The sequence below is a fragment of the Pelodiscus sinensis genome, chromosome 9 (assembly GCF_052426305.1).
Source record: "Pelodiscus sinensis isolate ZL-2025 chromosome 9, ASM5242630v1, whole genome shotgun sequence".
NCBI classification, from domain to species: Eukaryota; Metazoa; Chordata; order Testudines; family Trionychidae; genus Pelodiscus; species Pelodiscus sinensis.
Window position 1 is genome coordinate 48,697,376 of NC_143060.1, and position 131,361 is coordinate 48,828,736.

The following is a 131,361-nucleotide window of genomic DNA, read 5'->3' on the forward strand; positions in this document are numbered from 1 at the left end:
AGCAGCAGTCAAGATGGGGATCGGTCAGCAAGCAAACCCTTTGCCAACTGATCCCTTATGCCTCATGCAATGAGGTTTACAGGATCGGCCAGCAAAGGTTTTCCTTGACGACCGATCCCCATCTTGACTGCCGCTTTGTGCCGACAATCAGCTGAGCCAGCACAACGCAGTGGCCATTTTTATTCTAATGAAGTGGGGGATATTTAAATCTCCACTTCATTGACTATGTCAGTATGTCTAATTTACATGCCTCTGTCAGCAGAGCCATGTAGTCTAGACATACCCTACATGTCTGCTTTTAGCATTGATGTACTCCAAAATGAATATGCTTCTGTTTTCATTTTGTAGTAGGTTTTATATTTCTACAGGTAATATGGTGTATAAGGTTTATAAATATATCATTTTACACTACATGTGACTGGATTGATTGAATACATCATAGAACACACAAACTGGGCTAGGATAGATGTGCTCTATTTGATAAAAATGCTCTTATGACCCTAAAGGCATCCTAGAGTTTCAAAGAAAAAGTTCCTTTAGGACCAATGTTTTGTATAACACAATAATATCTACCTTATTTATCAGTTAGAATTGATACTATATACCTTTTTAATAAATCCTGATGAAAGATGCCACAGAATAGAATTTCCATCTGCATTTACACTGAGAAACCCCATGCTTTTCAAACTGAGAGATGAATGTTGATTGCCTGACAACTGTTACCATGTGAAGCCCTATTACAATGGACAGGAAAAGGGAAGAGCTCTAGAAAGCCTTAATAAAAGCCTAGTTGATGATATTTTATTCTTTCCTAGTTCTTATAACAGTTTTTAGCATTACATGTGCAATGTTATGAGATGACAAGGAGGTTTAGAAGCTATTAGTAGCTAGTCATCTTAATGTGTTAATCTTTGGATCAAATACAATTTCTGGCCTTTTAATTTTTTTACAATATCAAGCAACTACCATGTTTTATAATTTATTCCTATGCATTAATATTTTGATATAATAGTTCATTGAGACAATTTTTTTGTTTTAACAACTTAAAAGTACAGTAAAAGCTTTGTTATCCAGCACTTTAATCACAGAACTTTGTAAACCGGTATTGCCACCAGCCACAATACTGCCACATCTTCAGGTGTGCATGCTTGACTCCCACCTGTCCAGCCAGCTGTTATGGGGCTTCTGACAGCCAGCACTACCGGCTAACATCAGCAACAGGTGCCTTCTTCCCCCTCAGCCTTGCTTGAGCTGTTAGGAGTAGGATTTGCTGGTAGAAGGCAAGGGCAAAGCAATAAGCTTCGGTATCCAGCACATTCAATTAACCAGCAACCCCATGAGTGCTGGATAACAAAGCTTTTGCTGTAACAAGTGCGCTGAATACGTAAGTGTGTATCTAGCTTATCATAGAGCCCAGTTTCTATTTTTTATTATGCAACTGTGATGGGGTGCAGTCACAGAAGACCCCTTGGGGGGTGCCTCCCGGAGGGCTGGCAAAGCCACTGCCACTTACCTTCCTGGTCTTTGGGGCGTCTCATTGCCTGGTCCTGCTGGGTCAGCTCCTCTGGTCTCCCCCAGCCAAGTCCCCAAGCGGAGTTCAATGTTCCTCTCCCGCTTCCCCCCAAGAAGCAGTGCAGACACTCAATCTCTTTGGACATGTCTAAACTACATCTCTCTTTCGAAAGAGGGATGTAAATTAGACAGATCGAAATTGCAAATGAAGCCAGGATTTGAATTTCCTGTGCTTCATTTGCATAATGGCGGCCATGCAGACTTTCAAAAAAGGGATTTTCAGAAGTAAAACCGCCGTCTAGACGCGGGTCTTTAAAAAAACCCTTTTTCAAAAGATCCCGTACTCCTAAGAGGTTTTTTTTTTTTTAAAGAATCGCATCTAGATGGTGGTCTTACTTTCAAAAACCCCTTTTTCAAAAGTCTGCGCGGTTGCCATTATTCAAATGAAGTGCAGGAAATTCAAATCCCAGTTTCATTTGCAATTTCAATCTGTCTAATTTACATCTCTGTTACAAAAGAGAGATGTAGTCTAGACATGCCGTTCAGGTCCAAGGAAAGTGCAGTATAGGGCCAAGCTCTCTGGGATACCACTCCCCAAATGGTATCGGAACCCCAAAGGAATTACTTAAGTAAGCCCCCTTTAGTAATGAAAAGGGGGATGTGCACACTGACTGCCTCCCCCCACTCCAGGTAACATTTATTTACACAGGGCTTGATACAAAATAAAAGTGATTTTATTAAGTACAAGCAGTAGGGTTTAAGTGGCAATAAGTGAGAACAGGCAGAGCAAAGTAGATTACACACTCAAAATAACAAAAAAACACATAGCTAATTTTAACACTAAATCCTCAGTACAAACTTCTTCTTACAATCTCCTTACAAACTCATCCTAAAAGTGTTTCTTTTCCAGCAAGGCCTTCGGAACCAGGGCTTTTCCTTATCCTGGGGTCTTTGGTTCCTTACCTTGGGTGTGTCCAGCCAAAGACATAGATTGTAGCCTATCAAGTTACTTTCCTATCATGCTAATAATATATTTGTGTTAATTTAGATTAATTTGGTAATAGTTAAAAGCTATAACGCAAGAAATCGTCTAAAAGCTTCTCTCAGCATTCCCGTAGGCCAGGGGTTCTCAAAATTTGTGATACCACGACCCCCTAAAATGCTAAATGAATTAGTGTGACCCCCCTCCCTCACTGCCCTGGGTCGCTTCCTCCCCCCTTCTCACCAGACTCCTTGCCCTCCCGGGGTTCCTTCAAGGTGTTTGCAGTCCTCAACACCCTTCCCCCCCTGCAGGCTCCTTCCCCCCTCTCTTTCTCCTCTGTGCCTCTTTTCCACTCTGTGTCCCTTTAGTTCCTTCCCTCTCTCCTCTCCTCTCCTCCATCCTCCACTCCTCTCCCATGTCTCCTCTGACCCCCACATGCCCTTATTTACCTCCGGGTCCTCTGCCCCGACCCAATCCCCCAGACTGCTGCCTGAAGGACCCTGCCCTCTCCCAGCTGGGGAAGCGTTCGGTTGCCCAGCAACTGTGCCCTGGCTGGCCCCTCGCATGTCCGCTCCTGCACTAGCCTCACTCTCCCACTGCCTTTCCTCCTCCTGCAGTTCCTGGAGTCCTGTGGCCCTGGCCACTCTGTACAGCTTGCCGGCAGGCCTTCTACTGCCCTGCCGCTCTTTGCGGCCTGGGGGAGAGGGGTCGCAAGTGAAAAACTGAATTCAGCTGCGACTCCTCCCCCCCCCAGGGGTCATAACCCACAGTTTGAGAAACGTTGCCATAGGCCCTTTGTGTTAGCTTGACTGATGTCTGGGTTCAGGTGTAATACACTAGACCTTATGTCTGCCCAAGTTTGTGAAGACCTGCTAACACTAATACAGCAGCACTCAACTCCTTGGGGGAGGGCTTTGCCATTAACCCACCTGGGTACAGATCCGTGTCCTTTCCTATCTGGAGCCAAGACATGTTGATATATGAGAGTCTAGCAAGAGCCCAGAATTAGTGGTCCTGCAGTTTGTACCTGTCTGTGTGCATATGCTGCTTACCTTCCCTCACACAGACAACCACGTCTGTTGGTGCAGTTACTGACTAGATTGTGTGGCAGTCTAGATTCCATTAAGTGTAGGAGCAGCATGGGTGTAGTACAGCCCATCCCTAGGCTGTCTGGTGAGTCAGGTTTCCCTGCAGGCAGTGGTTCCTGCTCTAGGGCATAACAAGATGGTACAGCCTGTGAATGCACTTTCCAATGAGTGCCATGTCTGTATTACAATCTATTAGAGGGCAGGGTTGCACTTGAATGTAAGAACGTACATAAGCTCACAGTCCAGGTTAAGTAATATGGGTTATATTTTATCTTTTGTCCATGCTGCAACAGGCCATTTGCAAGATCAACAGAAGCAGAGGTTTGCAGACTTTCGTGGGTGAGAGATAGGGTATGTCTACACTACAGCGTTAATTCGAGTTATCTTAATTCAAAATAGTTATTTCAAATTAAGCTAAATCGAATTAACGCATCTACACACAAAATGCAGTTTGAATTAGCATTTTGCTAATTCAAAATACTGCAGCCACACTGACTGGACACAAATGCGGATTTAAGGCCAGCCAGAAACAGGTCAGACAGGGCATCAGGTCAGGAGTGTCTGTGTGTGGCTGTTCCCTGAGGCTATCTGAGGCTTGTGCTTAAAGGGACACCCCATGCCCCGGCCAGCCAGTTCTCAGGGGTCCCTGCTTGCTTGCCTGCCTCGCTGCGGGATAGCAAAGCATTTGTGTCTCGGAGTGCTTTGGTTGCCCTCACTCGAGACATCATAGCACTCTGCAACATGGAGATAGAGCTGCTCCTGGGCACTCTGGTGCATCTTGTAGATGCGTTGCAATCAGCCTGGCTGCACCTGCTGCAGGCTGCCATCCGGGACATCCATTGGGAGACTGTCAGCATCCAGGAAGCCCTGCGGGAGAGTGTCCACCCTGAGGAGTACTTAGAGCCTCCCTGGTCTGCCCCAGTGGGGTCTTGTGCCTCATTCCTCCCTCACGTCCTTCCACTTACCCCTCCCTAGCCCCCCTTCCTAATGTCAAATAAAATACATGTATTTTCATAAACACATACTCTTTTTATTTCACAAAACGGGGGGGGAGGGGAGATGGAGAATGAAACCCTGGTGAGACTTGGGAAAGGAGGCAGGAGATGGGAGGAGAGAGGGTGGGAGAGGGGAGGGGGACACCTGGGAGGAAGGACCTGGAAGGGGGAGGCAAGGGGAGAAAAGGGGAGGAGAAGCTCAGGGTTGGGGGTGTTGCCCACCCTCCTGTCACAGCACTGCGTGTGCGGGGGCATCGGCGTCCCCGGGGGGAAGTGGGTATGGCAGGTGGGGAGGGAGGAGCAGGGGAGGAGCAGGAGTGAGAGGAGGAGTGATAGCTGGGGTGGCCACGGGGGCTGCAGCAATCTCTGCACCAGGGTCTGCAGGTGATCCCATATGGCACAGCCCTGGGCAAGCAGCTCCCGCAAGCCATCCCGCCACAGCTTCAGGTCTTCCTCCACCCAACACTCCTGGCAGTGGACCTGCCTAACATATAGTGCCAGATGCTGCTGGTGGTACTCCTCCAGGTGGCAGGTCATCCTGCTGGCCCGGGTGCGGGAGGCTGTCCTGGGCGGGGTGGTGTGCCCTGCACTCGCAGCTGGTGTGGCTGTGGAGAAACCAGAGACATGCTCTGTTATCCCTGGGGACACAGTGGTTGAAAACCAGCCCCCCTCTGCAAGGCGAGGATGGCAGGTCTCCGCACCATCATGTCCTGCTGTACCCGGGAGTGTGAGCTGGCCCAGGACTGCACCCATGCCCCTGTGCTGTATATAGTGTGGGTGTGTATGGGGGAGGGGAGATGTACTCTGCCTCTGAATAGAGGAGGCTTCTGGAGGGAAAGCATTGTGCAGTGTCTCTCCCCGGGGTCAGGAGCATGTCATGTGCCTTCATACATACATGCGTGTGGGTAAGAGGCCAGGGCCCCTGTGTGGCAGGCAGCTGGGGCCACATGCCCCACCTGACGCGGCACATGCACAGGTTCCTGCATGATCCGTGGTCAGCAAGGCCCATGCTCGCAGTCCCTGGGCTCCCTCTCTCCCCTCACCCACCGCATAAGGCAGGGGTGTCCAAACTTTTTTCAAAGAGGGCCAGATTTGATGAAGTGAACATGTGTGAGGGCCGACCATTTTGCTTGACATTCTTTGAACCATTAAAATTAAACGCAAATTAACTATTTTATGCAAAGTTTATTGCAAACGGCATACTTTTCATTTCGTCACATGGATGCCAAATCTAAACAGGTGTTAAATCACTCTGCCTTTCATATCTGAAGGCCAGATGAAAAAAAAAATCCAGGAAGCTGAAATATATGTCAGGAACATTGTAAAGTACATTACATATTATTGGTAATAAAGGTTGTCTGTCAACTTTTAAGTTCAAAAAATATGAACAGGAACATAACACCAAGTATACATGTTGTGTCCAAATATATTTATAACTGATTTAGACCAACTGACATTAACTGAGATTTTACAATGTATTCATCTCAATACATATGGATTCGTTGGGGGCCATAAAAGATAGATATTGCCAAATTACCTGGGGGGCCGTTTTAAACCAGAACACGGGCCGCAATTGGCCTGCGGGCCGGACTTTGGACATGCCTGGCATAAGGGGACAGTGATGGCACTCACGTGTTGAGGCCTCCCCGGTGTCGGATGACATAGGCGACAGGCTTGCTGGCAGGGCTCTGGGGTGCACAGCACACTTCCTCCAGGCTCCTGGGACTCCTGACCATCGTCCTCCTCCTCCTCCTCTGTGCCCTGGTCAGGGCCCTTGGCCCCAGGGTCGATGACCACCTGGGGGGCATGGACCATCTGATTCCCCCAGGATGCGGTCCAGAGCATCAAAATATGGGAAGAGGTCTGGGTCTGCCCCTGGTTGGGAGCTGCCCACTCTGGCACAGGCCTGCTGCAGCTCTTTAATTTTAGTGCGCACATACTCCTGGTTGCGCACATAGCCTTTGGTGACCAGGGTGTCAGCCATTCGTCGGTAGATGGCCGTGTTCCTACATCCAGTGCAGAGATTATGGACGTTGGAGGCATCCCCACAAACCTCAATCAGGTCCATGATCTCCGCACTGGACCAGGATGGCGCCCACCTTTTCCGTCCCCTGGGAGCTGCTAGACTGGTCCCGGGGAGTGGTGGAGGGCTGGCTGGCACTGGATTGCTGACTCATGCTGGCACCTGGGTCAGGGGCAGCGTCTGCGGGCTCTGAGCTGATAGGCCTGCAGCTTGCACAGGCCCTGTGGCCGAAAAGACTCTGCCCCTTGAAGGGGTCCGGGGCTGGGAAGAGGGAGCTGTAGAGTTTTCCTGGTTTGGCCCAGAATGGCCATCAGAGGGAACTGGGAAGGGCTGGAGGCCAGCTAATTCAGACTAAGCGTCTACACAGCGCTTATTCCAAATTAGCTAATTAGAGTTTGGCATTACTCCTTGTCATGGCTGAGGATGTTAGGGAGATTCCCAAATCTGCACCGTCCTTTGTGGGTGATGAATCTGAGGAACTGTCCCGGATTGAAATGTCATTAGAGGAGGTTTTGGAACAAATAAAAAAACTTAATGTTAACAAAACTCCGGGACCGGATGGCATTCATCCAAGGGTTCTAAAAGAACTCAAATGGGAAACTGCTAAACTATTATCTGTGGTTTGTAACCTATCCTTTAAATGGGCTTCCGTACCTAATGGCTACATCTACACTGGCCCCGTTTCCGGAAGGGGCATGTTAATTTCAGAGATCGTAATAGGGAAAAGCGCTTTTTCCGGAGGATTGGGGCCAGTGTAGATGCTCTTTTCCGGCTTTTCTAAAAGCCGGAAAAAAGCGGCGGACATTTTTATTTAAATGCCGCGGGGGATATTTAAATCCCCCGCGGATTTCCCTATTACGATCTCTGAAATTAACATGCCCCTTCCGGAAACGGGGCCAGTGTAGACGAGCCCAATGACTGGACGGTAGCTAACATGACACCAATATTTTAAAAGGGTGCTAGAGGCGATCATGGCAATTACAGACCGATAAGTAAGACCGATAAGTCTAACTTCAGTCCCGGGCAAATTAGTCAAAACAATAGTAAAGAATAAAATTGTGAGGCATGTAGAAGAACATAATTTGTTGGACAAAAGTCAACATGGTTTCTGTAAAGGGAAATCATGTCTTACTAATCTATTAGAGTTCTTTGAAGGGGTTAACAAACATGCAGACAAGGGAGATCCAGTAGATATAGTATACTTAGATTTTCAGAAAACCTTTGACAAGGTCCCTCACCAAAGGCTCTTGTGTAAATTACATTGCCATGAGATAAGAGGGAAGGTCCTTTCATGGATGAGAACTGGTTAAAAGGCAGGAAACAAAGGGTAGGAATAAATGGTAAATTTTCAGAATGGAGAGGGGTAACTACTGGTGTCCCCAAGGGTCAGTCCTGGGGCCAATCCTGTTCAACATATTCATAAATGATCTGGAGAAAGGGGTAAGCAGTGAGGTGGTGAAGTTTGCGAATGATACCAAACTGTTTAGTATAGTCAAGACTGAAGCAGACTGTGAGGGACTCCAAAAAGATCTCACCAAACTGAGTGACTGGGCAACAAAATGGCAAATGAAATTTAATGTGGATAAGTGTAAAGTAATGTATATGAGGAAAAATAACCCCAACTATACGTACAGTATGATGGGGGCTAATTTGGCTATGACAAATCAGGAAAGGGATCTTGGAGTTATCGTGGCCAGTTCTCTGAAAACTTCCACACAGTGTGCAGCGGCGGTCAAAAAAGGCAAATAGGATGCTAGGAATTATTAAGAAAGGGATAGAAAATAAGACCCAGAATATCTTACTGCCCCTGTATAAAACTATGATACGCCCATATCTTGAATACTGTGTACAGATGTGGTCTCCTCGCCTCAGAAAAGATATTTTGGCCTTGGAAAGGGTTCAGAAAAGGGCAACTAAAATGATTAGGGGTTTGGAATGGGTCCCATATGAAGAGAGGTTAAAATGACTGGGACTTTTCAGTTTAGACAAGAGGATATGATAGAGGTATATAAAATCATGGGTGCTATGAAGAGGGTGAATAAAGAAAAGTTATTTATTAGTTCCCCTAATAGAAGAACTAGAGGACACCAATTGAATTTAATGGGTAGCAGGTTTAAAATTAATAAAAGAAAGTTCTTCTTCACACAGCGTGTAGTCAACCTATGGAACTACTTGCCAGAGGAGGCTGTGAAGGCTAGGACTATAAGAGAGTTTAAAGAGAAGCTAGAAAATTTCATGGAGGTTAGGGTCCATAAAAGGCTATTAGCCAGGGGATAGAAATGGTGTTCCTGGCCTCTGTTTGTCAGAGGCTGAAGAAAGATGGCAGGAAAAAAAAATCGCTTGATCATTGTCTTCGGTCCACCCTCTCTGGGGCACCTGGTGCTGGCCACTGTTGGCAGACAGGATACTGGGCTAGATGGACCTTTGGTCTGACCCAGTACGGCCGTTCTTATGAAGTTACCTGCTGGTTTCAGTTTGGTAGGGCTAAGTGTATTAAAGATGGCTTATTGTCATGCTTGCTGCACCTGTTCCAAAATACCACTCCTTCTCTTGAGGAGAAAAGCTAAATATGTACAGTAGGAGGAGTGGGGAAGGGTAGGAAGGCCTTCACATTTTATATCCCAATGGGCAATACCAAGGGCGATTGCAATGAAATGCCAATTACCTAAATCTAAGGGGCTGAGAGATGGCATAATACCCCACTAGCCATTGATATAATTGGACCTGTCAGCCAGGGATAATTGGTTTCTGGTTGACTGAATGAAGTAACAATGGCATCACCTCTCTGTTACCCTTTATTACTGGAAATGTGTTGTCTTATAATAGGGCCTCAATAAATAGTTCACTTCTGCAAAACCATTTGTGGGTTTCTTGGTGTGCAGTTCGGTGGGGTGCCCAGCTATGCTGAGGCTTTTGGAGAGCCAAAGATTGTACAGTTTTGTTTCCATTATTAGAAAATGACCTCTTTGATACTGGGAGTATTTTCTCATAAAGAGCTGAAATCCCCATTGTGTTTGTGCCTCCTCCTTTCTGCTCTGCACCCCCAATGCTAGTTACAGCTGCAGGGGGTAGCTACAACATATAGTTCTAATAAAACATCATGAAGGGACATTAGCCTCGGTTTGCCATGTACACACTCTTTCCCAACCTGTTTCCTAACTCACCATTCCAAGGAGGTAGTAGCAGAATGTGCTGGAGTAGGCACCTTACACAGGATGAGTTCTCTAGGAAGTGTGTCCTGACACAGTGTGTGTGTGTGTAGCACAATGAGAACTCAGCGGATACAAGAATCCAACCTGAGGACTGAGCTCAGCATTCATTACTCACCTTCACTTTTCAATGGTCTCTTGTGTAGATCTTTGAAAAGAAATGAATAATTATGGAGCGTCAGACCAGCATAACATGTGATAATGAAAAGGAAGAAGGTCTGAAGGGCATGTAAGCAAGCACAGGATTGCCACTGTTCCACACATGGAACTTCCATTGATGGCCAGGGGAGTTCTGAGTATTCACTAATGACAGGATTACCCCCAAATAAGCACCGCACACAGTATTAGTACAGTAATACAACACTGGGGTTTAATACAACACCAGCAGAGAGTCAGGCCTACAGAATTAGAGATTAATTGTTTACCTTGTCTAGTGACTGAATCTGTACAATGTACATTCGAGACACATACTGAAAAGACAGAGATGAGACTAGTTTCAGTTAGAGATATAAACGGGCACGCAGCAGGCAGTAACCAGCTGAATATATAGTTTAACCAGTTAACATTGTAAATGCTATTTTACATCCCTAGTTTGGTTTATTTTTCTGTAGGGGATTTTTACATTTTAAATTATACTTTCTGCTGTTTTTTATGGTCATTTTGGGGGCCATAACACTGGACTATTTCAACAGAAGAACGGCCTTAATAAAAAATATCATACACCAAGAGAAATCTACATCTATTGGGAGCGAGGGAGCAGAATACTGCTCAACTACCTCACTCTTTCCAGGCTCTTAGAATAGAAGAAAGTTTTTCTGAATGGAAATTAGCTGCTACACAAAGCACAGACAATTTATATAGGGTACATCTAGACTACATGCTTCTTTCAAAAAAGCTTCTTTCAAAAGAGATCGTCTAGACAGCCACAACTTTTTTCGAAAAAGCTATTTGCTTTTCCGAAAGAGAGCACCCAGGCAATCTGGATGCTTTCTTTTGAAATAGCCCAGTTTGCATTCAAGAACGCCTTTTTTCAAAAGAGCTCTTTTGAAAAAAGGTGTTCTTCCTCGTAAAATGAGGTTTACCGCTGTAGAAAAAAACACCGTATTCTTTCAATTTAATTTCAAAAGAACGCAGCAGCAGTCTAGATGCAGGTGACTTTTTTTTAAGAAAGAAACTTTCTTTCAAAAAACCCTGTAGTCTAGACATAGCCATAAAAAGAGGCCTGATATTTTCCAAGGGACTTTGTCAGGCTTTGATAAAGAGCAATAATGTCAAGGAGTAGGAAAAGTGTAGGAATCTTAAAACTATTGGCTAGAATCACTTAATGTCTGCAATGGCATGGGTACCAGCAGAAGAAAGTGTGTTTTCAGTGAGTCTGCAGTAGTGCAAAGCACCTGTAACTTCCTTTCTGACTGGAAGACTCCCTTGCTGGTCAGTGCAGCCTCAGGGGAGGACAGTTTCAGCTGAGGTTGTGCTTATTCAGCAAACAGCCAGGGCAGCCTCTGCCAGCTCTCTGAACTACTCTCTTTAGAAGAAATCCTGTGGGAGCACAAGCAGCAGTACTACTGTTAGTGCTCTCTTGATCACTTTGGGGGCTGAAATAGGCCAGGCTGGCGCTGAGAGAAAGAATCTGACCCTCATGTCTGCACACTGCTGTGGTTGTTGTGAAATAGGTGAGGCTTGGTCCACAGGGCGCACATGCCAGGAACTAACATTAGTATTCCAAACCTTCAGCTGATTAGTGACCCTCAAAGAACTGAATTGGAAGACCTAGGTTGCCTAGTTGAAATTGCATGTAGATAGCATTTTCCCCAGTAGGTTTAATTTAACACAGTTTGCTAGACAATTTGTTTAAGCCTCCAGCTTCAATTCTCTTTCTCTATGGCCTAGTTTAAAAGTTTTGTGTGAATGTGGGTATTAGAAATAGAAATCTTAGAAAAGATGACAATCCAAATTTCAGAGCTTTTTTCCTCACTCATTCCTCACTACTGAAAAGAAAGAATCATAAAACAAATGTACAAAAGAAAGTATGGGTCATTTAGAGACGTTAGGAGAAGCGTGACCATCAGAAGTTGTATATACTATGTATCTTCAAGATTTATAGGGATGAGAATACTTATATCAGATAAGATAGAAGCTATGGTTGAGGTGAAGACTCATCATCAGATGTGGACCTGGACTTTTATTCTAGTGGTTTGTCATAGGGGCACGTGAGCTGCTGGAGAAAATATTAGTTTTCCCACAAATTAATGAAACTTGCTATTAACTTTTAAAAGTTTCATGCTATTTTTGTGTAATTTTGCTTCTCTTAAATTATAGTTAGATCTTACGACTCTCTGAATTAGAGCCAGTCAGATTTTTTTTTAACTAGAGTCTACATGTGAAATTGTTGAACTGGCAGCACATATATAGAGTTGAAATCACCAACTCTAATAACCTTTTAATTTAGAGCAAAGCAGAAGCATTTCCCTGATTTTCTATCATTGCATATGCAGTATGTTTTATACACCTATTATTAAAATTCCAGAAGATTATGCATTTTACTGAACTGCTGTACTTTTAAGCCATGTAATATATTACAGGGCTCAAAGCTACAGTGCAATGGACTGAAGTTAAAGCTGGGGCAGGAAACCGGATAACTGGTGAACTAAGAGTAAGGCTAGTGGGTGTGTAATAGGGATGTTAATGGTAAATCAGGTTATGCTTAGCTAGGGGGTGCCTGGAGCAGCCCTCTGCCTGCTGTGGGCAGGAGGCTGTTCCAGCCCCGCAGGGCATGCTGCAAGTGGGGGTGTGTGACGGAGTTTCTGGGTGCGAACACCGTGCCCCTATCTCCCCGGGGGGGAGTTTAAAGGGGGTTCTGCGGACCCACCCGTCTCTCGACTGTCCCTGGTGTCCCTAGCCCAGTTTAATCGCGGTGCCAGTCAGTGGGTGCGATCACCCCCTCTGCCCTAGGTCGGGCAGAGGGGGGGTGCGGCGGACCCACCACCGTGGGAGTCCCTTCCCCCGTGATCCGGGGCAGGGCCCCCTTCGCCCCTCAGGGGCCTGTAATCGTCGGGGGGGGGGTTCAGGGCTGCGGCTCGGTCCTCGCCACGCCCCGTGAGAACGTCTCTAGTGCTCGAACACCTGCTTCGGGGTTGGGGTGAGCGGGGGACCCGGGCCCACCCTCACCTCCGGGTCCCAGCCCATAGCCCTAAGTGGAGTGCAGCACCTAACCGCTGTCCCCCACGGCAGACGGGGCTGGTGCCCGCAACTCGTCTGCCCACAGGCGCCAGAAGGGTCCCGCTCCGGGCTGCTTCCACTCCCCGCTGGTCGGCCCCCGCGGCCGAGCCGGTGCCAGTTCGCTTACCCCGCCGAAGACGTCGGGTCCGTCCCAAGGCAAGTCGCCAGCTGCTTGTGCCGTCTTTTCTCGCTGCCCGGGGTGCTGGATGTCGGGCACCCCTGAAAGCCAGGGTGACGGCTCCCTGTCCTTCCCCCTTCCGTGCGGGCCGCCACCGCCTTTGTAGGCGCCGGGGAATGATGCTGTAGGGGTAAGCCCCGCCTCCCCGGCGTCCTGCCCGCGGCCCCGCCCTGCGAGGCAAAGCGTGGTGCTCTGGTTGGGCGCGGCGTTGCGGCTTGAGCCCCCCTGCTTGTCCCGCGGCGCGTGCCTACCCACTTCCTCCGGCGGGTCTGGACTGTCCGCACGCCGCTCTGCCGGCTGCCGACCTCCGCGGCAGCCACCTTCCTGTGGGCCGTGGGGGGTCTCTCCCCCGCGGTCAGTGCAGACCCGGCCGGGTCTGTCACAGGGGGCACTCTAGCTCAGACAGGCAGATGTGATTTGTCGGGGAGCAACCCCCCACTCTATTTAATCAGTTCACTGGTTAAATTTGATATTTAACCAGTTAATGAACTAAACAGGATTTTACATCCCTAGTGTTTACAGAGTTCTTTGTGGCTGATACACAAATGCAAATATTGAGCTCCATGATGCAAAATAAAAACAAGTTGAACTTTATCTAACTGTAGTGATGCATTTTAGTTTGACCTCAGTAGCATTTTTTTGCCTAAAGTCTTCAAGAGTTGTATTGAGAGCTATATTAAGTTCAACTTCCACTTTCACTCTCGTTCATATCAATGCTTATCTGACATTAATCTCATTACTCTGTTTATTTTAGGATATATTTTGCTATTACTCATGAAGAGATGTTACCAGACTCGATGTCAAAAGGACTTATTTTTTATCAACAAATAACTGATTGTTCCTTAGTGTAGCAGAAGGCTTGGAGACCTGTTCCATGTACTTGCAGCTTGGCAGTGACAGATTATTCTCCTTTCATGATGATGATGTTAATAGTAATATGGCTGTAATGTTGATATATTATTGTGCTGTATATAGACCTGGTCAAACAATTTGTTTAAATAGTTTTTCAACTATTCAATGCAATATTGAAGTTTTGACTAAACAGTTTTTTGTTTGTGCAATGTTCCTGATTGCATAGAAAAATCAACATTTAATTGAAAAGTCAAACATTTTGCTATTGGAATGCCAGTATGGTGTTTCATTGAAGTTGTAGTACAGGTTCCACATGGGTTCATCTGGCTTTGTTGGCTGGGCTCCCTACGCAGACTGTATTTCTCACGATGTATGGGTGCCATCAGACTACTATGCTGTACCACAGTGGCTCACCAAGAGGGCAGAATGATGCAACACGGAAGATGTGTTGAACAGGGGGAGAGAGAGAGAGAGAGAGAGAGAGAGAGAGAATGTATTTTGCATGGACTGTCTCTTGATTCTAGATCTAGAGATAACTTTCAAAAGTCAAATAAATATCTGGTTGGCTGTATTACAGTAGTTTAAAAACAGATGTTTGTGACTATATTACTTTTTATTATACATAATGGACTTTGCAATACGCCTGACTGTGTGAATAGTGAAGATTTATGGCATACTCATATCATCTATTCATGTAGAATTTTTGCCTTGTGTTGCCTCCTCTTCTCCCATAAATGAAATCCTAGACAATCAAGCTGCTAAAGTACAATCTCAATCACTTTGGTCTACTGCCAGCATAGCTGACTAAATTGGTGACTCAGAGGGGAAGCTGTGTTAGTCTGGAATTTAAAAACTTAAGAGTGGTCCTGTAGCACCTTAGAGACTACCAAAAATATATATACATAGTATCATGAGCTTTCATGGGCACCCACTTTTTCAGATGAGTTAAACAAGAGGCACAGAGGGACAAATTTAAAGCAGAAAAAGAGGGGAGGGGGGAAGGAGGAAAACTCCCCCCTGTAAATTAAAGTGTCTGTCCTAAATGAGAATAATAGAGTGGGCTGTAAGTGTCCCATACTTAGCTTTTGATGTCATTTGGGTGTGGAATATAACAGCCCATCCAGGAAATGTCTTTGTTCAGTCCCTGGGTAAATGTGTCAAATTTGCATATGAAGGCCAGTTCCCAGTCTCTCTCTCTCTAATATGTTTCTCAAACATGAAGAAAAAATCTGCATAACTTGAAAGCTTGTATCTTTCAACAACATAGGTTGGTCCCATAAAAGATATTACCTCTCCCACCTTATGGAATCATAGAAGCATAGGGCCAAAAGAGACCTCACCTTGTCGCTCCAAAATCCTGGGACTGTCACAGCTATACCAACACTGCACACAAAGAAAATTAGATGTTTGCCTTTTGCACAAGCAAATCCACGATAAATAACTGATTATATTGTCATTCATTGGCCATTATTACATTTCAAGGCCAACATTAACAAATGGAAGAAAAGAACTGAGAAATATTTCAAGTATTATTTGAAAATTTAATCCTGTACTTTAAAAAATATAATCTTATTTCATGCAATATTAATCAGAGGCTAAACAAAAATAGAACCAAATATAAAAAAGAGAATTTAATCATTATAAATAGAAGGGTTTAAAATATGAAAATGCAAACAGAAAATAAAATAACATAATGGTTAACGAGAGGATATACTGCTGATGAATACAAATGATTTGCCTACCTTTTCCAGTAATTATTCCTGAAAAACCTATTTTTCTAACTATGACTGGTAGAAATAATTAAAATATCATTTACAAATCACATCCATAATTACAGAGAAAGGATCCTATGGAATAAAGCTCATTTTCATTCATGCGATGGTATTTTATGCAGCTTTCATAAATGCATGATTTGTAGTCTAGATCATTTTGTCTAGTTCTTTGTGGAATAGTGAAATGACAATTAACAGAACTATAGACGCTCTTGATATGCTGATAAATTGCACCCTCATGTGGCTATATGTTTTATAAAGGCTAGACAGTTATGTTCTTTGCTTTTTTGTCACTAGGAAAGTATTAAAACAATGGCGATTTCATTAATTTATTTTTACAAAGGGCTTTGAAACCCTAAGTGAAATGCACCATAAGGACAAAGAATTATTATGAGTGAAAGTATTTTAACTTTATCAGAAAGAACTTTCTCAACTTTTTTTTTCTTTAAAGCTGTGGTAAGGATCATACAAGTTTGCACTTATAGGCTATGTCTACACTGGCAGGTTCTTGTGCAAGAATGGCCATTATTGCGCAAGAACCCACAGAGCATCCGCACTGCCCTCCTGCTCTTGCGCAAGATTTACAACGGTGTCAGAAGACAGGGCTTCTTGTAAAAGAGCTATGCTCTTTTCTAACAAGTGTAAGTGTAACATGGCAGTGTGGATGCACTTCCGCAAGAAAGCCCTATGACTAAAATGGTCATCAGAGCTTTCTTGCGCAAGAGAGCGTCCACACTGCCATGGATGTTCTTGCGCAAGAACCCACCAGTGTAGACAGAACCACTGAGTATAAAATTAGAGGCCAAATTCTGTCTTTTGGATGCAAGTGACTTTTGTATAAACAAGAGTGCCACATGCATGTAATTCACTGTGGAAATGTGCCCATATACAGAGCATAACTTGAAACAGACATGTTAACTTGACATCTATAAATAAAGTTTTCATAGGACTCTCTTTTAGTAATATTTTTTGCATTGAAATTATACTTCTATCTGTTCCTGCTTCTCCAAAGTTATAGTCACACAATCTGTAATAGCTTTTCTTTTTTCAGTGCTTCATTTTTAATCTAAGCAGGTGTTAGGACTCAAGCAAACTTTTAACACTCATAATTGATGCAGCAAGCTAGATTTCCCCCAGATTATGAACTCTCAATCTTAGAGGCGCTGGGGCACATCCCTGCCACATAGGATGTCACGTTGTGTGTCAGCTGCTGCCATTTTTCGGCTCACTGGAATCAGTGGGATACACTGCTATCCTCATACTGCTTGCTTTGTAGTAGTACTGCACATGTAATTATCTAGATTGGCCCTCAACAGCTAATAGTCATCCAGGGAGCAACAGAGAAAGGCTGCCCCTGGGACTACAGATGGAGCAGGAACCAGAGCGAACCCAGACTTCACATTTTGGGGAGTCCTGCAGCAGCTGCCTCAACCTATGCTTGGGGCGGACAGCAGAGGATATTTTTGGTGCCTGGCAGCTGCAGGTGTTCTTCCTCTACCCCACCGCAGAGGCAGAGCTGGAATGATCTGGCAGCCTGTCCCATTTCCCATCTCGCTGTGCTCCACTGTGCGGAGGCAGCGATTACAGCATCTTGGCCGCGGGGTGTGCCACATTGCCGGGGTGAAGTAGAACGTGGCCAGCTAGGAGTTAAGAACTGGAATGGGGTGGCAGGTACAATCACTCTGGCTCCTGCAGTGAAAGCAAAACAAAAAGAAAAGAAAAAGCAGCACCAGGAAAAAATTCTGTCAAGGAAAAAAAAAGGAGACATCAAAGTTATTAAGCAAAAATGTTGCACCACTTCCTTCAGTTTAGGGCCACACACTAACCACCAATGCACCCACCCCTCCCCCGGAGCCAGGCCCCCCCAGTCTCCCCATCCCAATGCACTCACCCCTGCCTCAAACCCAGGCCCCTCTAGGGTCCCACCAGGGGCGGCCCGTCCATATAGGCGAACTAGGCAGTCGCTTAGAGCGCCAAGTTAAATGGGGTGTCAAATAGTGGCACAATATCTTCGAGGGGTTTTGAGGTGGGGCCGCCAATTGAATGGTTCGCCTAGGGCGCCAGTTGCTGGCAGCTAGTGTAGGACCGCCCCTGGGTCCCACCATCCCTGTGCACTCCCCCCCTCCTCCTGAGGCAGGAATCCCAAGCATTGGGAACCCCTCTCCACCACTTCAGAGCCAGGCAGGGAGGACCAATCTTACTTTTAAAATGGCTGCTCCTGCCCTGGCTTGCACTGTAGAGAGGGAGGCATCGCGTGGCCAGCTCCCAGTCTTTACTGGTCATGTGGGCCAGAGCAGCATGGGCTCCATTCCCACCTCAGCCTGACGCCCCCTCCCCCCAGCTTAGCACCCAGCAACTGCCCCTTTCTGCCCCCTTCGCTAGACTCTGCCGCGCTCCTCACTCCCGCCCGTACGCCCTGGCTCACAGTCACAGGCGCGCGGGGCGTGGCGGGAGCTGCTGCAGCCCCCAGGACGCCGCGGCGAGGGTCCGCTCGCGATGCTCTTTGTGACGTGCAGCCTTTGGCCCCGCAGGGGCAGCAGGCAAGGGGCGGGGCGAGGGCCGGAGGCTTGGTGCTGGCTAGGGAGCACGAGCCCCACAGCCAATCCGAACGCCGCACCCGAGGCCTGAGCAGGCTGGCTTCGCCCTGATCCCTGGGCGGGGCTCTCCCGCAAGGCGGGCAGCTAAGCGCAGCGCCCGAAGCACCACGTGCCTCAAGCCGCAGTGACGCATAAACGCCGCTCTCACTGCCAGCGCGTGCTCAGAAGGGCGACGTTAGCCCCGCCTCCCGGATGTTGCGTTTTTCTTCCTGAGAGCGAGGCTGCGTCTGACACAGGGGCGCCGGAACCCGGACATGGGGGGGAGGTGGCTCTGGTTGCGAGCGCAGCGGCGGAGGGGGAGCCCCGGGGAACGGCCGGCCCGGGGCAGGTGTGTGCGGGCGGCTTGGGGGCGTGGCGAACGCGTTTCACCCCCTGTAGCTGGGCTGTCACACTGCGTGGCGGCCGGGGGCGCCCGACAGCCGCTGCAGGGTGGGGAGACGGTTCCCTGCCATTGGGACCCTTCCCTTAGTCCTGGGCGGGAATATTGGGGCGTCCGGGCCCCGGAGCGGGAGGAAGGGCGCGCCAGTCCCTCCCTGGGGGCTGTGAGGGCCGCCTGTCCTTGGCGACCGTGCGTCTGTGGCCGCAGCCTGTCTCTTGGGGGTAGGGAGTCAAAAGACTCCAGCGGGCGAGGTTGCTCCCCTCATCCTGGGCCGAAGCAGGGAGGTGAGGGGCTGGGCATTTGACAAGTGGAGGCAAAATGATCTGCCACCCGAAATCTCACCCAGGCTGTCTGACGCTGCTCTGCTGCAGGAGCACAAAACTCCCTAGTGGGATGTTAGTCGGAGAATAGAGTATTGCCCTCACAGGTGTCGAGTTCAGTGACTTAAGTCAACTAGGGAGGAAGATTCTGACTAATCAATTAACCAGTTAAACATTAGGGTGACCTGACTTAGTAGAGTGCTGGGTGGGCTTGCCTCCAAGACTTGGTCCTCCCAACCCCTATGCTGGGGCTACCTCCAGCTCCTGCCTAGGGCTGGGGCTGTTGCTGGCTCCTGACTACCCTGGGACTGGGGCTAATACCAGCTTCTTCCTCCTCTTCCCGCATGCACACTGGGGCTGCCACAGTGCATGGGGGCCAGGCAGGGTTGGAAGAGCCGTCTGCCCACAGTCTCTGTGAGGCTACTCCTGGGTGCTGATTAACCGGTTACCCATGCATTTTCCCCACTACTAACATCTGTGTGGAAAGTGCTGTTAATCTTAATATTGGGTTTTAATATTTAATCTTGACATTGGGGTTTGTTTTTTAACAAGATTTCTGTTCTGAAAAGATTTTGGAAAGAGCAAAACTAATCTATGTAAGGATAATATCTTCCATCTGTCTCAGTGTATTTCACAAACTATAGCAGCACACTCTTCTGCATATTAAACAAATGTGCCACATTTCTTCTGTTTGTACACCTCAATGTTACACGATAAGCTAGAATGAGAAGAGCCTAGGTTTTAAGTATTTAGTAAACGCTTAAAGTATGCAAACCCAATTAAAAGTAAGTAGAAGTTGTGTATAGTGTTAGTAAGTAATTGAGCTACTGTTGGCGAGAGTGTAATTTTTATTAATATCTTTTGCAGATTGATCAGAATATTTTCATAATCTGTTGAAAATTTCAGAACTGAATTCTGGCTTCACCGTAAATCTTTTCAGTTGCTTATGAAGTTTCTGATATTAAAGCTGCACTACTGAAATGAAGAAAAGGAGAAAGCTCCCTGGAAATCTAAATGAGAAGATACATCTTAGCCATGAGAAAAATATTTCAGATGGGATTTTTGTAGTAGATTCTGACCAAGAACCTGCCACCAAATCTGCAGAAGTACCTGTTGTAGACCAGGTTGAATGTTCCCAAGAACTTCCTCCATCACCAGAAGAAAGGAAACTCTTAAGTTCGCTGCAGTATAATAAAAATCTACTTAAATATTTAAATGATGATAGACAGAAGCAACCATCTTTTTGTGACTTACTCATAATAGTAGAAGGAAAAGAATTTAATGCACATAAAGTTGTTGTAGCTGTTGGCAGTAGTTATTTTCATGCTTGTTTGAGCAAAAACCCAAGTACGGATGTTGTCACACTGGATCATGTAACTCCCTCTGTTTTTCAGCATTTGCTTGAATTTTTGTATACTTCTGAGTTTTTTGTGTATAAAAATGAAATCCCTTCAGTGTTGGAAGCAGCAAAATTTTTAGACATTATAGATGCAGTCAAACTGCTCAATAATGAAAATATCTCCAGCTTACAATCTGAAGTAGTAACTGAAAACCCAATACCAGCTGAAACTGTCAATGAATTGACTGGTAAACTATCAAATAGTAATCAGTGCACTTTTTGTAGTCGAAGCTTCTGTTACAAGAAATCCTTAGAAAACCACTTGGCAAAAGCACACAGATCCCTTCCACAGGAAAAAAACCATGGACTAAAAATGGTTGAGAGAGAAGACTTTTCTACCAGAAGATCTACAAGGAACCGTAAATGTCCAGCTAAGTTTGATAACAGTGATAATGAAAGCAGTGATGTATCTGACAGCAACTTAGATAAAGTCTCTTCTGAGAGAGAAACATCTGTTAAAAATGAATTTGAAGATAGTGGAAGTGAGTGCAATGCAGACGAAGAGGGTCAGGAAGAAGAAATATCAGATGAAGATTCTGAGACTGAAGAGCAAAGTAAAAAAGATGCTACTGAAGCGAGTCCTGAGCCAGTTGAGTCGGTAGGAAATATTCCTGAAGGCTTAGCTCCAATTATCATTCAGAGTAGTAGCAAAAAACTGTTGCAGTGTCCCAAGTGTGACAAAACATTTGATAGAACAGGTAAGAGCAATTAAAATTTAGTCTCCTTCACGGCATGATATTTTTAAGTGGAAAGAGTTTTCTGACTTTTATAGAAAATTAGTGTTTGTGTCTGCTAAAATTTAGTATTAAGTGCTAATTCATATAGATCTTGAAAATTATAAATTATCACTGTAGCACTAAAATTAGCAGTGAATTAAAAATGCTATTTTTTTAAAAAAAAATTTGCAAATGATAAATCTTTCTTTTCACTCAGTTTTGGTTCCAATGCTTAGTGTACTGAAGATGCTTGAAGAGAAAGTAGTAGTAACTTAGTAGAGTGTAAGGCATATTGAGATTTTTTTTTTTTTTTTTTTTTTTTTTACAAACATAGGCTTGACTTTCCGCTGAGCAGTCCAATTTTAGCAGATTAAGGTAGCTGATTTTTTTCTCTTGAGGTTATCGTATAGTAAAGGCTATAGTGTATATAAGCATTGTCTCTTCAGCAATATGTAAACATATTGAATGTGGTAATAGCACATTGCTAACTTAACTGTAAACAAGGGTTGCCAGATACTTTCACAAAAAAAACCAAATATGGCAGGGGAAAAAATTGGTTGAGCAACCAAAAAAAGGAGGGAAGACCAAACTTGTTGAGCCCCTCCTCTTCTCCCCCCGCCCCCAAAAAAGAGGTTGCTGTGCCTTTAAATTCCTGTGCTCCCTGCTCCCCCTGCCAGCTTCCCGGGATTGGGGCTGCAGGTGGAAGCCAGCTGTTGCCTTGCGTTGCTGGCTCTGATATAAACCCTGGTTTATTGGTTAACCATTTAAACGATTATACTTTTACATCCTGTGGTGCTGCCTTGGATTCATCCAGCTCCCTGGGTGAAGGGCAGCAGGCAGGAGCAAGTGTGTGCTGATTTCTGAGGAGCTGGCTGCTGCCCTGCCTTGCTATCCCTGTGTCAGAGGCAACACTGCGGGGCAGCAATCGGCTCCCTGGATGCGGATCTGGCAGGCAGCAGCTGGTGTGCCCCCAGAGCTGCCTGCTGCCCCATACTGCAAGTGTATATAGCTGTGTGACAACCGAGATTTTCAGTGGTTACATTGTTACACAATTACTTGTTTTTAACATCCTCAGTATGTGTGTACAAATGTAGTAACTATTTTAAAAGATGTTTTTACATGTCTGCATGTCAGAATAATACTAAACTCAATTCTAGATTTATACTAAGTCTGATGGAGATTTTAACTGGTCTTGCCATTAAGTTTAAATTTGGTTGATCTGAAAACATACACTTTCTTGTGTTGGTCTCTTTACATTTTTACTTACAAGTCATGATGCACTGAGATTTTATTATAAAATTTAATTTTTATATTGTTGAGGGATGTGATACATTAAGATTAGCCTTTACAAAGAGAGGTTAAGTCCTTTAATCACATATTGTATTCTGGCTTAGATGAGAGAAATGTTCCTTGAAGTATCAAGACATTGCTTCAGTCTGTACTCCAAGCTTTCCCACTATCTTTCTAAGCTGACGTTCAACTCTTACCTGTTTTTTCACACAAATGGTCCCACTGACCTCATAAATTGGGTGTTTTTTTTTTTTTTTTTTTTTTGTCATTGGTATTTTTCATTTCAACTGGAATAGTTAATGCATTTCTAGGCTTCAGAGGTGAAGTGCTGAGCCTCTTTGGCTGATTGTGGAAGTCACAGAGCTTATTAGAGCAGCGCCTGCTTCAGTCCCCACTCACCTCGTGTTCCTTGAAGCACTTCTGCTTTTGAAATGTAGCAAGAGCCCCACGGAACTCTTGCTACATTTCAAAGGCTGAAGCACTGCAGCTGGAACATGCTTGCCCCGTGTTCCCCATGGTGGCTCTTCTACCTTTTTAATATAAGAGCCGTGGGTGGCTCTTACTACTATTTAAAAGGCTGAGGTGTAGCAGGATAGTGAGCCCCCCACTTCCTCCTTACTGACTGACTAATCGACATTTAACATCCCTAGCATGTATGATCATTCTAAGTTAAACTAATATTTTATTTTGTAGGGAAGCTTGAGATCCATACCCGTGTGCACACAGGTGAGAAGCCATTCGAGTGTGATATTTGTCATCAGCGGTATTCCACAAAATCTAACCTGACAGTTCACAGAAAAAAACACAATAATGAAACAGAATTTCATAAGAAGGAGCACAAATGTCCATACTGTAATAAATTGCATGCAAGCAAAAAGACCCTAGCAAAACATGTGAAGAGGTAAGTATGAGCGGGATTGTCTGTTACACTTCTGCATAATGTATTTTCCGGCCCCAAAGCTTGTATAGCACTTTGAAAATAGAAAAAGTTTTATATAGATGCAACATAATAGGGTACTGTGTCAACATAGCTTTCTGCTATAAATTTTAACTACAGCTTGAACCTCTCTAATCCAGAAACATCTGTCATCCAGAATGACTTTAGTTACCTGGATGTCCACTTTTGATGGTTGTGGCCAAGTTTCCCATGGTTCCATAAAGTTTGTTTAAAGGCAGCAGTTGTAGCTCCCAGTGTTTTGTGCTGTTATTTAGCTCTAATTTACCCCTAAATGTCCTTTAACAGCACAGTGAGTAGTGGAAGTATTGGTAATGCTGCTAGACAATATTGACCTCCCGTGGTCCAGAAAATTCTCTCATTTGGAACTGGTCAGGTCTTAAGGGTTCTGGACTAGAGAGGTTCAACCTGTAGTTCAAGAAAGCTACTTATTGAAGTTGTTGCTCTCAGCAATTATCACTCTCACTTAAGGAAGAATATGAGTTTTTGTGGCAAGGTATAGCTGATGATATCTGGAGTCCTTTTGCTTCCACGGTCCAGTTCAGTGTGTTTTTAGGGCTCGGCTTAATGCAGGGACAGCAGTGGTTTGGTGGCATAGGTGTATCTAGTGAATGAAGACAGACAAATGTGAATACAAAGTTTGGGATCTACTAGTGAACATTTAATTCGTTTAACAGTGAAGTACTTTTATTTACCTACAGGCCTTAGCAGGAGGGCCTGTGAGGTCTGGGAGGGAGTTTGAGTAAAGGAGGCAGTTGTGACCTGGGGCATGAGATTGGGATACAGGGGTTTGGGTTCTGACCTAAGGCAGGAGGCGGTTGTGACCTAGGGCAGGGGGCTGAGATACAGTAGGGGGTGTAGAGATTTGGGTAGTGCCAAAGGGCAAGGAATTGGGGTGCAAGATCTGAAGGCGGCATGGGCTTAGGAGAGGGGCAGAGGGTTTGGCTTATGTGGGGTAGGGGGACAGGAGTGGGGGGGGGGGCAGAGGACTGAGGGGGAGAGGCAGGGACTCAGGTGCCAGAGGCAGGCTCGGGCCGGGAGACTTACCTGTGATATTCTCGGCCAGCAGCGTAGCATATTTCTCGGGCAGGAGCCTGCCCAGCCGCTGCACAGGCTGCAGAGCCTAAGGGGAGAGGGAATGGTGCTTCTCACACTGCCTGTTATTGAAACAGGCAGCTCCCATTGGCCAGAACCTGGCCAGTGGGATTGTAGTGGGTGTGGAAGCAGCCATGAAGTACCACTTCTCTCCGCCCTCGCCCCCCCCCCCCCCCACACCCGCCCTGGTTTATGAAACAAACAGCCCTGCATCCACTTTTCTGAGTGGGTGGAGAAAGCAGGGGAGACTGCCTGAGCTCCCTGTTACATCTGCATCCTGGATCTGGTGGCTTGACGGGGTGGATTTGGCTCGTGGAAGGTGTTTTGCCCAGTCTTGTTTTAAGATAATCCGTAGTGTAATTTAGCCTATGAACTAACGTGGGGGGGTATTGCAGGATTCCTTAGTCCATTTTTTATATGCTAGGCCTTCAAGAATCCAGTGTCATCAGTATACTGTTGACAGCTTTATCTGTCTTTTTGTTGGATTGGAATGACATGATTTGATGGCTTTAGCACTGTACAGCTAAATGTGATGCCTGCAATTTAGATACAAATGGTAGTATTAGAAGGTTGTATTTATTTGTAGGGGAAAAGGGAATAATGTGAACTAGGTCTATCTGTAAATTATATTTCTAGTTTCATTTTTGGTAGATAAAAATATATTTGAAGGTATACCTATATTTACTTGATCTTAATTTACATCTGGGTGGGCAAAATACGACCCAGATCTGGCCTGCCAAACTGCCCAGTCTGGCCTATAGACTGCCCGATCTAGGATCCCTAGTCACAGAGCAGCTTCATGCTGTTTTAAGTGACTGACTGCTCCCTGTGTGTGTGTCAGCTCCAGGTGCTGAGAGGAGAGGGGAGGCTTCATGGAAACTGTCCAATGGGAGCTGAGAGATTTTGCTGTGGGTGGGGGCAGTGCATGAAACCTTCCCTCCTCCGGTGTGCAGAGAGCCTGCTTCAAGGTCCTGCAGGGCTGCTGGCTTGGAGCCCTCTAGATAAGCGCCTCTGAGCCACAGTCTGCCTCTGGAACCCTAGCCCCTCCATCTACCCAACACTCTGCCCCAGGCCACCATTCAAACCCTCAGCAACACATCTCTCCTCCTCCTCCAAGTCACAGCTCCCTCCCAGACCATGCACATGTTTCTATATCCCTTCCCCAGGCTAGAATCCTCTTCTGCCCTTATAATTCCTCCGACTGCATCCCAAGGACCCTGCCCCAGATCACAACCCCCTCCTTTGACCCAAACTCCCTCTCAGATGCCACACCCCATCTTGCACCCTCAGTCCCCGACCCCGAACTCCCTTCTGCACCCAACCTCCATCCCAGACCCTGTCCCTTCTCCATAGGAAAGTGCAGCCCTTATCAAAATCTTGGCGTGGTCCCCCCCAGTCAAAAATTGCCTATCCCTGATTTATATGGTTGAATGCATATAACTTCAGAATTTGTCATCTCAAGCAATACATATTTCATATGTTGCATATTTGAACAAAGGCTATGAGAAAAATATTTGTTAAAAATGTGGAGCTAAGTAGACTTTGAAATGACAAGAGAACAGCATGCTAACACTGCTTACTATGCTGACAGTTGTTAATATAAATAACAAAGTAGCTACGAAACTTGTATCTTAACATTATTCATTTTCACTGATCTTTCCTCCTAGGTTTCATCCAGAGAATGTACAAGAATTTCTTTCACTTAAAAAGACAAAAAGTGAAGGCTGGAAATGTGATGTAAGCATTACTTTGATTTTTAGCAAAAAATCATACAACTTGTTTAGGTTCTCTTCTCTCCCCCCCCCCCCCCCCCCCCCCCCCCCCCGGGGGGGGGGGGATTTTTTTAAAGTTTATACAGAAATTACTTGTTTAATGATTTAATGAAAAATTTATTTTCATTGCACTCTTCATCGTGATGTCTCAAACTGTAAAGGATCATATTTGTGCTGATCACGTGGATATAAATATTATATTTTACTGTGTGCATAAGGCTTTCTGCCAGTATAGAAAGTACCAGATGTCATTTTACAAAATAGCTGTGGCTATTTGTATATTTGCATATATTTTATTTAAATGGGAGTTTGAATATTGTAACTAGCAAAAAGACAAAAATAAAGCCAATGCTGAGAAATTAGTGGAATATTTTATTTTTAGAAAGGGGAATAAAGAGAAAATTGGGAAATTATAGACCAGTCAATTAAACTTCCTTTTGGATCGATCCTGGAACAAGTTGTTAGCCCAGTTTGCAAGCACCTAGAGCAGGCACCCTATTGAATAGTTAATAGTTGATGCAAAATGCATTGACTATTTGATTAGTCAATTACTTTCAATTTAACATCCCTTAAATCTAAGTCTGGGTCCCCCATGGCTTTGATATGCGAGGGGAATGTGGGGAGTCTTTGTCTTTCTCTACATCAGTGAGAAGTTTTTGGGTTTTTTTTCTTCTTGTGTGTGTGTGGCCTGTGACTGATTTTTTTTTTTTTTTCCTGAGTCAGCAGCCCCCAACCCAAAAAATGTTCATCACCCCGACCTAGGATAAGAGGTCACAAGAATAGCCAGTCATTCCAGAAAAACCATACCAAGTCAACCTATTATAATGTTTGATAGGATTACTGACCTACTGGATAGGAGGAAATCTGTGGACATGATGTATCTTTATAGCCCTGCAGATTTGCAAATATCTACATATAATTTTTGCCCCTGCAGATACAAATTTTGTATCTGCGCAGGGCTCTATATCTTATTTTATTTTAGTAAGAGTTATGACACCATTTCAACTGATATTCATATGAACTAATGAAATGTTGGGTAGATGATGTTACCATAAGGAGGATACAAAACTAGTTGAAAGACTATACTCAGAATATTTATCATGATTGCCTGTCAAACAGGGAGACTGTATCTAGTGGAGTCCCACAGGGATTAGGAATGTAAATGGGTAACTAGATAATCGGCTACTCAGCAAGCATTTGCCCCTCCTACCTGTAACATGATGTGGTGAGCAGTTAACTGGTCAAACATATAGTTCAGCTTAGAAAAGAGGAGACTAAGGGTGGATATGATAGAGGTGTATAAAATTATGACTGGTGTGAAAAGTGAGCAAGGAAAAGTTTACTTATTCCCATAATATAAGAACTACAGGTCACCAAATGAAATTAACAAGCAGCAGGTTTAAAACAAACAAAAGGAAGTTTTTCTTTGCTGAGTGCACAGTCAACCTCTGGAACTCCTTTCCAGAAGATGGTGTGAAGACTAGGACTTTAACAGGATTCAAAAAAAGAGCTAGACTGATTCATAGACATTAGGTCTATCAATGGCTATTAGCCAGGATGGGTAGGAATGGTCTTCCTAATCTCGATTTGTCTAGAAATAGATGACATGAGAGAGATCACGTGAGATTATCTGTTGTGTTCCCTCCCTCTGGGGCATCTGGTATTGGCCACTGTACATTGACAGTATACTAGGCTAGGTGGACCTTTGGTCTGATCCAGTATGGCCATTCTTATATTCTTATTAAACGGTTAAAATTTTAAACACAGTTATACATGCCTAGCAGGGATAAGTTTTTAGTCTGGTACTGTTCAGTATTTTTTATAAATTACTTGGCTATTGGAATAAAGAGTGTGCCTAAGCTTTGCACATGAAAGCAGGTTAGGAAGAGTTGCAAGAATTAAAATTAAAAATGACTGAGAAATTGGAGCATTGTTCTGAAATCTACAAGATGCAGAAGTTCAATAAAGACAAGTACAAAGTACTATTTTTAGGGAAGAAAAAAAACAAATGCACAACTGCAAAATGGGGAATAATTAGCTATGCAGCAGTACTCCTGAAAAGGAGTCAGAGCGGATAGTAAACTACAAGTTGAATGAGAGTCAATGTGATGCAGTTTTAAAAAAGGCTAATATCTTTCCAGAGTGTCTTAACCGGAGTGTCCTATGTAAGACATACAAGGAAATTGTCCTGCTCAGTTCTGCATTGGTGAGACCTCTGCTGGAATACTGTGTCCAATTCTGAGCACCATACTTAAAGAAACATGTAGACAAATTAGAGAGCAACAAAAATGATAAAAGGTTTAAACAAATCTGATATATGAAGAAAGTTCTTTTTTTTTTTTAAATGGGCATATTTAGTCTTGAGAAAAGAAGACTGAGGGGGACCAGATAAGTATCAGGGATGTAAAATCCTCTTTAATATGTTAAACATAACTGGCTAACAGCTTAAATAGGGGGCAGGTGGGCTGTAACACCTATGGCGTGCTGGAGTAGCCTCCTGCCCTGGCCACTGGTTAACTAACTGGTAAGCATTGCTTGGTAAGGGTGATGCTTACCATGTACCTATTTACATCCCTAATAAATAGTCAGATAAGTTAAGGGCTGGTTATAAAGAGTATAGTGATCAGTTGTTCTCCATGTCAACTGGAGGCAGGACAAGAAGAACTTCTCATTTGTTTTATCACAATCCAACACTCCATATGCTGCCCATAATATAAATTTTTGGATATCTGCAGGGGAAAACAAAAAATGTAATTTAATATGGATGAAATCCTCCCGCCAAATACTTTCTCATTAGGCTCTATACTGATACCAAATGAACAATAATCAGATGCCAGTATAGGCTTTGAGTGCCCTAAAAGATTGTTCAGACCTCACAAATCTAATTCTAGATATAAAATCATAGGTTCCTTTTTTAGGCCTAGTAGGTATCAATAAAGAGTCTTTTTGACAATAAAGTGACAATTAGTAAGAGGGTTTTGACTGTGACTTTTTCTCCCTCCACTTCACTGCTGTCTCTACTTCTCTAGTGTCAGTGGAATCAGATTTTTTAATTTTCAAGTTGTGTTTTTACAAGAGGTGCTATATTTTAAGCAATCAAAATATTTATGCCAACAACACAGTGGTTGTACCTATACTAACTCTAACTTATGTCCAAAAGTTCATATCATCGCAAGCCATAACATGTTATCTTGCTAAGGCTTTAAGCAAGTATAGGCTTGGCTAGTAGTTGGATGGGAGACTCCTAGATGCTATAAGAAGCAGAAGTGTCTATTCTGTAGTTTTTGCTTTGAGTCTGTTATAACCCAGTGCATATCTTGGTGAGGGGCATTCTGTGAGAGGAGATATGTGATAGCTTTTAGATTAGATATACAGCTCTTTACAAATCCCATAGCAATAGCTAACTGTGAAACTTAAAAAAGAGAGCTTTGATTCTAATGGAAGCTGCTTGGAAAGCTTGATGAAGTAGATTTTATAAGTTCTATCTAAAAACCAAAAACCTTTGTGTTACTTAAAATTTCATTAACTTCTCTGTAGAGATGCACATTGGAAATATTGTTAGGAAAAACTTGGGAGCAGGAATGTGATTTTTATCTTGTATAACAGAACAAGAAAATGCGATGAAGTCCTGAAGTTGTGGCCTTGCTTGAAATAGCTCCTCCAGCCAATTGCACTAAATCATTCGGCTCCCTGATGTTGCTTGATTTGTACTAGCAGTCAGTGTTTGAACATAGGACTCTGTACATTTATGCTTTTTGGTTATGCAGTAATACTAGATAAATTCACAGACACACTTGAATACTAAAAATGGGAGCAGCACCAGTTATAAGTAGGCTTGAAAGGATTAGACCAGGGCAGGCAAAATACAGCCTGTGGTCTGGATCTGGTCTGTCATGATGCTCTGAGCCACCAGTGTCCTGCAGCCCAGTGGGAACCTCAGGCAGGCTTCCTTCCTGCTGCAGCCCCACATGCCGCTTAAAGTGGCCGGCTGCTGGAGCCAGTGTATGCAGCTGTATGGTGTGTCAACGGGGAAGGAGGGCTCCGCAAGCTGCTTGCACCTGCAAGCACAGCCCAGAAAATTCCCATTGGCCAGTTTCCATTTTGAGCAGTGTGTTGGGATGCAGCAGGCAGGAACCTAATTTAGGCTCCCAGAGGGCTGCTGGCCAGGAGCTGCCTAAGGTAAGTGCTTCCTGGCCAGAGTCTGCACCTGGTGCTCCACCCTTTCCTCCTTCCCTAGGCCACAATCCAAACCCCTGCAGCCCCTCCTGCATCTCAAACTCCAGGTTACAATAAATTTGTTCACTCAAACTCACTCCCAGATTCTATACATACTCCTGCATCCCAGTCCCCTACCCCGTGCTCCTTTCTGCACCCAGTCTGTCCCAGAGCCCATGCTCCTTCTGTTAATGTCATAGAGAAATACAGCCCTTGATTACTTACTAAATTCTTGGTGTGGTTCCCCCCAACAAAAATTATTGCTCGCCCCTGGATTAGACTATTGGTAAATGTTGATTTCACCATAGAATGCAAATGGAGAAAATATATTTCCTTTGATAATTGAAATTTACAGACCAGCAAAGTAAGACTTCTGTTGCACAATCCAATGACCTGGACCAAGGGTGTGCAGTAATTTGTGATGAAGGGTCCACTCCAAGATTTTTGTAAGTGGTCAAAGGCCACACTTTTCTATGACGGTAGTGAGGGATCTCGGATGGAGGTTGGATGCAGACAGGAGCTCGGGGTAGGGAACTGTGGTGTAGGAGAGAGAGGTAGGGGTCTAAGAGGTAGTTTGGGTGAAGGAGAGGGTTGTGATCTGGGGCAGGGGATTAGGGTCTGGGAGGCAGTATAGGTGCAAGAGAGGATATAGGGTCTGGGAGGGAGTTAGGGGTTTGGAGAGGGTGGAGACAAGCTTTGGTCAGGAGGCGCTTACCTAAGCATTTCCCATCCAGCTGCACTCAGGTAGCCCCCCTGCTCACCAGCAGCCCCAGACTACTGGCCAATGGGAGCTGAGAGATTGTGCTGCACTGCCCCCATTCCCTGCAAAATCTGTCAGCTCCCATTGGCCGTTTTCCAGCCAGTAGGAGCTCAGAGATGTTGCTGGCGGATGGGGGCAGTGTGCAAAACCTCTTCCCCTTTCCCCCCACCTTCTCCACAGCACAAAGAGCCACAGGGAACAGCCAGCTTCTTTGAGTGGTGCTGCTCCCTGTTGCATGGATAGGCCTTGGCCCGGATTAAAAAGCTTAAATAGCCATATTTTGCCTGCCTCGATCTAGACTTCTGAATTAGGTTTGTTACAAATGGACTAGCAAATACATATTAAAAATGTTGATTTAAGGATTTTTACTTAACTTATTTGATGTGTGATAGTGTCAGCTTGTATTGATGATTTATAAAACTGAGTTTCAGCATCTACTACACTTGAACCCCTTTAATCCAGTAACCCTGGGAAATAGAGTATGCTGGATTAAAAAATTTGTTGAGACAGAGACAAGGCTCCATGCCCTCCACTGCTATGGGAGTGGCAGGGAAAAACCTAAGGGAAAGTGCATCTCTGTGCTGCTGTTCCTCCAGCTGGAATGGAAGGAGGAGCAGGAGCACACATGGACGCTTCCTTCTCCCCCTGCTAGAGTTTGTACCATAGGTATTTCTGGATTATGAACACCCAGAGCATAGCAGTTCAGGTGCATCATTAAATAATTGTCTGACAGCCACCCATAATTTCCTATAATTGTGAAAATAAGTTGATAAAAATATAACTTCTTAATACCCATAATTTTGTGTAACTGTGAAAACTTGATAATTTAAATACTTAAAAGTAAACCTTTATTAGCTATTAACATATTCAAATATAAATTTAATTTTTTTCAAGTCTAAGTATAAGCAAGCTGAGTTTTTTTCATTTTCTCAACTACTGAGGTTTCTTGCCCTAGGATTTGAGTTGAGTTATTTGGATATCAATAAAGTGAAAATGAGCCTAAAAGTATAGTCTGTGGGGTTACACACACACACCTGCCCTCCTCCTCCCCCCCCCCCCCCACCAATGATTTGAGTGTCTTTTTTTTAAAGATGCTATAGAAAATTTTTAAAAATGTTTTGTTTGTTTCTGGCTAATGTTTGACCAAGTATTTTTGTCATTTTAGATTTGTAAGAAATCTTTTGCTCGAAGACCCCATTTGGAAGAACATATGATTCTTCACACTCAGGATAAACCCTTCAAGTGTACCTATTGTGATGAGCACTTTAAATCCCGGTTTGCAAGATTGAAGCATCAAGAAAAATTCCATCTTGGTATAAAACCTCTTTCTGACATGCAAACAATAGATTTGAAGTAGTACAGACTTCTTCCAATGAGCACCGAATTTGATATTTAACAGGAGCAAGGGAAAATATTTTATTTGATTTCTTAAGCTTTTGAAAGGTTTCAAAGAACAATAGCTTGGTTTATTTTATTTTATTTCATTAAACTGCAATAATATCTTAAAGGTATGAATCCAAATAACTATCATGTACAAAAGCCACATTTAGGCTAGCTGACTGGGAAATTCTGGTTATGGTTAAAAGCGTGGGTATGTTAATCACCTACAAAGTATATGTATTCACTTAATGATTGGTAGCCAGCACTATTACACAAATAATGGATAATCTTATGAGGGATAAATATTCCATCAGTATGGAAACTTTAATAAAACAAAATTCAAAATATAAGATTAATATAAAAGTCTATAGATATTCAAATTATTATGAACTGTTAAGTCTCTTGCACTAATTTTCTCATACCACAGCAACTGAGATGTAAGGGTATTCTTACACTTTGAGCTGCAGCTGTGATTCCCAACTTGGTGAAATACTTGCGCTAGATCTGATTAAGCTTTATAGATTAGAGGAAATAGTGTGTAGTCACAACAGCACAAAGGATAGGAGAGGCTAGCCACCTCAAATATATACCATCCAAGACCATAGCATATATTTGTGCCAGCTAGCACCTGCTGCAGCGATCAGAGCTAGTGTGGGTACATCTCTTTAAGCTAGGAATTGTTGTTAGATATGGTAAAGCAATTGCTATAACAGGCCCCTAATTTAGCAAAGCGATGTCATCTTCAATAAATTGGTCATTAAGTATGAAGTCTAATTAACATTGTGGGTTGTGAAATACTATATTTGTTAACTTCTTGGGCATGCTGAAGAGCTGTGGATTCTTCCAGGCTTTTCCTAGAAAGGAGAGATGGTGGTGGTAGCTTTGGTGGTCAGAATTTGGTTTTAGAAGAATCCAGATAGGTTCATGTCATATTACTGCTAAAATATGTCTTTGATAGCTATACATAAGTTCAGAGCATTAGACTATCAGACTTAAATTAGTTGATAGGCTGTAAAAAATTCAAATGTTTAAATTTTACATACTGAAGGAATGTGTAGTAATTATCAATAATTCATTAAACTGGCCTTTTCGTTTTGCAGCTTAAGGAATCTATCAGTGACCCACAATATACATGTTTGACTCAACATAATTACTCACAACTAATAGTAGTTCTGATTATTTCCTTTAGGCCCTTTCCCATGTGATATTTGCGGTCGTCAGTTCAATGACACTAGAAATCTAAAACGCCATATAGAATGTACTCATGGGGGAAAGAGAAAATGGGTGTGTTTTATATGTGGAAAATCAGTCAGAGAAAGGTAAGAAGGAATATTTCAATCATGGTCTGACATAATGTGAGATGTTGATAAGAAAGTAAATAAATTAACTGATTTTTATAAACTCAAAGCTAAGAGAAATAGTAAACCAGTGTATCAAAGAAATTGTATCTGATACAAACATACATTTATGATTTAAATATGAGAGTGGAGAGAGAAGGTGATTAACTGCAAAATACTAAATATAAAGTTTCTATTGAGGAAGTCTGTTGGCTGTATTGGAATTCACTACATCCTTTACTGTCTGTGTAACTGAGGAGGAAACAAGATTTTTTTTTTTCTGCAAAAAGTACATTGCTGAGAATAACAGGAAAAAGAGGAACAATATATTGGAGTGGCCAGGGAAAACTTGGAGAAGTTCTGGACTTCTTAAAATATACATCACCTGCTATTCCTGCCTACTTCAAAATTAAAAAAAAAAAAGTGAAGGATTTTAGAAAATTGTTTGGGGGGGGGGGGAGGAAACTCTCTTCCTTCTCTTCCTTTTCATTTCCTAAATGGAACAAAACTTAATCAAATAATAGCTTTTGCTCTTATTATTAGAGCCCTGCAGGGATGCAAAATTTGTATCCCCATCAATATCCGCAAAAATGAGTTGAGGATATCTGCTTTATATCCACAAATCTGCAGGATTCTAGATGCAAAATTTGTATGTGCAGCTATATCTACCGACATCAAAAGGATATCTGAAGATTTGCATAGCTCTAGTTATGGTCATATATCTTTACCTTGTATTTAGTGCCTGGAATGGCAGATACTAACTTTCAGTGCAGAGCACAAAATAAGTGCTTTGATATAGCTGGGGAAGTGGACACTCTCATAGAAAATGTATAAATCTGTACAAAAGTAGGATTTTTGTTCTTCAGGAGTTAATGCTTAACTGTGTGTATGAGAAACCTGATGAGAGTTCTGAAACAGACTTTCACATAGGTTCAGAACAGATGCTTTGTAAAGCTATCTTTATTTTTTAAACAGTGATTGAAACATCTTACACTAAATCTGACATTAATTTATATTTCAACCTCGTGTTAAAAGGTATTCTTCCTACAAAAGGAAAAAAGTAATAAAAATCCTTCTTCTGACATGACATAAATCAGATCAGATTTTAGTCATTGAGCCGGATATGTTCCAAATATTTTAAGAGATCATACATCGAAAATTTCTGAGCTTACATATGTTTTCCATGGATTTATTCCAAATAACTTAACAGCTCCCACTGAGTACTGTAGGAAGAGGATTTTGGCCCCAGTAGAAATAATTTTGTTATAGTTTTTATGCAGATAGAAGGGTTAAGCAGAATATAGTGTGTAACAGCAGTGTCTCTTAAAATTTATAAAACTGATAGGCACGTATATACTTAAATACAATGTACAAATATATCAACAAGCCAGTACATAAGATACAAGAGCACAGCACATTTTTTTCAATGTCCTGTAATTCATTTTTACTTTGTAACAAGCTGCTAGTAAAAATAAAACACAAAATCCTGTCCTAAAGTTTCAAAATAGTTAAATATGTGCACGGAAGTAAATATATTTGGAGTTACTGGTTTCAATAGCAGACTTAAAAACCACAGTACAACAAAATCTCTTATCTGGCATGTTGGGAGATTACAGGGTGCCGGTTAATTGAATATTATGGTTAACTGGGAGCTCAACTTTACCAATGAAATACCAATCTTCAAAGACTGCAATAAAATAAAGTATAAAATATTATACATGTACTTACCAATCTATTAGTGTTGCACTGAAGAGTGGTTGGTTTCTTGAACCACTTAACTTTACCCTGTATATGCTTTTCTTTTGTGTATACCTATGTAATTAAACATATATAAATTCAGAAATGAGGCACTACATATCACTGTGGGCAACGCATGGTGTACACCCAGATCACTAAAAATACACTTAACACTAAAACTATACTGAATGTAATTTCATTTCATTCAGAAGACACTTAAGGATCTTGCAGTACTTCAGAGTCATCATCAGCATCAGTTATCACTGTAAATGCAGATGATCCAGGAGATTGGGCTGAATCAGTTATGACCCTATGATATACCCTGGTAGATTTTATTTTCAGTAAATCCTAGATATTAGCTTCCTTATTTGTCTTCTGACACTTTCTATAAAAGCAAAGTGCAGAATATGCAGTTGCATAATATACTTGCCAGTATACTAGTCTTGGTTACTAGATTCAAGATTTGTATTGAGAGATGTCAGAAATACTGGTTAATTGAACTTTTGGGTTAATTTAGTGCTGGATAACAGAACTTTTACTGTCCTTCAAATATTTTTAGTTAAACTTAGTAATTCTAGATGTTACCAATAATAACTGAGAGGTTTCAGAGGTAGCCATGTTAGTGTGTTTCAGTGAAAACAAGGAGGCCAGAGATACCTTAAAGACTAACAATCTTGTTATGGCATAAGCTTTCAGGAGTTATAAATCTTTTGATTAGATGCAGGAAGGGAAAGAAAAAAAACAGATAGTAGGGGTACAGAGAGGGGAGTGTTGCATCAGAGCTAATTCAGTCAGGGTGGCTGTGGATAAGAAGGTGAGAGTACCTAAAGTGGAAAATTAATTATGGTAATGAACAAGCCATTCCCAATCTCTATTCTGACCCATTCCAATGCTGTCTGCTTGTGTGTCCAGGCTGTTTAAAATGTTCTCTCACTGTTTCTTGTATGTTACCATTCTTGATGTCTGCTTTGTGTCCACTTAATGGGAGTAGTAGTAATGCTGAGTTTCTAAAATATTTCTGGGTTTTTTTTTTTAAACCCAGGACAACTTTGAAAGAACATATGAGAATTCATAGTGGGGAGAAGCCTCATCTTTGTAGTATTTGTGGGCAGAGTTTTCGCCATGGAAGCTCCTACAGGTAATGAAGCAGATTTTGATTCTGTTTAAAGAGATTAAGCTACTACCTTCTTGATGGTGATCTAGATATCATCTTTGCCAACACACCTTGAAAAATTATATTGATAATGTTTGATTTGGGTTTTCAACACTAGTAAACAATTTTCCAAACTTTTTTAACATAAACATTTTTTGGGCATTTAGATTGATATTGATGTGTAAAAATCCTTTTTATTTTTAATTATCTAAATTTGGGGCTTTGATTCCTGGCAGCAAAATGTCTTTCTAAAAGGGAAGCCACAATAATAGTCATGCAGTCTTCCCCAGCAGTATGTTTTGGGTGTCCAAAGCAGTTGGCAGAGAAGTAAATCACTGGAATAGGGTAGGGGGTGGGACTAGGGAGGATGCAGCTGGTGGCTCCTCTGTGCTGGGCTCAGCTGCTAGACCCAGCTGGGTTGGGGAGGATGGGGTTTCCTCTCCCCCTGCACAGTATCCAGGGCCATGTCCAATGCACCCCCAGATTTCTCCCCTGACTATAGGAAGCTCTGTACACTTCCCCTCTCCCACAGCCCAACATGTTAAACTTCAACAGTGACATAAATTTCTCTGTGTTAATATAGACTTCATCTGCGTGTTCACCATAATGACAAGAGGTATGAATGTGAAGAATGTGGGAAAACATTTATTCGGCATGACCATCTAACAAAACACAAAAAAATACACTCAGGTAGGCAATATTTTTGGAAGTGTGATCAAAGTAGTTAAGAAAAAGTGAGTAGAAAAATAGTGCTTATGTAACCACTACCAGTCGGATTTGAACATGGGACCTCTGGAATTTAGTACAGGCGCCTCTACCTTCTGGTTCTCAGCTCATGCTGTAGAGGTCTCTTATTCTTATCTGTTACTGTGGTCTAGGTGCTACTGCAAGGGACAGTGAACGACACTAGGTGTGTGGGTTACACTTATACTTTTTTAAAGGTTTTTAATGAGTGTTGTGTAAGCCTATTACCAATGTTAGTCTATTGCTTTGTGTCCTAAGGTAGAGCTTGTTTATCTTTTTAATCACTTGCAAAGTTTAAGAGCCGAATGTTTCCTCTCTTAATAGAGAGCTGAGGGACAGTCAAATGGTGTAACTTTTTATTTATGAATTTGTTTAACGAGCAAATGTGATAAGAGGATTTTTTGAGTTAAGATTTCTTTTTTAATAGCAACTGTTTAAAACATTAATACCATAATACAAACAAAACTGTCATTCACACAATCTCTGTCCAAGTTTGCACCCCGATCACTTTAATGTAGAATACAAATATAGAGAAGTAACACTTAACTGTCTGAGTTTATAGAGTTCCCCATTGTGGATTGGTAATTGCGAAATCCTAAATATGGAGAGAATCAAATCTGAGAGAACCAAAGCAAATGGAAGAACACAAATGTTTTTAACCTTATTCTCCCCACCTGTTTTTCATCTTGAGGCAAATAGGAAGGGGATCATATCTGTAGAAAAAAGAAAGCTTGGAACCATTGGGATTCCTTTATTCCTCCAGCATAGGCTCCAAAGGGAATATAAGATTCCCCAGAGGGTGGAAATTACTTTCCAAAATAGTATGAAGATATGAAAGTGATCCAAGGACTAAACTTTTTGAGCCCTTGTTTGTATAAGACAGCTTATTATTTAGTGTTTGAAACTCTAACACCCACTATAAAACCAAGAAATCAGAACTTTTAAAGATTAAAAAAAAATCCCCTTTTCTACTATATTTGCCTCTTTTCCTCTAGAAAGTTACATATTTTGACTGTTCAAACTCACTCTACTTACATCAGAAGAAATATTCTGCTACTTTGTGAAAGATCTCAAGATGACTCAAAAGAAACTTCAAGACTTTTAAACATCATAAAAGATAAAAGGTAACTATTGAAAATTAGGGGAAAAAAAGATGAACATTTGGATGTAGCGCTATGTTCTTAAAACTGATTGTTGACCTGGTATTGCAAAAGAAAGGTGGCCAACATTTATTCCAAAACTAAGGCTTTTTCAAGGCTCTTGGAGCTTAGATTTTTAAAGGTGACATTTCAAGTCTTATGAAAGAGTGAACTTTCAGTCATTCTGTTGATTCTCCTCTTCATAACTCTGTGGGGTCAGGTACCCCAGCCATGAAGAATAGTTAGCATGTAGGAGGAAAAACAAGCCAGGGAATGAGGAACTAAAAAATGAAGTGATGGGTAAAAACATCATCTCTGCTTGGATCAACCCAAAATCATATAAACAATATGGGTGATATTATCCTTTAAGATATGGAAGAGCTTTTGGTTGCCTGGAACCTTTGTATTAAATATGGTTGTCTTTTTTTTTCTGAAACTTGAATTCTTAAACTTAATTTATATTTGTTGTTGTTTTCTTTTAAGGTGAAAAAGCACATCAGTGTGAGGAGTGTGGAAAGTGTTTTGGCCGCAGAGACCATCTAACTGTCCATTACAAAAGTGTTCATCTAGGCGAGAAAGTGTGGCAAAAGTAGGGTGTTTTTTAAGTTAAATGTGTAAATATTTCCATAGTGTAAATGAAGTTGGACACTTTCTTAAATTGCTATGATAACATATGAAGTGTTAGGGTTGTTTTTCTCTGTAATTCCATTATGCCAAGGTCTCTAGGTGTCCCTAAAGCCAGTGCTAAGACCTGTGTTTTGAAATGGCCACATGGAAATCATAGCCATCTTGGCAATCCAAACAAGACCTTTTTCATACCATAGGCTGAATAACTTTGCGCTTCAAAAGCGGTCCAGTTCAGTTCTTCTGTCAATCTGTAATGTGTTGGTAGCCTGTTGTTTCCTACAATTTAATCTAATTACCATCTACAGACTGGGCAAATGACTGAATGATGTGGAATCCATTTAATAGTCTCTGATCTCTCCCAAAGTCCTTATACTTGACAATGGAAAACCAGAACTAGATTTCAAGAGAAAGGCATTGTTTTCAATATTTGTTCATATTTTGAGTAATGGTCTAGAAATCTTAACTTACAGAAGTGCATAAAAGCAATTAAAATGTTTAGCTTTTATTTTTTTCAGTTCTTAAAGAACTGAAAGTTGCTTCAGTCAACACATTTCATTGTCACTTCTTTCATCTTGGGAGGAAAGGAACGTCGTAAACTAGTCTTATGGCTTGTTTGGCAGCATAACTTGCTGCCAAACTGAAGAACGATTTTTGGATGTTGGTCCAGGGTGCTGGAACAATTTTTTTTTTTTTTTTGTGCAAGCTGAACTTCTCTTAACCAGGACTCGCTGGTCCAGCAACATCCCTGGTCCAGAAGGACCACGGATGTTCAGGACCAGAGAGTCCTGCGGAGGGCTCATGGCTGGGAGCCCTGCAATGGAGGTGGAGCCCAGTCACAGGGCTACTCTGTGGCAACGAAACCAACAGCCCAGCAGCAGCAGGGCTGCTACCCGGGGGCAAAATTACTGCTCCATGGCAAAAGCGTCTAGGGAGGCAGTGGGGTCGGGAGCCGGCAGCGGGGCCGCCCTGCAACACAGCCAGTGCCTGGCAGCCCCATTACCATCCAGTGGTGTAGTTGCACGACAGGACCGGGAGGCAGCGGGACTAGTGGTGGAGCCAGGAATCCCGGAAGGGGGCTGCCCTGTGGCACAGCAAATAGCTTGGCAGCCCCACTACCGGTTAGCAGAGCTGCCTGGTAAAACCAGGAGGTATCAGGGCTGCCAGTAAGGCTGAACCCCAGGCAGGGCTGCTACCTGGCAGTACAGCTTCCCAACAAGGGAGATGCCTGGCAGTGGGGCTGTACATGTACCTGGGGGACTGCCACAGTAGGGCCAGGAGGTCTGTGTGCAGAGACACTGGGAACAGGGGTTGGCTGGGAGGCTGACAGGCAGGCCATGGCTGGGAGCACCGGTGGTGGGGGAAGATGTAGGGGACAGAAATGACCTTCCCTGATCTGGCAAAGTCCCTGAACCAGGACCAGTCATGTCCCGCGAGTGCTGGACCAGGGATGTCCAACCTGCAGCGAGGGTGATGAGAGCTGTTGAACCCAACTGGAGACACTGTATACAATAGAGAACACTTCGGCTGTGTCTACACTGGCACCCTTTTCCGTAAAAGGGATGCTAATGAGACACTTCGGAATTGCAAATTCCGCGGGGCATTTAACTATCCCCCGTGGCATTTCCATGAACATGGCTGCTGCTTTTTTCTGGCTCGGGGTTTTGCCGGAGAAAAGCGCCAGTCTAGACGGGATCTTGCAGAAAATAAGCCCTTTTCCAGAAGATCCCTTTTTCCTACTTGAAAAGGGCTTATTTTCCGCAAGATCCCGTCTAGACTGGCGCTTTTCTCCGGCAAAACCCTGAGCTGGAAAAAAGCGGCAGCCATGTTCATGCAAATGCCGCGGGGGATATTTAAATCCCCTGCGGAATTTGCAATTCCGAAGTGTCTCATTAGCATCCCTTTTACGGAAAAAGGTTCCAGTGTAGACACAGCCTTCAAGTCGGGGGGCGCTGCAACACCCCGTGCAACCTTAGTTCCAGCACCTATGTTTTGGAGAAGATTGCTCCCATCAGGACATATTTGGGTTTCAGTTATTCCCTCACACCCACACAAAGTACTAGACTATTCAGTTTGCAGTGAACAAAATGAAATAAACTAGATGGCCCTCTTGTTTTCTCCAGAGATGTTTTTTTTCTTTTTCTTTTTCTTTTTCTTTTTCTTTCTCTCTCTCTCTCTCTCTATATATATATATATCTATATCTATATATATATCTATATCTATATATATTAAAACTTTTCCTGCGGGATGACAGTGACATCATCCTGTAACTCTGCTTCCTCCCTCCCCCAAGCTTGAGCCCGACCTCGCTGTTTCCCCTTGCCATTTGGAGTTGCTATTTTAAACCAAGCCTCTACTCCCCTTTCTCAACCCCCACCCCAGAGGGTTTTCAGTGCCAAGAAACATGGCACAGTAGCCAGCAGACTCCACAGTCGGCAGGTGGGGAGGGGGAGAGGAGGTGGCAGAAAGGGTATGGTGCTCAGGACAGCAGCTCAAGGACAGGGGCTAGGAGCAGGGCTCCCAGCTGGTCTTATGTGCCAGCAGAGGGCTCTTGGCACAGCGGGTGAGGGAGAAGAGACTCAGGCTGGCATAGCATGGACGAGAGGGAGTAGGGGTCTGGGCTGGCTCCAGGGGAGAGGGAGAAGGGGCATGGGTTGGCATGGGGGGTGGAGAGAGAAAAGGAGCCTGGGTTGGTGCCGGTGGTGGGGAGAGGGAAGAAGAGGCTTGGGCTGGTGCAGCCGCAGCCCAGCTCTCAGGGTTACCTACCCCTGTGAGAAGGGAGTTAGCAAGTGAAGTGAGTGGGGGGCACAGCTCTCTAGTATATTGTAATATAAATGAGAAGGGAGACACAAAGAAATAATTTGACTCTTGTGCAGTTTGTGGAATCTTTAAAGGCTATGTACATATTTGAGACTGTAGAAAACCTGATCTTCTAAACCAGTTTACTTCTTTACAGATATAAAACAACATTTCATCAGTGTGATGTCTGCAAGAAAGTTGTTAAAGGGAAATCAAGTTTGGAAATGCATTTTAGGACACATTCAGGTAAAACTACAGGTTGCCCGGCCCATGGCTCAGCTGGACAGGGTGGGGATTCAGGAGCTGGCAGTGTCTCAGCTGGGCGGGGGGGGGGGGAGGGGGGGAGGGGAAAGGAAGCTTAGTGCAGGACTGGGAAGGGGGTTGGATCGGCAGCAGAGGGCCAGAAGTGACCTCCCCTGGTCTGGCAAAATTCTCATCTGGGACCAGTCAGGTCTGGAGGGTGCCGGATGAGGGAGGTCCTACTTTATTATTCTGTTACTGCCAAATTGGAGTAAAGCCAGATAACATTATCATAAGACTGATAGACTTCTAACTTTTCAGGCTTTATGACCCTTTAGGGCACAGGTGGGGAACCTTTTTTGGGTCGGGGCCACTGACCCCGAGACAAGTAGACTTTGTGTGCTCCAGCCCCACGGTGGGATGTTGGGGGTGGGAGTGCCAACACAGGCTCCCCAATGCTGGCAGGGGGGAAGGTCCCAAGCCTCAGGAGCTGGATCCAGACAAGCTGGGGGCTGCAGATTTCCCACCCCTGCTTAATGCAGAAGTAGCAAGATAGGATAAATTGAGTTCTGTATTGATTGTTGTATGTCATGCCTTGTTGAGTGTGAATACTGCTATGTGAATGTACTAATTGGTTCCTTCTTGACTTCCCTAAGCAAAGGAGCTCCTGGTTTAGCATATGTTCTAGTGACACTGTGTATTCTTACCGATTTTACTTCTGCCTTCCATACAGGCTGGAGATTTAGGGAATGCTTAATTTCAGTTTGTAAATCAGGTTGCAACATAGATACCCAGCAGAGTCTTAAAACACTCAGCTTTGTATTTTCCGCAAGAAAGTAATTGTTCACTAAAAAGATCCAAAACAAATGACAAATTTAGCTTCTTTAACAATAGTACAACAACTTGAATGTTATTTCCCTGTTAGGTTTTTGGGATTGTGAGTGGTTAACTGGTTGACCAGTAACCCTCACCTTTACTGGGTGATGCGTATAGTTTACGGTTAACTGGCAGATCCAGCCTGTCCCGAGAAGCCCCCGCTGTGCTTCTGGCGAGACCAAAGGGTGGGGAAGGGTGCAGGCCTGACTCGAATTAACTGGTATCCACACAAGGCTGGGAGCCGGTAGCCTGCTTTTCTCCCCTGAGCTGGAGCCCCCATTTACATTTAACCAGTTAACTAATTAAACAGGATTTTATATCCCTATTGGGAACCATGTTTTTATATAAAATATCCCCCCACATCCAATCATATCACTTCTACATAGTAATACTTGACTTTATATTTTAATCTATAAATGCTGACTCTTTTTCCTCTACAGGTGAGAAACCATATGAATGTCAAATTTGTAGTCAGTCCTTCAGAATTAAGAAGACATTAACAAAACACATGGTTATTCATTCAGAGGCTCGACCTTTTAACTGCCAGCATTGCAATGCAACATTTAAACGAAAAGACAAATTGAAATACCATATTGACCATGTGCATGGAACAAAGGCTGCAGAAGAAATAGTAACCACATCTGAGGAAAAAGTAATCTCCTTACCGGTACAATATAGCTCTGATGACAAACTTTTCCAAACTGATTCTAAACCATATATGGAGCAGCCTGAAGTTTATGAAACAGAAGCGAAGCCTATGCTACAGAATGTACCAACAGAAGTATGTGTGCCGGTAACACTGGTGCCAGTTCAAATGCGAGAACCTCAAGCTGATCTAATACAACATACCACTACTCTCTCACCCCAGTCTCATGGCATTCTTCCCCCACAGGCTCAGCAGCCAGATTATCAACGAGCAACAGATCTGGCATTTCTGGAAAAATATACTCTCACTCCCCAGCCTGCAAATATAGTTCATCCTGTCAGACCTGAGCAACTGTTGGATCCTAGAGACCAGTCTTACCTTGGAACTTTATTAGGGCTTGATACTGCTCCAGCTGTTACCAATATATCAAATAACGAACATTCATGATCAGGTTGTAACATTCCACCTAATTTACTAAGCCATTGGTCACCAGAAAGTCAATATGGCTATTGAGTTTTTTAGTTTATTTGGACTTCTAGTCTTCTGAACAATTTTGTGTAGTGCAAGGAAAAAAATTGATTTGTTTACATATATGACCATTAAGACTATTTTATGTATATTTATAGTGTTTCCTGTGGTTTTAAAGACTTTTAAATCATATAAAAGGTCTTTTGAAAATAGGTTCTCGAATATCATTTAAGAATACTAGCTGCAGCAAACATTAATCCCTTACCTGGCCATTAATGAAAATAACTGTTCACTTTCCAAATAAATGTTTCTGTGGGTAATGGAAAGCATACTAGAAGACTTAAGGTTATGGCCAATTCATTAAAGTCATGATTGGAAAGGAACATGAAATTAAACCTCTTAATACCTCACCTTAAATTAAAATTTAATGTAATCCTAGACAAACTTAGTAAAAAAAAATGTAATCATAATTCATATCTGTTTAGTGGAATTTGATTATAAACGATATTCGTGGTCTCTTAACCTTGGTTGTCTTCTAGAACATTTCCAACATTTGGGCCTTTAAAAGGTTGAGAAATTTCACCCTCAGGCAGTAATTAAAGATAGGAATAGTTCAATTGTTAAGGAGCACGGAGTCAAACCAAGCTGAAGCCCTTACAAATATACTGATTTCCACATTACTGCTGTGTAAAGTAATTGGGGGGAAAAAAACCTTTTCAGAAAATTAATGTATTTAAATTTATTAAGAGATTAATGAAATTGGCAATTATCAGTCTTCATTTGGCTTCTGGGAAGAATGTGGAAGGAAGTAATTTGCTTTTTCATGTTATGTGATATACATAATATATGTGACAAATAATTAAGAAGAAGAAAGGAGATTAGAACATGTAAGGGGTCTAACTATTCTTTTAGTGTTTCCTTACTGTTTTCTTAATGTAGAACCATATCTCATCCACTATCTAGAAATTTTAAATTAAATCCTGCAAATTCTCTTCTATGTAGACGTGTGCAAATCTATGGATCATTTTTGCGTATTATGGATTGGATGCACATACAAACTTTGTATTTATATAAGGCTCTACTTCTAACCTCATTCTCAAAACAATACTTTCATTTTTGTAGACTCAGTCTTACGCCAAAGGAAATACACAAGTATGATTCTATTATATCTTAGTTATGTCTCATTAGGAATTCTTTTTTAAATTAAACTTTCCCTGCATTCCTTAAAAATCTGGATCTCTCACTTATATTACTGTAAGTTATGTTTATCCAATTTCTAAATCGTGAAACTGGAAGTTCATTTGCTATGGTCAGTTACTGTTAAACGTTTTCATTTGGTAGGAGCATAAGTAATCTCTGAAAAAAATCATACTGTTACTACAAATTCTTAATGAACCTATCCTGTAAAATGTTAATTAACTTCGCATGAGGAATTTGAATGCTTTGCAGGACTGGGGCTAGAGCTGGGTGTCTGGTAATGTTGAAAAGCTTTTCAACTTGAGTCTCACCTAAGTGCACCAAAGATTTTCTATTTGCAGTTGCATTATAGTAGGATGCATAGAATTTAATGTATTATTTAAATAAGGACTTGTCCAAAGAAGCACAATAGAAGTCCTAGACATACAGATCTTTAAAATTCAGTACCTATAATAGAACTAAGAGTATGTTTAACTGTTTTGTGTTATATGTACAAAGCAAGATTAGAGATAAATACTTGGAGAATGTTCATACTGAGATGCTGTGCATATACGTCAAGTAAAAAGATGAGTACTAATTAATATACAAAAATATTCAAGCTATTGAATGCCACCTTCTAAAAAGACACTCTCAAGCACTGTACTCCCTGCTTGTCCTCTGAAAAAAATAAAGTTACGACCACCATGTTTACACCTCAATGGACAAAAATATAGTTGAATTTCAAATTTTCAAGTTGACAAGCACTGGATTATTTTACTCCTTTGAACATTGATAGTGTATGCAACACAAGTCAATGTGCTTTCCAACATTTATGTTCATATCTTTAAAGACTAGCTAACTGATAAACTAACATCAGTGCTGTGAGCACAGTTCTGAGACTGATAGTCTAACTGCATCATTTACTGACTCTTTGTCTGCAATGAGGAGAGGATTGCAATTAAATAGGTATACAAATATTTGTAGTTACGTTTTTTGTTTTTTTTAATTCGATCAGTCTGTAACACACTTAACATTATTTAAATGTTGAGATTGAATTTGGGGCATATATTACTTAGTGCTCTTTTAAGTCTGTTAGGATTGTGCCTATTTATACATGTACTGTTCACTTTAGTTGATTAATAATTAAATAAAACAAAGTCAATATTTTCAAAAGTGCCTAGTGACTTTGGGTGCTCAACTTGAGACACTTTAGAAGTGTTTAAGTTGAGTACCCCAAATCATTAATTCTCTTTAAAATGTTGGCCTAATAGTTCTTGAGTGCAGTTTTACAATTAGCCAGTTTGCCTCTTCACCATGTAGTCAGGCTCAATTATTTCCAGTGAAGGAAAAATAGTTCAGGCAGGAAAACTTACATAAAAGTGCTAGATTAAAATAGTTTGTTTTATATATGCTGGGTTTTGATTCTTATGGTGTATGGGTATAGTGAATTTGCATATGAGTTAAGTAAATCTCCATGGACTGGTACTTCATTGTGTAAGGAGGAATGGATGATCTTCAACCTGACAGAATAAAACGTCCGGGCCCCGAGAGAAGTATGAACCATCTTGACTGCATAGACCAGAACTCCTTTGGTCATGGTACTTTCGTATCAATAAACACATCTTTGTACCTATTTAACAAGAACATGTTCAGTAAGCATTGAAAGAGTTTTCAAAATTAAGGCTGTTTTAATTTGGTAGCATAGACTCAGCTCACCACTTAGAGCTGAAAGAGGAAGTGGATGTCTTTAAAAATGTCACTTTCTGATCGGTGCCAAAGGTTTTAAAGTTGTTTTTGTGGGTGGGGAAAAAAATTTTTTGGAGGAAAATTTGTGCTCTAAGTCTTTCTGTAAAATTTTCTTTATCTTACACGCTTGGCTGTAATTCTGTATAAATCACTGCATTTATATCTGTTTGAATATTGCATATCTTTCAAAAATTAACTTCCCTCATATTTACTTTGTCACTGGTTATTCCAGCATATCAAACCTTTCAATGGGTTTTGTATATATATTTTTAAGAAATCCTTCCTGATCATTGCTACTTTTTCTACAATACTATCAATTTCCCTGGCTGTCCTCATTCTGAACAGCAGCAGCAATAGTGTACACAACAATATAATCCCTTTAAACATAAAATAATTACCCTACTTTTAAATTTGCATAATTTTTAGAGACTAATCATGTCACACATACCCTTCAGAAATAAAGGTCTTAAAATGTAAAGAAAAGACACTGTAGTCATCATTCCTGGTGAGAAACATGTTGAGAACTGGATTTTCCAGGCAGGTCATTTGTTCCAGTATCCAAATCATAATGTTCCAGAGCAAGTCAACAGTCTCTTTAGAATGTGTTTGTTGGAGTTTAAAATTCATTATTTTTTCCCCTTTTAAAAATGGAACTTGCTTGTAAAGCAGACGTGAACTGTGAGAATCTAGTTGCTGGAGAAGGGAAAGGCAGGTACTTTGATAAAAACCATAACTATCCTTTCTATTTCATAACTTTTCTGATGCATTATAGGAGACTGTTTTCAAACTGACGTTCCCCATAACAAACCATGTTTTAAAACGTTAAACTTTTTTATATCAAAAGCAAAATAAAAATATAATGGCAATACTTTGCCACTGTTGTATGAAATACTGCGTTTTGAGTGTGAGCTGTATAGGTTGATATTTTAGGTGGAAGTCTTTTTAAGTACAACTTGCCATTTTTTAGTGAAATCTCTGCTCTAAAACATTGTGATTGTAGTCTGTATAATTGTCTGTGTAATTCTGTTCAATATTAAATATCTAAAATTCCTTTGTGATATTGCTTTCATTTCAACATTTCTTGCGGAGTGATTGTTGCTCTAGATTTGTACTGACTTTAACACCATGAAAATGCACTAATTCTGCATGGTTTTTAAAATTAAAAACAATGGAAGATAAACTTTTTTTAATTGTCAGATTTGTGACTGTCTCATGATCTTATTTTATTTTGTAAATTTAATTTACGAGACCCCTTAGTTTGATCTTGTCTCTGAATGTGATAAGTCTTTTAAAAAAAAAATCTTAAGACTTACCAAAACAATTTATAAATTGATGAAGTTGACAATTGCAAAAAATATATTCTCTACCTAGTAAAAACTAGTATGTTCTGATGGTATATTTTTCAGAATTGATAAGTATTCAAGAGTTCCTAAGACAAGTGGACGGATATGTTGAATACTTAGTATTTGACAAACAGTTTTGACTAGGAATTACTGAGTGCTTTTGGAGTGCACTTGGTTTAGATGTCTTAAGGGGAGCAGAGCTCATCTGATAATCTGGCTTCAAGTATAGGTTCCAAATATTTCTGCTTATCTAGTCTGTATTCTATAAACAAACTACATAGTAGCTCTGTTCTCATCTCTCTCCCTTCTCTCCCCCCCTCCCCATTAGCCTATTGTATAAGCCTAGCAGATATTAATCAATTTCTTTTGAAAGTTGAAATCAACAAAAACCTACCAGAGATATATAGAGCATTCTTAAAACTAAAATACCCACTCGAAGAACTTGAACCCCTTCCAGACAGACCCAAAGGAGAAAACAGAATTTCACTTGTCATCACCTACAGTCAACAACTTAAACCCCTCCAACACATTATCAAAAATCTACAACCTATCCTGGAAAATGACCCCTCACTCTCAGAGGCCTTGGGGGAGAGGCCAATTCTCTCTTACAGACAATCCCCTAACCTGAAACAACTTATTTCCGGTAACCATGCAACACAGCTACATCATAAGTATCCAGGAAATCACCCTTGCAATCAGCCCCGGTGCCAACTCTGCCCACACATCAACACAAGTGTTTTCATCACTGGACCCAATCATATCAGCCACCAAATCAGAGGCTCATTTAACTACACATCCAGTAATGTGATCTATGCCAGTAATGCCCCACTGCAATGTATGCTGGCCAAACTGGACAGTCTCTATGGGGAAGAATTAATAGACACAAATCAGATATCCAAAAAGGCAACACAAAAATGTGTTGGAGAACACTTTAATCTTCCTGGACTCTCTTTAATGGATCTCCAGGTCGCTGTTTTGTTTCAGACCAATTCCACAAGCCAAATACACAGAAAAGGATTGGACCTTAACCTCATTCATAAGTTTAATTTTTATGCTAATGGCTTGAAGTGGGATATTGGATGGCTGAACATTATCAACCAACCAACCAAGGTGCTTGATACTTGTATAGCATCTGGTGTTGATCATCTTTCTTTCCAGGTGCAAACTAATGGTTCTTATCAGCCTCCTGTAATTTTTAGTCTGTGAGATGCTGCTAGATTAATTGTTTTTCTTGTTACAGACAAACTTGGCTACCCCTTTGAACACCTGGCTCATGGGCTGCATTTGCCCCACTGCTTTGTTTCCTCTAGTCCATGTTGCAGGCCAGAAGCCTTGAGCCTTGACCCCTCTGCATGGCTCGAGCCTCAAGTGCTGTTTCTCCAGCATGACCCTATGGCCCCTAGGCAGAATGACATTCAGGCAAGTTCAATATGCTGCTACCACTCCCAGCACCGCCCCTGCAGCACCCATTGGGTGGAAATAGGTCCTGTGAGTATCACGTTTAACCAGTCAACCGATTAAATGTCAGGGCAGCATGCCCCTGCCTCAGACAAAACTGCTTTAGCCATCTCCATGGAGCAGCCTTGGTCTGTGGCATGCCGCTTGAGCCAGGCCCATCATGGACAGGGGCTGCGGTGGGCCCTGCAGAGCTGGAGCAGCTCCTTGCTTGTGTGTCCCCTCTACTAACCCGCCACAGTTAGGAAAGCCCTTTTCAGCAAAGTCAGCCATTAAGCATACTTGCCACACAGCCTTGCAGCAATACTGCTCCAACAGTAGACTTTACTCCAAACTGGCTCGCAACTGAGCAGTAGCCATTTGGAGTGGCCATCTTTCCCCAAAGCTTCTCTACTGAGAGAGCAGCTCTCATTCGGGTGTCCTTGTTCAGGGGCCAGTTCATTACAAAAGTCCAGGAAGGTTGCTTTATGCATCCTAAAGTTCTGGAGCTGCTGCTCTTCACCCCATACTTGCATGACAACCCTCAGAGTTGGTTTCCCTAACCCAAAAGCAATGAACCACTGAGTATATTGGATCTGCTATAGCTCAGTGATAGATCAATTCATCATCCTCTGAATCTGAGGAGTAATTGTCATTCGCTAGCAGGTTCATAATTAGGTATGCTGCAACACCATAAGGGCCAGAAGGCTGGAATCCATGTTTTCTTGCTGCAGTTACTCAAGTTGGTGCAAAAACCATGTCTGGGAAGAAAAGAGATGGCTGACAGGATGTTTTTCACATTCCCAACATGCCCAGCACTACGTTGCCCTTTCCTCGGGTTGAGTGAGTGAAGGTGATGCCAAGGCACTGAGATGCATACCCACAATACTTTAGTCTTCCTGTTGATGAGGGAGCTGCAGACCTGGCCTGAGTTGTCAACAATGGGTACCACAGAAAATCTGGTTTGGTGAGTTTTCAGTTTTGGTGACTTTTGCCTGTTGATAGTAGGGATGTTAGCTGTAGTTCCCACTAAGGTGTGCGCCTGCATGTCCACACACAAAGAATTCTTCCTCCACCCACCTCCTTTGGAGAGCTCCTCAGTAGAACTTATGTGGCAGGCAGCTGCTCCGGCGAGCAGGGCTTGCTGAGATGGTGTGGTGAGGGAACTGCCAGGACCTACCATAACTGTGTTGGGGGAGGAGAGGGGAGGCCTGCTACAGTGGCTGGGGCTGCCACATAGCAGGTGGGCAGGGTTCTGTCCTGGCAGCTGGGGCTGGGAATGGAACATGCCACATGGTGGGGGGAGGTGGGAACAGGGTCTGCTCTGGCAGCCATGACCAGGACATGCCACATGGCCAGGGGAGAGCAGGGTCTGCTTGGAAGGCTGGGAATGGAATCTACCGCATGGTGGGGCCAAGGGGTTTATGCTTTGGTGGCCAGAAATGTGTGTTAATAAATTAGGTGCTACGGTGGCACACATCCAGACCAGCACACATCAACTCAATATTGGTGCATAAGCCAAAACTCATTCTGCTCATGGTTGGAAAATCTTAGAGGGAACACTAATGTATTTGTGTATATGTATAACCACTGCATGTTTTAGCTTCCCACAGGCACTAGCTTCTCCCTCCTCCGCTTACTACCTCTGACAGAGGCAGCAAGGGAAGGGTGGGGGGCACGTGTAGTTGTTTGATAACCCTGGACTTTATTGGCTAATCCTGTTAATTGTGTAAAGGACTACATGCTAATATCCCTACTTGACAACACTTTCATTGCTAAAACTTGCAACTGCGGACATAGCCTCAGAATCTTCTTCGTCTGAGAGTAAGTTGAAAAGTAGCTCTGGTGCAATGCATGATGTCATAAGCACATTGAACACTGCATAGTGGAGAAGTCTGGAGTCCCTGATTTCTCAAGGCAGATGCTGGAGTGCACAGTAAGGACTGCCAGTTTAAAAAAGCCCAAAATAAGCTGGAAGCCTGGGAAGGGCTGTGAAGCAAAGACCTGGCTGAAGGGATGTTTTTCACATTCCCAAAAGGCATTGCTCTACATTGCACATTCCATAGCGCTTAGCATTTGAATCTGACTCCAGGCACTGTTGGATGTATACTCACAGGCTGTGTCTAGACTGGCCAGTTTTTACAGAAAAACTTGTCAGCTGTCTACACTGTCTACTTGAATTTCCACAAAAGCACTGATGATCTCATGTAAGATTGTCAGTGCTTCTTGCGGAAATACTATGCTGCTCCCGTTCGGGCAAAAGTCCTTTTGTGCAAAAGGGCCAGTGTAGACAGCTCAGATTTGTTTTCAGCAAAAAAGCCCTGATCGTAAAAATGGCGATCGGGGCTTTTTTGCAGAAAAGCGCATCTAGCTTGGCACAGACGCTTTTCTGCAAAAAGTACTTTTGCGGAAAAGCGTTCGTGCCAATCTAGACGCTCTGTTCCAAAAATGCTTGTAACGGAAAACTTTTCCATTAAAAGCATTTCCGGAAAATCATGGCAGTCTAGACATAGCCACCTTGCTTTGCTCTGTCAATGAGGATCTAACAATGTGGTCATGAGATATCGACAAAGTATGGCAGTGTAAATGTGATTTGATGACTTTTGCAAGTTGACATTACTTTTGTTGCCAAAACTTCCTGGTGTAGACATAAGATTAGTTATATAAATATGGTAATGTTTAGTGTAGAATCGTAAGCAGTGTTGTAGCTATATTGGCTATAGGATATTAGAGCGTAAAAATAGGTAAGGTAATATCTGTTATTGGAACCAACTTCTCTTCGTTATCTCCTTCCCTAAAAGAGCTAAAAAATCTTGCCTCACCCAGAAGTTGGTCTGCTCACCCCGGTTTTAATGTGCAATTGATAGCACACTTTACACCTTATTTCATAACATTAACAGATCTGTATTTTGATCAATGTACAACATAAGTGATGTTTATTAACTGGGAGGGGAGGGGCAGAGTGCAGCAGCAACCATCAATACATAAACTGTAGCTGTCAAGGCCAGTTATTTACATTTGATATGTCTATACAGTAGTGTTATTTTGGAATAACTGATGCTATTCTGAAATAACAAAATGCACCCCTACAGAGCAAACTATTATTTTGAAATAATGTTGAGATGGAGGACTTCTTATGCTGACTCTTGTAACCCTCATTTCAGGAGGAGCAAGGGAAGTGGAAGGAAGTGTACAGGCATCAAAAGCCAAATTAAGCTATTCCGACTTCAGCTGTGCAATTGACTGTGCTGAAGTCGCCTACCTTAATTGGATTTTTGCCCTGCTGTGTAGACATGCCCATCCCTAGTTGTCAATTTCACAGCTCCCTGCCAACCGGAGCCAGACAGGAGTTGGGTTTTCTTGCCGACCCAGTCTCAGCTAGGACGCTGTCTGGACGGTCCCCCTGCCCAGGCCGAGAAGCCTGAGGGAGGGGGTTCGGCGGCGCTGGGGGCCCCTCCACTGGCTGGACAGGAGCGCATGGCCGATCAGCCTCAGGCTGTGAGCAGCCCTGCCGGTAGCCGAGGCTGCCCGCCCGGGAAACACCCCGCCCCGCTAGCGCGTCCCTTACGGAGCGGACTCGGGCCGGTTCTCCCAAGACGCAAGGGGAACGCCCCGCCACTGGGGCCGAGGGGACTCTGCCCGGCTGCTCAGGCGAACTCGCCTGCAACCGCCGCTCTTGAGCTGCTGTTTAAATAACGCGCCGGGCTGCGATTGGTGCAGGAATTAGGGGTGGGCGCTGGGTGGCTGGGGAGCGCCGCTGATTGGCGGGCGAGCGGCCCGACGATTGGCTGGCCGGGGTGGCGCTAGGGATTGGCGGGGCGCTGGGTTTGAACTGGGGCGGGGCGGCCGGGCCGCTCAGTCCCGTGCTGTCTGTCTGGGCTCGCGGCGGGGGGACGGAGCCGATGGCTGCGGGGCTGCTGCACGGGGGGCCCGCCGCGGCCTGGGAGCTGAGCCCGGCGCCGGGCTCTGGACGGCGCAGGCGGCGCTGGGCTGAGCGGGACGAGGAGGACCCCGCGGTGCTGACTCTCACCCACTTCTCCCGCCCGCCCTTCGTCAGCTTCGGCAGCCTCCGGCCCGGCGCCTCCCGCACCCGCCTCCTGGCCGTGGACAACCCCAACCCCGAGGAGGCCGATGTGGCCGTCGAACGCTTCCCGGCTCCCTCCACGGGCTTCAGCTTGGAGCGCCGGCGCTTCCTCGTCCAGGTAGGGGCGGGGCGAGCCCGTGCGGCTCCCGGCTCCGCTCTCCGCGCTGAATGCCCCGATCACCGACCCCCAGCCCCCGCCCGGTGCCGTGTGGGGGCAGCCAGACCTCGCTGGGGGCACCCCCGCGTGACGTGCTGCCGCTGCCTGTAACGCGGTGGCCACTGGCCAGTCGGGATCTACCGTAGATCGTGGGGCCCCTGACGGGATCCTGACTGGCTTGGGGTGGAAGCTAACAAGTGCTGGCACTTCAGTCCCTTCCCCACCATGCTGCTCCTGCCCTCTGCCTCGGCGCTGCCCCCCAGGAGCCTCCTGCTGCTGTGTGTGGGAGGGAGACGAAGGGGGGCGCTGGTGTCAAGGTGTCCTTCCTCCTCCCACGGGAGTACCCTGTCTCTGCATCTCCACACACAGAGCAGAGGATGGAGGGAGCTTGACAAGGCAAATCTCTGTCCTTTTCATACCGGGTGTGTGTTTGTGTCTGTCATTCTCACAAACACACACGGTCCTTCACTCTCATCTCCCCACCCAACAGTACTTGGTGGTTGTTACTACTTTTACTGCTTACAAAGTATGTTGTTTTTGGTTTTCAATGGTCTGTGCATTTCATAGCTTTCATTTCTCTCTTATGCTTAAATGTAATTCTTTGAGTAGTGAGTTCTAAAATGCCTAACTACTTGTGGCTGGAGTCATTATCCTCCTGGTAACTGCTGCTCCTGGAAGTGGCTGGCATGTCGCTGTATCCCCTGAGAAAGGCAGAGCAGGGGAACCCTGGCCAGTAGATCCTGTGGGCTCAGTTCCTTTAGATGAGGGGCAGCACATGGCACCATGGAACCATTGCTGTACATGCCAGCTGCTTTCAGGAGTGGTGCAGGGCCAGAGCAGGAATAAGCCTGCCTTAACTCCACTGCTTCACCACCTGGAAGCTGTCTCAGTTAAACAGTGCCCAGCCAGAGCCCGCTTCCTGAACCCCTGTCCAGCCCTGAACCTATTCCTGAGGGTAGCTCATATAATATTTAGGGAGAATCTTCCTGGAATTCAGGCATTAGCTCAACAAATTTATTCCAATGCCCTGTACCATCCTAAAGCTGAGCTAATGGAATATGAGGACACAAGTCAATTGACAAATAATGAAGATGATTGGTCTATCTTCTCCAAATACAAAACTTGGATACTTGAGGTAAATGAGAATCAAATTACATAGAAAATCTAAATATGGCTTGTTTTAACTCTTGCTTATGTTCTGTTCATTATTTAGGATGCTTAACAATATTAGGGTATGTCTACACTGGAAAGTTTTGGAGAGTAAAGTACAGGTTGGACCTCCCTGGTCTGGCAGTCTTGGGGCATGACCCATCCTGAATGAAGAAATTTGCTGGATCAGGGAAGGTCCCCTGCCACCAGCCTCCCAGGACACTGCGTCTCCTTGTGCTGGCTCCGCTCTAGGCCCACTGACACTGGCTGGCTGGTATTCTCCAGGGATGGGACCCTCCCCCCAGCTACTACTGCCCTACTTCTCCCCTTCCCCGCCACGGCTAACATGCTTCTGGCATGCCTGGCCAGAGCTTCACAGGAACTGGGCTCTTGGCACTGGGGCTCTCTGGTCCAGGAACATCTGTAGTCCAGGAGGACCATAGGATATTATTGGACCAGAAAGTCCCGGATTTAGGGGGTTCAACCAGTATTGTTGACATGCAAAAGTTGCCAAAAAGAAAGTTGCCAAATCATTTTTCTACTACCATTTTCTGCCAACATATGGCCACACTGTTCTTTCTATCAATGGTGGAGTTAACAATGCAATGTGCACATGCATTGCACAGTGCCTGGCATCACCTTCAGTCGCTAAGCACTGTGGGAGTGCACAACATAGTGCAAGGCATTTTAGGAATGTTGAAAAATATCTCATCGGCCACCTCTTTGCTTCACAGCCCTCCTGAGGGTTATGGCTTACTTCCATGCCACTTAAAACTGACAGTCCTGACTGCACTCCAGCATCTGCTGTGAGAAATCTTGGATCACAGACTTCTCTTCAATGTGGTGTTCAATGGGACTAGTGCATCCTGCAGTCTACCAGAGCTACTTTTGAACTTACTCTGATATGGATAGCAGTATGAGTGACACTGATAGCAGTGACTTGGCATTGCATTTGGAAGGGATACTCCTCGATGGTGTCTGGACAGCAATAAGGAGCAGTTAAGCCGATGCCTCATGGTTGTTGAATGTTCCTTTGGCAGATTGAAAGGGAGATGGAGGCATCTTTAGGGCAGGCTGGACCTTATGGAGGATCATATAATAGCTGCATGCTGTTGCTTACATCATTTGTGTGTGAGTGAGGGTGAAGTGTTTGCCCATGGGTGGAGCACTGAGGCACCATGCCTTGGTGCATAGTTTGAACAGACAGACTCTTGGGCTGCCATCAACACCAGGGAAGCTCTGAGGAACCAATTCAATAGTAAGGGGGGTTGACACTTCTGTGTGTTGGGGTTGCTTCCCTGCCTTGACCCACTACTTACCTTATTTTCATGGGAATATCTTGCTCTGGATATGTTACAGGCATCCACAGGGACCAGAGCAATTCAAATGGGTTGTCACGCAAACTCATTGACCCCTTCATCAGCTTTGTATTTATTGATCCCTTTCAATCATGGTCACACACATTTGAATGATTGCTGGTAAGTGAGACAAGAGCTATTGGAAAACCTATCAATTGTGTTAACGGCCAGCTTTTAAAGTCACAGCTGCTATGGCAGAGAGAGGTGAAAAATCATTACTAGACAGTGAAAGGGAGTGTGTGGGCATAATGGGAGTGTTGCTGGGTAAAGAATTCTGGATGTGCTACCAGAGAGGCCTTTGGTTCTGTTTGCTCTGCATCTTAGGCACTTCAGCTTCTTGGTTTGCTTCTTCTGTGAGCTTTAGCATGTAACCAGTTGCTTCTGTTCTGGCTTTCATCTCCCTGGCCTGCCTTTCTTTTCCTTTTCTTTTCCTTTTTGTTTTCTCTTCCCCAGTGTACTGATCATGTTGCTGACACTTGCCTTTCTCTCCGAGATTCCCCACTACTCTGGCCTGCTAGGTAAGGGCCTCTAGTCTTCCCCTGACAAAGCACAGTGTTGAGATTGCATTGCTGTTCAGGGTGGTGGTAGACACTGAACCACTTCAACCCTGGGAGAATGGAGTTGTAGGGCACAGCATCTGGGAAATCAACCCCCAAAAGGGATCAAACCCCCAAATCAATCTTTGTTAAAAAGCTTTAAACAGGGAATGCTCATTTGGGTGAGTCCTCCTTATCAATGAAAGGAATATTCACACTGGTTGCTCTGGCAGAGGTAACAATTATTTATACCAGGTTCCATTGTAAATAAGTGTTTTTATTAAGCACAAACAGTAGGATTTCAATGGTTGCAAGTGAAAACAGATCCAAGTAAGTTACAAAATTAAAATGAAAACACATAGCTAGTTCAAATTCACCAAAAAACTTACTGCAAGCAGATTCTTACCCTAAAAGGCGTTCTTATTTCAGGCAAGCCTTCAAGTCAGAGATAATCTTTTACTCTGACTTGGGTCTCCAGATTTCTTTGTTCCTATGCCAGACGAACCAAAGACCTGATAACTTCTTGCTTAAATAGTCTTTCTTCTGGGGTGGGAGCCCTTTGTTCTCCATTTCCCCTTCCATGGAAAATTACCTATTCAAAATGGAATCCCAGCATCAGGTGGTATGGTCACATGTCTTCCTGGGTCCAACAACAACTTGGAATTAGAGGACAAATAAGACTGTTGACAAATCATCAAGTTGATTGCCCAGTCCTTAAGGGTTCCAGATCACCGTTGATGGGCCTCATTAGTACATGTAGAACTATAAACCAGGGGTGGGAAAACTTTTTTGGGTTGGGCCACTGACCCACAGAAAAATCAGTTGGGGGGGTGGGGAGGAGCACACAAGTGAGACGCACCAAAAACCAACATTGCCCTTGCACACCAGAGCCTAGATCAGTGGTCCCCGATGTGGTGCCAGCGGGCACCAAGGCACCCACCAGGCCATTTCAGTGTGCCCGCCAAGTGATCAGGGCTGGCCCTGCCCCCGGGTGCGCGGAGCATGGGCGGCCCCGCCCCTGGGTGCGCAGCGCATGGGTGGCCCTGCCTCATGGTCCACGGCGGAGGAGCGGTGCCAGCCCCGGGCGTGCGGCGCATGGGATGTTCCAGACTAGGGCGCCGTGGCGTATGGGTGCGCAGCGCAGGAGTGGTGCCGGCCCCAGGTGCATAGTGCGTGTGTGCATCCCTGCCCCCGTGCGCCCAGCGCATGAGCGGCCAGGCGCCCGGCAACCCCAAAAGGTTGAGGACCACTGGCCTAGATAGATTCAGGCTAGTATATTTTGTGTGTTCCAGCCCCACAGGAGGTTAGCAGTGGGAAGGGGGAGGGCTGGAATACTAACGTGGGCTCCCCGATGCTGAAGGGGAGCCCCACATCTTGGGGACCAGATTCAGGCAAGCTGGGGGCTGCATCCGGCCCTTGGGCCTTAGGTATCCCACCACTGCTATAAACAGTCAGCTACTTTATATTTCTAACTTTATGTACAAGAATGATAAGTGCACCATATTAATAACAGATCCAGTAGAGTGTAACATTCAAATTGATAGGTTTCATGAGGTATTTTGTCCACAGGATATCCAAGTTTTGCATACTTATATTCATAAGACAATTTCATAAAGCATGGGGGTGGGAGGAGAACCATCACAGACAGAGCCTGCGGCGTGTGGGGGGATGTTTACCGCCTTAAGGTCTGGTCTGGAAAAGTAACCATTAACAACAGAGTGACTGTACTGTTCCTGATAAAGATTGAAACATTGAACCAACATACACTTCTCTGAACAAAACTGGCCACTTTTCCTGTTACCCAGGATGCATGCAGATCTCTCCAAACATTTTGGTCCTGGTGAATTTAAAAAGGGAAGAGTGGGGAAGGACAGTTGGACACGGGGGCACAAGAAAGCACAGTCTGCTTTTGTGCAGGAGGTGTACATGGAAACAATCTGTAATAATCCTACACTTGTCCAGAGGTTGCCATTAATTCAGCTGACCTCTCCCTACTGAAGGTTAACCGGCAACCCAGGCCTTTGACCCTGGATGAGAAAGGGGAGGTGGAAGGTGGGCAGCCCAATTCTGTGCAGCCTTGGTTCTGGCAGCACAGATTGAAGAATGGTTTGGGAGAGTGTGTTGTACCACGGGGAAATGACAGGGAATTGTAATCAGAGAAAATTAATAAGTATTTCAGGAAAAGCTACAGCACCATGTCCCTGCAAGAATCTATTGATATTTCTGTGTAAATCAATGCTCTATTTGGACATGATGCCGCTCAGAGCAGGGCTTAAGCCAGCGCGCGCACGCAGTCACCCCGTGCTTCATCCCACCCTGCTCCAATAGAGCAACTTGCCTTGCATCTCTTCCCTTGCTTCATGTTCCACGCATAGCCACTTCTGTGACTCAGCCTGAGCCATGGGAACTGAGAACAGTTCCTGGCTGCCACCTGTACTGCGTGACCCCTCTGTGAACCCCTTCTCCTTGTCTGCTTTCACCTCTTCATCGAGAACTTCTGCCTTCAGGTTAAGTCCTGTTTCTGTTGATTCTGGGAAATATCCACCGGGTCCTTGCTAAGGATGTGAAATTGTTATGCCCGTACAAAGCACACGAGATCTTTTATAGGGGAGAAGGCAGCATGCCACGTTTGAGAATACAACAGTTAGCATATGCTTTTCACTCACCCACACCATGCACACAGTCCTGCCAGTCGATGTTATAGTTACCAGTCCAGAGTCTGGATCAATCTAGTGGCCAGCCAGATTGATTGCAGAGGGGAGCCGGGCTTTGTCGGTCGCGATCTGATGCTCGTGAAGTTGGTGGCAAGACCAACCCAAAGTCCCATGACAAAGGATCCTGTTCTTATAGTTCTTTTTCTCTGTTGAAGTCTATGGATTTTTCTGTCGTTTGTGACTGGTTACTCCTTAACTGGTGTTATCTTTTGATGTTGACATTCCAAAACACCTCTGAGAGGGTCATCCTGTCCTAGAATGAGTTAATCAATTGTCTTTAGGGGTGCCAGCCTCCACCTTAGGGTCATCAGTCTGCCCTTCCTTAATCATGGATGTGTGTTGATGGTTCTCGGCATTAATAAGTCTCATTAAATTTCTTCACTTCTTCCTCTCTTGACCATCTGGTTTTAATAATGGCCTTCACACCTTATCTTTTCTGATACATACTTTTTTTTTATTCACACAGTCTTTTGCAGAGACCTTCAAAGGTATACAATCAGCAGTGTTTTATATTGAGCAAAAAACCCCAAACATTGTAAATTAAACCTTACTAAATCTTGTAATCAAAACAGTTTAGGTTATGGCCCCGGCTTTCAACATTCCTCTAATCTCGCTAACATAGACACAATACAAGATCCTGTCTCTTACTTACTAAACCTTAAAACAAAGAAATGTATATTTAACTAAGGGGCCTAATGGTCTGTCCCTGCCTTAACATTAGTACAGATGCTGGCAGTCTGTAAAATGCGTTTCTACCAATGCCCCAGAGGGTCACAAAAAAGGGTGGCTGGAAGGATGAAATTGTCATACATTACTACATTATTAAACCTGAAATGCAAATATAAAGTCCCACTCCTACAATTGCATTTAATCAGCTAAATGTTGTATTTAACTGGTTAACTGCTTAAATGGGTTGGCAGGAGGCTGCTTCAGTCCAGCTGAGCTGGAGCAGCCCCACTGTGGCCAGGCTGCTTCACCTGGGCTGGATCACCCCTGCCTGTGGTATATCAGACTTGGAGCAGCCCTAGCTCACAGCAAGCTGTCTGGGCTAGAATGCCCCCTACCTGCACTGGGCTCCGCAGGGTTGGACCAGCCTCCTGTCTGTGGTGGGCAGTATGCTGATCCAGTTTCTGCTGGTGAACTGTCACCGGTAAGCATGACCCTCGTCTTTGCCGGTGGATGTGGGATCTCCTCCAAGAATTGCATCCAGCTCTTGATAAAATGGCCTGTCGGGTGGAGCACCAAGTGGCCGATTGGCATCCTTCACCTTATGGTACTTGCGGAGTTCCTTTATCTTTTCTCTGCATTGCTGGGTGTCTCACTCATAACCTTTCAGGGCTTGAGGAAATGTGGCCATGTATGTCCTAGTTCCTATGGGTCACTTGCAGTTGTATTGCATCAATTCTTCACCCGTCGCACAGATAAGATCCAAAAGCTCTGCAGTGTTCCAAGCATGGGAGAGTCTTGAGCAATAACCACCCTTGTTTTCCTGATATGTTATGAAGAGCACTCCACAGGAAATGGATTTTTTAAAGTTCTTGGGGCTTACAGGAGGGAGGGGTGCATTTCGGTCTACCTGTTTACCTAACCGCAGAGCAGCAGAGTTCAAAGTGCTGGCCAGAGTGGCTAATTGGGCATTGTGGTAAACATCCTGGAGGTCAATAAACTTGAGAAAAGCCTACCATAGTAAACACTGCATGATTGCAAGGACAGTAAGGGGAGGGGGAGGACAGAAGTCCCTCATGGAGGAGGAAGCTTTTTGTCCCAAAAACCGGGTTCTTTTTTGCAACAATTGTCCTGTTGTAATGTGAAAACTCACAGGGTTTCGTTGCCAAAAGGGATTTTTGGCGAAAAAACTTCCCAGTGTAGACAAGCACTTACTCTTGCATATCTTTAATTTTTCTTCTTGTTTACTGTGCTTATGCTCTCCTCTAGAGCTTTTCATAAATATATATAACACTACAGAACATAAATGTTAAAAAGCTCAGTACGTCAGAGTAGTATAATGAAATAGCTTTAGGTTTTTCTGTCAATGAATATTTCTTTCTTAACTCAGTTCTATCTCCTAACTTCACTATTGTATATTTTTCTACTTTCTCACCTGTCCTCTGCTATAACAACTGTAAACTCATCAAATAAATCAACATTTTAAAGTTGGATGTGTACATTGAGTCACACAAACCCATATTCATATACTCAGTGGCTGAAAGTGGAAACGTTCACATACCCTAACAGTTCTGTTTGCTGTGTTTTTTAAAATGATTGTTTTCTATTAAGAATAATTGCATTTCCTTACAATGTTTTTGTTTTTAATGCTTCATTCTCTCATAGTCTGGAGAAAGAATCTTTATTTCTATTACATGGACTCCATTAGAAGAAGGAAAAGTTCGAGAGCTGGTAACTTTTATTGTTAATGGCATTGTGAAGCATCAGGCTGTGTTGTTGGGTGATGTTGAGCAGCCTCTGAAGAAGAAGGTAAAAAATGTATTTTTAACAAACACTAATTTCTGTCTTATTTGTTGTTTGCTTGTAAACATCTGATACAGAGTCAGCAGCATGGGCATAGGGCAGGCGGCTCCCCAAGCATATTGGCTCTTGCTTGCCAGCTTTGCGTGACTCGATATGTGTGGGGAACCAGCTTGAAAGCTGACTTTCTGCATGTATCAGGGCCTACCTGCTCCCCTTCTTCTCTGCGCTGCTGCCTCTTTATAAGAGAAGCAGCATGGTAGCGGTGGGGAAGGCGGCTCTGCGGAATTCGTTGCTTGTGGGGATCTGGCTTTTAAGCTGACTCCCTTCAGCACCAGTTCCTGTCTGTTCCCCAACTGCTGCATCTGTGGAGGGCGGTGGGGAGGGGGAACAGGCGGCTCTGCAGGAACCAGCACATGTGGGGAGTCGGCTTAAAAGCCAGTTCCCCACGGGCGCTGTCTTCCACCTCCTGATCATTTTGATTAACCGATAAGACTAGGCTTTATGGCTAATTGTTTAAAAGACTGAACACTAAAAATGCAATCCCCCCCTCCCCAATTAAAAACTCTCAATAAATTGGTGGGTGATGCACAAAAATTGTGTTAATCAAGATAGATGTATATTAGGGCGGTGAAAGGTTAACTGGGTAACTGGTAAGCATCACCTTAAACGGACGATGTCGATCAGTTAACCAGTTAACTGTGGGGACTGGAACAGCTCTGTGCCTGCTATAGGCAGGGGGTTGCTCCAGACTTTTATGGGGGCCTGCCACGGTCAGCGGCTGCTCTCATCTGGAGCAGTTCCTGTCTGCGGTGTGTCCAGGCACCCTACGACGCTGGATCCTGATGCAGTCAGGCCAGATAATAGTTATTCAGTTAAACAGGATTTTACATCCCTAATGTATATTGTGTATATAAAAAATAAATAAAAGACTATATTGTCTGGAAGCACTCTTATCTGTTTTCATATGTTTGTTTTTGTGGTTTTTCAGAAGAGTCTTTGGAATGTTATTAAAAAGAAAAACACTTCAGGAGGATCAGTTTCTACTAGAGCTCAGAAAAAGCATTCAAATGTTAAAAATGTTAACAAAACCTTTAGTGTCAAAACAACAGATACCGCCAGAAGCCCACTCCAGTGTTGTGAAAATCTGGATATAATAGGAGATAGTGTGTCCCCAAAAAACAACTTGCTTATCATTTCAGAAAACAAACTGCCTATATCACCTATCAGTCCTGTATTGCAAGAACATCACAGTGCTATTTGCACACCACTTTCAATGAGAAGATCTACTACATACTCCGTTCTTGGAACAATGGTAAATGATGAATTATTGCAAGAAATACACTCCTGTAACACTCCTCATAATCCTAATGAGGAAATAAAATCCTCAAATATACAGAGGTCTCCTGGATTAGTACAAGCACACGGATCAAATACACGTTCACCTGTTTATGGTTCGGAATGGGCAGCTGAATTGCATTCTTCTTTAAGTCAAAGAAGAATTTTAAGTCCAGATTCTTTTATAAATGACAGTTATCAACTTAATATAGAAGTTGTAGCAGAGCAGGTTGCTCCAATATTGTCACCTGATCAATTTGTAAAAGACAACTTATCACCTACAGAATCAGTGTCTCAAGTCCATATATCTACTGCACCATCATCATTATCCTCCAGTGTGGAGGCTTGTGTAACAAAGAACTTGACATCCTCAAAATGGAAAGAAAATAAAAAAATACAGTTCATAAATGTATCTGTAGAAGGTGAGATTCCAAATGATGTCCTTGATGAGACACAAATAGTGAAATCTCAGTTACGTCATTGTACTGAACTTGAACAAAATGATCTTAGTTTTCCCTGCTCTGATAAGGATCTTCAGATTTGCAGTCGCTTCCAAAGAGAACAACCAAAAAAATGTCCTGTAGTTTCTGCTACTATCATCAAAAGTAAGGCTGCTCCTGCTGCTGAAAGAAAAGGAAGGGATGCAACCAAGCCAAAATCTAGAAAATGTCTTGATAATGCGATAAGTCAAAGTCTAAGTGTTGTTCCTAGACAATCAAAAGTGGAAATACTTCACAGCCTTCCAGTTATAGATCCCATCTCAGGTGAAACCAAATGTCACAAAGATAAAATACATACATCTTCCATTGGATCTGCTTCATACAATCGCAAGAGGAAGAGTGAGGTATACTTAGAAGATATTAAGGCTACAGTGACACAGTATGTAGAAGAAACAGAAACCAAGAGAATCCTTACATCTTGTGTTGACAATAAAATAAAAACTACTGCAAGACCACCAGTCTCTACGTACCTAAGCAGAGAGAAATTAAACCACAGAAAGAAAGCTGGTAAGCATTTTTATTTGTGTTCTTCAGCAAAAGAAAAATAACTTGTTTTCATATTTAGCCAAAAATGTTCTAAAAGGATTCCTAGAACTCTCAGCATTTCAGTACCACTTGCTGCAGCAGGTATGAAGATACAGAAGCACCTTCTCAAGCTGTCCGGTAGCAGTAAAGCATGGCTATAGAATACACTACCTGCATTCATTTAGTAGAAGCTTCTTAACTGGTATCTGGTAAATAGTCTTGTAATGTGCTGGAAAATGTGCCTTATTTAGTAATGTTGCTGGGGAATTGTTTCCTCTAAACTGTGCGGCTGGCTAATAAGCCCCATGCAGGGATGCCTCACATGAAGGTACTACAGACGGGGAGCGGGATCGCTTCCTTGGCTGCAGTAGCTCCCTGGTAGGTTTGGAGGAGCACACCTCCTCCCCAGCTGCTACAGCTAGGGTGAGAGCATCTCTTCAAAGTTCTGCTCCCCCCCCCCCGCTATCACCAGCCACGTGGATCTGCCGTAGCCAAGAGAAAGGTGCCCCATACCAAGTCTCACCTGAGCTGCTATAGCCATCATAATGGTTCCTCATCTGGCCGGGAGTTGCTGTGGTGAAAGAAGTGTGAGGGGAGCCCTGTCTCTGGGACGGGGGGAAGGAAGTTGGCTCCTGTACACAAAACCCCTCATCCCAATCCCAGATCCAACATGCTAGCTCTGTGCCCTCTCCCATACTCCAAACCTTCCAGCCCCACCCTGCAGCCAGCAGCCTAAGCCAGAGCCCTCATCCCCTCCCCCCACCCTAAGCCCACTTTGAAACCCTCAGTCTCACCCCACCACAGTTTGTCCATGTGCAGAATGAATTTTGTTGTGTGCATCAATATGGAGGTGATGTGTGTCACATCTCTGTGTTGGTACATATGATAAAGTTTTATGTTCATGTGCAAAACGATCATTAGAGGAAACACTGCTGGGTATGTACTCGATTTGTCTCCTGTGCTTTAGTGGAGCAAAGCCCTGGTTCTGAGCAGTTCATTTTAACAGGCAAGAAATTTGAGTCGAGATGGTGGATGAAGGGTATTTTAAAATGAGGAGAGTGAAAAGCAAGATAAGCTTTGGTGGGGCCGTGGAAAAACTAGCATAAAACGTGACATGCTGTCAATCCATAGAATACTAGAAATGGAAGAGACCTTGAGGGATTATCAAGTCCAGTCCCCTACACTCAGGGCAGAGTCAAGCACCATCTAAATCATCCTTGAGAGATGTTTATCTAACCTCTTCTTAAATGTCTCCAATGATGGAGATTCTACAACCCCTCTAGCCAACTTATTCCTGTGCTTAGTCACCCCTACAGGAAGTTTTTCATTATGTCCAATCTAAATCTCTCTTGTTGCAATGTAAGCCCATTGCTTCTTGTCCTATCATCAGACAAGAGAATCAGTTTTCTCCCTTGTAACACCCTTTTAGGTACCTGAGAGCTATCATGTCCCCTCTCAATCTTCTCTTTTCCAAACTAAAACAATTATTTCAGTTTTCCTTCTTAACTCATGATTAAAGGTCTAGGAAACATATTCTTGTTGCTCTTCTCAGGACCTTCTCCAATTTCTCCACATCTTTCCTGAAATGTGCCCTCCTCCCCACCAACAGAATACAATGTTCCAGTTGAGGCCTAATTGGTGCAGAGTAGAATAGAAGAATTATTTCTCATCTCTTGTTCACAACACTCCTGTTAATCCACCCTGGAATGTATGTATGTTTGTTTTGCAACAGTGTCACACTGACGACTCATTTTTAGCTTGTAACCCACTGTGACTCCTGGATTCTTTTTTGCTGTACTCCTTTCTAAATAGTCACTTCCCATTTTGTATGTGTGAAACTGATTGTTCCTTCCTAAGTGTAGTACTTCGCATCTGCCTGTGTTGAATTTCATCCTGTTTTTTCTCAGACTATTTCTCTAGTTTGTCCAGATCATTTTGAATTACCTCCCTATCCTCCAAAGCACTTGCAACCCTTGCAGCTTGATATCATCCACAAACTTTAGCATACTATCTATGCCATCATCTAAATCTTTGATGAAGATATTGAACAGAAACAGTCCCAAAAGTGATCCTTATAGAACCCCACTTGTGCCCTTTGAACATGACTGTGAATAATTGATAACTGCTCTCTGAGAATGGTTATTCAACCTATAGTAGCTCAATCTAGAAGATTGTATTTCCCTACACCATGTCTTTGCTCTGTGGAAGATCAACACTGCCACTATCAAACTTCCGGAGTTCAATTCAATAGAACTCAGAGGGCGCTCCCACTGGAGGCCAGTTCTCCTGCTCTTGTGAGAAGTAAGGAAAGTTGATGGGAACACTTGCTCATGTTGTCTTCCTGCGGGATGGCACTAAACTTGAATTAAGATAAACTGACTCCAGCTATGTGTTTTACGTAGCTGGAGTTGTATACCTTAAGCCTAGCTTCTGAGTGTAGTATAGATCTGGCCCTAGTTTATAAGAGGGTTGTGTGAGACTAGATCAAGTACTTAACTAAAGTCTAGTTATACCATATCTACTGCTTCCCCCCTCATCCACAGGGCTTGTTATCCTATCAAAGAAAGCTAATCGTTTTACACGATTTGTTCTTTAAAAATTCATGCTAATAGTTCTTTATCACCCTATTGTCTTCTAGATGTTTGCAGATGGATTCCTTAATTACTTGCTCCGTTATCTGTCCTGATACAGAAATTAAGCTGACTGATCTGTGGCTTCCTGGGTTGTCCTTATTTCCCTTTTTATACATGGTCACTATATTTGCCCTTTTCCAATCTTCTGGAAATTCTCACATCGTCCCTTAATTTTTCAGAGATGGCTAATGACTCATATACCTCCTCTATCAGATCCTTGAGTTATTCTAGGATGCATTTCATCATGTCCTGGTGACTTGAAGATGTTTAACTTCTCTAAGTAATTTTTAACTTGTTCTTTTCCTATTTTAACTTCTGAACCCACCGCCTTTTCTCCAGCATTTGCTATTTAGGCATCAAATCATCACCAAATTTCTTGGTGAAAACTGAAACACAGAAATCATTAAGCAACTCTGCCATTTCCAGATTTCTTGTTGTTGCTTTCCCGTCTAGAATGAACAATGACTTACCTGATTTTTGATCTTACATTGGATAGAAGCAAGACGATTTGTTTTCTTGTTACCCTTTATGTCTCCAGCTAGATTGAGCTCACTTTATGCCTTTGCATTTCTATTTTTGCCACTACATACTTGTTTGTATTCTTCCTTTGTACTTTGACCTACTTTTCACTTTTTATAGGACTCTTTTTATGTTAGATCATTCATGATCTCCTGGTTAAGACAGGGTGGCCTCTTGCCATCCTTCCTATCTTTTCTATGTAGTGGAATCATGTGTTTTTGCACCATTAATAAAGCCCCTTTGAAAAATGGCCAAATGTCTTCAATTGTTTTTCCTTAGTTTTGTGTCTCATGGGATCTTACTTACCAGCTTTCTGAGTTTGCTTAAGTATGCCTTCTTAAAATCTGTCTTGATTTTTTTTTTCTGTTCTCCCTTACACCATTCTTTAGAATCACTAACTCTCTCATTTCAAGATGATTTTAACCAAGGTGCCTTCCACTTTCAAATTCTCAGACCGTACCTTTCTATTTGTTAAAATCAATTCTAGAATATCCTACTCTGGGTAGATTTCTTCACCTTCTGAAATAAAAAATCATCTCCAATATATTCCAATACTTGTTGGATAATGTGTACCCTGCTGTTTATTTTCCCAACAGCTGTCTGGACAGTTGAAGTCCCTCATCACTACAACTCCTGTGCTCTTGATGACTTTTAGTTTTTTCAAAAAAGCCTCATCTACGTCTTCTTCCTGGTTAGATAGTCTGTATTAAACCCCTAGCATGCCATCACCTTTTGGTTTTTACCACTTTTAATCTTACCCAGAGCCTCTCGACAAGTCTGTCTCCTCCTATGTCTATCTCAACCTCAGTCCAAGAGTAAACATCTTTAATATATAAGGCAACACCTCCTCCCTTCCCCCTCCTTCCTACTCTTCCTGAGCAACTGTACCCTTCTATAACAGTATTTCAATTGTGTATTATCACAGAGACTTGATGGGATACAAACTGTATCATTATTGTGTTTAATTACTAGCATTTCAAATTCTTTCTGCTTGTTCCCAATACTTCTCACATGTATAGAAACAACTAAGATACTGATTTGATAATGCATTTCAAAACATTGAATAGTGTTCGAGACATTTAAGCAATGGCTCACAGATGTGAATGCATTTCTGATACGTGATATAGAATCATTAGCCTTGGTTCTGTGCTGCTGCTGGTGGACCTCTGTCTTCAGAGCTAGGTGCCTGGCTAACAGCCACTTTTTCTGGACTGACCACCTCTGAAAGCAGCCCAGAAGTAGGGATGGCAATACCGTGACCCCCTAAAATAGCCATGTGACCCACCTGAAACTGCCTTTTGGGTCAGGACCCCCAGTTTGAGGTCTCCACCATGAAATCTGTAGAGTATAGGGTAAAATCACACAAGACCACATATCACAGAGTAGAAACAGATTTCACAGTCCATGAAGCATTTTTCATGGCCAAGAATTGGACAGGTCTCTAGTTTTATCTCTGTTATCTCTTGTCTCAAAGGATGTTTGCCCTTGCCCTCATATGGTTATACAGATGTAACCGTTCAGAGGCAGCATAAAGGGGACACAGTTTGTCGCAGCCATAAATATAGTTAAATTTCAATAATGAAATGTAACTTGAAACACTTACACCCAATGTAACTTATTTGAAACCTGGCACTGTTCTGTTTGATCAATGTTTTCACCTAAATATTGAATGGTGCCTGGCTGTGGGTAAATGCCAGTGTTTTAAAATTTTGAACTTTGGAAATTAATACCGTTGTGCTGGGACCAGAATGTACAGTGGCCGTACTGGGTCAGACCAAAGGTGTCACAGACCAAAGGTGACAGAATGGCCGTACTGGGTCAGACCAAAGGTCCATCCAGCCCAGTGTCCTGTCTGCCAACAGTGGCCAATACCAGATGCCCCAGAGGAAGGGAACACAACAGGTAATCCTTGCGTGATCCCTCCCCTGTCACCCTCCTTTAGAGAAACAGGCTAGGGACACCATGCCTACCTGTCCTGGCTAATAGCCATTGATGGAACTTACCTCCATGAATCTATCTAGCTCTTCTTTGAACCCTGTGAAAGTCCTAGTCTTTATCCCATCCTCTGGTAGTGGTTGTCCATTAGGGTGTGTATCTTTTGAGAACAATTACAGGTCTTTTCTCAGTGTGGGGAGGAAGCATGGAATGCAGTAATATTTTTTGACAACTTATTTTATTTTATTGTTCTTTCACTCTTTTTATAGTTGCCACCAAAGCAATTCATCCACATTATTCTAGTATTCATTAGCTAGAAGATTGTATATAATAGGCTTACATCATAATTAGAGAATTAATGTTTTTCCATCAGAAATGACACTGAAATACTGTTTTTGACTTTTTCCTAAAACAATGAAAGACTTAAAGATAAAAACATACTGCTAATCAACTCTAGGCCAGCTGCTTATGGAATTTTCTATGTCCTATTATATCTCTACACAGATTGACAGGGTTGCTCAAGAATGAATTTATGGCTATAATCAGGGCTCGACAAACCGCGGAGAAATCCACTCGTCAGCCCTGCACTGCGCAAGTGCCAGACCTGCACTTCGCATGCGGCCACCACCAGTAAACGGGGTAACTGGCTGAAATCTACTCGCCACAGGCGAGTAGGTACATGGATTTGTCGAGCCCTGGCTATAATCCTTAACTGTATCTTGTTCGTGGTAGATCTAAGCTTCAGTGATAATTTAGCTTTTGTTGCTGACCTCTAATGTTTTGTTAACATTTTTAGGTTCTTTGTCTAAAACAACAAAGAAATCTGCTAAACCCATTGATGGTGTGGCACAATCTCAGCTGACCTTCGTAAAACCATTAAAAACAGGTATAGAAATTTTTGCTATCCACGAAGTGAGGAATTTTGTTGAATTGAATGTTGTAGTTGAACTGGGCAATTTTTTTGGCTAATAGTTTTTAATGAAAACTGAAGTTCTTGTTGACCCAAAACTGTTTGTGAATTAATGTAGACTGCCAGATAATTATGACTGAACCAAAATGTTTTGGGTAAAAGAAAATGAAACTCTTTGTTTCAACATTATTGAAACAGCTTTTGGGAAGATGTTGGAGCCGCACAATAGTGTGTGTGGGAGGGGGAGGTGAAGGTGGTGGTGGTGGTGATGTTGTCTCAGTGCAGTTGTGGGCCACACGCGATCCTAGAGGATAAGAAGCTGGAAAGCCATCAAATAGGTTGTTTCTGTTGCGTTTGCAGTTATGGCTGTGTTCCACATTCCCAACCAATGGACACAGTGGGCAGCAAGTCCCACAGCACCCATTGGGCAGGGAATGGTGAACCCAAGCTAATGGGAGATGTGGGAGGACATACTTGCGTACACAAGATAAACAACATGTCTAGTGGCACGCCAGAGGCTCGTCAGGGTTGCTAGTTGCTCACCACTGGCTAAGTCGTTTGGGTACTGACCTGGGATGCGGAAGACTCAGGTTTAGCTCCAAATTCTAAAGTAGGAACTTGAACCTGAGTCTCCTATATACCAGAACAGTACCCTGCTATGGGGTACTTTGAAATGAGTCTTTCTAAATCTCTCATATTGAGGCTGTTTTACTTGGTATAAAATATTAGTTTGACGCCAGGACTGGAACTTGATTCTCCCACATCCAGCTGAGGAGAGCATTCCACTAAGGAGGAGGGGAGAAGGACCAGGGCAGCTTTGGGCAGTAGTCAGGCAGGGAGACGAAGAGTGGGAGCAGGGATGTAAGTGACTAGTCAACTATCCAATAAATATAAGCTTATTGGATAGTCAAGTAGTGACCTGACTAGTCACTCTTTCTCTCCCCCGCCCCCCCCATTCTTCCCTCTGCTTCTACTGGAGGCAAAAGGGTAGGGGAAGCAGAAGCTAGTGCTGGGGAAGCTAGCTTTATATATACATCTCTGCGGGTGGTAGGGGAGACCGAGGTGTATTGGGGGACCAGGAGTGAGCCAGGAATCATCTGGTTCCCATCTCGCACCCAGTCCCAGACTAGAATGACGTAATTTTAATTTGATCTTCGTCCATGTAGATAATCTTTTTTTCCCCTTTTTTCCCTTTAAGTCATTCCTCGGCATCCAATGCCTTTTGCTGCTAAAAACATGTTCTATGATGAACGCTGGAAGGAAAAGCAGCAGCGAGGCTTTACCTGGTGGCTGAATTTTATACTTACGCCTGATGATTTTACTGTAAAAACAGAGAGTTCACAAGGTAAAATAGATAACTTGAAATAGTGCATTCCTGCTAAATCATAGGAATACTTCAATGTCAATATATAAAGCTAAACTTGCTCCATGAGTCTTTTGAATTAAAGTCATAGATGGGGAGTGAAACAGTTTAAAGCTAGTATCGTTTTAAGCTTTCATTACATTACATTACATAAGGTGTTTGTGTAACTTTTCCATAAGGGTAATTTTTATAGCGAGAGATTGCTGATCTTTTTTTTTTCCCTTTCATTTTTTTGGCCATGAGATTGGAATGAAAGGAAGTTCCATTTGCATCCCTGTTTTCAGAGCTGCTTTGATAATTTTAAAGCTAATATTTATTTAGGTTTCTGTTTAGGTAGAGGTGGCACTGAATGGTATTTTGTAGTTTATGTATTTCTCTGGGGTTTTTTTCATATTCTTTAACTGTGGCAGTGTGCTGTCTTCAAAAGTCTGACTTTCTCAAGAAGAGATGTATTGTTATATTACTATGTTGCCTGTCTATTTGTGTGCATTTAAACGAAAAATAAAATTATAGCAAAAATAGTGAATGCCTGTAGAATGGATACTAATTTACATTTGTCAGATTTATAGACATTTTTATTCTCTCTTTTCAATTAGTAAATGCAGCTGCTCTTCTTTTGGGATCAGAAAATCACCATAAAGCCAGTGTTCCTAGAGCACCAACAAAAGAAGAAATGTCCCTAAAAGCTTATACTGCTCGATGCAGGTTGAATAAACTACGACGAGTGGCTTGTCGTTTGTTTACCTCTGAAACAATGGTTAAAGCAATTAAGAAACTGGAGGTTGAGATTGAAACTAGACGTTTGCTAGTTCGGAAAGATAGGCATCTCTGGAAAGATATTGGTAAATATAAAATGTTATGTTTTAGTATTTTTGATAAAATAGAATTGAGAATTAACTATAGCAAGTAAAATAGAAAAACTCTTCTACCAATTGACATTGTAACAATGGAAAATGGTTTTAAAATATTGGTTGAATTTAATTTTTCATCATTTCTCATTAATTGCAGGAGAAAGACAGAAAGTTCTCAACTGGCTTTTATCTTACAACCCTTTGTGGCTACGCATTGGTCTAGAAGTAAGTAATGCTTTGCATGAATTTTCTATTGTTGTAAAGCCTGTGCCGAGAGTGGATCTCAAGTTCACTTGTGGCTGGCAGGCAGCTCTGATTTATTTATTAGAACAAAACAATTCCACATTTTCTTTGTAATTTATAGTTGTCTTGTTACAAAACAGGAAATTTACAAGTGATTTCCTTTGCAGAATACCGTGGAACTAGGCTCATGCTCCTTTGACTTTGCTCAAGTAACTTTACCCTTCAATAGCTAATAGGAAATTGATGCCTAGCACTTTCCTGCACTGCAGGCAGCTGTGCTGGTACTGGTTAGGGAGCTTCTGATGGAAGCAGAGGACAATTTCTAGACCCTGAAGAGCCAGTAGATCACATTAAGACTAATTTTAACTTTTCAGAAGCTTCAGGGGTTAGCCGAGTTAGTCTGTACGGGTATGTCTACACGTGCACCCTAGTTCGAACTAGGGATGCAAATGTAGGCATTCGAAATAGTCAATGAAGCGGGGATTTAAATATCCCGCGTTTCATTAGCATGATCTTGCCGGCGCGTTACTCCGATCAACAGCTGTTTCGAAAGTGAAAGTGTGTGCCAGGACATGTTAGTTCCATCCAAACCCCTTGGTTTGAACTGACTTTACTCCACATTTTTTGAGGAATAACGTTAGTTCGAGCCAAGGGGTTTGGTTCGAACTAACGTTTCCAGGCGCGCACTTTCACTTCCGAAACAGCTGTTGAGTGGAGTAATGCGCCGGCGAGCTCATGCTAATGAAGCGCAGGATATTTAAATCCCCGCTTCATTGACCATTTCGAATGCCTACATTTGCATCCCTAGTTCGAACTAGGGTGCAAGTGAAGATAAACCCTACAGGACAAATTTAAAAAACATCAAATGGTCTGGTAGCACTTTAAAGACTAACAAAATATGTAGATGGTATATGAGCTTTCGTGGGCACAGCCCACTTTATCTGAAGAAGTGGGTTGTGCCCATGAAAGCTCATGATACCATGTACATATTTTGTTATCTTTAAAGTGCTACCAGACCATTTCTTGTGGGTTTTTTTTTTTTTTTTTTTTAAGTTTTAACTTTTCAGATCGGATACATTTGGGGTACCTTCTGGATAAAACTAGGAATGAAACTTTATTCACTGTTTTGCAGATTGATCTATTTTTTAAAGAAATGGGCTCGTTACTAATTATTTTTGCTAGTGAGGAATTCTTAAATACTGTATTGCTCTTTATTTTGAATATATCCTAAAGAAATAAATGATATATTTGTGACAAATATTTAAATTTTAGAGTTTCCTTTATTTTTTGTTTTTTCTCTTTAGACTGTTTATGGAGAACTGATTGCTTTGGAGAGTAATAGTGATATTATGGGTTTGGCAATGTTTATTCTCAGTCGCCTGCTTTGGAATCCTGATATTGCAGCTGAATATAGACATCCCACAGTACCTCATCTTTATCGAGATGGTAATTCATTTATTATTAAAAAGCCCTTTATTTTCAAATTTTAACATCACACTCGTAAATAACATCTGTATGAACTTAATATTTTTAGGTCATGAAGAAGCTTTGTCTAAATTTACACTGAAAAAATTGCTACTGTTAGTTTGTTTTCTTGATCATGCCAAACGGTCTAGAATCATTGACCATGACCCTTGCCTCTTCTGCAAGGATGCAGAATTCAAGGTAAAGTATAATAGTCATTTCTTTTTAACAATGTTGTTTGATTGAACATGTGACATTGTATGCATGTAATATAAAGTTGCTTTTTCAATGCTAAGAGTTCCATACTGTTCACACTAGGGATGTTAGAGTGTAGATGTATACATGATTAATTGATGAGACTGGGCTTATTGGTTAATCATAATGACTGAATGCTTCGCCCACATCTTGATACCTCTGTATCAGTGCTAGCAAGGGGGAAGGAGGTGGGAGCCAGCTCCCGCAGAGCCTCCTGCTTCAGTCCCCTGCTGCCTCTGATAGAGAGGTAGTAGTACGGAGGGTCAAGGGGGCAGGCAGGAGCCAGCTTTAAAGCCAGCTCCTGTCTTTCCCCTACCCCCCAAGCGTACAAATGTGTGTGCACTGAATATTTCAGCAGATGCGTTTGTGTAAACGTGTATTTTAACAACCCTAATTCATACTTTACAAATCCTAAGGGTAAATCTTACAGCTAGTGACGTCCTGGAAGATTTATTAAGTGCATATAATCTACAGGGAGATCTCAAGAACCTTGTGTTACAAAGGTGCTTTCCTTCTTTTTGTAAGACTAAATTTTGCTCTGCCACAGCACTTGTCACCTGAAGTTAAACTTTTAAAATGCAAGAGTTCATTTAAGGGTTGTCCTACAATATTTATTGCCAGGAAAGCTAGGCTGCATGTCCCATCTGTCATGGCAGATGTTTGATTTGTAAATAGTGTCATTTATGTTGAACTAAAAACTATTTTTACTCTAGTCAGTTGAAGTCTTGGTATAAAAATTGCATGCACTGTTGAATGTGTTGTTACCTGGGGAACTGAGGTAAGCAATTGTTGTGGGAGCTAAAGCTAATGGCAATGACTAAGCCCATGGCCTAAAGCCGGGTGTCCCCCTCCCAGAAGCCAGATTCGGCCTGGTGTTACGTATCTGATCACCGTTGGATTGGGTAACCACAAATCAGGCTAGACCAATGTTTAGGGCCAAACCATATATTTTGAACAGTAGAACATACACCACCAACAACAGTGTAAACCCACCCTATCCCAGAAGAAAAGAAGATAGATAAGTCCCGGATACAACAAAGGGGAATATACTTTACAAATCAGAGGCAGATGGCGATTGATGCCTGCGACCTCCCACCCTGTGGCTAGTGTAAAGCATTAGGGGAGGACAGCAGGGGGTCCCTCGCTGACAGGGAAAGGTAGTCCAGTCGAACAGCCCTCCTGCAGGTGGATCTCTGCCTCCAGTGAGTCGGGTAGATTCCCTCTGGGATTGGTGCTTGGTAGCCCTTCGACTTCCAGTCCAATCCAGCGGGTAAGGATGATGGTAAATGAGTTCAAGTCCATGTGACAGAAGCCAGTAATCTGTAAGTGGGGCGTTCCCACACTCGCGAGGCTCTCTCTCCCACACTCGAACAAATCCTTATACCAGAACCCACAAACTAAAATGGATCACCACGGGAGACAAACAGACACTGACAGGACTTGGGACAGCAGACAGTGACTGACAGGCTACAATACAGATGGACAATGGCGAACCCGAACCCTTCCTTGGTCAGGGCTTATAAGCCCTTCAAGGCGGGAAAAGGGTGGTAAGGGTGGTGTGCAGCAAATGGTGCCGTGTGCAGCACTCCAGTAGGGAGGGGTGCACAGTTTCTGAGTGGTGTGCAGCTCATTTTAGTGCCTAGTGCACAGTTTTGGACTGAGTGCAAACGATAGTGCGGGGTGCACCGAGCAGGTGACTGTGTGCACTTAGGTTTTGGCGGGAAAAGGGTAACACAGGGAGAAGAAGGGAAACAAGATGGAATCTAAAGAGGCTCCATTTTGAACATAATAGCTTTAAATGTCTTTTCCCTGGCAACAGTGTCATGCACGAATAAATCAAATAAATTGTTTGAACTCATGAGCTGGTATGACTGATTAATGCATAGCAATTTGATAATATTTGTTGTCCACTGGAGAAGTTTTGAAAGCAGTCATTAGGAAAGCCGTTCTCTATATATCTATCAGCATTCAAACATTGTGGAAATGTCTTAAATGCCATGAAGTGATATTAAGTATTTAAGTGTCTTTTGTATTTTCTGCATAGTACTAAACGTCAAGTAACAAAGCTAAAGGCATTTGGGGAGAAGGGATCAAAATTGTTCACTTGTTCTTAGTTTTTGTACTTTATTTTTTCCTTAGAGTAGTAAAGATGTTCTACTGGCATTTTCACGAGACTTCCTGAGTGGTGAAGGTGACCTTTCCCGTCATCTTGGCTTCCTGGGATTATCTGTTAGTCATGTTCAGACACCTCTAGATGAATTTGACTTTGCTGTTACCAATCTAGCTGTAGACTTGCAGTGTGGCATTCGTCTTGTGTAAGTTGATACAGAATTACTCTCTCTCTATTTTTTTAATCCTTCTGTAAGCTGATCTAAAACACTTAATATGAAATTCCTTTCATTGTTAGGAGAACAGTGGAACTTCTCACAAAAAACTGGAGTCTCTCAAAGAAGCTAAGAGTTCCTGCAATAAGTCGACTTCAGAAGATGCATAATGTTGATATTGCCCTTCATGTTCTTAAAGAGCGTGGAATTCAGTTGAAAGATGAACGTGGTAAGAACAGAAAAGTAACATTAGAATAACTGTGCATTTGAAGAACGGGAATACATGTTGTAGTAAGTTTCTGTATTTTGATTTTTAGGTGCTTCAATCGAGTCTAAGGATATCGTGGACAGGCACAGAGAGCGAACTTTAGCACTGCTGTGGAAAATTGTCTTTGCTTTTCAGGTATAGCATAAAGTTGTGTGTAGTTGTGAAGATTTTTAAGAACAGTTACAAATGAGAGAAGATAATGCATGGCTTTTAATGAAGGGGAGTACCTTGGAAATCTTAGTCTGGATAAATTCTGACCTGGCTGGTGACCCATGGGAATGAACTTTTGTAGATTCTCATGGTTAAACATCATTGTGGTCTTGTATGGTAAAGTGCTTTACAACTACTAAGTACATTGATGACTCTAAATGGAAATACTATTCAGGACACCTTTTAATTTGGCTCTGTACACTTGTTTCTTTGTTAGAATATCTGGCCTAAGTACATCAGGTTAAGCAGCGAAGTGGTCAGATACTTTGGCCACAAACTGACTTCTAGGCACCCACTGAGGAGTTTTTAGAGCTACTAAAAATAGCTTAAATAGATGGGTATATTTAACACCACTTCCAAACCCTTAAAGAATGTTCCCTTTGGTGGGCAATCATAGGAAGTGAATCCCAGAATTATGGCTCTTCCACCTAATGTTCTCTGTCTTTGGGGTCAAATAGGGAAAAGCTGAAGAAATAAACATTTTTGGACTTAGTCTGGAGCAGCAATGGGCAACCTAGGCTAATGGGATGTGTGAATGGCCCTCCATCTCAGTGGTCCGCAAAATTGTTGTAACCAAAGTGGTCTCCAGGAATAGGGTAATCTTGCTAACTGCGTTTGTGCACCTAGAATTTGTAGGATGTGCCAATTGAACCGTTAGTAGCACTTTGATTGGATTCAGAGGGAGTGCATGGCTCGCAGCCATGCAAATGGGAGTTCTTATATGACTCTTCGTTGACCACTTGTTCTGAATTTTGATGTAATTTGGCTCTTTTGTTTGGAAGGATCGCTGATCCCCTGTTTATATAAAACAAGCAAGGGCTTGGGGCGGGGGGGGGGGACGACAAGGTCTTCCCATCTTTGCCTCGAAGCCCCAAATCTTTGGCACTATTGTGTAAAGCACAAGATCTACCTGGAGGCCCAGTATCTTCCAGGGTTGCAGAGCACATTGGCATTCTCTCTCAGCAGGACCTTCATGGTCCATAAATAGTTAGTCAGAATAGATGTGATACATTCAATCTTCTGCAGGTGGGAGACTCCTTTTCTAGACCTGTTTGCCAGGTAAGAGAACAAGAAGTGCAGGGACTTCTGTTCCTTTCAGAATCGTTGTCAGGGTTCCAACAGCAGACACATTTGCACTTCATGGGAGAGAGGGGGTGTATGGTGAAGACATTTGCGCTCCTTTGGGGGATGAACTCTACTGTATGCATTTCCCCCAGATCTCCTGCTACATTGTATCTTACTCAGAACCTGCAGGGACAAGGTGTACCTAATTCTACTGGCACAGATGTGGTTGTGCCAACATTGGTTCTCCACTCTTAACCTGGCAACGGAGGTGCTGATAGCCCTTCCCCTGTACCTAGACATCCTAACTCAACAACAGGGATGTCTCAGATGCCTGGACCTGCACTCGCTCCATCTCATGGCATGATTCAATCCGTTAGGCCAAGTGGAAGAGGTTTTTTAGCTGGTGTGCAGAATAGAATCTCTTCCCCAGGAGTGCACCCACCCCAGTGGTATTGGATTAACTGTTGCATTTATGAACACCAGGCTTAGCACACTCCTCTGTCAGGGTTCATCTAGCGGCATTATCCTCTTTTCACTCATGGTGCTCGTAACGTTCCCTTTTTGGTCATCGTATGGAAACCCTCTTTAGAAAAGGGTTGGATGGGTTGTATCCATATTCTTGCTTACCTGTGCCCACATGGAACAGGATTTTAGAACAATATCATTTTGAAGGTCCAAAATCTCCAGTTCCACTTCTTCTGTTCTTACTTGAATGAGACTCGCAATTGATGTAGCCATTTCTGTTACCTCTATTTGGGAAGTAAAAGGATTCACAAGAAAGGCAACTACAGGCTCAATGATGGTGAACTGTTGAAATCTCTTTTCAAATTGTTTGAATATGGATAACAAATGGTGATGGGTTAAAATCACTGTCACATACCATTTTCTTTATGCTTGGGAAATGTACGAGAGACTTTGTCTTCATATGTGACATCCACAAGATCAGTTTTGCTTTGAATGATTTTACAGAACTTATCATTTGAGCCACATGTTTGTCTTTTCCCTGCAACTCAAGATTTAAAATGTTCAATTTGTCAGTTATGTCAGCAAGAAAAGCCAAATCCACGAACCAGCTGGAGTCTTCTAGTTGCTCGAAGTTCTGATTTGTGGACTTCAGAAATTCTTTGATCTATTCAAGTAGGCTTAAAAACGAGCAAGAACTTTACCTTTGCTCAGCCATCGTACTTCTGCGTGCAAGATAAGATCAGATTGTTTATCATCAATATCTTCCAACAGGGCCTTAAAGTCAGTGTTGCAAAGGTTTCGCTCGAATTGAGTTAATTATTTTAATAACGACATTCATGACATGTTGAAAAGAAAGAACTTTGACACAAAGCTTTTTGGTGGTTAATGCAATGATAAGACATACATTTCGGGAAGGATTCATCCTTCTTGCAGAGTGCCGTGAATCCATTGGTGCTGCCCATCATTGCTGGTGCCCCATCAGTGGTGATTGCAGACAGCTTGTGTAGTGGCATACTAATTGATGTTGCATATGATTTGAATAAATTATAGATGTCCTCACCCTTTGTTCACCTTTCATAGGCAATACTTTTAGTAACTCTTCTTTTACGGTGAAGTCACTAAATACCATCCTTACCATAACTGCCAACTGCGCTGTAGCCGATATATCTATCAACTCATTGAACTGCAGTGAAAACCAGTCACATTTCCAAATCATCCTTTAGCTGAGTTTGCATGTTGCTTGAAATTACATGTATCTTCCTCATAACTGTGTTGTCTGATAACTGCAAGTCTTGTATTGCCGACAAAATCTCATGCTTGTTAGAAAATCCTTGAAACAGGCAATCAGCACCAGTCAAAAATGCTTCCTTCAACAATTTGCCATCTTGAAAGGATTTTTTCTTCTTTGCGAGCAGATGAGCAATTTTAAAGGAAGATTTAAAGGTGCCTTGATTTTTTTTTTGGGGGGGGGACGGACATTTGAGATGTGGTGTTCACATCCATTACAATACCCACCCTTCTTTCCCACTTTTGGTATAGCCGGGATGAAGGAATCAAGGGAGGGGTAGGATCAGCAGCACTATATATGCAATAATATAGTGGTGCTGCTCTAGGGGTCTCCACAACTGACCCTACAGGAGCTACGTGGTGGGCCCGGGAATGTCCAGTGCTCGTGAACGTCATGTGCATACATCTGATTGGAATGGACATAATACACATCAAAGAACACCAGTTACCTGAACAGGTAACTTTCTTTTTTTTCCTGCCTTTTCAACTCCCAGTCAAGTTTCTTAGCTTTAAGTGACTAAAACCAAACAAGGAAAATATTCTCTGTGTTCCTGCAGAGGAAGTCACTTCTGTGAAAATCTGGCTTAACGACCGAAGGAACACTGTTTCAAGGTGCCTGGCTAATGATTTCGACCAGTTCAGGGGAATGACTTTCACAACATCATCAGTAAACATGTACTTATTACATTATTTCTCTCCACTTCTGAAACTTATGTCTGGCATAAATGAGGAATGGTTTTGAGATGACTGTGCTGTTGTGGCAGTATCATTTTCAGAAGTTAGGCACCTACCTTTATATCTGGGATCCAGAATATTTGAAAGGCTGTACAATTAGAGGTTGATCCATTTGCTTCTTTATTGCCCGCAGTTTAACTTTCTGGTGAAGTATTTCTTTTGGCATTGCAGCTCATAGCGTCTTCTAAATTTTAACATGATTAGCAGCGCAGCAGCAGTTCCATTGAAGCTTATTTTATCATGGTTTTCTTCAGAATGTTTTGAACAATTTCGTAAGAACTGGCCTATTTCATAAAACAATCAACCACAGAATCCCATGAAACTTCTTGAGGGAGAATAAGTTTGGATCTTCCCGCTCTCTTCAGCGAAACGAAAGCATAATGGTAGTTGTTGAAGTCTCAAAATACTTCCATATTTTCTTTTATTTCTGCATAAGACATACTTAAGTCTTTTGGCTAAAAGATGTATTAAATGTGCACCACTGCCATATATTAAGGAACATTCTTCTGTTTCTTCTAAGTATCAATTCATTTTTGCCACATTTACAGTATTGTCTGACAAAGCTGTGCACGTCACAATTGAATTTTTGTTCACAGTTTATTGCAGCTTCCATTGCCACTTTTAAATATTGTTGTATGGGCATGTCCCAATGTGTCTGTCGGCTTCTGTAAGAGATGCAACCCATCTTCTATTGTCACACAGGCTCAAATAACTGGATCATTGTTTATATTGCTCCACCCATCAAAGCTTAAACTGTCAAATTTCCTTTTTGTGTTTCTTGCACATTTTTCCATTTCCTTTTCATACACTATTTAGCAATCTTCCACCAATGTCTTTTCTACTTGGTAGTTGACAAGATTGAGTCCTTATAAAGTTTTTGTTATTATAAAAGAGGAAAGGAGGATTTATGGAGTAAATGAATCAAGGAATCTTTTCATTTATGGTATCTTTCTTGTATTTGCTGGTCAATTACTACAAATCCATCCATGATGGTGGTTTTTGTGGGTGATTGAAATCTTTTGCTTGATACTGATACTTTGTTGTCTGTAATATGTTTAGTTGCAGCACTGCTGCTAAAAGTGCCAAAGGATGACTCTACAGTTGTTGTGGATAGACAGTCTTATTTTCTTATGCTTAAATGGAATCCTGAAACACAATTCAAAAATTCTTTTGAATAGTCGTTCTTCTCACTCAAATGAACCTGAATGGCAACTGGCAACTCTAGATTTCTCTTACTTTAGCTTTCTATACTATACATTTGGGGGTGTAGATTTTAAGACTTAGCTAAGTTAAACTTTTTTTGTTTTTGTTTTTTTTAGTAACAGCATCCAACATAGCAAACAGCTTGGGAATTTACTTGTTAAATTAGGCTGTGTCCAGACTCAGGGTTTTTTTCGGGAAAAGTAGCCTTTTTCCGAAAAAACTTCCCCTGCGTCCAGACTCAAGCCACGTTCTTTCGAAATTAAATCGAAAGAACGCGGCTTTTCTTTCGATGGCGGTAAACCTCATTTCACGAGGAAGAACGCCTTCTTTTGAAAGTTCCTCTTTCGAAAGAAGGCGTTCTTCAATGTAAATAGGGCTTCTTCGAAAGAGAGCATCCAGACTCACTGGATGCTTTCTTTTGAAAAAGCAAGCCGCTTTTTCGAAAGTTCAGCGTGCAGTCTAGACGCTCTCTTTCGAAAGAGGCTCTTTCGAAAGAGGTTTGCAGTCTAGACATAGCCTTAGACTCTTATACTGAAAGAAGAGAGTCTTGAAGACTGATGCATTACAAAGTTAATTTTTTTAAAGTTATTAAGCAATGGTCCACATTGTTCTTCAGACATCTTCCTCCACATCATTTTCTTCCAAAAAGCAGTTTTCCTAGTGATGTTTGATTCTCGCAATTAGGCTACACCTCTCCTTCCTGTACTTGACATGTTTTCCTTTTTTGTTCAGGAACAAATTTCTTCAAAATACTTTTAAATAGGGGCACATAAGCCATGATAGGTTTTTCTTTGGCAAATGTGTGTGGGAATTTGTGCAAGTACTGAATAATGACTTCCCCTTTTCTTTCCAGTCCACTCCACTATTCCTTTCTGCTCTGCCTCCATCCTTTCTTACATATTGTGTCTCTGTTTTAAGACAATATCTTAATTAACATCTCTGCCTTGGTTGGTCCATGTCCATCACCATATAAGCACAGAATACAATAGTCCTATCCAGCCTGCATCTTTCTTTGCGTGAGTGACTTTAGTCTGCTGAGAGACAAAAACTAAAAGCGCAGAACTTTCAAGAACCAAGAGTTGGTAAACTTAAAAAAACAACAAATGGTCTGGTAGCACTTTATCGAGTAACTCGGCTACCCCCTGAAGCTTCCAAGAGTTGGTAGTTAGGCTGGTCAGACTAGAGCTATTAATTCATGTTTATGAGACTGTAAGTGTGAGTTTAGCATTTTTGTGATTTTAATTGCAACTGTTATTTTTAAACCAGAGAAATTTAGTATGATTTTTTTGAAGTGTGTTTTTTTTAAATTAAAGGTTTTTATTTTAAAAAAATCTACTCTGCTCTCCCCACATCATCCCCTCTCTGTTTAACCACATCAAGTTTATAAGATCACTGTAAAGTGTGGTGGTGTTTTTTTTTTTTTAATGTCTTAACATTTTCTTTCCTTTATCAGGTGGAGGTTTCCCTTAATGTGGAGCAGTTGGAAGAAGAAATTTCTTATTTAAAGAATACACTCAATATTAAGACACAAATGGCTGCTCTAGCATCCTGCTCTAATCAAAGTAAAGTGAGAAAAAACAGCAGTACTTGGTCATCGGAACATCATTACAGTGAAAATGTTAAGCTGCTGATGGATTGGGTCAATGCTGTTTGTGGGTTTTACAATACTAAGGTAAGCAGTCCTTTCTTGTGTGCATGCATTTCCAGGATTTGTATATCTGCAAATACATTTTTTTGTAATGGAAAATGTTTATAATTCTATAAATCTTTCAAATCTAACTGTTCTGTCAAGTATATATTAATGCCAAGGTGGCTTGATGTATTTTATGGCAATTTAAATCAACAAGAAAAAATAATTGATTTAAAACAAGTTACTGACTGATACTACTTCACATATTCGTTGAAACAATGGTGCAAATCTGATCACTAAAACATGTTCACTTACAACTCAATATAATACTTAACTTAATTTTTATCTAAAAAATTAAACAAATCTATTTAGGAAATAGTACATTATATTCATTATCCATGTCAAACTACAGACGCAGCAGCAGTATATTAGGAATGAATGATAAGAACTAAATCACACAAACACAATAGCACTTAAATTTTAGATTTAGCTTAATAAAATATACTGTAAATTTGAGAGAGTTTGTCTGTTCGTTCAAGAACTCCTTCTAACCAGTAAGAGCTAGGTTGACCAAGCTTCCTCTTATCATAACTTAAAGCAACTTAAGGATTTGGTTGTGCTAGGGAAATGAGATGTGCCTGCAATGGGATTGCTTCTGATGAAACCATACAGAAATGAGACCGAATCACCGGGTAGGAGAAAGGGGCTGGTTGGTCTCCTTCTGCCCATATCAGGGACTGTTCCAGTCTTGAGCCTCCTATCCCCCAAGTGCCCATTAGTGAGGGTAGGTAGCTGAAACTCCTCTCCCCCTTTTCCCTCCCCCCTGAATCATACGGGGACATTGCTGGCTGTTCTTGAGGGAACCAGAGGAAAGTGCACACTTTGCTGCATTCCTTGCTCTGGCTGCAGAGCACAGGGGGGAGATGAACCTGGATCTGCCCCAGCTGGGGGACATTCACTCCTCCCCTGGTTGTGCCTGCTGGAGCTGCAGAGGCCATGGAGAGCCGCTTCTCACCTTGCCACAAGCAGCTGCATTGAGAGAGGGCTGGGGTAGTCCTCTCTACCTGGTGCGGCTTGCACACTGAATGCCACAACCCCAGCCCAACACAATGCTTTGTTTAAATCATTAAAATTTTTATTTTTCAAGAAACAAAAATTGAGTTAAGGTCTTGAGCAATGCTGGGTAAATCTTAATGGAGTATTGTATCCAGTTCTGGGCCCCCCACTACAGAAAGAATGTGGGCGCATTGGAGAGGGTCCAGTGGTGGGCAACCAAAATGATTAGGGGGCTGAAGCACATGACCTATGAGGCGAGGCTGAGGGATTTGGGCTTATTTAGTCTGCAGAAGAGAAAAATGAGGAGAGATTTGATAGCATCCTTCAACTTCCTGAAGGGAGGTTCCAAAGAGGATGGAGAGAGGCTGTTCTCAGTATTTCCAGATGGCAGAACAAGGAGCAATCATTTCAAGTTAGTGTGGGAGGTTTTGGTTGGATATTAGGAAAAACTATTTCACTAGGAGTGTAGTGAAGCACTGGAATGGGTTACCTAGGGAGGTGGTGGAATCTCCATTCCTCGAGGTTTTTAAGTCTCGGCTTGCCAAAGCCCTGGCTGGGTTGATTTAGTTGGGATTGGTCCTGCTTTGGGAAGGAGGCTGGTCTCTTGCAGCCGTATGAGTCTAAGAAATCTTCTAGTGTTGCTTAAATGTTTCACGTTTGCAATTATAGCTCTCTCCTGAGTTGCTGGCTGATGGTGTCCTTAACTTTTTTTTTTTAAAAAAAATTCAAATTATATTAACGTTAACAGACAAGTCCTCACAATACAAAATGTACCATTTCTTAAAACTTCTGCAGCTAGCTCTCCTCTTCCGCATTCCAACTATAATTTTGATTCATAGACTGAAACAGTTTTCCTGCTTTTTCAACTCCTAGTTGATTTCTTAGCTTTGAGTGAATAATGCCAAATGATGAAAATCTTCTCTGTGCCTGCAAAGGAAGCTTTTCCGGTGAAAAGTTGGCTTAGCAACTGAAGGAACTATTTCAAAGTGCCTGGTTTATAATTTCCACCAGTTCAAGGGAGTGACTTTATTCACATCATTGGTAAACATGTAGGTTGTCTCTAAACTACATCCCTTTATCAAAAATAAAACCCTTCTTCAAAAGAGCCTGTACTCAAAAAAAATGATGAGTACAGGTTCTTTTGAAAAAGAGTTTTATTTTCAATAGATCCCCGTCTAAATGGCCATTTTTCTTTTGAAAAGCCCCATTTCGGAAGAAAAAAATGCAGCTGCCATTATGCAAATGACGTGTGGGAAATTTAAATCCCGGTTTCATTTCAATTTTGATATGTCTAATTTGCATCCTCTTTCGATAAAGGGAAGTAGTTTAGATGTCCCTGTACTGATTAAATAGTTTTGCTCCAGCCCTGAAGGTGGGAGCCTTCCAGAGCAATTATGCCTTGCAGAATTGAGTGATTTTGAGATGCCTACTCCATGACAGCAGCAGCATCTTTAGAAGTTAGATATCTACCTTTTTATTTGGAGCTAAGAATTCTCACAAGAAAATGAGGTGGAGTGAAGTGTTTGATTCATTCACTTCTTTATTGCCTGCATTTTAACTTTTGGGTGAGGTATTTCTTTCATCAGTGTCATTTGAAGACCAAGTTAGTGAGGTGCAGGAACTGAATGCCTCACAGATGGTAGCACTATGGTCGGCCCTGTTATTGGGGGCACCTTCATCAATGGTGCCAATGACTGCAATGCCAATCATGATGGCATTACTAAGACAGCAGGGCTATGTACTTAGCAAAATGGAAACAGTTCTCCCTGGTGTCATCACATTGGTCTTTAGCCCCAGGTGACCTTCATATCTGTACTTAGTCTTAGATTACCACCTTCAGCTAAAGCAACAAGCGCTGGCACTCTCCTCCATAAGGGTTCATCTGACTGCCATTTCTGCATTTCACACATTACACCTGGACACTTAAGGAAAGCAAAATCTAAATTATTTAAGTTTTGGAGGCTTCAAATTCATTTCCCAGGCATTGCCATTTCTAACTCCCTAATCTCTGAACTTCATAAATTTCACCTTGTGTATCTTCTGTTTCTGTCTCAAGTGCAGCCATGCCTACAGCTATCCCTCAAACTATTTTTTTTAATACTGATAGATGTGGAATGTCATCCCTGATACTGTGTGTCACACAGTCAGCCTCCTTTTAAATGCCCTTTGGTCCCACTCCCTTCCACAATCATTCTTTAGCGATTTTAATTTATAAAAGAATGCTGGGTACTGATACCACCCAAGCAACTCCATAACATTTTGCACAATCCCTTTTCTATTCTATGTATTTTGCTTTCCTAATATTGCTTCTCTGTGTATTCTTGCTTTCAGGCAGTTAGTTTGTTCAAGATTTATGGGCTACAGGTGGGATCTTATTCTGAAAATATTTAGCATGTTTCTGACATGGGATAAGCATCAGTAACTTACTATGTTATAGAAGGTCCTTTCTAGGGTCCTTCATAGAATTCTAGTCTGTTTGGTAACTTGAACTATTTTACTTTGGTAGACATCCCTTTATATTTTAGAATTTCAGAAATGGAGAACCATAGCATAGACTCCGCAAATAAACATTACTTTCAGATACTTTGTGTTGCATATATTTAATTTCCCTTTGTATAGATTAAGACATGTGTAGCCACATTCCTGTCCAGATATGATTACATTTTTGATAAATTATACTAATTCGTGAGTGTGAAAAACTTCAAGAGTTCTATTTTTTTTTTAACCAGGTGGAAAACTTCACAGTATCTTTCTCAGATGGCAGAGTATTGTGCTATTTGATTCACCACTATCATCCATGTTATGTGCCTTTGGAAGCTGTATCCCAACGTACCACTCAAACAGTAGAATGTACAAAAGCTGGTACAGTAGCACTAAATTCTTCTTCTGAATCTGATACATCTCTGAATATATTGGATGGAACATTTGACCAAAGTGAGTCATTCTTTAATGTAACATTAAGTTAAAAATAATCTTCACCTGATTTAAAAAACATGATTATATTTTTCCTTCTGTTGTAAAGCTATAACTACCTCAGTCCTCTATAAGGAACTTCTGGAAAATGAAAAGAGAAATTTCCAGGTGATTAACACTGCTGTTTCTGACCTTGGTGGAATACCAGCTATGATTCATCATTCAGATATGTCAAATACAATTCCTGATGAGAAGGTGAAAGAGGTTTTTTTTATATTACATATAAACTGCCATAATTTCCTGGACAATTCCAATTCAGTGGTGTTTTTTTTGTGTGTGTTTCTTTAGGTTGTTATTACCTATGTGTCGTTTCTGTGTTCACGGCTTCTAGATCTTCGAAAAGAGACTCGAGCTGCTCGGCTAATTCAGTCAATTTGGAGGAAATACAGACTGAAAGCAAAGCTAAAACACCATCAGGTATTTTATTAAGGACCTCATGCTTTTGTTCAGTAGTAGTGATCGCTCTTTGTGGCATGGTGGGGGTATACCAAATAGTTTTCAGAGAGTGGTATTTGTAATTACTTTTTGAGGACTTGATACGTTACTAAAGCAAAATGGATCTTTTCATTCTCTTTAGAATGAGAAGTAGTCAATATAAAGACTAGTGCTCTGCAGGTTATATTTTCAGTCTTTTTCCCCAAGTCAGGGCTGAGGCAGGTTTATTTTTCTTCATGAAGAATGCCACACTTCTTATTTTAAATTGTAAAGAAGCAAAATGAATATAAAAATACCACACTTGAATTAGGTCTAATGCCACTGTGCAATATATAGGATTTAACACACAACTTCACAAAAGCATTTTGAGGGAGAGGGAGAGAGACTCTATAAGCTGGGTAAAGTCAAAGGTGCAGGATTTCACAATGCGTTGTTACTGCATGTGTAGCATAACATTTTTCTTTGAGTAGTGTCCCTATGGTTGCTCCACTGTAAACAACCTTGCTTCCCCATGGTACCCAAAGAACTTGGACAGCTGTGTCTGTTAGGCTGTCTCTCCTGTACCGCCTCTAGCATGATACACCAACAGCATGCCTCTTGGTTAGCTATACGCTGGGCCAAACAGATGATTTACTCCCCAATCCTGCCATAGACCACTCATGTTTCAGTACCAGCCTCAGTGCCACAAGCCACAAAGAGGGAAAAAAAGGTAAATTTCTCAAACAGAAACCATCTGGCCTACAATCTTCTCCCCAGGCCTCTGTTTAAATGTAGCTTTTGGCAGGTAGATCGAACCATGGACAATGCCCCCCAACTGACAGCTGACTATTGTTCCACACCAATTTAGTCACTGGTTGGCAGTGTTATGCATTGCCCAAAAAAGCATAACATCCACTTGATGGGTCCTAGAAATCCAAACTGGGTGTTCCATTCACTTTATCTCTATCCCCTACACAACATTTTTCATTGTCCTTCAGGAGGCATCCTTCCCATGAGTGTTTAGTATGATGAGGGAGATCGCCTCCTCCAGTTAAGAGCCATGAACTAGTATCTACCAGGCAAGGGGTTTTACGCTCGTTATTTCTTAAAACCCACAAGGAAGGGAAGATGGAGACCTATATTAGACCTCAGCACTCTCAGCCAATTTGTCAAGGCTCAAAAATTCAAAACGGTCACCTTATCAACAGTCATTCCAGAACTGGAACAGTGAGACTGGATTTCAGGCCTCAACTTCCAAGACTCCTATTTTTCATATCTTAATTGACTCTGGGACACGAATGCTGCCAATACTGATTGCTCCCTTTCAGGCTATCATTGGCCCCAAGAGTGTTTTCCAAGGTTTTTTGTGTGGTAGCCACTCATTTATGGTTTCTGGGGATAATGATTTATCCATTTACTTGGGTGATTGTCTCCTCAGAACCTGATCTCTCCACTATGATACATTTGTTTACTGAACAGAGCTACAGATCAACACCCAGAAGTCAACCTTGACCTCAGTGTGTTACCTCTTATCCTTAGTCATGATCATAGAAACATTCAAAGAAGCCCACCAATACCTGACATACTTTGCCTCCAACTGTTGGAGCAAGTGGCAGTGGGCATAGTAGTGATAGGCATCACAAAGGGATGTCTCCAAATGTGGTTCAGTTCAGTTTACAGGGTGAACAAGGGCAAGTTGGAGAAACCCTGTTACTGCCCCATCGGGCCCCCCCAGGATCAAAAACTCCTTAGACTGGTGGAAGGACCCAGGCAATATTATTATTATTTGTGTGTGTGTGTGTGTGTGTGTGTGTGTGTGTGTGTGTGTGTGTGTGTGTGCGCGCACGCGCGCAAAGGATCCCCTTGTCACAAACATGACTGTTATTCCTTACCACTCCATAGGGTGGCCTTCTTACACAATGCAGTTTGTCATTAATGGAGACATACTATCTGAGAGCTGTCAGCAATGCCGGCTTCCATTCCTCCCACTGATCACATGATCACACACAAACAGTCTAACAGGCAACATAGCCTCATCAATCAACAGGGGAAGAACCAGGTTGCCCTTGCACCAATTCCATAAGTTCTTCGCCTCTGCACATAGCATCTCCCACAATAGTACACTGTCTGTGGCTTAAATCCTGCGCGCACACAACTTGACAGTGGACAGTTTGAGTTGCAAATTCCAACATGACCATGGATGGGAAATACACCCAATAGTGTATTACAACTTAGTCAGATGATGGGCAACGCTGTCCACAGACCTTTTGACCACTTATCAAATGGGAAATGTGCATGGTATTGCTTGAGAGCAGGGATGGGATAGCACTCCCAGGATGATGCTCTCCTCCTCTCATGGGACAAGGAACTTCTCTATGCTTCCCTCCATTTCCCCTACTGTTGAAGGTCCTACTGAAAAGTAAAAAGGGATGGAGCCCGCTTTGTTCCACTTGTTCCTAGTTGGCCAAGACATACCCAGTACCCTTGTGTCACAGTTTGCAATATGCCTGCGAATCTCCCTCCCATCTCTGGGACATACTGTACATCCTAATTTGAGGATTCTCTGCCTCCAGGCATGGCTCCTGCTTGGCATCTAGAAAGGTCTTGTTCAAAGTAAGTACAAGAAACTCTATTACACAGTAGAAAGTCCTTCTCCATTGTATTCCCTCCAGAAATGACCACGGTTTCAGATTTGGTGCATGTCCCTGATAGATCTCCCTAATATCCATAATTATTCTACATCTGGATTATGCGTTGACCTTCACAAAGTCAGGATTATGATCTCTTTGGTCTATCTAGAACAGTGGTTCCCAACCTTTTCCAGATGGAGACCCATTTGGACAATTCAGGAATGATTGGTGACTCAAGTCAATTCAAAAACGGGGAGAAGAAGGGGCAGAGCCACCTGGGGAGACATTTGGTGACCCTTTTGAATTGTAAGGGCGACCCATATGTTGGGAAACCCTGATCTAAGAGCTAAAACAACATTTCACCATCTAGTAGAGGGGTAGTCAGTGCTGTCACACCCAACTGCTGAAAGGTTTCTCAAGGGCATAATAAACCTCTTACCTCAACCTTGACTTCTTAACCCCATTTGAGACCTAAATCTGGTACTGAAAGAGATGACTAAGCCTTCAGTTGAACCCAAGGCCACCTGTTCACTGACGTACCTATAATTGAAAATGGTCTTCCTGATTAGCAGTTACTTCAGCCAGAACACTTGGAGAGAGCAGTTCTAATGGCCATTTCCTGTTAACTGTATTTTTTTCTGGATGAGGTTACACTCAAGCTGCATCCAAAATGCATCCTTAAGGTAGCTTCAGTTCACGTGAATCAATTGACTTCCATTTCAAAATTTTTTTTGAGACACACCCAGACAACAGAGAGGCCATACTACATACCTTAGATGTCAGAACAGGCCTGACTATCTACCTGGCTAGGATGAAGGCTTACAGGAAGTTCGCATGGTTTTTCCTCCCCATTGCAGAATGAGCTAAGGGCCTAACAATATCATCCCAAAGGTTCTCTGTGGGTCTTGACCATCAGACCATGTTACTAAATTCACAATATGACTCTTCCAGGCCCTATTCATATGCAGTCCAGGCACTTGATCTCATCCATCGCCTTTTTCCACAATGTCCCTATCTCAGAGATCCATAGAATGGCAACATGGGTTAAAGTCCACACTTTCGAAAAACACTATCTGCTCACTGGTGACGCTTTCTTATGCCAGCTTAAGTTCCATAGAGATGTCATTCATCTGTAACTGATTCAGAATCACCCACAGTGGAGTGCATCTATAGGGATGCTCCTTGAAGTTACTCACCTTGTGCCGTTACAATGTTTTTTTGTGATGTGTGTCCTTAGAGTATTCTACATCTCAGCTTCCTCAACTACAAAAGTCTTGTTAATGACTCTGGTAGAGAAGGAACTAAGAGGAATTATCTCATGTGTTCTGACTAGTTCTGTGGTGCACCAACAGCAGAGACAGTATGTCTCCTAACAGGCACAGCTACCGGAGTTCTCTGAGCAGCAGAGTGGGGATATAAACACATGTTCAATGGTGTACCTATAGGGACATGCATCTCAGAGAACCATCGTTACTTCTCAAGTTAGGTAACTTCTACAAGGCCCTTAATATTGAAATTAAAAACCTAGAACTACTGTTGATAGTGAGAGCTAGAAAACCTGAAGACTGTGAATCAAGAGGGCAGATAGTTATTTCTAGAGATTTGTCAGAGGATGAGTTTCCCCAATAACAATCATCAACGTAGTTTTACTAATTAGTATTTATGTTAGTATTTACTAATTAGTGGGATCCCGTTTTGATGCTGAAAAGCGCATGAAGCTTATTTGAAAATTTTTGTTTTAGGGAGAAATAAATATTTTTACTCAAACTAAGATTCAGGCAAATGTGTATTCTAGTACATTTTACAATTGACACTCCCATGATATTGATATCATTTTTCTTCCAGAAAGGCTTTTTGTTTGGTTTTCCTCTTTTTGTTTTACTAAACTTTCCATGGAAATCACTCCTTACAGGAAAGAGACAAAGCTGCTCGGATTATTCAATCAGTTGTAATAAATTTCCTGTTTCGCCGGCGCACCCAGAAGAAAGTTAATGCAGCAATTTTAATTCAGAAACACTGGAGAAGACATTTAGCTGTGAGGAAAACTTTGAAATTAAAAAAGGAAAAACTGGAGGAAACTAAAAATGAATCAGCTACAGTCATCCAGGTACAACTAAGTTATCTGTATTTACCTAGCAATGAAGCCTTTTTAAAGGAGCATCTTTTTTTACTTAAAAGTTAAAGGAAAAGGTACATTCCAATGTCAAAGTTTTTGCTGGTGGAATCAGTGTTTTCTCTGCCCTCAGAAACTGCAGCCAAACTACCCAGAACTCGAGACTAGTTCCTTTTTGAAAGTGCCAAAGGGGGACACAGCTGGTATTTGCTATTGTTTGTAATGTTTTCCATTAGTGCACTAAAGGGTTTAAAATAGTGGTTCCTACATCACTGATCACATGGTGCTATTTTTTTTTTTTTCTTTTCCAGCTGGTAAATCAGCGGTAGGCAAACTTGTTGGCCTGAGGGTCACATCGGGGTTCAGAAACTGAATAGAAGACCAGGCGGGGAAGGATAGGGGAAGTTGTGCTTCTCCAAGCATCCTTGTGTGACCCAGCTCCCCGCCCCCTATTAACTCTCTGCCTCACTACCTCTTCGGGACTCTGCCTCCTATCCAAGCCACATCCCACACTTCCTGACTCCTGACCATGGTGCCTGGAGCATTGGGGCTGAGGTTGCAGGGAAATGGGGACAAAAGGAGAGGAGTCGGGGGCTATCCAGCTTCCTTATTTAGGGGCCTGACAGAAGGGTCTGTTGGTCTGGATGTAGCTTGCAGGCTGCAGTTTGCCCACCTCTGTGCTAAATAGTACTGAACCTGAAACATCTTTTTTTAGAAATATATTCTCTGTATAAGCAAGTGTCACGGGATGCTGCTTTTAATAGGAATGGAAGAAGTCCTCTACTGCCTCATTCCTGATTGTGCTAATACAGAAGATATTTTCTCTGTTCTGATGTGGGACATACTTTGAATCAGTAGGAGAAGGCCTTATTGTTGCTTTTAATTCAGAACTCTTATAAGTCAGAGTATATAAATACTTGGCACTGGGTCACGAGGGTTCTCTCCTGAACCCTTTACCATGCTGTGGTGCCAGGAAGGGACTCTTGCCTTGCACCGGCACTGGACCAACTGTAATTTGTGGTTTTTATTTAAGTGCTTTGTTCACAGATTTCCAATTCAGGTGTGTGTGCATTGTGTGTATGGACGTTGGAATTTTTTCTCCCTAACAGTCTGCAAAACAAGGGAGCCCTCTGGAGTGGTGCCAGTATATGGCACTGCATATATGACTCTGCTGATTTGTCCCTCCCTCAGTTCTTCCTTACTGTCCATGGCAATGTTGGCACATTGCCTGCTTGCTCCATAAGGGCGCCATACGCGAACTTTAATTCATTAATCGTTCTTTTGCATTGTTCTTGGTGTAGTTAAGGTGATAGGTAGATATTACCACCTGCTTCGGGTGTTGTGCTATGCCACAATCCCAGGGCTTCAAGGCTTGCAGTTCCTGCTGTAACCCTATGACCAGCAGTGATCTCCACAGCCTGTCTCCATTATCTGGGGGAAGCCCATCAGGCCAATCGCTGTAAAATCTGCAAGTCATTCAAGCAGCTTATGAAGAAAGAAAGGGACTCTTGCTTGTGACAGTTGTTGATGGCACCAGAACGGCTAGGCCCAAGTTCTTTGTTGCATAGCACTCCGGTGTGGGTATGTGATATGGTGCAGGCTAAGGACTGTTCCAAAGAGCCCCAGCACTGCAGCGAGAGACCCTGCCGTGGCACCATTCCAACTCCCCGGCCAAGAAGAGTGACAGGTGCTCCCATCTTAGGCTTGCTAAACCTGCTTCAGGTTGCAGAACCTTGAGGCGGAGGGAAGCATCTCCACTGACTGTGGTAGCTCAGGCGCTGTTGAGTCTGGTGCTGGGCAGGTCTCTACCCCCAACTGTGACGTGGTGGATCTGGTCAAGCTTTTGATGCCCAATAACTTTTAAAAGGCCAGTAACCTCATCAAACTTGTGGTATTGCAGCTGTGGTCAGAGGCATTGAGATCTCTGGCACTACCAAGGCACCCCACTTTGCAAGGCAAGCCCATGATCATGGTCCACACTTGCCATCTCCAGACTGACATCATATTCTGCACCAGTCTACTTCACCAAAGGCCCAGCACTGGTCTCCAACACAGGGTTCACACCAAGTGCACTCAGCGCTGGCTCAGGACACCTGTCTCTTCTTGACCCCTCGCCAGAAACCTTATCATGATGTGGTGCCAGAAAAGAACTCTTGCCTCGGACTGGACCCTGACCGCCCACCGACATCGAGGCAGTGACATCCCCTCTGCAGATGTGATGCTGGCACTGCTTGGGCTCAGAATCACAGCACTGCTCACCGGCACCAGCACCCCTTAGAAGCTGAGGTCACGTAGTGGACTTAGATCTATACATCACTCACCCAACATCAATCTCGTTCCTCTTTGGTTTGGTAACAACCTCCGGTGCAGGGCTCCTCAGCTCCTCCATAGTATTTGCTTTCAGCATTGTCTCTATCCAAAAGGGAGTCTGTTCATTCCAGAGGAACCAGATAAGTCTCCAGACACAGAGTGGACTGCCATATGTCATGGCAACCACAGTGGTCACCACCATTACAGTGGCCGTTCTGGACTCCTTGGTATACCATCAGTCCCAGGGAGCACCCTCCATGCCCTCTAGGTCAGATGTGTCTGGCCCACACCGCCCCAGGTTACCAGGGGGCTCCCTCCTTCACTGCCCCCCCCCCCCCGCCTCATTTTCCAAGCTGTCTAGTGCAGGTGACTTGCTCACAAAAATCCCCAACCACCTGCTCAGTCACCGATTCTCCCCGAATACAGACTTTTCTGGGCAATCGTTCAGGGGACATGCATGAGACAGGCCCAACTGATGGTCAGGGAGATCCTCTCACTCTGGTATCTTTCTCCGTGTCATCCTCAGAGGAGGTGGTGGCAAGAGAATTCACCTCGGGGTCGCCTCCTATCAGTCATAGGACTCACTTCAAGTGCACTATCAGTTTTCAGTGCTTTTCCTTGGCATCTTCCCAGTCTCTCGTGTGTTCACAAAGTGCATAGTGGTGCTGGCTGCATTTCTACACAAGAGGAGGAGGGTAGAGGTATATTCTTACCTCATCGATTGGCTACTAAGAGACTGCTCCAAAGAGCAAATAGTCGCATGTTCACCACATCAGAAGCACTTTCCAGAGTTTGGGAACTCTTTTCAACCTGGAGAAGTCCATGCTTGTCACACCCACCCCCAATAACAAAGTCCATAGGAGCAAGCCTCAACTACTTAACAGGTTAGATGTGTTGGATCTTGGGTGGGAGAACCCATCTAGTTAATTTCTGGATCCAAGGGATGTGGACTCCAGAGGATCCAAAGATCCACATAAATGTCAAAGAGCTCAAAGGAGTTTGGTTGGTCTGTGCAATCTTCCTGTCTCAGTTATTGTGCAAGGTGGTGGAAGGGCCTCACAGATAATGCGGCCTCCATGTTTTACATCAACTGATGGGCGGGGGGGAAGGCTCCTTTGCTCTATGCCAGGAAGTGCTTAATCTCTGGGACTTTTGCATTAGTTATGATGTGTTGTGAGCAAGACATGAAGTCATTCTTCCACTCTACTCTGCGCTGGTTAGCCCTCGGATGGAGTACTGTGTCCAGTTCTGGGCACTGCATTTCAAGAAAGATGTTGAGAAATTGGAGAGGGTCCAGAGAAGAGCAACAAGAATGATTAAAGGTCTAGAGAACGTGTCCTATGAAGGAAGGATGAAAGAATTGGGTTTGTTTAGTTTAGAAAAGAGAAGATTGAGGGGGGACATGATAGCAGTTTTCAGGTATCTAAAAGGGTGTCATAAGGAGGAGAGAAAAAACTTGTTCATCTTGGCCTCTGAGGATAGGACAAGAAGCAATGGGCTTAAACTACAGCAAGGGAGGTTTAGGTTGGACATTAGGAAAAAGTTCCTAGCTGTCAGGGTAGTCAAACACTGGAATAAATTGCCCAGGGAATCAGTCGGGTCTTGCATCAGATCAAATGAGACACAGCTCACATGATCCTGATTGAGCTGGCGTGGCTTCGTCAATGCTGGTTTGACATGATCATGGCACCCTACTCCCCCAGGACCCTCCTGTACCATCTGGACATGCTATTGCAGGATCACAGTTGACTTTGCGTCCCAGCTGAGCTATAGTCAACACAGCCTTGAACTTCTACTTTCTGCCATGGGTACTGCTTTGAGTGGAATAGTGGAATGGACATGAGCAAGCGCTTGAAGAAAAGACTGTTACCTTTTTGTAACTGGTATTTGAGATGTTATTTATGTCCATTACACGTCCCATCAGTTTCTTCCTGCCAGAAACTGACATTGGGGAAGAATGAGGGTACGGTGCACACGGCACTCCTTATACCATGCCATGGAGGTGCCACTCCAGGGGTTGCTAGGACTGCTCTCCTAAGGGTACTACTGAGGGGAAAAACTTCCAGCACCAGTGCATGTGGTAAGTGTACACACCTATTGTGGAATGGACATGAGGAACCAAAGGGAAAGTGGGTCGGCAGGGTCACATATTGAGTGCCACTCCAGGGGGCTCCCCAGCTGTCATCATTGGAGCTGCTAAAGAAAAATGTTTCTGACATCCATGCACATGGTATGCACACACTTAATTGGAGTGGATGTGAACAACACCTCTCAAAGAACAAGTTATGGGAAATTGAGTAACTTTTTTTTTTTTCTTCTTAGGAATGCGTTGCTCATGTCCATTCTATCACCCACCCTTCTTCTTTACTGTTGGTGTTTCTGGTAAAACAAACAAACAAAAACCCTGAGGGATGGGGAAGCTTATGATGCTCCTAATATTGCACCATTTGGGTGCCACTACAGAGGGTGCCAGTCCTCTATGGATATTGCTGAGGGAAAGGGGGGGGGGAACTTCTTGCATGCATGTGGTGAGCACACACACCTAATGTGGAATGGGCAGGAGCAACACATTTCTAACACAGTTACAAGACAGGTAATAATCTTATCTCAACCTAAATGCCAGTTGTCCTTTTTGCAAGAAAACACTGGGCCTTCATTAATTCTCAGTTTACTGCTTAACAGTTTGAAAGGGAATCTTAGCTGTTTCATAGATTGACCCTTGGGCACAGAATTGGTATTTTAAAAGAAATAACCTTAATTCATTCTGTATTTGTGGTCATGAGAAGTTCTGGGCAGTCTGTGGATAGACTTGGAGTGAATACATTGAAAACAATATATCAATAAGCCATAAAGTGAAAAATAATGTTGAAAGCAACAACCTTAATCCTTGGGATTTTTTGTTCATTTTTTTTCTTCACTTCAATAGGAAGTGTAATTAGCTCTTGGGCTATAGCTTGCGAGCAAACTTGAATATTCATATAATCTCAGTTTAATCCATAAATTAATCATTCTGGGTTTTTTTGCAGAGTAACTGGAGGAGATTTTCTTCTAGAAAAAAATACCTTCAGCTAAGATACTACGTTATCCTTGTGCAAGCTAGGATAAGAATGTTGACGGCTGCTGCTGCGTATAAACGACTTATTTTGGCTACTGTTACAATTCAAAGACATTTCCGTGCTTCTCTGGTGGCAAAAGAAGATCGTAAAAGATATGAAACTTTAAAGTCTTCATCACTTGTCATTCAATCTGCATTTAGAAGATGGAAAAAACAGAAAATTCAACAGAAAATTAAAGCTGCAGTTGTGTTGCAAACTGCTTTCCGAAAATGGCAAGCCTCAAAATTAGTGAAGAGGGAGAGAGCAGCTGTCATCATACAGTCTTGGTATAGGATGCATCGAGATTTGAAGCAGTATTTATGTGTTAAAAAAAGTGTTATCCAGATTCAAGCCTGGTTTAGATGTGTTCAGGCTAAACATGTTTATGAGGATAAAAGGGAATGCATATTGATGATTCAAAAGTATTACAGAGCTTATCGACTGGGAAAAGTTCAAAGAGAAAACTACTTGCAAAAACGTGCAGCAGTTATAGCCCTCCAAGCAGCTTTTAGAGGTAGGAAAGCTCGTCTGTTATACAGACAAATAAAAGCAGCCTGTGTTGTTCAATCATTTTGGAGAATGAGACAAGAGAAGCAAAAATTTTTTCTCATGAAGCAGTCTGTTGTTATATTACAATCACATGTGAGAAAATATCAACAACTAAAAAGATACAGAGAAACTAAAAATGCCATTTGCATAATTCAAACTCAATACCGAGCCTATGTTGCTTGTAAAAATGCTGCCTCTTCATTCCAGAAAATACGCCTTGCTGCTGTTGTGCTGCAATCTGCCTACAGAAGAATGAAAGCTAGGAAAGAGGCCCACATACTGAGATCTGTGGTGAAAATTCAGTCAAGTTATCGTGCTTATGTTGCCCGGAAAAGATTTGAACATTTAAAATCTGCTGCAGTGAAGATTCAGGCTTTTATAAAAATGATACAAGCACGCAAACGTTATCATGCTTTAAGGCAGGTAGTACTCTATGTTCAGCGAAGATACCGCTCCAAAAAATGCATCCTTCAACTTAAAGAAGAACATAGGAAAATGAAGGGAGCTTGTGTCAAAGTTCAAGCAGTAGTACGAGGACATCTGATCAGAAAACAATTACAAAGATGGAGAGAGGCTGCAACCTTGCTCCAGGCTTACTACAGAATGAAAAGGGATAGGCAATGCTATTTGAGGATATATAGTGCTACTGTTACCATTCAGAATCGATATTATGCGTACCAAGAGCAAGTCCGTCAGAGACAGAAGTTCTTGAAAGTCAAAAAGGCAGCTGTCTGCTTGCAAGCAGCCTACAGAGGTTATAGAGTACGCAAAATGCTTAAACTTCAGTATACAGCCACTGTTAAAATTCAGACAGCTTTTAGAGCTCATTCTGCAAGAATGAAATATCAAGCAATGATTCAGGCCTCTGTTGTGATTCAGAGGTGGTACAGAGCCTACAGAATTGGTTACAAAGTGAGATTGAGCTTCTTAGAAAGAAGAGCAGCTGTGATTTCTCTTCAAGCAGCTCTTCGTGGCTGGCAAGTACGAAAACAGGTTCAAAGGCAACATGCTGCTGCTGTTACAATACAGAATGCCTTTAGAAAGTTCCAGGCTCAAAGATTAAGGCTTATAAACAATGCTGTGCTAACTATCCAGCGGCATTATAGAGCCAGTATTGTAGGTAGAAAACAGCGGCAAGAATATATAAAACTATGTAACTGTATTGTACATCTCCAGGCAGTTTGGAGAGGAAGAACTGTGAGAAAACAAATTCAGAGAGAGCATCATTTTGCAGTAATCATTCAATCGTTTTACAGAATGCATGCAAATCAATCAAAGCTGAAAACTTTGAGACAAGCTGTCTTAGTGATTCAGAGACACTACAGAGCTTACTGTATGATGAAGGAACAACGCACACTTTATCGAAAAAGAAGAGCAGCTGTCTTAGTCTTACAAGCTGCTTTCCGTGGGGTGAGAGTGAGGAAACAATTACGGGAACTCAATAAAGCTGCTATTATTATACAATCAACCTACAAATCCTACGTAGTAAAAACAAAATATGCAGCATTTAAAGCTATGACTGTTATGGTTCAAAGACGGTATCGTGCAGTTGTTCAAGCTAACTATCAAAGGCAGGAATATCTGTCTTTAAGGAATGCAGTTATTAAAGTTCAGACTGTTTATAGAGGCATAAAAGTAAGACGACAAATTCACCGTATGCATCAAGCAGCTATTTCAATTCAAGCCATGTTTAAGATGCATCGTATAAACATTAGATATCGTGCAGTGAAATTGGCAGCAACTATAATTCAAATTAGATACAGAGCATTTTGTCAAGGGAGAGTGGAACGTAGAAAATACCTACAGCTACGGAGATCATCCCTTGTCCTTCAGTCTGCCTATAGAGGCATGAATGTTCGAAGAAAGGTAAGAATTCTGCATCAGTCTGCCACAGTAATACAGTCATACTATCGAATGTACAGACAACAAAAAGATTTTAAAAAGTTATCCATGGTAACAAAACAGATACAGCAGTGGTATCGTGCTTGCAAAGAACGAGATGCTCAAGTACACAAATACAAGATTATGAAGAGAGCCATACTCTGTATCCAGGCTATGTTTCATGGCATGAAAACAAGGAGACATTTGAAAATGATGCATATAGCTGCAGCCCTTCTTCAAAGGAGAATTAGGACCTTTCTTGAAAGGAAAAAATATATTTGTCTTAAGGCAGCTGCTATTATGGTTCAGAGAAAATATAGAGCAAAAGCACTTGCAAAGCAACAGCGCCAAGAATATCTTCATCTCCGGAAGGCTGTTGTTGTCATACAGTCTGCTTATAGAGGCTTTGTGGTAAGGAGGAAGATGCAACAGATGCACAGGGCTGCCACAGTTATTCAAGCCACTTTAAGAATGTATAGAATATATATTTCCTATCAATCTGTCAAATTTGCTTCAATAACTATACAACAACATTACCGAGCTTACAAGAAGGGAAAACATATGAGAGAAAAGTACTTAAAGCAGTACAACTCTGCTTTAATTCTTCAGGCTACCTATAGAGGAATGAAAACAAGACAGCTCCTGAAGAAAAAACATAATGCTGCAGCTATAATACAAAGTAATTATCGAATGTATAAACAAAGTTGTTACTACAAAAAAGTACAGTGGGCAACCCAAGTAATACAAAAAAGATACAGAGCCAGTAAGATGCAAAGACTTGCAGTTCAGCAGTACTCTTCAATGAAGAAAGCAGCAACTTGCATTCAGAGAGCTTTTCGAGAGATGAAGGCAAGAAAAAAACATCAAGAAATGTGCCACGCTGCCATTGTTCTTCAGACGCATTTTAAAATGTTTAAAGAACGACGAAGGTATCTTTCCCTTAAAGCTGCTGCTGTTGTCCTTCAGAGAAGATACAGAGCTTTAATTTTGGTAAGACAGCACACTCACGAATACTGTTCTTTTCGAAGAGCTGTTGTTCTTATACAGTCTCTGTACAGGGGTATTCAAACAAAAAGAAACATTCAGCATATGCATTTGGCTGCCAGAACAATCCAGTCAGCATTTAGAATGCATAAGATGAAAATTTCCTACCAGAGAATGAGAATTGCAGTTGTCGTCATACAGAATTATTACAGATCTTATGTTAAAGGAAAAGTTCAACGGAGTATATATCTGAGACTTCTGAAATCGGTGTTGGTCATTCAGGCGGCTTATAGAGGCACGAAAGCACGACAAGAACTGAAAATAATGCATGCATCAGTAACTGTAATACAGTCTCTTTATCGTATGCACATACAGCGTAATCATTATAGAAAGTTACGCTGGGCAGTCAGAGTTGTACAGCAAAGATTCAGAGCTAACAAGGCAAGAGAAGCTGAAGTAAAAAACTATGCGAAAATTAAAAAGGCTGCCATTTGCCTTCAGTCTGCTTTTCGTGCAAAAAAAACAAGGCAGTTGGCTACAACTATACAAGCTGCACTACGTATTCAGTCAGTCTTAAAGATGCACTTAGACAGGACACTTTTTCTTAAGAAGAAGACAGCAGCAGTAGCTATTCAGTCAGCCTTCCGATGCCACAGAATAAGGACTCGCTATAAAGCAGTTCGGGATTCAACTGTTGCAATTCAGCAGTGGTATAGAGCTTGTCGAATGGCTCATCTACAGAAAGCTGAATATTCTGTTCAAAGGCAGGCCATAATAATAATTCAGTCTGCTTATCGTGGAACAGTAGCAAGAAAAATGGCAAAGCAAAAACGTTCTGCAAGAAAGATTCAGTCTTTTCTTCTCATGGCTGTGCATCGTAGAAAATTTGTTCGACTCAGAACAGCAGCTGTTACATTACAGACTTACTACTTGATGTATAAAACCAAATTACAGTATGTGAAGTATAGAAAAGCAGTGTTTGTATTACAGCAACACTACAGATCACATTTAGCTATGAAACACCAAAGAAGAGTTTACTTAAAAACCCAGAAGAGCATTATAATAATACAGTCTAGAATCAGGGGATTCATGGAGCGGAGGAGGCTTCAGAAAATTAAACAAAACACAGTGAAAATTCAGGTACATTTGAAAAGTCAACATGTGTTGTGGTGTTGTATAAATCCTTGGTTAAGACTATAACATCTGATGACACAAGCTGTAATAAGTTACTGTGTTTAAAAACAAGACCAGAAGTACAATTATAGATGCTAGTATGGGATAGGTTTATGAAGCACAACTGATGGGAATCATAGTCAGCACAGATGAATTGGTTATACTCTGTAAGATTACTTTAAAAATGGCATTGTTAGTTACCTTCCACCACATCCAAGATGATCATTTTACAAGTAATGCTTTTCCAAAATTCTAGCCCTACAAATTTACCTTGTTTCCTGATTTTGCAAGCAGCAGAGATTCTGTAGATTAAACTATGGCTAAGAGGTGCTAAGATACCCCTTACCATTTTACATTTCCTTCCCCTCAAGCCCCAGAAAGGGAAGATGGGTTTTTAAGGTTTCTTATAATACTCCAGATTTTTTTTGCCTGGGAGAAGGGAGAAACCTTCCAGTGTATTTTTCAGTAGCTACTGCCCCTGAGAGTTTCAGTAGCGAGTTGCCTGAGCTATTTGATCCTCAGTCCAAAATTCCAGAAATGTATATGCAGAAATAATTTGATTGGCCACTTATAAAAAGTGAAATAATTGAGCAGAGCCACAGTTTTTGGTAAAAGCAGAAGGAAAAGTACAGTACAAGTGACAATGCCAAGATTTACCATGGACTTAGTCAAAGACAACAATACCTTCATTATAATTTTCCTATTCTCTAAATACAGAAGAGCTACAAACACAGCTTTAAATCAAAACAGTTTATTAGGTTTCAGGTTGTTCTAGGATTAACTTTAAAATCTGTAACTTTTATCTTTAATCCTGGGATTTTTTTTTTCTCTTGCTGAAATTTGTCAGTGGAGGTGTGTGTGTAGAACTCCCCATTTTATACTTTCTCTTTTTGCTGTATGCAGGAAAAACTGCCTATACAGGCAGTCCCCGGGTTACGTACAAGATAGGGACTATAGGTTTGTTCTTCAGTTGAATTTGTATGTAAGTCGGAACTGGCTCCAGATTCAGCCGCTGCTGCTGAAACTGACCAGGGGCTGACTACAGGAAGCTGGAGGCAGAATTGCTCTGTCCCCAGCTTCCTGGAATCAGCCACTGATCAATTTCAACAGCGGCTGAATCTCGAGCCTGGGACAGAACAGCTGGGCTGCCAGGTAGGTCCCTGCAGGACCAACCCGGCAGCACCCCAGCTGCTCTACCCCAGCGTCCACAACAAAAGCCTGGTCTGCTGGGGGTAGGGGTGCACTAGCTGCGCTCCCCCTCCCCAGCAGACAGGGACACGGGGAGCAAAGCCGCGGTGGCAGGTTGCCGCGCCTCTGAGGCTTTGCTCTGGCAAAGCCTCAGAGGCGCGGGACCCCGCCGCCGCTGCGGCTTTGTTCCGGGTGTCCCTGGTCTGCTGGAGACGGTCTTCAGCAGACCAGAGGCACCGGGAGCAAAGCGGTAGCGGCGGCGGGGTGCCGCGCCTCTGAGGCTTTGCTTTGTCAAAGCCTCAGAGGCACGGGACCTCTCCACCTCCCCGGCTTTGCTCCAGGTCTCCTTGGTCTGCTGGAGATGGTCCACAGCAGACCAGGGGCACCCGAAGCAGCTTTTCTCACCCCAGAGGTCGAGGTGGCGGGACCGCTGCGCTCTGGGCGGTCCCACTGCCTGCGAGCTCCGGGGCGAGAGAGCCCCGTTCGTAAGTGCAGATCCGACATAAGTCGGATCCGCGTAACTCGGGGACTGCCTGTATACAAAGTGCTATCGGTACAAAGTAAAGAAACTGACCATTTCCTCCCCCCCCCCCCCCCCCCCCCACCCCCTCCCCAATACTCTGTGTGTGACTTAGAACTATAAGATTTTTAAAAGACCTTCAGGCAGAAGTGATTAGTTTTTTGTGGGATGGGGAGTTATCCTGGTTTGTCCCATTAAATAGAAAATTAACTTTTTTTTTTTTTAATAGGCTTTATTTAGGGGTTTTAAAGCCAGGCAGTTGGCTGGTAAAATAAGAGCTGCACGAATAATTCAAGCCTGGTTCAGAAGATACAGAGCACGAAAGGAATATACAGCTGTGGTAAAAGCTACTTGTGTCATTCAAGGTTATTTCAAAACTGGACAGCAGAGGACCTGGTAATATACTATTGTTGTGTGACACACACAATCTTTTCATTAAGCACTTTTTTTATAATTTAGTACTGCTTTGTATTCTGGCAAATCTTGGTGGTTTCTTAGGCTCTTGATTCTTCAGAGATGCAAGAATATGAGTAATGCATTGATTCCTTGGGGCTAGTATGAATAGTTATTCATGTTTAAGCCTTTGAGGGCTGGTGCTATGTATTTCGTGTGAGTATTTGTCTTGAGACAAAGAAGATCTAAAACTTCTCTGGTCACCTTTTACTATTTTACTCCAATATTTCATGTTTCTGTTGACTTTAGCCCAGCTTTTAAGACTCAAGACTAGTGTTCCATTTACACCGTGTGTCTGTGTAAACAAAAAAAAAGTTATGGATTTGAAAACTTTACAATGAATTCCACTTGTCTTGCTTATCTGCTACTGATAGCAAGAAATAAATGCAACTAAAACATTCTATTTTTAAAACTCAAATATTTTTAGAAAAACTAAAATGTTCATTTACGTTAGGTTTTTAAAAATGAAGGCCTCTACAGTTACTATTCAGAGAAGATGGAGAGAGACTCTTATTGCAAGAGAAATTCTGCTACAATTCCTAGCAACCAAGCAAGCTGCAATTAAGATTCAATCAAGTTACCGAAGATACAGCACTAGGAAACTGATTAAGAAGGTATTCACTTTTAAATTCATCTAAGACAGGGTAGTGTTGAAAGTTAAATATTTTCAGTGTTTCCTAATCCTGCTTTCCTAATGTGGGAGCCAGCTCCATCCCTGGTATAACCTGTGTTGACTGTCCAGCCACTCCACAGGCACATCCATATCCCATGAACCACTCCAGAACCCACCACACATCCTACCTTCCCAATGCAGGAGTCAGCTCCATCTCTGGGGACTTCAACCCAGGTGAATGCCCTATCCCCTAGGGCCATTCCAGAACCCAGGCCACCTCCTTACCTTCAGAGGGTCCCTTATCCTGTGTTGGCTGTCCAGTCACTCCCTGGTGAGGGGGCATTAAACTTGTGTAATGTACTAAGCCAGTAATTTCTCTTTCTCTCTAAAAAGTGAGCCTGATCATTGCCTTTTATAACTAGCTACTTTTACTCAAATTAATTTTTCCTTAAGAAAATGTTCTTGATTGGGATCTAGTTTAAAACTGTACTATATTCATAAGCAGGGCTCACCATGCCGCGGCGAACCCTGCTTGCCAGCTGCATGGTTCTGCATGCTGCGCATGCGCAGACCGCACTTGCACGGCTGTGCCAGCTTGTACATTAATTGTCGAGCCCTGTTCATAAGGAACATTACATTAAAATGTTAAAGTTGAAAAGAGAAGTTCTTAAGTCAGAAATTGACAAAGTGAAGTGTCCCATCAGCAAAGCTTTAAGTACTACTTACTTTTTGACATTTTGAATAGTCCAATTGAAGTCAACAATGGAATATAGAAATCCTTCACTGTAGCTGTGTGCTTTACGTGTGTGTGTGTGTGTGTGTGTGTGTGTGTGTGTGTGTGTGAGAAAAGGTTTGTCACCAAAATATTTTGAAGTATGGAGGGAGGGGGGGGGAAGAGAGGGTAAAACCAGAACTAACTTTGCATTGAGTTATGAGTGACACCAGAGAAATACCAGCATTTTTTTTTCCTTTTTGAGTTCTTCCATTTCCCTAGAGGTTCAGGTTTCCTTTACTTTGTGAGAAAACAAGATCCTAGACTCTTAACTTATGCCAAATATAATATTTGCCTAATCTACATTAACTAGCCAATTAACCCATCATAAGACAGGATTTTCAGGTCTTTTCTCCTGAACTCGTTCTCTCTCTCTCTCTCTCTCTCTCTCTCTCTCCCCCCCCCCCCTCTCCCTCTCACTCACTCACTCTCTCTCTCACTCGCCCTTTCTCTTCTCCTCCTCCTGCCACTCTCTCCCCTTGATCTCTCCCTGCCCCCCTTCCCCTTCAATCCTGCCGTGAAGCTCAGCTGAGTGCTGCCTGCTCAGCCGGGCTGCTGCGAGGGAGGGGGGCGGTGCGGTGACATACATGACCGGGGGCGGGCCCGTGTACGTCAGCGCCCCGCCCCTCTTCCCCTCCCTCCGCAGGGGAGCCCAAACAGCCCCTTGCACTGCTGGCTCCCCCGGTGGCCCGGCTGAGGGGTCAGCACTCAGCTGAGCGCCACAACAGGAGGGGAAGGGGGATGGTGACGTACACAGCCCCGCCTCCTGGCTCTGTATTTCACTGCCCTGCCCCTCCTCCCTTGCGGCAGCCTGGCTGAGTGCGCAACACTCAGCCCAGCCTCCACGGAGGGAGGTGAAGGGAGGCGGGGTGGTGATGTACACAACCGGGACGCGGGGTCATGTACGTCACTGCTCCCCCTTCCCCCTCCCGTCATGGTGCTGAGTGATGTGCCCCTCATCCGGGCCCCGGCAGGGGAGCAAGCGGCGGCAAGCGTGGACCCCAAACGGCCGCTCGCCGCCACTTGCTCCCCCACCAGGGCCCAGCTAAGCGGTGCAGAGCGCCACAGCAGAAGAGAAGGGGGGGCGGGGCGCTGACATGTACACCGCCAGGCCCCCTGGCCGTGTACGTCAGCTTTACAGACTCTCAGACACTGGGCTACTATATATATGATGATAAAGCCAAACTGCTTACAATAAAATCCATTGCCAACATTTTTAATTCCTTTAAGAAGGAAACTCCTTGTGAAAACTGCTGCTGCTATTATTTAATGCTGATTCTGTCTTATTGTGGTGAATTTAAATAAGAAATGTAGTGGCATCTTTATTTTATTTTTGATCCTTGGCCACTTTTTCCATCTTACAATAGATGGTAACTTGATAAATATGAAAACATATGAGAAGAGAAAGCACACTTCACTACCTACACACAATTCATTTTCTAGAAGCAGCATGCTGCATGTTTGATTCAGGCAGCTTACCGAGGCTTCAAAGAAAGACACAAGTTTCTTCAACAAAAAGCTGCTGCTCTGGTCATCCAAAAACATATACGAGCGAGGCAAAAAGGAAGATGCGAATGCATAAAATATGTCAAAACTAGAAAAGCTGCTATCAAACTGCAAGCGTTTATTCGGGGATGGTTAGTGAGAAAAAAGGTAAGTGTCTTTAAGCAACATTGCTATTTGGATATTTAAAATATTTCAAGGATAATGTTAATACTAATACAGATTAAATTTGTGTAACGACTCCTAAATTTCATTTTTCTTCATTATTAAAACAAGAATGTTGATGTTTTTAATAGCATAATAGTCTTTACATGGTGATTCCTTTTCTCCATTTGAAGTGATAGTGTCCTGGTATTGCTTACATTATGGGTCACAGATAATTTTAGAGATATTATCCAATCCTGGGCATAAAGTTTGATTAGAAGTTAGGCTACTTAGTTAATTATGATTACAGTGAAAAAGTCTGGCTTCAGAGATTACAATAACCCCAGCTGCTTTCTGTGTGACTCCATTTCTGAGTTTTAGTGCAATAGATTATGATTGTAGCAAAGACTTCTGTCTGTTTTTCTTTTTGCAGATTTTAGACCAGAAACGGAAGATGCAGCTCCTTTGTTTTTCAGCTGCTGCATATCACCATCTCTCTGCTATTAAAATTCAGAGAGCATTAAGAATTCATCTTCTATTGAAACGTGCACAAATGCAGATTCCGTCTGTCCTATGTATTCAGGTTAGCATTATGGGGAGGGAGGAGCTATTTCATACCATTCCTTTCTCTTTAGTGCAAGATTGTTGTAGTGGTATCACCACCTGTCACCATTCTCCCCATTGTGGATGTTGATGCCATCCCCTCCTACACTGTAGTCCTGCCAGGGACCCTGACTAGAAACCAGAGTCCTGACCCGTCTCTTCTTGATGCTGGTGGGAAGAGAGACAAGCTGAATGAAACAAGGAGTCACAAGGTGCAATGAGACATGGAGTCCTATCCCCTAAATATATAATGGGACCAATGTGCAAGTCAACCCCAATTAGTTTACAGGGACCTCATTTGGACATTTACTAATGCAGTGGCAGTCAGCTATTTTATGTCAAAGTCCAGACTGGAGAGAAAATAATACAAAAATAATAACTGTATTGATAAGTAAATAAGATTTCATGGTCTGTTCATAAGTGTCTGGTTGTCCAGGTTTGGTCTGAGGTCTGCCTGTTGACTATCTGTTCTAACCTAACTGATCACACAAGGAGCTGCTTGGCTGAAACAACTAAATTAACCTCCCAAAGTAAGACTCGGGATGCTGAATGGAAGGTGAAAACATGCCAGAACAGGAAAATTTGCTATATAGGAAAACATCTTTCCAGACCTCAACTTAGCCCTCATCATCAAAGGAGACCCTGAAACTAAGGATAGGGCTAGAAACCTCTCTCCCCATCCACCTCTGACAAAAGAGGGTTGATCACCCAACCTCATTACTTCATCCACAGTTAATGGCACATCTGCCCCCTCACCAAGCATTTCTTTAGATGCTCCCAGCCTCTTCAAAGCTACACCTTTGCTTGTATAGTTTTGGTTCCTGGCTTTGCATCGATTACATCCACAATACATTCAGATTTTAGTTCTTACTCTATCAGTTTTGAAGTTACAAGAAGTGCACGCATGCATATGTTTTGGTATTAGGCAAAGAAAGCAAGCTTAATTTGTCTTGTCTTTTAAAAGCTTTCTTTCATCTTAAATAGAGGTGGTTTCGAGCAAGACTTCAACAAAGAAAAAGTCTACAAGATCATCAGAAGGTCATTAAAATACAGCGATTGGTTAAAAGGTGGCTAAAACAGAGAAATGAGGCTGCAACCACAATCCAAAGAGCTGTACAAAAGTTCCTGTTCGACAAACACAGAAGGAAGCTGAAGAACGGAATAATTAAATTTCAGGTATAGTTCTTACAAAAGCCTGCTTCTATTTTATTACCACCCAAAGGTGTTTCTTTCAGAGCATAGGTTGGGTGGTTTGTTGGTTTTTTGAAGATGAATACTAGATTGGAAAACTAAATATCAATTAGCCATCTAATAGTGAAAGACACTGTGTTTGTATTTTTTTAAACTGGGAATCTAGCATTCAGAGGACTGAATACTAAATCTGATCATTAGTTTGTTTTAGATTTCTACAACTGAAATATTTTGAGTCTAACATTTTATTAAATTCCTGTAAGGTTGATTGGAGATCTAATGAAAATTATATCCTAGAGCCACTCTTACTTGTTAGACTTGCCTATTTCTGAAATCTTTCTGCTATGTTTTCTCTTAGGCATTGTGGAGAGGGTATTCTTGGAGGAAGAAAAATGACACAGCAAAAACTAAAGCTTTACGACACAGTTTGGAAATAGCCAACAGAGAGAGCAAAGAAGAAAACAAGCTATGTAACAGAACTGCAGTTGCCATTGACTATCTTCTCAAGTACAAACATCTTTCTTTTATTCTTGCAGCATTAAAACATCTAGGTTAGTACTTTCTTTTTATAAATAAAAATTGGGCACTACCAAGACAACAGTGGCGTCCCAAACTTTTGAGAGGGACCAAATAATTATATTGATGCCTACACTGCAACTGGAAAAAGTGATGAAATTAAAGGATTCAATAGTATGCAAAGCTATTTCCTTCTGAATAGAATATGGCACTGATAAGCTAACAGAAGAGCCATAACCCTCAGAATGTAATCATGACTTTACTACTCTAGTTCCTGGCTTTCCCTTGCCCAGCAGTACTACTTATGATATGTAAAGCATAAAGGCAGTCCTACTTACTGCATATCAAATAAATGAAAAGTATTGCATACAGTGGATACCTTTGTCTTGCTGGAATGTTCAATATCCTAGTTTAAAAAAAAAAAAGAGGCTTGAAATTGATTTCATTTTTGTTGTAATATATTTGCCAAGCTTACTAAAGAACAATGTTACTGTTCTCAAACAAGTTGATTTAGCATTCATGAATGAACCCTTTTTATTTTAGAGGTTGTTACCAGGCTGTCCCCTCTCTGTTGTGAAAATATGGCCCAGAGTGGAGCAGTCTTCACTATTTTTATTCTAATCCGGAGTTGCAACCGTAGTATTCCCTGTATGGATGTTATCAAATATTCAGTTCAAGTCCTCCTGAATGTTTCAAAGGTATTTCAGTGTTTTCTTTTGTTTTATAAGTTTTTGGACTCTCTAATTTACAGATATTTACATTTATCCAAAGAGATTACCATGAACTTAATCTAATGTAATAACTGCTTGTTTTGGGGGCAAAAATATTTTCTTGAATATAAAGCAAATTATTACATTATTTTGAACCATATCATCAAATTATTTTTGAAGGAAAACCAATTTCATCCTGCACAGTTGTGTATAAATTTAAACATGACTTTCAATGAATTTAATGTATTCTAACTAAAATGTGAGTGGTGCAGGGCATGCATGGTTGAAAAAAGTACCACCCCTTTTATATTGTGAAATTGTTAAACAGTTTTGTACAGAAAGGAGAATAATCATTGGTAGGGTATTGCATCCGAAGTTTTATGTTTGTTTTGGAATTAAAAAAATTATAGAAAACACATCAGATTAAATGATGCTTTTCCAAATTTTCACCTTTTCGTATCTACAGATGTGATTAAAATATTATTGAAAGCTAATTAAGCACTATGTTGGGTTGGAGATGAATTAGTTATATTTATAGATCTAGCTTTTGGATGGAAATGTTTGCAAAACCAGAAAATTTTAGATGACTAACTTGAGTTTTGGCTAAATAATACAAATGTAATAATCTACAGTTATGAATAGTTATTCATTTGTGATGCACTGAAATCAGTAAAAATGTTTAGGCATTCAAGTCTAGTACATTTTGCTAAGTGGATATCTTCTTTTTTAGATAGAAAAATATCCATTTAGTTACAAAACATATATGTTAATCAAATGACTTTCAATATTTTGTAGGCTTCCATGATTTTAAAAAAGGATGAAACTTTGGTTAGATAAGCTGCATTATAGTTGGCTAAATAATCTGAGAGCACAATATGTACTTTTGCTGTCTCAGATTCTAAGGGGGAAAAAAAGATTTTTAGTAACATTTATCATGGGGCAACTAGGCACTGTACTTTACTGCCCAGAAATGAATTGTTTTATCTGAACTGCAGTCTAACACACAAGTATCACCTAGTTGGCCTAAAAGAGTAATCTTTATTTTCTTATAGCTTGAGAGAGCACTTATTTTGAGATCTGTTTAGAGCAGTTCTTTTATCTTCCTTTTCAGTATGAAAGAACTACTCAAGTAGTTTATGAAGTAGAAAACTCTGTAGATACATTACTGGACCTACTGCAGATGTACAGAGAAAAAGCTGGTGACAAAACTTCAGAGAAAGGAGGAAGCATTTTCACAAAAACTTGTTGTTTGTTGGCCATTCTCTTAAAGGATTCACAAAGAGCTTCTGTAAGTTTTAGTACTTCTCTTTAGTAGATTGTTATGGCTTCTTCCAGCTGGTTGCTATTGAATTTTCCGACTGCTTACTGAAATATTTGCCTCTATCCCTCTACTAATATATACATGACCGCTGCAATTGTGCTTCTTGCTGTAATATTGTAATAAGGTTGGTAGTTCACCTTGAATGTGGTCCATGATCTCTGAGTTGCACAAGAGGGTCTTTTCACCCCTTTGTTATATTTAAAAACATTGTCAATTACAGAAGTACAGGCAGTCCCCGGGTTACGTACAAGATAGGGACTGTAGGTTTGTTCTTAAGTTGAATCTGTATGTAAGTCGGAACTGGTGTCCAGATTCAGCCGCTGCTGAAACTGACTGCCAGTTCTGACTTACATACAGAATCAACTTAAGAACCCCAGGCGTCCCCAAGTCAGCTGCTGCTGAAACTGATCAGCAGCTGATTCCAGGAAGCCTGGGGCAGAGCAACTCTGCCTCGGGCTTCACGTAGTCAGCGCTGGTCAGTTTCAGCAGAAGCTGACTTGGGGAGGCCTGGGGCAGAGCAGCTGGGGTGCTGCTGGGTTGCTCCAGTAGCGCCGCTCCTCGGTGCTACTGGACCAACCCAGCAGCACCCCATCTGCTCTGCCCCAGGATCCTGATTCAGCCGCTGCTGAAACTGACCAGCAGCGGCTGAATCAGGACCTGGGGCAGAGCAGCTGGGGTGCTGCCGGTTTGGTCCAGTAGTGCCCAGAGCAGCGCTGCAGGACCAATTGGCAGCGCCCCAGCTGCTCTGCCCCAGGGTCCAAAACAAAAGCCTGGTCTGCTGGGGGGAGGGGGGGCACACTAGCTGCACCCCCCCCCCCCCCAGCAGACCAGGGACACGGGGAGCAGAGCGGCAGCGGGGTGCCGCGCCTCTGAGGCTTTGCTCTGGCAAAGTCTCAGAGGCACGGGACCCCGCCGTGGCTGCAGCTTCAGTCCCGGTGCCTGTGGTCTGCTGGGGACGGTCCCCAGCAGACCACAGGCACCCGGACTGAAGCGGCAGCAGCGGCGGTTCCCCGCGCTTCTGAGGCTTTGCTCTGGCAAAGCCTCAGAAGCGTGGGAACCCGCCCGGTGCCCCTGGTCTGCTGGAGACGGTCTCCAGCAGACCAGGGGCACCGGAGCAGCTTACGAACGGGGCTTTCTTGCCCCGGAGCTCGCAGGTAGCAATCCGCCACCTCGACCTCCGGGGCGAGAGAGCCCCGTTCGTAAGTGCGGATCCGACATAAGTCGGATCCGCGTAAGTCGGGGACTGCCTGTATAGATTTCTGATAATCCACTTAGGCTTCTTTTTCTTGGTGATAGTTTATAAATATTGTCTTTGCCTTTGCTCTCCATTCCAATCAATGTTCTCAAATTCTGCTTGCCATACAGTAGTGTGGGGCCGAGGTGGCTCTTTGTAAGCTGGCATGCATGGGGAGCCAGCTTGAAAACCAACTTCCTGCGTTTACTGGTTCTTGCCTGACACCTCCCCCTCCACTGCCTCTGTCCCCATGTGGATCTGCTCCTGCTTCCCCTGATGACGCCGCCTCTAACACAGAGGCAGCTGGGGTGGGGTGGGAGCATGCGTAACCATGCTAGTTTACAGAGTACACATTAAAATCCCTACATTACTTGGTGGTAATTTTGCTAGTATCCACCTGTGGCCTTGTCTAATATAACACTATCACAGGTGCAGCTATAAATGATTTAGTTCATATTTGCTGTATCTTTGGAACTATCATTAGACAAAACTGAATTCAAGGAATAAAATTATTTTCTGAAAATAGTTTAGTTGGAAATATTTGGATATAAAGCTACTTGTGTATCATAGAATCGTAGAATATTAGGACTGGAAGGGACCTCGAGAGGTCATCGAGTCCAGTCCCCTGCCCTCAAGTTAAGACCTAGTATCTCAAGTGTCATTAATAGTCCAAATGTCTGCCATCCAGATATTGAAATGCCAACTGAAATTAAGTATCTATTGCTTTCAATTACATTTTAGTGTGTGTTTGTGGAGAGAAATGCTGCATGTTCTATGAAAAAAGTAGACTGTATTGAGCAAACGGAGTAGTTTTCCATTATTTAACTTACTATTAAATTGTCTTTTGAGTACTGATTATGTGAAATTTGTGTTTTGTAGGAGATCCGAAGCACACCTAGAACTGTTTCTCGTATTCATCGCTTATATAAACTTATAGCTCATAAACACAAAATGGATGCTGAAAGAAGTTTTTTCAAACACAAAATGCACACATCCACAAGTCGGAATTTATTAGTTCCCATAACTCCTGTACGAACAAAAGTAGTTTCAAGGTAAGAATTTTAAATTAATCTGCTTTATTCCCTGTGAAAATATATTGTCGTCTAATTTCAAGCAATTATTTTTTTCACAGAATTAAACCAGACTGGGTTTTAAGGAAAGATAACATGCAAGAAATTGTAGATCCTCTGCAAGCTATTCTAATGGTAATGGATACGCTTGGTGTTGCCTACTGTTAAAATGTAAATACTGTGTTTGAAAATATGTATATAAATGTATGTATTCAAAATGATTAAATGCTTTTGAGGGAGGTAACAAATTAGCGCTAAAAGTGATTACTTACATACAAATTTACTCTAAAATTGGCATTTTATTTTATTTTTTATATGTTGCATTATGTACAGTTTTTTATTTGTACTGTTTCTACTAATGTCTAAAGCAATTGTACAATAAAATACACAAGAGCTTCAAAGCAGTTTGGTGGGTTTTTTTCTTGCTTTGTTTCAAATGTACTGTTCTTACACAATTGTAATCTTATAAGAGACAAAGCAGCATATTTAACGTGCAGCTCGTCCCTAAGGCTTGAATGCGTTTTGACCGTCCATTTGACAAAGAGGAAATACTGTTATCATAGAACACTAGAACTGAAAGACCTCAAGAGGTCATTGAGTCCAGTCCCTTGCCCTTACAGCGGGACCCAGTATGATCTAGACTATTCCTGATAGATGTCTATCTAATCTGCTCTCAAATATCTCCAGTGATGAAGATTCCACAACCTCCCTAGGCAACTTTTTCCAATGTTTAACCACCCTGACAGGAAGTTTTTCCTGTGGTTTAAAGTAAAAGGTTTGGAAATGTGGCTAGTCCCAGGAAGGCGCAGAAACAGGCAAACTATTACTAAATATCTTTTAAACTTTTATTAAAGGGCTTCTACGTATAAATTATGATTTTATCAATTTCTTACATACGTAGGCACTAAATAATTATTAGAATGTCCAATAAGCAAAATGCAATACAGTGAAGAAAATTCTTTGCGGTTTCTCTAAATCCCACTAGTTGTTAACAAGGGACTAGGGATTATTAACAGTTACATTTACATTGTCTTACTTATAAGACTAATCATTTATCTAAAACTTTTAACACTACTACTTAACAATACCTCTAAACAATTTCAGATAACAATACTTACATTTAACAGACACACAAACTACAACAACAACATATTTGGTATTCGTTATGTTTGGTATACGTTATGCTCTACAGGAACTCGTTTGGTTCGGTGAGCGGGAGGTGGCCCTCGGGTGATCAGTCCTCGGACCTGGCTCATATTCTGCCATCCAATTTTTATTCGGGATTCCTCAATTTGATATAGGAGGGGTAGCTGTTTTATAGAGAGCTTTTGCGCACTTTTTGTGATAGGCTAGCAGACCCTGTTTGCTAAGTGACAGGGGTAAGGGGGTGAGATGGTTTCCTGTTTTTCCTTTCCTGCCTTATCGGGCATAGCACAGTCAGCACAACCAGCATGAACTTTACATGAACTTTTTAGTTTTGGTTCCTGTTCGTCGCTGACCTTTAAGTTACATAGTGTAAGGGTTTTCATCAAGGGGAAGTTGACCTTTTGCTTGGATGGCAATACGTGCGAGAGGCCTGGCCAGCAAAGAGCCTGCTTCCACATTTCCTAATGTTCAACATAAATCTACTTTACTGCAGTTTAAGCCCATTGCTTCTTGTCCTATCCTAGAGTCCAAGAAGAACAATTTTTCTCCCTCCTCCTTGTGACACTTTTAGATACCTGAAAAGTGCTATCATGTCCCTTCTCAGTCTTCTCCTTTCCAAACTAAACAAGCCCAATTCTTTCAGTCTTCTTTCATAGGTCATGTTCTCTAGACCGTTAATCATTCTTGTTGTTCTTCTCTGGAACTTCTCCAATTTCTCCACATCTTCCTTGAAATGTGGTGCCCAGAACTGGACACAGTACTCTAGTAGAATTCTAGTAGATTGGTGCGATATCGTTTCCCTTTGCAGAAACCATATTGACTTTTGCCCTACACATTATGTTCCTCTATGTATCTGATAATTCTGTGTTTTATTATTGTTTCAACCAATTTGACCGGAACTGAAGTTAGACTTACTAGCCTGTAGCTGCCAGGATTACCTCTACATCCCTTTTAAAAAATTGGCATCACATCTACGAGTCGTTTCGAATAAAAGATGATTTAAAGCAGGGGTGGCCAAACCATGGCTCATGAGCCGCATGCAGCTTGTGAAGAAAAAAATTGTGGCTCCTCACGGAACTGGGACAGAACCAGGAACCGCTCAGGTCAGCTGCTCTCACGGCCGGGCCTCTGTGAATTGCATGCATGCTCGCTACCCGTGCCTAGTCTACTCACTGCTACCAGCACATTACATCATATCCTGCATGTGCAGGCAAGGTCGCACACAGAGTCCCAGCCTGCATGTGCTAGCAGCCGGCTTCTGAGCGCAGGCAGCGGCTCCAGGTGCAGCGCCAGCGCCAGCAGCGGCTCTGGGACCTGGGCAGAATGTTAGTGGGGGAGGGGGATTGGGTTAGAGTGAGGAAGGGAGGTGTCTGTTTCTGGGAAAGGTTGAGGGGGTGTGCACGGCGTGCCAGCTGCTCAGCACACAGGCGCCCCAGCACCTGGAGGGAGATGTACCGCTGTAGTGGCAGCTCTGGAACCACAGAATTAGGTTAGAGCGGGGTGGGGGTGGGGATTGGTATAGAGGCGGACTGGTGCCTAGCTCTGGGGGGGAAATTGGGTTGGGGTGTGTGTGCCTGGCTCTGGGGAAGGGGAGAGGGATTGAGTTAGAGCAGGAGAGGGGGAAGGGGAAGAACATCCAGCACACTTCCTGAGACCTGGAATCCCCAGGTATTGACTCTAGCTGTCTGTCTCCTCCTTCTGGACAGACTACCCCCACGAGCACTCTGCCCGAGCACCCTGTCCCCTACCCCCACCAGCACAATTGGGGCCACGTTAGTGAGGCTTGGAGGGTTTTGCAGCAGTTGTTTTTTTTGCATCTCACTTGTGTGGCTCCGACTAACTTTTCTGCAGGTCAGTGACCCCGACTCAAAACAGGTTTCCTGGCCCCCTCATAAATAAAGACAACGCTGAAACATTGTGTGTTTGATATTTTATTTAAAAATTAATCCCAGCCAACAAGCCCTCAATTGGAGCCAAGTTCCCATCTGGCTGCAGCATAACACTCCTGCCCTCTCCCCTTTCTCCCCAAACCTGAGCCTATCATACACTGGAACCCCCTGTCCTGAGCCTCACATCCCCAAACTCCTGCACCCCCACATCTTCAATCTGCCACAGCACTCCTGCACCATCGACACACTGCAAATCTGTCTTGAGCCCATTATACTCCCTGCCTTGAGCCCCTCATGCACTCCAGCCTAAACTCCTGCACCCTCACAGCCACAAGCCTGCAGCTTGCTCAGCACCCCAACCCTCCACCTGATCCCAACACTCTCCAGCCTGGAGCCCTCTCCCTGAGCCAGCATCCTCTTCTCTACTTACTCTTGCACTCAAATTCCCTCCGAGAGCTTGCACCTCTCACCCCTTCCCAGTGCTTCTTTTGAGAGCCACAATAGCAGTGGAGACCAAGTGAAGAGCTGGGACAAAGTTGTTAACCTCTCCACCTCCCCCCCCCCCCCCAAAAGGCAGGGCTGTGAAGACCTGGGACAAAGTTGTTAACCCCCCTAAAAAAAAGCCGTGCCTTGGTTTGGCCACCCCAATTTAAAGGATAGATTATAAGCCACAGTTTTGCAATTTCATAATTATGTTCTTTCAGAAATTTTGGGTGAATGCTATTGGGTCCTAGTGACTGGTTACTCTTTAGTTTATCAGTGTGTTTGAAAATCTTTGATGACATCTCAATCTGGGATAATTTCTCAGATTTGCCAGTTGAAAAGAAAAGTTTTGGAATCTTCTTGACATTCTCAGCCATGAAAACTGATGCAAAGAATTCATGTAATTTCTTTGTAATGCCAGTATTGTCCTTGAGTCATCTTTTAGCATCTTGATTGTCGTGTTTAGCAGGCTTCCTGTTTCTGATGTAGAGGAAGTCCTCAATTTATGAATGGACTGTTCCAAATGTTTGTAATTTGGAATGCATTTTCACACAGAAACAGTTATAAATGGTAGCTAGGTTCCCAGGCAAGCCCACAAAAGCCATAGTGTAGCTGAAATACTGCATATTTGCAATGAAAAATAGTAGAAGTAGCTTACTTACCTTGAATCCTGGTGATTGAGGAAAGACGGGTTTAATAGGAGGAGGTGGTACGTAGAGATTCTAGAAGGCAATCTGTGCATCCTCTGGTTGTCTTCCCTCCCCCTCCCATGAGCTGTGCATCAGCTCCTGCAGCCAGCCCAAGTCTCTGGTCACCCCCACCTCCTCAGGCTGCACCCAGTCCTCCCGCTCAGCAGGAGGTGGTGAGCGGTACAGGCACGGGCCAGAGGACTCCAGAGGAGCAGGGGGTAGCTGTGTAGCCAGTGGTTGGAAAGAAGTGACTCTTTGAAGGGAAAATATCTACTTCTCTCCATCCACCAGCTGCGTGGCTGCCCTCTGCTTCTATCCAATCCTTTGACCAGCATTACGCTGCTTGCTACCATATGTGTCTGAACATTTGGGGCGGCACTTGGTCTTAACGTCCACCAATGTCTTCCTACTCTGTGCTGTGGCTCTGCTTCCCTTGGAAGTCAACTTAATTAAAAGTGAAAAAGCCTGCCAGACCTTTTAGCAGACATTGAAACTGTGGGAGAGTCATTCAGGTGGTAACAAAACCATTTGACAGGCATTTGCCAACCCTAAGTATATACTGTCAGTTTCTGAATTTACTGTGTTTATCTACAGAATTAAATTTAAACATTTACTTTAAAATATTTCATTAGTGTGTTGCTGAAAATGATAAAATCACATCTCTTAAAAAAACTCATCTTCCATCCAGGCTGTTGGTGGGCATAAGGTCACTGTTAAACAGTACATTATAGAGCCCAATAAATCCTAAGGAAGTCTGTCTGTCAGACTGCAGGTGAGGTTTTTTTAATATATGTTGTAATGTTTGTAAATTGAATGTAATTCTAGAAATGGAGTGCCTGTACTTACATAAAAAGTAGCAATTTTTTTTCCTTCAGATTCCTTTTTTTTTTTGTCTTCCTAATTATATTTATTTGACCATTTATGCTTCTTTCTATTTTTCTCTCTAGGGGTACGTCTAAACTACACCTTCTGTCGGCAGAGGGATGTAATTTAGATGTATTGAAAGTGCAAATGAAGCCGGGATTTAAATATTCTGTGCTTCTTGCATAATGGCAGCCAACGCTTTTTTCGAAATGGGGTTTTTCGAAAAAAAACCAGACAGTTTAGACAAGGCATTTTCGACAGAAATGCCCCATTTCAAAAGATCCTGTACTCATTTTTTGAGGAGTACAGGATCTTTCGAAACCAGGCATTTCTGTCAAAAATACCCCGTCTAAACAGCCGAATTTTTTTTAAAAGCCCCATTTAAAAAAAAAAAAAGGTGGCCGCCATTATGCAAATGAAGCACAGGATATTTAAATCCCGGCTTCATTTGCACTTTTGATACGTCTAATTTTGGTTCTCTTACTGTGTTTCTAATGTAGGGTATACATTTAAGTTGAGCCTCTAATATGGTGTCTGAAATGTTTCCATAAAATTTGCAGGGTTTTCACTTTTGGCGCTGTACCTTTTAATTTCTGTTTTAACTAGCCTCATTTTTGTGTAGTTTCCCTTTCTAACATTAAATGCCACTGTGCTAGGTTACTGTGGTGTTTTTCCTGCCACAGGGATGTTACATTTAATTGTATTATGGTCACTGTTTCAAAGTGTTTCAGCTATATTCACATCTTAAACAGTCCTGTGCTCCACTTAGGTCTAAATTAAGAATGCCCTCCTCGCCTTTTGTGTGTTCCAAAATAGCTGTATAGGAAGCAGTTATTTAAGGTGTCAAAAAACTTTATTTCTGCATCCTATCCTGAGGTGACGTTTACCAGTGATTATGGGGATAATTAAAATCTCCCATTATTATTATGGTTTATAGATATATATATATTCTGTCTAATCTCCCTTAATATTTCAGTCATTATCACCACCCTGATCAGGTAGTCAGTAATATACTCCTATTCTATATTCTTACTTTTGGGCTACATCTACACTGGCCCCTAATTCCGGAAAAGTCATGCAAAGCAGGTAAGTCAGAATAGGGAAATCCGCAGGGGATTTAAATATCCCCCGTGGATTTAAATAAACATGTCCGCCGCTTTTTTTCCGGCTTGGGGAAAAGCCGGAAAAAAGCGTCTAGACTGGTGCGATCCTCCGGAATAAATCCCTTGTCCGGAGGATCTCTTATTCCTACCTTCAGGATCCTCCAGGAAAGGGCTTTATTCCGGAGGATCGCGCCAGTCTAGTCGCTTTTTTCCGGCTTTTCCCCAAGCCGGAAAAAAAGCGGCGGACATGTTTATTTAAATCCGCGGGGGATATTTAAATCCCCCTCGGATTTCCCTATTCTGACTTACCTGCTTTGCATGACTTTTCCAGAATTAGGGGCCAGTGTAGACGTAGCCTTAGGCTTTGTCTACACTGCAGGGTTTTTGCACAAGAAGCTTTTTGTGGAAGAGATCTTCCGCAAAAACTTCTGCTCAAAAGCATATCCACCCCTCAAAAGCGCATCACAAAGCGATGTGCTTTTATGCAAGAGAGTGTCTACACTATTGGATGCTTTCTCGCATATAAAGCCCCCCGGAACCAGTTCTTGCTGGGCTAGAGGTCACCGGTTGCTCTCAAGTGCTGTTGCCAGAGCCCTCCAGAGATGCACGCTTAAAGGGACCCCCCTGGAAAGCTGCTTCTCTGTTTCTGCTGCCTGCTTGCTAGCCTCTTTGGGAAAGTAAAGCTTCAGCAGTGCTTGCTGTGTGTGCCCTTTGCTTTTTTGGGGACGACACAGCTTTTTCTTCTCCCTTGTGTGCTATGGAGCCGGAGCTGCCTGTGGGCATGCGACTGACCTCCAGGGCCATGGTGTGCACTCTGCAACGCCTACTTCAAGCAGCATTCCTGTTCCAGCTGGAGTTGGACTCCAGGATCCTTTTCATCAGCCTCTGTCTGGCTGCGAGTGCTCCACTCTGGCTGCTGCACCCCATAATACAGAGAAAATTCTGGAGGCTGGAGACCAGCTTGATGGGAGCAGCTGGTGTTGGAGCGGTGGAATGACTGGCAATAGGTACAGAACTTCTGGATGCGCAAGGCCACCTTCCAGAAGTGAGTCACAATCGCGCTATGGAAACTGGCCACCCCAGACAGCTACCACTTGGTGGGCAAACAGTTTGGGGTGGGGAGGGCCACCGTCAGAGCCATCCTGATGCAGGTAAGGAGCTCATGGGCTGGGCGGTGGGGGGGGGGGGGAAGGGTGTTGCATAAGGGGGACCCTCAGGACCGGGAGCTGGGGACTGTACAAGGTGGCATGAGGGTGGGGGGGGGAAAGCCCTTGCCCCAGGGGCTTATGTCTTCTCTCCTTCATACAGGTCTGGTTCTGGGGTGGGGAGGCAGCCACAGGCTTACATGTGGGGGCGGTTCCTTGGGGGGCACAGGAGGAGGGGCAGACACCTCCCACTGAGAGCGCACAACCCTCTATCATTCTTTGTTTTGTGCGTTTTTCTCTCCTTCTGCAGGTCGTCCGGGCCATCAACTCGCTGCTGCTGCACAGTCGTCCCAGTGGAGGACCTGGATGCTACCATGGCCAGCTTTGCTCCCCTGCAGCGGGGAACCGCAGGACAGCAACTGACGGCACACTCATCCCCATCTGGGCCCTAGACCGTCAAACGGCCCAGTTCATGAATTGCAAAGGCTACTTCTCCAAAGTCCTGTAGGCCCTGGTGGAGCCACCAGGGCCAATTCATGAACATTTACGTGGGGTGGTCGGGCAGGGCTCCTGACACCTGAGTATTTTGGAACTCCAGCCTGTGCTCACCTGGAGGTGGGCACCTTTTTCCCCTGGCGGGAGTCTCTGGCATTTCAAAGTATGCTACTATTGAGGTCCTGGATTTCAATCTCTTTCCTAGCAGCCTGAACGTGGCCTCATAGACCTCTCTGCTATTCTTCCCTATGTCATTTGTACCTATAGGTAACACAAACAGCACTACACATACATGTATCTAGATGTCTCAAAGTGTTACTGCGCTGTAAATGCAGTGCAAAGTGACCTGGTTGTGTCTGAAAAGTAAAACCATTAAAAACTATTTGAGTCAATGAATTGTTTTGTGAGATGAATGCATTCTAGCCACAGTAAACTTAGCAACAAAAGCAAACCTACCAACGCTACCCCTCCTCTAGTACATTGGAGGAGATAGGTCGTCTTGATTTTTATTTATTTATCTAATTTCCTAAGTCTCACTTCATAAAATCACAGGGCTGGAATAGACCTTGGAAGGTCAAGTCCAACCCCCTGCCCAAAGCAGGACCAACTCAACTTAAAACATCCCAGCCAGGGCTTTGTCAAGCCAGGACTTAAAAACCTCTAGAGATGGAAATTCCACCACTTCTCAGAGTAACCCATTCCAGTGCTTCACCACGCTCCTAGTGAAATAGTTTTTCCTAATATCTAACCTAGGCCACCCCCTTTTGCACATTGCTAATTTTATAGTATGAGTGCCTGAGAGGACTTTTGGGAGTTCCTTTATTAAAATATACTTACTTTGAAGGGAAAAGATGGGATGATTTTTTTATAATATGTAAGAAAATTGCTGTCTCTTGGGTACTACTAACTGACCTTGGCAGGGAATATTTCTTGGGGTTGTAATTATTTCTGAAATTCTCCAGTCTGACTGGGTGCCAGATAGTCCATCTTTAGAGAGATCTTATTTGCTTTAATATCAATATATGGTACTCTATCTTTTAGGGGGGTGAAAAGGTATAAATATTTATAGGAAAGGGCATAAATTTAAATATTGTGATGTCTCCTTGTTGGTTATCAGAGTATTTTTTCCTTAAATATGGAAACTAATGAAATAGATCATTCAGTTCTTCTTCGAGGGGTTGCTCATGTCCATTCGAAGTAGGTGTGCGCACTGCGTGCACCGCGTCTTCCGGAGCGTTTTCCCTAGCGGTACCCGTAGCGCCGGCAGGGCGCCCCCTGTAGTGGCGCCGCCATGGCGGGGCATAAGTACCCCTGCTGGCGCTGCCCCATCTCAGTTCCTTCTTACCGCCGTGACGGTCATTGGAGTGTCTCTATCTCTCTCTCTCTCTCAGTTAGCTAATGGTTCCCGTTCTCACAGTTGTCTGTAAATAGTTCTTGTAGTTAGATAGTTAGGTTCTTCTTCGAGTGGTTGCTCATGTCCATTCGAAGTAGGTGTGCGCACTGCGTGCACCGCGTCTTTCCGAGCATTTTCCCTAGCGGTACCTGTAGCGCCGGCAGGGCGCCCCCTGGAGTGGCGCCGCCATGGCGGGGCATAAGTACCCCTGCTGGCGCTACCCCATCTCAGTTCCTTCTTACCGCCGTGACGGTCATTGGAGCGTCTCTGTCTCTCTCTCTCTCTCTCAGTTAGCTAATGGTTCCCGTTCTCACAGTTGTCTGTAAATAGTTCTTGTAGTTAGATAGTTAGGTTCTTCTTCGAGTGGTTGCTCATGTCCAATCGAAGTAGGTGTACGTGCCGCGTGCACCACATCTTCCGGAGTGTTTTCCCTAGTGGTACCCGTAGCGCCGCCAGGGCGCCCCCTGGAGTGGCGCCGCCATGGCGGGGCATAAGTACCCCTGCCAGCGCTGCCCCACCTCAGTTCCTTCTTACCGCCGTGTTGGTTGTTGGAGCGTCTCTCTCTCTCTCTATAGCTGTGAGGCTTAGATAGTTAATGGTTCCCGTTTCTCACATTGTAAAGAGTTGTGTAGTTAGTTAGGTTTTTTGTTTTTTGTTCTTTCCCCCCTTGGGGGTAAGGAATGCCAGGGCCGCAAGGCTTCAAGGCGTGCGCTGACTGCAGGAAGTTTATGCCCAGGGGCGACCCATACGACAGCTGCCTTAAGTGTCTGGGTGAGGCTCATTTGGCAATTGCCTGCAAAATCTGCAAATCTTTCAAGCCTCGTACGAGGAAAGAAAGAGTTTCCCGCTTGAAGCTTCTCCTCATGGAGACGGCGCTTCAACCGGCATTGCCAGACCAGCCTGCGGTGCACAGCACACTGGCCTCTACGCACGAGGCCGCACACCGGCACCGGGCATAAACGTCAAGATCCCGGCACCGGTCTCACTCTCCACCATCTAAGAAGCTGACGTCAGCTGGACACCGCACTGGCAGTTCACCGGTCTAGTGAGCCCTGGTCGCCTGCCCTCTCATCACCCGTCTACGCCGGACACCTTTGAAGCGGCGCAGGACCTAAGAAGTCTTACAACCTCCCCGCTGTCGGCTGTTGACTCGGACGGGTCGAGGTTGCCCCTGGTGCAAGCTCGGAGGGCACCACCGTCGCCCATGCATGGCCAGGGTCAGCATGCTACAGTGGCTTATGCGTCGGAACCAACCCCGGTGGGGTCAGCTCCCGCTACTACTACAGCACCCTTCATGACACTGAATCGTCATTCTCAGGGAGCGTCGAGCCATGGCAGGTCGTTGCTCTCCAAGTTGCCAGAGCCCCGCTTGGCCGTACAGGTGCCATACCCTCATGGTCATGTGGCCTCCCAGGAGTCGGCGTCCGTCTCCGTGCTGTCATCGGCACCGGCATCGACCCAGTGGTCTACCCTGGTACCGGGCCTTGGCACCCCGGTACCGTTTCAGTCGGGCACGGCTCAGTCGGCATCGAGCCTGAGCACCTTGGTGCTGTACCTGCTGGCCACGCAATCGGCACCGGGCCTACGCACCCCGGTGCCGCAACTCAAGGCATCGCAACCAACACCGAGCCTGAGCACTTCGGTGCCGCAGTTACTGGCAACGCAGCCGGCACCGGGCCTAGGCACCCCGGTGCCGCAACTCCAGGCATCGCAACCAACACCGAGCCTGAGCACTTCGGTGCCGCAGTTACTGGCAACGCAGCCGGCACCGGGCCTAGGCACCCCGGTGCCGCAACTCCAGGCATCGCAACCAACACCGAGCATGAGCACTTCGGTGCCGCAGTTACTGGTGATGCACTCAGCACTGGGCCTACGCACCCCGGTGCCGCAACTCCAGGCATCGCAACCAACACCGAGCTTGAGCACTTCGGTGCCGCAGTTACTGGCGACGCACTTGGCACCGGGCCTAGGCACCCCGGTGCCACAAACGGTGCAGCCGGCACCGAGCCTGAGCACCTCGGTGCCGCAAATGACGTCACAAACGGCATCGGGCTTGGGTACCCCGGTGCCGCAGTTTCTGATGGGGCAGCCGGCATCGGGCCTGGGCACCCCAGTGCCGCAGTTGACTGCTTCAGCGGAGTTCGCCACACCGGGTCTGGGTCCCCCGGTGCCGCATTTATCAGCAGCCCTTACGGCACTGGACATGGGTCCCCCGGTACCTCAGGCGGCACATCCTCGCCGCACCCACATGGGCAAGCCAGAGTCGATGGCCAAGTTTGCACCGCACTCCTCGTCGGCTCCCCCTTGGCCCAAATCTGATTACTCTTTGGATTCAGACGCGGTGTCGGTGCGGTCAGGGTCTTCGGGAGCTTCCTTGACCCACAGGTCCAGATCCGGGCACCGGAGGGACCACAACCAGCAGATGTGGCCCCCTCATCCGCAGTGGCCCTTTTGGACTCCCTGGGCCTATCATCAGTGGCAGGGACAATCACCACCATCTATGGGGTCGGAGGCTTCAGGGCACCATTCCCGCCCCTCTGCGTCCCTGTCTAGGGCGCCCCCCTCCCCCCTTCGAGTGCCGCAACAAGATCCTGCGGCACCACAGCCACCGGTACCGGAGACAGGCCCTCCGGAAGCTCAGAACATCCAACCGGCTCCGCAGTTGGTCATGACCGCTCCCCTGTTGATTCAGGAGTCGTCGTCGTCATCCTCCCCCGATGAGGCACTGGCAGACCCAGCACCCGGGCTACCATCAATGGATGCCAGAGCACATCAGGACCTCCTGCGGCGCATGGCTTCCAACCTGGCTGTCCCGGTTGAGCCCATAATTGAGGATACTGATCCAATGGTAGACATCCTCACTGAGGACACCCTTGTGCGCTTCGCTCTACCGCTCAATAAAACTGTTACAAAAATTACTAGTGCCCTGTGGCAAACACCAGCAACTCTGACTCCTACCCAAAAAGGGGTAGAAAGGCGTTATTTCATCCTGCAGTCGGGTTGTGAATTTCTTTACTCTCAGCCCATCCCAGGATCATTGGTTGTTCAGGCCGCGGCCCAAAAAGAAAGGCTTCCCCAGCCCGGGCCTTTGCCAAAGGCAAGGGAGCCTATGAAGCTGGACCTGTTGGGCCTCAAGGTCTACGCTACGGGTGCTCTGCAGCTCCGTATCGCTAACCAACAGGCAATGCTGAGCAGGTATGCTTTCGACACCTGGCAGGTGGTCGAAAAATTTAGAGACCGACTCCCGATGGAGTACCGCCAGGAGTTTGCAGCTATGGCTTCCGAGGGTAAAGTCATTACTCGAACTGCCCTCCAAGCAGCTTTGGACACCGTGGACTCGGCAGCCCGCACCATGTCGTTATGCACGGGTGTCGTTATGCGCCGTGGAGTGTGGCTCCCCGTCTCGGGGATTCCCTCGGACGTGCAGCATACCATACAGCACTTGCCCTTTGAAGCGAAGGCCTTGTTCTCGGAGCACACAGATTCCAGGCTCCATACCCTAAAGGACACTAGGTCAACTTTGAAGTCCTTAGGCATACATACGCCAGCCATGCAGCGGCGACAACTGCCGTATAGGCAGCAGGGTAGAGCGCAGCCCCAGGTCCCCCGTGGGGATTCACAAAGGGTATTCACCAAGGGTATTCACAAAATGTATGGCTGTGGCTGCCGCCTTTCTGCGCAATCGAGGGGTACACGTGTTCCCGTACCTCGACGATTGGTTTATCCGAGGTCGCTCGTACGAGCAGGTAGAAGCTCACGTATCACTCATAAGAGCTCTCTTCCTAAGGTTAGGGCTCATGATAAATGTCAAGAAGTCATCCCTGACCCCCTCCCAGCAGATAGAGTTTGTGGGAGCCTCCTCGATGCGAAGGTTGCAAGAGCGTTCCTGCCCCACAGCAGGTTCCTCTCCATAGTGGAGCTGATTTCAGAACTAATCCAGTCCCCCATCACGACTCCTCGGGTCTGCTCCAGGCTCCTGGGACATATGGCGGCATGCACTTACACGGTGCGACATGCCAGGATGAGGATGAGACCTCTGCAGGCTTGGTTGGCGAAGGCCTTGTGCCAGTCCAAGGGTCTATGGGACTCCATAGTATCAGTGCCCCCGGACATTCTGGACTCCCTACTCGGGTGGACCCAGGAATCCGTGGTGCGCAGCGGGGTTCCCTTCAACGCCCCTCCCCCCTCGCTAACGTTGGTTACCGATGCGTCCGACCTGGGATGGGATGCACACCTCGGGTGCCACAGAACTCAGGGTCTCTGGTCCCCTTCCGAATGGTCCCTGCACATCAACGTCCGGGAACTGTGGGTTGTGAGGAGGGCCTGTGAAGCATTCCTGCCGAGGCTCTCCCACCACTCCATCCTGGTACGTATGGACGACACAGCAGCAGTTTTCTACCTCAACAAGCAGGGAGAGGCGCGTTCGCCACCCCTATGCAAGGAGGCCCTGCGTCTATGGCATCTGTGTGTCACCCACAATATCACGCCTCAGGCGGAGTACCTCCCCGGGTGCAAAAACCTACTTGCAGACACACTGAGCAGATCCTTTGGAGCCCATGAGTGGTCGCTCAAGGACTCTGTCCTCAGCCAGGTTTTCCGCAGGTGGGGCTATCCCCACCTAGACCTGTTTGCCTCGGCACTCAATGCGAAGTGCAGGAACTACTGTTCCCTGTTGGGGCTGCGGGAATATTCCCTGGGGGATGCCCTGACGACCGTGTGGCCAAAGGGCATTCTCTATGCCTTTCCCCCATTTCCACTAGTTTCCAGGGTTTTGACCAGAGCGAGAACTTTCAGGTCCTCGATCATCCTCATAGCCCCCAGGTGGCCCAGGCAGTTCTGGTTCCCCATCCTGGTGGACATGCTGACCCAAGACCCTATAGCACTTCCTCCAGTTCAGGATCTGCTAACCCAACCTTGGGACGGGGGAGTAATGGTTCACCCGGATCTCTGGTCTCTTCACCTAACGGCCTGGTTTATCTGTGGTTGAACCAACCAGAAAGGGAATGTTCCCGACAGGTACAGATGGTGCTCCTTAGCAGCAGGAAGCCCTCTACTAGACGGTTGTACGCTGCCAAGTGGCGGCGCTTCTCGTCTTGGGCGTCCCGGAGAGGAGTACAACCGTTCTCGGCCCCTATTCCAACTATTCTCGACTATCTCTTTCAACTCTGTTCTTCTGGCCTGTCCTTTTCTTCTATTAAAGTCCATGTGGCATCTCTCTCCGCCTTCCATGTTGGTACGGCAGGAACCTCTCTTTTTTCTAACCAGGTGGTTAAAAGGTTTCTTACTGGTTTGGAGAAATTGTACCCCTCGGTGAGGGCTCCATACCCTGAATGGAACCTCAACCTGGTCCTTCACAGGCTGATGTCCCCTCCTTTCGAGCCTTTGGCTACATGCTCACTGAAGCACCTTTCATTGAAGGTTGCTTTCATAGTAGCCATTACGGCTGCTAGAAGGGTATCAGAATTAAGGGCGCTGACTATAGAGCCGCCCTACCTTGTTTTTTCACATGATAACGTAAGGCTACGGCCTCATCCAACCTTTCTCCCAAAGGTGGTTTCTCCTTTTCACCTATCTCAGGAGATTTATTTACTGGTGTTCTTCCCTAAACCTCATGCATCCCCTAAGGAGCGTGTTCTACACTCCCTGGATGCCAAGCGAGCGCTGGTTTTTTATATTGACCGAACCAAACCCTTCCGTAAATCCCAACAATTGTTTGTTGCATTTGGGGATAAGGGAAAAGGTTCACCTATTTCTATGCAAAGGTTATCAAGATGGGTGGTGCAATGTATAGCAGAGTGTTATCAACTGGCTGGTAAAACCCCACCCAGGGTGAAGGCACACTCTACCAGGGCGCAGGCGTCCTCGGTAGCCTTTGGTGCCCAAGTACCTATCACAGAAATTTGCAGGGCAGCCACCTGGTCTTCCCTCCACACGTTTGCAATGCATTATGCGCTACCTCAACAGGCCAGGGAGGATGCAAGGGTGGGCTCTGCAGTCCTCGAATCTGTGATGTAAATATGTAAATATATAGATCTGGTTGTCTTTGTTCTGGGTTCGTGACTTGTCACTGTTTATTTGTTCAAATAAATCTGTTATTGTTCACCTTCCTTTATGACTCTGGTGCTATCACAGTTCCAACCCCTCCTCCTTGGGGTTAGCTTGGTAGTCACCTACTTCGAATGGACATGAGCAACCACTCAAAGAAGAAAAGAACGGTTACCTACCTGTAACTGTTCTTTGAGATGTGTTGCTCATGTCCATTCGACTCCCACCCTACCTCCCCTTCGTCAGAGTATCCAGCAAGGAACTGAGGTGGGGCAGCGCCGGCAGGGGTACTTATGCCCCGCCATGGCGGCGCCACTCCAGGGGGCACCCTGCCGGCGCTACGGGTACCGCTAGGGAAAAAGCTCCGGAAGACGTGGCGCATGCGACACGCACACCTACTTCGAATGGACATGGGCAACACATTTCGAAGAACAACAGTTACAAGTAAGTAACTGTTCTTTTCTTTGTTTTGTTCCTTCCCCCTCGGGGGTAAGGAATGCCAGGGCCACAAGGCTTCAAGATGTTCGCTGACTGCGGGAAGTTTATGCCCAGGGGCGACCCACACGACAGTTGCCTTAAGTGTTTGAGCGAGGCTCATCTGGCAATTGCCTGTAAGATCTGTAAGTCCTTTAAGCCCCGCACGAGAAAAGAAAGGGTTTCCCGTCTGAAGCTTCTCCTCATGGAGACAGCACTTCAACCGGTGCCACCGGAGCAACCTACGGTTCGCAGTGCACC

The 131,361-nt window shown here is 43.5% G+C and overlaps 3 protein-coding genes and 1 long non-coding RNA gene across 4 annotated transcripts; 2 read left to right on the top strand and 2 right to left on the bottom strand.

Annotated features, from left to right (window-relative positions):
• Positions 1–4,611: 4,611 nt before the first annotated feature.
• LOC112547032 (uncharacterized) lies at positions 4,612–18,025 on the bottom strand. Its single transcript, XR_016350273.1, has 3 exons — positions 10,235–18,025; positions 9,928–9,957; positions 4,612–5,182 (listed from the first exon to the last, which is right to left on the bottom strand). It is a non-coding gene; the product is annotated as an uncharacterized LOC112547032 (long non-coding RNA).
• Positions 18,026–18,568: 543 nt separating this feature from the next.
• On the top strand, positions 18,569–48,452 carry ZBTB41 (zinc finger and BTB domain containing 41). The gene is made up of 11 exons (XM_006130666.5): positions 18,569–18,755; positions 19,994–21,223; positions 23,225–23,432; positions 26,249–26,318; positions 32,494–32,641; positions 33,898–34,027; positions 36,825–36,920; positions 37,519–37,625; positions 39,302–39,407; positions 42,400–42,488; positions 43,799–48,452. The coding sequence occupies exons 2-11, from the start codon at positions 20,107–20,109 to the stop codon at positions 44,449–44,451; spliced, it is 2,724 nt and encodes a 907-aa protein (XP_006130728.3). The 5' UTR covers positions 18,569–18,755; positions 19,994–20,106; the 3' UTR covers positions 44,452–48,452.
• Positions 23,428–53,597, bottom strand: LOC149523935 (uncharacterized). Its single transcript, XM_089780569.1, has 4 exons — positions 53,434–53,597; positions 35,774–35,857; positions 24,534–24,609; positions 23,428–24,090 (listed from the first exon to the last, which is right to left on the bottom strand). The coding sequence occupies exons 1-4, from the start codon at positions 53,470–53,472 to the stop codon at positions 23,933–23,935; spliced, it is 357 nt and encodes a 118-aa protein (XP_089636695.1). The 5' UTR covers positions 53,473–53,597; the 3' UTR covers positions 23,428–23,932.
• A 399-nt stretch (positions 53,598–53,996) lies between these two features.
• ASPM (assembly factor for spindle microtubules) lies at positions 53,997–115,775 on the top strand. The gene is made up of 28 exons (XM_006130667.4): positions 53,997–54,373; positions 62,501–62,644; positions 63,627–64,980; positions 70,882–70,971; positions 72,194–72,340; positions 72,955–73,200; positions 73,367–73,434; positions 74,757–74,898; positions 74,987–75,117; positions 77,311–77,486; positions 77,579–77,724; positions 77,813–77,898; positions 84,182–84,400; positions 88,144–88,348; positions 88,437–88,582; positions 88,676–88,804; positions 93,344–93,538; positions 98,881–103,503; positions 105,474–105,640; positions 106,152–106,311; positions 108,526–108,735; positions 109,163–109,312; positions 110,317–110,508; positions 110,882–111,074; positions 111,583–111,737; positions 112,861–113,037; positions 115,184–115,356; positions 115,437–115,775. Exons 1-28 carry the CDS (start codon positions 54,074–54,076, stop codon positions 115,540–115,542), a joined length of 10,230 nt encoding a protein of 3,409 aa, XP_006130729.4. The 5' UTR covers positions 53,997–54,073; the 3' UTR covers positions 115,543–115,775.
• Positions 115,776–131,361: the final 15,586 nt, after the last annotated feature.

Coding starts and splice junctions, on each gene's coding strand:
- LOC149523935 (XM_089780569.1), bottom strand. CDS start 53,472: ATGGGCATGTCTACACAGCAGGGCAAAAATCCAATTAAG. Junction 35,858..53,433: donor AGGGCAAAAATCCAATTAAG/GTAGGCGACTTC, acceptor TTAATTACATAG/GTATACACAAAAGAAAAGCA. Junction 24,610..35,773: donor AGTGCAACACTAATAGATTG/GTAAGTACATGT, acceptor CTCTCCCCTTAG/GCTCTGCAGCCTGTGCAGCG.
- ZBTB41 (XM_006130666.5), top strand. CDS start 20,107: ATGAAGAAAAGGAGAAAGCTCCCTGGAAATCTAAATGAGAAGATACAT. Junction 26,319..32,493: donor GTGAAGGCTGGAAATGTGAT/GTAAGCATTACT, acceptor TTGTCATTTTAG/ATTTGTAAGAAATCTTTTGC. Junction 42,489..43,798: donor GCATTTTAGGACACATTCAG/GTAAAACTACAG, acceptor TTTCCTCTACAG/GTGAGAAACCATATGAATGT.
- ASPM (XM_006130667.4), top strand. CDS start 54,074: ATGGCTGCGGGGCTGCTGCACGGGGGGCCCGCCGCGGCCTGGGAGCTG. Junction 77,487..77,578: donor CAGTGTGGCATTCGTCTTGT/GTAAGTTGATAC, acceptor TTTCATTGTTAG/GAGAACAGTGGAACTTCTCA. Junction 110,509..110,881: donor ACGGAATAATTAAATTTCAG/GTATAGTTCTTA, acceptor GTTTTCTCTTAG/GCATTGTGGAGAGGGTATTC.